The sequence below is a fragment of the Rhinatrema bivittatum genome, chromosome 3 (genome assembly GCF_901001135.1).
Source record: "Rhinatrema bivittatum chromosome 3, aRhiBiv1.1, whole genome shotgun sequence".
Lineage (NCBI taxonomy): Eukaryota > Metazoa > Chordata > Amphibia > Gymnophiona > Rhinatrematidae > Rhinatrema > Rhinatrema bivittatum.
The window spans coordinates 101567713-101711891 of record NC_042617.1 but is presented as its reverse complement, the minus strand read 5'-3'; the positions used below and the strand labels follow the sequence as shown (position 1 = coordinate 101711891).

The 144179-nt window shown below is 45.1% G+C and overlaps 1 long non-coding RNA gene across 1 annotated transcript; it reads right to left on the bottom strand.

Annotated features, from left to right (window-relative positions):
* Positions 1-59957: 59957 nt before the first annotated feature.
* Positions 59958-63614, bottom strand: LOC115088617. The gene is made up of 3 exons (XR_003855810.1): positions 63512-63614; positions 61341-61390; positions 59958-60330 (listed from the first exon to the last, which is right to left on the bottom strand). It is a non-coding gene; the product is annotated as an uncharacterized LOC115088617 (long non-coding RNA).
* Positions 63615-144179: the final 80565 nt, after the last annotated feature.

The window sequence follows — 144179 nt, the reverse complement described above, 5'->3', positions numbered from 1 at the left end:
GCAAGTAGCACATTTAAAACAAATTGGAGAAAATTCTTTTTCAGTCAATACACAATTAAGCTCTGGAATTCATTGCCAAAGGATGTGGTTAAGGCAATCATTATAGCTGGGTTTAAAAAAGGTTTGGATACATTCCTGGAAGAGAAGTCCATAAGCTTTTATTAATCAATAGGAAATATCCACACCTATTGCGCTGGAGGTGGACCCTTGGCCCGGTGCAGAATTGGTACGGCCCTCTGGTCGGACCCAGAGAGCACCTGCCACCAGGAGGCGGAGCACACAAGCAGACAGAGGCTAGCTGAAGCTTCGCCAATAGCAATCTGGGGTTTCCACAGGTTGAGCCCTTGCGTACCCGGACTGCCTGGTCTTAGGTAGAGATGTGCTTCGTTTATCATGAATTAAGCAGCCCAGTCCATCTTGTCCCCCACAAGACTTTTCAAAAGTCCCTGGTGGTCCAGCGGGGGTCCGGGAGTGATCTTGCTGTCGGCTGCCAGTATTCAAAATGGCATGGATAACCTTTGCCCTTCCTATGTCACAGGGGCTTCCGGTGCCATTGGTCAACCCCTGTCACATGGTAGGAGCACAAGATGGCGCCAGCCATCCATTACTCCTACCATGTGACAGGGGCTGACCAATGGCACCGGTAGCCCCTGTGACATAGTAGATCAAAGGTTATCGGCGACATTTTGATGTGAGGCAGGCCAGACAGCCCGAAGGCATGGAGGGAGAAATCGCTCGCGGGACTCCGCTAGACCACCAGGGATGCTAGTAAGTCTTGGGGAGGGATCAGGATGTGGGGGTTGGGGTTGTATTTAATGTATTATAGTAAATTTTAATGCTTGGGGTGGGTTTGTTTGAGCTTCATTTTCCCGCGTCATTTTTGGGCCCTTTTCATTTTTCCCCGTTTAGTTTTCTGTTCGTTTTTCCAAAAAACTAACCGAGGAAAAACAAACTTTACCCCGAAGCGTCTGACTCAAAAAACGACCCAGTAGAAAAAAACAAAGCTCATCTCTAGTCTTAGGTGGGCCTCAGAGGGTCTCCCGGAGAGGTAGCGGAGAGGTGTGCCCACCACAAGCAAAGGTGCGTGGCTGGTGAAGAATGGAGGAACTAGACCTGAACCAGGATCACCGGAGACTTCAGGAATACAACAGGAGATGAAGGTCCTCCGGACAAGATAGGCAGCACCTATTAGTCTAGTCTGATGAAGGCTGCAGGAAGTGTCTGAGAAGGCATGTCTGGTGGTCACAGGAGCAAACAGAGTATCTGAGTGTAGCGCAAGGGTCAAAGCTAGGGTATCCGTCCGAGGGTGGTCAGCCAAAGCAAGGGTCAGCTCCAAGATCAATCCGTACATAGTCAAGATGAGCAAGGGTCAGTTCCAGGTGGCGGTCAAGCATGGTCAGGAGACTAGCAGTGTTCAGTTCCAGGTAGCGCTCAGATGTGGTCAGAAGGCAGGCAGTGGTCAGTTCCAGGCAGCGGTCAAACATGGTCAGAAGATAAGCAGTGGTCGGTTCCAAGCAGCGGTCAAACGTGGTCAGGCAAGCAGAGGTCAGTACCGTGAATCAGTCTGAGGAGGTACGACAAGAGGAGGAACGAAGAGCAGGAATCAGGAGAGATGCTGGAACAAAAGGAGGACCACAGGAACAAAGGAACGCAGGAGCACTGGAACAAGACTGGGTCAGGGAAGCAGGTAACGCAGGAACAAGGAATAGCAAACTAGTAACACTGAGGTGTCGACCCGATTGCCAAGGCGAAGCTCTGGGGCCTGGGCCTCGCCTTAAATACCCAGACTAGATGAGGTCATCACTGGGCACCGCAGACTGGCTTCCCGCGCTGGACCCTTTAAATGGCCGCGTGGATTGCGCGAGTGCCTAGGGGCAGGGCCGATGTCGAGGAGGACACCGAGCCCCGGTGTGAGGAGCGCTGTGAGTCGGAGGGCCCCGATGGGCCTGGAGATGCCTGAGGGCACCACGGATGAGAAGCATTGGCAGTGGCTATGAGGGACAAGGAGCTAGAGCTAGTAGAAGGGAGCGCGAGGTGAGCAGGCCCGGTCGCAGCACCAATGCGGCTGGGAAGCACAACAGTACCCCCCCTTCTAGGCCTCCCCTTTACCGGCTTAGGCTTGTCTGGGTGTTGATGATGGAAATCACGGAGGAGGTCTTTGTCAAGGATGTGGTGAGAAGGCTCCCAGGAATTCTCTTCTGGCCCGAAGCCTTCCCTCGACAGGAGGTACTCCCTGTGGCGTCCAAGGCATCGGATATCGAGGACCTCTCACACTTGAAGGGTGTTCTCGGATTCTGCTGAGATTTGTGTCGGTGGAAGAGAAGTTCGAGAAGGCCACGATAATACCAGGGGTTTTAGTAGTGACTCGTGGAAGATGTTATGAATACCAAGGCTCGCAGGCAACTTTAATTGATATGTGATGGCTCCCACCCGCCATATGACGGGGAATGGCCCCACGTATTTAGGAGCCAGCCATTGACAGGGCAACCGGAGACCAATATGTCTGGTGTTGAACCAGATTTGTTGCCCAGGCAGGAACACTGGTGCGGCATGGCGATGGGCATCCCTGACTCGTTTGGCTCAGTTGGCTGCTTGGTGGAGACGTTCCTTAACTTGATCTCAGACACGACGAATGGTCTGGGCAGTGGACTGGGCTGCTGGTGAAGGTACGCTGAGTGGAATCAGCAAAGGTAGGCGAGGCTGGCGGCCAAAGACTACAGAGAATGGGGAGACCCCTGTAGCGGAGGTGACGTGGGTGTTATGAGACAGTTCTGCCCATGGGAGGAGGTTGGACCAATTGTCTTGCTGGTCATTGACATATGACCAAAGGAAGGTTTTAAGGGATCGATTGGTCCTTTCGGCTGGCCATTAGCCTGTGGATAGTTTGCGGAAGTTAAATTCAAGGATATGGTCGATTATGACCCAGATTATAGTATTCCCCTTGGAAGGAGGCAATTCCACGATAAAGTCCGTAGATATACTAGTCCATGGCTCGGTAGGCACAGGGAGAGGTTGGAGAAGCTCCCAAGGATGCCCAGTAGGGGGCTTTTGTTGAGCGCAGATGGGGCACGAGTATACATAGTCTCTGGCATCTTTGACCATGTTAGCCCACCAGTAATATTGGCGGAGCATTTCAAGAGTTTGGGCTCGGCCGGGATGACCAGCAAGTTTGGAGTCATGGGCCCAATGGAGTACACATTCTCTGAGACGATGGGGTACGACCGTCTTACCGGCAGGTACAGTGGTGTAAACAGTGAGGGAGATGCAGGCAGAGTCAATGATTTGCGCTGGAGTCTCTGGAGTATCCTCCAGCTCTAGGAAACATGAGAGCGCATCTGTGCGGAGGTTCTTTGACGCCGGGCAGTAGCTGAGCTCGAAGTTAAAGCGTGCAAAGAATAGAGCCCAGCGGGCTTGTCTTGGATTGAGTAGTTGGATTTCTTTCAAGTGTTCCAGGTTCTTATGGTCGGTAAAAATAGTAAACCTGTTGTGCACCCCTTCAAGCCAGGGGTGCCATTCTTGAAAGGCGAGCTTCACAGCCAGAAGTTTGCGGTCCCCGATAGTATAATTTCGTTCTGTGGGCGAGAACTTATGGGACTAGAAGGAGCATGGGGTAAGGGCTCCTTTGGTAGAGTACTGACTAATGACCGCCCGAGCTCCAATGGCAGATGCATCAACCTCTACAATGAAAGGGAGGCTTGGGTCCAGATGGCAGAGACATGGGTCAGTACGGAAGGCATCCTTTAATGCTTGGAACGCAGACTGCACCTTGGGGCTCCAGACCCAGAGGTCAGTTCCTTTCTTTGCCATAGTGGTGAGTGGAGTAGTCTGCTATAAAGTGATGATAATAATTTGTGAATCCCAGGAATCTAACCAGAGCCCGCAATCATACTGGCTGGGCCCAATCATGGATTACTTGGATCTTGTCTGGATCCATGGTGAACCCTTGACTCGAGAATATACCACAGAAATGGAAGGCTGGATTGCTCAAAAAGGCATTTCTCTAGTTTGGCATAGAGGTGGTGTTCTCTGAGGCATTGTAGAACGATTTGGACGTGTGAATGATGGGAAACCAGAATCTTGGAGAAAATTAGTATGTCGTCCAAGTATACTACGATGAATGAGTATAGGAGGTCTTGAAAGATCTCATTAATCATGCGCTGGAAGATGGCGGGAGCGTACATAGCCCGAAGAGCATAACTACGTACTCGTAGTTCCATCCCATGTGTTAAATGCGGTCTTTCATATGTTCTCAGGCTGGATCCGGATTAAGTTATAGGCTCCACGCAGGTCCAACTTTGTGAAGATTTGAGCTCCTTTTAGCCGATCAAAGAGCTCACTGATGAGCGGGAGTGGGTACCGGTCCTACCGGATAATGGCATTCAGACCCCTGTAGTCAATACAGGGTCTCAGACTCCCATCCTTCTTCTTTACAAAAAAGAACACAGCACCTGCTGGAGAGGTAGAAAGTCTTATAAAGTCCTTAGCTAAGTTTTCTTTGATATAGGCAGACATTGCCATTGGTCTCCAGGAGTGAGAGAGGGTAAGTTCTGCCCTTAGGTGGTGTGGAACCAGGTAAGAGTTCAATAGGGCAATTAAACTTCTGGAGTGGGGGCAGTATATCGGCCTTCTGTTTGGAGAACACATCCTGGAAATCCATGTAAGGAGTTGGCAACCCCGGAAGGGTTATTGAAGTTAGTACTGGTATGGGCGGAGATACATGTCGTAAATATTGACTTTGACATTGAGGACCCTACTGGTCAATTGAAGTGACTGCCAGTTAAAGAGGGGTGAATGTAACTGAAGTCATGGGAGGCCAAGGATGATAGGGTGTACTGACCGTTTAAAGATCAGGAGGGTAATCTCCTCTTTGTGGAGTGTCCCCACGGTCAGTTGGATAGCCACAGTATGTTGAGTTATACGGTCAGGTAGAGGTTCTCTGTGGATGGAAGCAATGTGCAACAGCACCTCCAACGGTTGAGTAGGTAACTGTAGGAGAGTGACTATTTCCGCTAGAATGAAGTTTCCACCTGCCCCAGTATCTATGAGGGTAGTGGTGGTGAAAGAATGTGCCTCCCTAAGCAGGCAGCAGAAGTTGAGGGCCAGAAACTGTGGCGCCCAAGCTCAGGACCGCCACCGGGCTCAAGCTTTGGAGTTTCCCAGAAGTACCGGACAAGTCTGGAGAAGATGGCCTGAACCCCCACAGTAGAGGCAGAGGCCAGTCTTTCTTCTTCGGAGACATTCTTCAGGAGTAAGGTGATTGCAGTTTATCTGCATGGGTTCCTCCAGTGATGGAGAACCCACCGGTAATGCCTTTAGTTTGGGGCTCATACACCGGGGTGGTTGTAGGGCGGGAGGTCAGAGAACTTTTACTTCCCGATACCGGTCTCCGGAGACGGTGGTCTATCCGCCCAACTAGAGAGATCAGTTCTTCCAAGGACATAGAGATCTCTCGGGCGGCCAATTCATCTTTCAAGACAGAGATAACCCCTCTAGATAGAGTGCCTGCAGGCAGTCTTCCTGCCATCCCAACTCGGTTGCCAGGGTCCGGAACTCCACAGTGTACTCCGAGAGTGAATGTGATCCCTGGAGGAGATGTAGGAGATGGTGGCCAGCGACCGCCTGTCAGCCTGGGTCTTCAAAAGTGTGTCAGAATGCTGAGATAAATTGTGGCAGCTGCTGTAGAATGGAGTCGAAGCATTCCCAAAGTGGGGAGGCCCATACCAGGGCTTTCCCCTCCAGACGAGAGAGAATGAACGTGATCTTTGTCAGGGAAGAGTGTGGAGTGCAGTGAGAACTGCATGTAACATTGATTGATAAAGCCTCGACATAGGGTCCCCATTGAAATGGGGTGGTGCTGGGAGGGCCAGCAATGCCCACGATGGCGATGAGACAGTGGACTGGTTGTGGGAGAGAGCCCCTGGATTGGCCATAGCAGATTCCTCGAGTTGAGAATATAGTCTTTTGACTGAAGTGGCCAATGCTTCAAGAAATTGTTGCTGCTCCCGGACATGTGTGACCAGACCAGGAATGCCCCGCAAGGTGGGGACTCCGCCAAGTCCATGGCCTTGGCAACCTGTTGTGCTGGAGGTGGACCCTTGACCAGGTGCAGGATTGGTACGGCCCTCTGGTCGGACCCAGAGAGCGCCTGCCAACAGGAGGCAGAGCACACAAGCAGAAGAGGCTAGCTGGAGCTTTGCCAATAGCAATCCGGGGTTTCCGCAGGTTGAGCCCTTGGGTACCCGGACCACCTGGACTTAGGTGGGCCTCAGAGAGTCTCCCGGAGTGGTAGCGGAGAGGTGTTCCCACCACAAGCAAAGGTGCATGGCTGGTGAAGAATGGAGGAGCTAGACCTGAACCAGGATCACCAGAGACTTCAGGAATGCAGCAAGAGATGAAGGTCCTCTGGGCGAGATAGACAGCGCCTATTGGTCTGGTCTGATGATGGCCATGGCTAGTGTCCAAGCAGGCAGGTCTGGTGGTCACAGGAGCAAACAGAGTATCCAAGTGTAGCGCAAGGGTCAAAGACAGGGTATCCATCCAGGGTAGTCAGCCAAAGCAAGGGTCAGTTCCAAGATCAGTCTGTATGTAGTCAAGATGAGCAAGGGTCAGTTCCAGACAGTGGTCAGACGTGGTCAGAAGGCAGGCAGTAGCCGGTTCCAGGCAATGGTTAAACGTGGAGAGAAGATAAGCAGTGGTCGGTTCCAGGCAGCAGTCAAACGTGGTCAGGCAAGCAGAGGTCAGTACCATGAATCAGTCCATGGAGGTACAACAAGAGGAGGAACGAAGAGCAGGAATCAGGAGAGACGCTGGAACACAAGGAGGACCACAGGAACACAGGAACGCAGGTGCACTGGAACAAGAAAAGAACATGGGAATGCAGGAGCACTGGAACAAGACAGGAACACAGGAACACAGGAGCATTGGATCAAGACAGGAACACAGGAACGCAGGAACACTGGAACAAGACTGGGTCAAGGAAGCAGGTAATGCAGGAACAAGGAACAGCAAACCAGTAACACCGAGGTGTCAACCTGATTGCCACTGCGAGGCTCAGGTGTCTGGGCCTCGCCTTATATACCCAGACTAGATGAGGTCATCATCAGGCACTGCGGACTGGCTTCCTGTGCTGGATCCTTTAAATGGCTGTGCGGTCCGCGCGCGGCGCCTAGGGGCGTGGCAGATGCCGAGGAGGATGCCGAGCCCCAGCGTGAGGAGTGCTGTGAGTCGGAGGGCCCTAATGGGCCTGGAGATGTCCGATGGCGCCGCGGACGAGAAGCACTGGAGGTGGCTGCAAGGGATGAAGAGCCGGAGCTGGTAGATGGAAGTGCGAGGTGAGCAGGTCCGGTCGCAGCACCAACGTGGCCGGGACGCGCAACACTGCTTGTTATTGGCATTAATAGCATGGGATCTGTAAATGATTGGGTATTTGCCAGGTACTTGTTATTTGGATTGGCCAATGATGATGACTGGGTTCTGGGCTTGATGGACCCTTGGTCTGACCCAAGGCGCCGGAACCCTCGCTGAACGACCTCCTGCAGTCGATCTCCTGCCGGCGCCATTTTCCGTACGAAAACGATTCGCGGCGGGAAATCGCTCCCTGACCCCCGCTGGACCTCCAGGAACTTTTGGCCAGCTTGGGGGGGGGCCTCCTGACCCCCACAAGACTTGCCAAAAGTCCAGCGGGGGTCCGGAAGGACCTCCTGCCGTCCAATCGTGTTCGTCTATGGCCGCCGCCATTTTTCGGCGCCATTTTGGAAAATGGCGCCGGCTGAAGACAACAAGATTCAGTAGCAGGAGCCCGTTCCGGACCGCTGCCGTTCCGGACCGCCGCTGGACCCGCAGGTTATTTAAGTCATTTGGGGGGGGGGTTCGGGAGGGTGGGGGATTTAATTTAAAGGGTCGGGGGTGGGTTTTAGGGGGTTTTAGTGTGCCGGCTCACGATTCTAACGATTTATAACGATAAATCGTTAGAATCTCTATTGTATTGTGTTCCATAACGGTTTAAGACAATATTAAAATTATCGGACGATAATTTTAATCGTCCTAAAACGATTCACATCCCTATATATTACCATTTTATATTTTATAGATTATATTTATGTAAAACTTTGTAATCCACTGTAAGCAAATTCTTTTGGAATAGTGGGCTATAAATGCTCCTAAATAAACATTGTAATGACTTCTCCCCTCATTCGCCATTTACGTATATGTGACCCACCTTGAAAAAGCATCATGCATATTAGCAATAGGGAAATAGGAGCCATTACAATCTGATGCTCAGATTGTAATGTCTCCTTAGAAGAAAGGCATGAAGCCAAAAGTGGTTGCTTTGTGCTTCAAGGCAAAACACTTCTTTCTTGTCTTATTTTTAAACATATTTGGCTATGTAGCTCTTTATGAAACATTAAGAAAAAGAAATATTTTGCTTAAGAATACACACAGATTTTCTTGTCTGGAGCCAGAAAAAAGAAAGAAAAGAAAACAGTGTTAAATAGTCCTATACACCTTCATTCAAGTTTTACTGTTAATATGTTCTAATAATTAGAGTTATAGTCAAAAGGGTGACAACTGTGTCACTTCTATCCTGGGTAGGTAGTTTAGACACCCTGGGCTTACTTGCACTCTCACATCCCATTTATCAGTTCAAGCTCAAAGCAGTTCGCCATGCACTGAAGCTTCCTTTAGGATCAAGAATATCTCTGAGGCAAAGTGTCTGCTTTTTGGTTCCACATTCTAAAAAGTAGTATGCAACCAGTAGATGGCAACAGTAAATCAGCATGAACTACAGCAGAGAAAGCGGTAGTGCAAGTTAGCATTTTTAGGCTGCAGAAAAATTCTCTTTTTCTCACCCTGACTGTGCATTTGTTCTTCTATCTATCTTTTATAATTTATTCAGCCAAGATATCACCTTGGGGTCGGGGTGGGAGGGTGGAGGGAAAATTAAGTAGCTATAAGCATGAAAGAAAATATTGTCAAGGCAATCTAGAAAGAAAGCAAAATACACATTTAGATGGCTTTTAAATGAGTTTGAAATTGGTGTCAAACCAGTTTAGAACTGCAAAATTTATCATCTAGAGTCAACTTGGAGAGCAGATTAAAGCAATTTTAACTAGTACCCTTTAGAAACTACAATATAAATTGTACTACATTCAAAGTACATGACTGACAGAACAAATGTATGTATTTTAATTAAATTGAAATGAATATAATTGTTGATGCTCAGGTCTTTAAAAAAATAAGGAAATACTTTTGCTATAGTGTACTGTCTTATATATGTCATAAAGCATTTTACTTAAATTGGATGTCTACAACTGAAAGCAAATAATCTGGAGATAGATGAAATGTGATCCAAAGTGGGACAGAAGCAATTTGATAATTTAAAGATGTAAATAACTCTGCTTTTGATTAACCTCTGCTATTTTGGGCCTCCCTTTTGTGATTAGGAACAGATATTCATGTCTTCCCAAATATCAGCTTTTTCAAAAAGGGTCTGTTGAGGGTAGGCTAACATCTATTTGGCACATCTTGAAAAAAAGATATTCAGGGCATGCAAAAGACAAAGCCACCACAGATGTCCCATTACCAACTCCTACTCTGCTCTTGAACTGACTTTTGAGGGGCTATTCACCCTTACATGTACAAGACACTCATTTCTTGGAGGACTCAGCTCCAAATATATTTAATCCTGAGCTACCTCTCTCTTTTTTTCTGCTAAGCTTCCAATATCTTTTCTGGAAGGAAATTTGTCAAGTTAATTTTCTTTTCCTCCCATGGAAAATCATGACAGATGGGTCTTGCTGCCTTCTGTCCTCTTTCTCTTTCATATTCCATTCACCAGAAATATAAAAATGTGTCAAGACACTTAACAGTTTTAAAGAGGCAGCACCTCTTTCTCCATAGCATGTTGTTGATGTTATAAAACTGCTTTCACAATATAACTATTTCTTTTTCAGTGTTTTCAAATTGATTTACTGTTCCTTTATGTAAGCACTTTATTACAGAACCTTAAGTTTTTGCAATGTGATACTTCTAATGGAAAAATGCAAATTTTCTGCATCCTATAATAAATATCTTTTAAGTCAGTTGAGAGTCTTTCCTAAATATCTTCCTGCCTTAATAGCATCACATCAAGACCTTTTCTATTTCCTAACTGACAGCACAACATCAAGGATCCCATCTTCATTTTTACATGCATATTCATCTGAAAATTATCAAGTACTGCTTTCACTTACACAGTATTACATTAATGGCTGCCCATCCAGATGGCTAGTTTGTTTTTCTTTACCAAATTAACTACACTAACCTAGTCACCTACTTACCATACTACTGAGGACAGCATTCAAGACATTCTTGGCAATCAAGAAAGAACTTGCCTATACTTTATATCCAGAAAGCAGAAAAATATTTTCAATATCCAACTTGCTATAGTTTTTCTAGGCCCTCCTGAATTTTCTGTCATGAGGCATATCTAATAACAAATGATGCAGAACGAAACTATAAAAAGCAGTTATACTATACTATTATAATGAGATTTACATTCTCTACTATCAAAGTAGAATGTTGCATTTGGTGGTTCTCGGGTCTCCCCTGCAAACTGATCACTTACCCTCTGCCTCGATGCGGCCAAGAGACTCCAGCGCAGTCATGCAATGGGCCGCCGCACTCTTCTGTGCTCGATGTGATGCATGGCAGGGATGCCGCCAACATATCCTCCACCTCCCTCTATGCACGCATGTGCCCGATGGCTGCTAATTTAAAGGGACCACAGCAGGAAATCCCCCGTGGCACCCACTGATGACCTCATAGGCCCTGGCCTATAAAAGGCCACGGCTCCCATTCATCCTCGCCTCGGCAAAAGGTCCACTACTGGTTAGAAGAATGACTTGCTTTAGCATTCCTGACTGCTTCTGATCTTTGTCTCTTCAGTTCTTGGTCTTCATATCCTCTGTTCCCGGTCTCCTTGTTTCAGTGGCTCTTGTGTTCAACTTGCGGTCAGTCTTCAGTTCTTCAGTGCCTTCTGTTGCCTCATCTGCCTGCCTATGCTATTCCTAGTCTCCCTGCCTGCCTATCCATCCCACTTTCTCTTGGATGAATCCCCAGGTCTGAGTTTGGCTTGCCTTGGACTTTGCTTGAACTCCTCTTGCAGTGACCACTGTCTGTTTCTCGGTTATGCCTGAACTCTGCCTGCCACCAACCACTGCCAGCTCTCTGACTACATCTGTTTGCCACTTACCTCGGCCCCTAGTCATCAACAAAGGCTCCCACATAAGACCTGCTGGCCCTGGCACCCAAGGGCTCAATCCAAGGGGAACAAGGGCTGATATATGTGAAGTTCCAGTTGGGCCTCTGCCTCTCTCAGTTCTGCCAGCCAACAGTGGGGACCTGCAGTGGGGACCTGCAGATGTTAGCCAACTCCACCTCGGTTCAAGGATCCACGCCTGCAACATAGAAGGAATTAAAATGATGTAGGGATGGGGAGAGAAGGGTGAGAGGAGACCGCGCTCTGTGAAACAAAAACTGCTTGCCTGCTAGCCTGTGTGCCCTGCCTCCGGGGGTGTCCGAGCCTCGACGGTGCAGTGAGGGTGAAGCCGAGGGCAGTGGGCGGAGCCCCAGACCGGAAGGAGGAAGCAGCTGCCTTTAAAATCAGAGAACAAGCAACCAGAAGCGGGAGAGAAGGGTGAGAGGAGACCGCGCTCTGTGAAACAAAAACTGCTGCTAGCCTGTGTGCCCTGCCTCCGGGGGTGTCCGAGCCTCGACGGTGCAGTGAGGGTGAAGCCGAGGGCAGTGGGCGGAGCCCCGGACCGGAAGGAGGAATCATCTGCCTTTAAAATCAGAGAACAAGCGGCGCGCTGCAGAGCCGGCGCGCGCTAAAGGGGCGCACGCTCCATCGGACTCTGCTGGACTCCGCCGGATACAGCCACAGCCACTGCTTCAGGTACTATTAAAAATTTTTTGCAATTGATGGTCTCAACTCTCTCCCTTCTGCTTATCTCCATTTGAATGAGTGGTATAGTGAGAGATAGTGACTGCCTATGAGACAGAGGATACATCATGCCGGCCAAAAGGAAGGGAAGGGTTAGGGTCTTTCCTGCCCTACCCGCCCCCTTAGTGTCGCCTATCCAACAGGCAATCACAAACTTTCTAGTCTCACCTATCTCTCAATCCCAGAAGGCCGAAGAACCTGGTGAGCTGGGTAGTGTGGGAGGACTGCCCACTTCTACAGAGGAGGCTTCTTTAAGTCCTAATGTTGGACTTCCTCCAGTTCAAAGAAAATCTGGACTAAGCAATGATTCAACCCTAAATGAAATCAGTGGCCACCTGGACACAGCTGGAAGTATTTTAAATCCAGCTGCAGTACAGGAGGTTTTAGGGTCTACTTCTGATGCTGCTTTGGCATCTAGCAGCAAAGAAGTTGTCTTGCCTGTACGTCCTGAACTGGTTACTTTGGACACTATATGGGAAATGGTTGCAGCAATGTCTCTTAATATTAAAGTTTTGGAAGGGAAAATGGATATGTATAATTTAAGATATACCCAGGATTCAGTTCAAATTCAAGATCATATCAAAAGATCAGATGAAAGAATTACTCAATTGGAAAATAATGGTGTGAAATGTCAGGAATTCAATATTGCTGTTGCAAAGGATAGAGAGCAAATTGCAGTTAGATTGGAGGCCCTAGAGAACACTACCAAGAGCTTTAATTTGCGTATTATACATTTTCCCAGAGTGACAGGGGAAACCCCCCCTAATCACTTTGACAAATTTTTTTCAAGAAGCACTTGGTATTGTCCCTGGGGAAGTACAGGTTGCGAATAATTGTTATTTCCTACCAAAGTCAACTAGGAATAGGAATATTTCCCAAGAGATGTTTCAGGGGGATCTTACAAAATTTTTGGAAGATTCAAATGAAAGGGTAATTGACTGGGGTACTCTTCTTGTTACCTTTTTTACTGTAAATGATCTAAACAAGATCATGAAAAAGTACTTTAACAAATTTCCTGTTTCATTTATGGAGAAACCAGTAAAAAGTTTTCCTGACCTAGCAGTTGCAACACAACAAAGGCAAAAGTCTTTTTTGTCCTTTCGCCAAAATGTGTTGTCACTGGGTTTCTCATATAAATTGAGGTTTCCCTGTAAATGTTATATTAGCAAAGAGGAAGAGTCATATATTTTTTTCGTTCCTGATCATTTAAAAGTATTTCTTGAACAACGGATGAGACAGCAACCTGCTACATCTTCTCTTATAGGCCAAATAGGGTAATAAGTTAAATAGAGATAGTTATTACCACGTATGTCATGTATTTAGTTTAATATATTTGTGTTTTCTCCCATTTATTTAAGATGGAGAATAAGCATCTCCCCTTTTGTAATGGCACTTAATAGGTTGGAGTCTTTTTATTATGTTTAGAAAAGAATTGTCTTTAAAAGTATTTTTGATATCCAGCTTATGTATTTCCTTAATACAATGTATATAAATTGTATTTGAAAAATCATAAATAAAGAATTAAAAAAAAATGATGTAGGGATTCAGGAAGTAGCATGAAGCAGAGAGAGAAAGGGAAAGTGCTAGATTTATGGATGAGGCAACCTGCCTTCCCTTACAGCTGAATATTGTGAGCATCTGCCAGAACCCTTTGCATTTAGACCTGGCTGACCATGAACATAGCATCTAGAAGACAGATTAAGAAGAGAAGAGGCAGATGAATAGCTATAACAATGGCCTGGTGCTTCTCAGTCCTGACTGTAATGAAGAATTAGAAAAATATTAGATAAATGATATCCTTCTTGTTCATAATCCTTCTTCTTGCCCCTGAGCTATCCTGACCCCTAAGAGGTGGGAGCAGGTTCTTCCACACTGTAGCCTTCTTATATTAAACATACTTAACATTAATAGTGAAGTAATTATTCCAAAAGTATTTGTCTTGTCTATGTGTTTCAGCTAGAATGTAATCTCCATGGAATAGGAACTCTTTCTTACAGGTATCTGTACAATACTGTGAATATATTTTAGCCTTGGTCAAATGTAGCAGGACAGCAGAAGCTGTGGGACCCAGGAGGAAACACTTCTGATCTGCTGCTGCACCTCTGCCTCCTACTGCTAATTGTTCAATCTACTCACAAGAACTAATGAGCCACGGAAAACAGAAGTAGCAGCAGCTTAACTCTGCTGCCTCCTGGATCTCACAGTTGCTACTGACCTGCTAACCTGTTGCCTATGACTCAAAACTTACATTTGTAAGGGATGAAAGTTAGGCTTATGGGTCTTCCAGTCCTTTCTATACTTGGCAGGGGAAAAAAGTTTGTTTTCATTTTCGGTTTGTTTTTGGGAGGTTTTTCCCCATGAATTTAGGTTCGTGGATTGCTTGATTAATTTCATTCACTTAAAAAATATGAATCAAACAATTAAAAAAAACCCCTCTAAAAATGGCAAAAAAATGAAAACTAGGATTCCCTCCCACCCTCCCATAAAACTTCTGGAGCTAGGATGCCTCCTGGCCCCCACTTACCTGGCCCAGTGGGTATCCATTGGCTATGCCTAGCCTGAAGCCTCAGACTTACATAGGCTGAGACCACAGTAGACCCAGGCAAGATGGCATGGCCCGGCCCAAAGGCCAGGTCCTGACGCTGGGAAGGTGCTTACAGCTCCATTATGATACCAGCCCATACAAGAGGTTGAGAATATTCTCAGGAGTTGAGCCCACCCCATCAGGAAATGAGGAATTTGAACACTGGTTGGGCTTGGCCCTTCAGATGCTGCAAGAATGGCAATGCACTGAGTTGGAGAAAAAGAAGAGGGTGGTAGAGAGTTTGCATGCCCCTGCCCTTGATGCAATAATATCTCTGACCCTTTCTAAGCCTAATAGAGATGTGAATCGTGTGCCCGATCGTTTTAACGATCAGGTTCGGATGGAGGGAGAAAAAAAATCGGATCGTTAGAGATGTGAATTGGAATCGGTTCTGATTCCAATTCACATTGTTAATTTTTTAGTGAGGCCTGAGCAGATAAAAAAAACCCCCACCCCGACCCTTTACAAATGACCCCTTTGCTCTCCCACCCTCCCAAACCCCCCCAAAATGTTAAATTACCTGGTGGTCCAATGGGGGGGGGGGGGGGGGGGGGGAGGTCCCAGCGCGATCTCCCGCTCTCGGGCCATCGGCGCCATTTTGACTACCACTGATAAAAATGGCGCCGATGGCCCGATAAAAAAAAAACCCACCCCGACCCTTTACAAATTACCCCTTTGCTTCTCCCACCCTCCCGACCCCCCCAAAAACCTTTTACATGTACCTGGTGGTCTAGCGGGGGGTCCGGGAGCCGTCCCTTCAATCATACCCTTGGTGCCGGTGCCGGTGCTGGAGGTTTCAAAATGGCGCCGATCGCCTTTGACCTCACTATGTCACAGGGAGCGACCGTCGCTCCCTGTGACATAGTGAGGGCAAAGGAGATCGGGAGCGACGGTCGCTCCCTGTGACTTAGTGAAGGCAAAGGCAATCGGCGCCATTTTGAAACCTCCAGCACCGGCACCGGCACCGAGGGTATGATTGAAGGGATGGCTCCCAGACCCCCCGCTAGACCACCAGGTACATGTAAAAGGTTTTTTGGGGGGTCGGGAGGGTGGGAGAAGCAAAGGGGTAATTTGTAAAGGGTCAGGGTGGGTTTTTTTTTTATCGGGCCATCGGCGCCATTTTTATCAGTGGTAGCCAAAATGGTGCCGATGGCCCGAGAGCGGGAGATCGCGCCGGGACCCCCCCCCCCCCCCCACTGGACCACCAGGTAACTTAACATTTTGGGGGGGTTTGGGAGGTTGGGGGAGGGTAAGGAATTGGTTTTAAAGGGTCGGGGTCAGTTTAGGGGTTGTTTTGGTGTGCCGGTTTTCCCGCCCTCCCCCAAATAATTCCCATGCCCTATTTAACGATAAAATACAAATGCCCCTGACGATAAATCGGGGGCCTATGTATTGTATCGTGCACTCTAACGATTTAGAACAATTCTAAAATTATCTGACGATAATTTTAATCATTCAAAAACGATTCACATCCCTAAAGCCTAATGCTACTGCCCAGGATTGCATGGACATTTTAGAAGGCATGCATGGTATTACAGAAGATAAATAGGATTGCTTTATCCACTTCAAAACTACCATGTAGAGGCCTGGGGAAAAGCTCTCTCAATATGCATCAGGTCTAGAGCATGTCCTATTTAAAGCTGTGAGGAAGGGGGCAATCAGAACATGGACAGGGCTCGAATTGAACACATAGTCATGGTGGGGGCCTTAAATTCAGATGTGATTGTGATGAAAATTGGGTTAGCAGAAAAGAGGATGGACCCTCCTCCTTTTGCTATTGTAATGAGGGTGTTCAGGAAAGAGAAAGACCAAGAGACTATAAAGAGCTCTTTAAGTCCACCCAACAGAGAGGGATGCCACCTCAAATTGGAAGGGAGAACAGTACCTGAGTTTAAGACCCTCCAGGATTATCCAAAACCCCCTGCTATGGTTTTAGAATCCACAGGAACAAAGGAATGGGGAGGGCACCTTGAATCCACCTCAACAGGAACTCAGGCAGGCAGGGATTATTGCTGAATAGCATAGTCCTTATGCCTCCCCTATTGTAGTTGTTAGGAAAAAGGATGGGACGGAACAAGTATGTGTTGAATACCATACCGTAAATTTCAGGACCATGCATGACTAGTATACTACACTATGAGTTGAGGATGCCCTTGATTCTCTTACTGGAAGTCAATGGTTCTCTGTCCTGGACCTATGCAGTGGGTACCAAATACCCATGAGTGAGGTTGACATGGAGAAAACCACAATTATATGTCCACTATGGGTTTTACCAATTTAATGACTCCCCCAGAGGGTCTCAGGTGCCCAAGCTATGTTTCAAAGAATGGAGAAGATTGTGGAGGACATGGATATATTAGAAGTGCTAGTTGGATGACCTGATAGTCTTTGGGAAAACACTAGAGGAGCATGAAGAAAAGTCTCAAGGTACTTGATCGGTTGCCACAGTGTGGTCTAAAATTATCATTGGACAAATGAAAATGTCAAACTAAGGTTAACTAATTTGTGCATATTGTTTCTAAGGAGGGAGTGGCCACAGACCCTGATAAGATAGCTGCCCTCACCACCTGGCCCCATCCAGCCAATCTCAGAGAGTTATGTTACTTTCTTGGATTTAGTAGGGATGTGTAGACCAAAAGTTTATGTTCATAAGTCCATAAGTCGAAAGGGGGGGTCAATTTCGGTCAATATGGACATATGGAGAATTCCATAAGTTGAGTCTATGTCCATACGTGCAAATAAAAATTTAAACCCCTCACCCTCCTTAATCCCCCCCCCAAGACTTACCAAAACTCCCTGGTGGTCCAGCGGGGAGTCAGGACGCCATTTCTGAACTCCTTTGCGAGGAGCACGTGACGTCGGCGTGACGCGGTGTCACGTGATTCCCCGCACGTTCGCTCCGGGACCCTCGTTGCACCCAAAAGGAACTTTTGGCCAGCTTGGGGGGGTCAGGAGGCCTCCTGACCCCCCCAAGCTGTTTTGGTAAGTCTTGGGGGGGGATTAAGGAGGGTGAGGGGTTTAAATTTTTATTTAGGTTCAACAATCGCGATTTCCAACGTATTCAACATAGCTATGTTGAATAAGTTGGAAATCCGATCGTTTTCGCCTCATCACTTTTTTAAGTTTAAAAAAAAAAAAGTTGTGTTTTACATTTAAGTTCAAAACGAATGCACACCCCTAGGATTTAGTGGTTATTACAGACGGTTTGTGAAAGATTATTCAAATATTGTAAATCCATGGTTGGGGCTGATGCAATGTTATCCACCCATGAACAAGAAGCAGCAGCATAGAGTGACTGACAAGAGGGAATATTACAAGGTATCAGAGACCCTTGGCGTAAGATGGATTCAAGAATGTGAGGTTGCCTTTATAAGGACCATACAGTGTCTGTGTAATGCACCACTACTTGCTTTTGCTAACTCAAGCAAACCCTATGAACTGCATATATACATGCTTGCCTAGAGGGCTTAGGGGCAGTTTTATATTAGCCACTCCCAGAAGGACTAAGATCTGTGGCCTATACAAGCCGCAATCTGAGTAAAACTGAGAGAAACTACCCTGCTCATAAACTTGAGTTTATAACCCTTAAGTGGGCAGTTGTGGACAAATTCAGGGATTTCCTATACGGGGTTGAGTTTAAGGTGAAAATATACAATATCCACTGACATGTTTTAACAACTGCAAAATTGGATTTAACTGAGCACCAATGGTTGGCAGCATTATCCCTTTACAAATTCAGTTTGCAGTATTGACCTGGAAGTGCAAACAGAGACGCAAGTGCACTGTTCTGGAAGCCCCACAGTAGTGACACTATCCAGGTTGATTGGTATTGTTTATCAGAGACTGGAGTGACAATAGTGTGTAACCAGGTGGGGAATGGGAGTAAAGGTGATACTGAGAACTTATGTTGTGCTGCAGACAGCTTGGGGAACCCCCCGCAAGCATTCCCCCTGCCTACTGTGATGTTGTGTCTCTGGTCTCCACTAATAAGCCAAGATTCACTTTGCAGGACATTCAACAAGTACAACAGACTGACCCCTTGATTGATGATGTGGTCAGGGTGAAGGAGAGAAATCTGAGAGCACAAGCAGTCCATTAGAGCCACGCAAACACTTGGTTGCTAATCAGAGAGTGGGATTGTCTATTTGTGCATAATCAGGTACTGTACAAAGAAAGGAAAAATACCAATTTGGGTTATCCCAAACAACTGTATTTACCACAAAAATTCCACAGAACTGTGCTACTGTCTTTCCATGATGACATGGGGCATATGGGGGCAAAAAGGGTCCTACAACTGGTGAGGGACGGGTTCTATTGGCCTAAGCAAGCCCAAGAAGTCGAAAAACATTGTAGACAATATACTAGCTGTATAAAAAGAAAGATCCTACTACACAGAGCAACAGAAATGGTAAACATGACTAGTCAAGGCCCTATGGACTTGGTGTCTATAAACTTCTTGACTTTAGAAATGGACTCCCAGCATAAATAGAACATTCTGGTTGTAACAGACCATTTCACAAGGTATACACAGGATATCCCACCAAGGAACAGAGAGCAGAGACTTTTGCCCGAGTATTATGGGAGATATTCATTGTGACCTATGGACTCTCAGCCTGGATATACACTGACCAGGGGAGGGATTTTGAAAGCAGACTCATTAAAGAGATTTTGCAAGTGGCTGGGATTAGGAAGTCACACACACCTCTCCCTATCATCCCCAGAGAGATCCCCAGCCAAGAGGTTTAACAGGATACTCCTAAACATGTTGGGGACATTGAAGCCAGCTCAAAAGAGGAACTGGAGTGAGTATGTGAACTATTTGGTGCATGTTTACAACTGAACATATAATGATACTGTAGGGTTTTCACCCTATCTTCTGATGTTTAGTGAGAGACCCGGTTGCCAATTGTTCTGTGTTTTGGGCTTTCAGTAGATGGGTCATTGTCTCAGACTTTTCAATGCTATGTGAAGAGGCTAAAAGAATAGTTGTGAGCAGTCTATAGGTTGGCTGCTGAGTCTGTCTACAAACTGATCCAGAGAAACAAGCACCAATATGAACAAAAGGTGAGGCAGAATGACTTAAATGGTACACAGAAATCATCTCCTGCCCATTGGTCAGTTGGTATTTCTCCAAAGGAACCCCAAACTACAACTGAACCTCCTCCACCCCAACCAAGAAGAAGGGAAGCAGTAAAACTTGAGACCCAACCTCATTGAGATTTTGATAGAAATCCCCATCAGGATCTGGTAGGGACCCCTGAGTATCCACTGGAAGATAGACATAGTGGATATGATAGTGAGGATTCAGAAAGAGATTTAGGTGGGGGACATATGAGGTTCACCTGAGAGCCACATTGGAAAGACTGTACTACTAACCAAAATGCACATGATGGGGACTTAGTAAGGCGGTTCCTGGGGATGGAAAACCAGGAGAGGGAAATCCAAGAAGCCCCCAAGAATAATGATAGGACTGAGGGTGGTACAGATGGCAAGAGAGGGATGGGTATCCTGGAACAAGAGAGGGAAAGAAGTGCCACAGATGAGATTCACCCCCAGAGAGAATCAGATACTAGAGGATGAAGAATTGGTTCTACTGCCACCCTGAGAGCCCAGAAGGACAGACAGGACTGTGAAGCCCACAATAAGGTTCACTTATGATAGACCTGGAAACCCAGTGAATGTCCCCCTGACAGTAGCATACAAACAGGTGATTGCCTATTACCAAAAAGTAATGAAGGAATGCCCAGGGACTTTGGTCTAAGGGGGAGATACCTGCAAGAGAGTGGAATCTTGTTGAAGACAACAAGAAATTTAAGTGGGGGAGAGTGAAACCCACCTCCCATGGGAGACGGAGGTTAAAGAGCATACTACCATTTAAGTGAACTGCAGCAGAGAAAAAAGAGGATAATGCAGCTTTGTAACATGAGCCCCCAGCCCAGAAAACCCAGAAGGAGATTGAAAAGGTTACCAGACTCCTTACTGTGAAGATGCTTAAATGACCATTGAATAGATGAGTCAGAAACTCAGGTAGGGGATTTGCATGTCACAACCCCCTAGACTACTATTGGTAATTTGCAGAGAAATATCACTTTAAATCAAAGGATAGCAAAATTCTAAATTACAGAACTATGACTAGAAAAGTCCTACATTGGAGAATTCTGAATGAGAGAAGGATTTATAAGAGAAATGTACTGAAAAATCAGTTCTAGGAAGCAAACAGATTCTCACCCTTACTAACAATGGGAATCAGACCCTTGGGTACTCGTTCTTAGACAACAGAAGAAAAGGCCAGGAAGGATGGAAGGATGTGCCCACATTCTCTTCCCATGGTCCTGCCAGGGTCTTGGCCTTTTGGCTGAGAGAAGGTGACCCATCCAGGCTGGGTAACAGCAAATGATTGGCCATGAGCTTAGTGGAGCTAAAATCACTGAAAGCTGAGACTGCAGAGTGCATGAATCACTGAATGCTAAACAAGTCATGAGCTTAGTGGGGCTATAAACCCGAGTCAGGGAAATCCCTCTTACCAAGGGAGAAGAATTGAAGGACAGCAGCAGATACTGAGGTGAATCGGTCTCCCCAGGAGGATATGGACCCCAGCAGTAGATCAAGTGGTCCCCAGGAGGAAGGGGCCTCAAACAGCTGTGTCCCTCTTGAGCAAGCAGACACCAGCAGCAGATTGAGCAGTCCCCCAGGAGAAAGGGAACCCCAGTGGTAGATTGAGTGGTCCCCCAGGAGGGTGTGGACCTCAGTGGCAGATCAAGTGATCCCCCAGGAGGGTATGGACCCCAATAGTAAATTGAGTATTTTCCCAGGAGGAAGGGGACCCTAGTGGCAGTTCCAGAGGCACAGTTGGGTTGCCCAGGAGAGTGTAGACCCCAGCAGCATTTCAAGAGGCATAGTCGGGTACCCCAGGTGGGCATGGACCCCAGTGACAGACCGGTTGCCAGGTTTTCATAAAAGAATAAACACTATTTTCCAAAAATAGAAGCCCAAAAAAGCCCAAAACACATGATATTAAAACTACTTTTATTAGAAAGTATTTATACACAGAAAACACTTAAGAAATACTTTTGTGAGTGTAATGGAGTGGCTTGCAATAGTATTTAACCCCCTAATATGTCCATCAGATTTTTGTGGATTATATCACATTACACAGATTGTTCCAGACAATATGCACTAAATGTTGTTACAGACAATATGCACTAAAAGTAAATTTTTAAACTCACAATTCATTTTTCAGTAATGGCTTCTATCTAGACACCCTCCCAAGCAGGCCAGTTGTATGGTTGACTGGTGCATCACCACTCCAGTCTCAGCCACTGAACTCTGTAGCTCCTTCAAAGTGAAAAATAAAAAATCCCAATGCCCCCCACCCTCATTTTCCCCCCAGCACATGTCTGGCCCCCTCACACTCATTCTTCCCCCCTAGCCCATGTCTGGCCCCCTCAAACTCATTCCCCCTCCCAGCACACTCACTCCTCCCCCTCCAGGTACCTCTTCTTCTTGATTCTTGCCAGTTAAGTGCTTCATTCCCTTTAGCATTCAAGCCTGCAGTGCTGCATAAAATCTTCCTCAGTCACCAGATGCTGTTGCTTGCCATGAGTGCCTGTCTACCCACCTGCTCCTTTGATGGTGGACAGGCCTCATCGGCGGCAGCAGCCAATCACAGGGACAGCTGGGCTCAAGTCCCACCCACCAAGCCCCAAAAACGCGATTGACAGAAAAAAAATGCCCATTAATAAGCAACCTGCGAATTGAAAAACTAAAAAGTGAATAGCTAGAAAAGAAAGCCCAAACTCGTGGGAAATAAGCGAGGTTGGCAAAACTGCGGGAAGCGGAGTTAGGTCCCTAGGACAGCGTGGACCCCTGAATTGGCATGGACCTTTCTGTGGAGCAGAAGCAGCACTGAGGAGATGGCAGCAGTTTAGATATAACAGATCCCCCCCCCCCTTCCAGGGCAACACTTCCCACCAGCATAGTTGCATCTTTTCACATGGGTGAGACTTAGGACTAAAAAGGGGAGGATAATAATAACACTTGATTAAGCAGGAATGCAAGAGGTCCCCTCTATCCTATATGGTGACATTCTGTGGGGACCAACAACCCCCAAAGGCCAAATATTAAATGTTCTTGCTGCCTTGTAGAAATGTATATTTTATTTATCTATTTATTTGTGAGGTTTTTTTACACCGACATTCGTGTGGAACATCATGCCGGTTTACAATGAACAATAAAGTTGGAGCAATTACAATGAACAGGGAGGGGGGAAGGGGAGAAGGCTAGAAAAAAGAGAGAGGGAGAGAAAAGAGGGAAAGTGTTAGCGAGGAAAATTAGAGAAACAATTACATTATAAGAAGTGGGGAACATAATATCTATAAGTGGTTACAAAATAAATGGGTATAAGCAAGAAATATGTGGGTATATTCAAAAACATTACAATATATACAATTTTAAGATTACAAAGTATCAATGGACACGTAAACGCAGTCTTACACAATATACAGTCTTATGTGGGCGCAGGATTCGAGTACTCGGTGCGAAGGGAGCCAGGGGGCTGCGGAGGGGTGATGGGTAGGGGGGCGGGAAGCTGACTGAATGAGAAAGGAGGGCTAGGTTTGGTTCAAGTCGGGGTAGGCCTGTTTGAACAGCCATGTTTTGAGCCCTTTTTTGAAATTATGGACGGAAGGCTCTAGATGTAGGCAGGTGGGTAGAGAGTTCCAGAGGGTGGGGCCAGCGATGGAGAAAGCCTTTTGCCTTGTGATGGTATGTTGTGTGGTTTTGAGTGTTGGGCAATGAAGGGTACCTGCTAGGGAGGTTCTGGATGGGCGGATGGAGGTGTGGTATATAGTTGTGTGGTCTGTTTGTCATCCTATTAGTGATGTACATAGTCAAGTAGAAATGTATATACTTATATAGTCTAATATCCTGTATATATTTGTACATACTGCCAGCCTTGTTCACAGTCTCATTTGTTTTTCCTGGGGTAAAGGGAGGGAAATCCCACCCACTAACTCCTTCTTTCCCAGGTGGAGCCACCAGGCGCCAAGAACATGAGGACCGACGGAGTCTGCCCTGGGGGAGGGGCTCCCTCCAGGTCGGTCCCAGACCCAGGAACGCCCCGCGAGGTAAGTGGTCAAGGGGGCATTACATCTTGAAAAACATCACACATCTCTACAGCCAGGAGTGGGAGTAAAATACGATCCTGTGAAATTTGTTTAGGCTAAAGTTGCCCCATACCAGAAACAGATCAGGGTATAAATAAGTTAAACAGCAGGCAAGATGAAAGAGAGTTCCTTATAAGGGCATCAGAAACCCGAGTTCAGTGAGTTGCTGTTTGTTGGATGCTCCTTCTATACATTTGATTAGGTTCTCTCTGAGATCCGCGAAAATAAAGTTTGCAGTAGCTGGACTCCAGCTTTGGAATGTCTTTCCTGAGATGCTTTGAAAGGAGTCTAGTTTTACCACCTTCAAAAATTATCTAAGATCTCATTTATTTAGAGAGGCCTTTGGGCTTTAAAGCCTGTAGGACCACGAGTATTAATCAGAAAAGAAGGGGGATAGTTACAAAAAAGGGATTAAGGATAAGAAAAGTGGTAAGTCACCTTTTTCTTTCCAATGTCTGTCACTTTACCTTTTGTGCAGCAGGCAAAACTATATCCTGAGGCTGTGCACTATACTAGAGGCAGGCGGTATTACAGTGTTTACAAACTTGTATGTTTGTATTCTGCCTGATTATTTTATTTTTATGTATGTTAAGTTGTTGGTTGCTTAGGTCAAGGGATAACACGGCCCGCAAATATCAAAGTAAATAAATAAACAAACAAATAAATAAATAAATATGCAAATAAATAAATAAATAGCTAGGGAAGCAGACAACTGCTAAAGTAGCCCTAGGTCTTTATTTCTTGTAATGGAAGGAAGAGAGGTGCCAAGAAACAATAACATTCCCCTTTGTACTATGGAAACCTTAAAGTAATTAGAGAAAAGGAACATATGATACTCTTTCTATTTTAATTATAAGTGCTAAACTGAAGAGGACATCTGTAAATACAGACAAGTGGGAGCACTACTGCCATCATGTAGTCTTCACTTTTGGAACCATTAACCACACCTAGCCCACAGAAAGAAATGCACTTTATCTATCATTGCCACCTGAGGTCCACTAAAACATCAGATCGACCTACTTATTAAAGAATCTGATAGCCATCAAAAGAATAGATCCACAAATACCGGTTATATAGTTTAGCAGCAATCCACTATGTGCTACAAGATAAACAGGCGAAAAATTAGGGAAAAGGAAAAAAAAAGAGAGAAACTTGATTCAAATTATTTCAGTCAATGTGTATCACCCAGGAGAGAGGAGGTTATATTCTGTAAAATAACTACATGTCCAAGCTGGGAGATTTTTGCCCACCATGAAAATGTAAATTCCCCAAAAGATTACAGTACGGCATCCAACTCCCAGGAGCTCACACAATGAGTATTGAAACACCAGGTCTCTCATTGCACAGCTGTACCAGCCCACAAATAAATGGGAAGTGTGTGCAGCACGTCTAGTGAACTAGTTTTACCGCAGAAAAGAAGCCTGCTGCAAAGTGAACATGGTGGCTCGCCAGCACAAGGACTTTTCATTGCTTCTTGCCAACTTTAGACAACAGCTCTTAGGACCGGTTCGAAGTCTGGAGCTGAAAATGTATCATTGTGTTTAAAACTGTAGACTCAGCTGGTGACTCTGGGAACCGAGCCACAAAGGATCCGTAAGATATTCCTTTGCTCTGTAAAGCCACAGTCCTGGCTATAAAAAAAAATAATAATAATGGTAAATAATTAGCTTATCTTTTCTGTTTTGCTTTTTACAAATTATTTTGCATGAAGAATGCCTGGTAAGCATGGTCCTTGATCAGTGACAATGACGGCGCACAACATCTGGTGGGAGAATTCCTGGCAGAAATATTCTCTCTCTAGAGGCTTACAGCACTGTTTGAGCTTTTCTTCTGAAGTGAAGCAGGTTCGTCAGAATACGATGAGTGAAACACCGGGAATAAATAGAAGTGAAAGTTACCACACAGAGAAGAGTTCCCTCAAGATCTGTATTATTTTCAGGACTGATGAAGCGCAAGGTCCCTTGACTGATTAGATTTCTGGGAGGCAGTGCAGAATTAATAAACAGGATTACTCAGAAGACAAGATTTCAGCTCTCCACTATTCAGCCTATCCAAGGACACCCTCTGTTGGTTGCTCTTATGAAGCACAGCTACAGTGAAAACTTGAAATAAACACAGATCTTTGTCCACTTGATCTGAGTGATTGCCAAAAGGAAGGGCCTGGAGAATAGTAAACTAGTGAAATGTGTGGTGCAATATGGGAATTTAGGACAAAAAATGCATACAAATAAAGGCTCTGAAAGACTTACTACATCTTCATTTGCAAAAGGATGTAACTATTATGTGACCTGACTTTGACTGTCATTAAGTATTCTCCTACATTTTTCTATCATAGCCAGTTGGGGAGGGGGGAGGCACTTCATTTTTGGAATTCTCCCTTTGTCTTATCCTCACCTTTTTGTGGGAGGCTTGAGAGGATAATAACCCCCCACACACACCCGAGTATGTAATTTGGGTCATTGCCTCTCTCCAAGAGGAGTGATCAAGAGACGGTCTTTGCCATGCCCCAGGTAGACTGACCAGGAGGAGAGAGGGTTCTCTGCTTTGAAATGGAGGACATCTAGGGAATAGCTCTTGGAAATTCAAGGATGTTGATATTTTTCTATTTTGAGTGGAACCCGTTGCTGATAGAAGGGATTTCCCTCCAGCATCTGGAAGATCTGGCTTTGATTCTTTTTGAATATGCTAAGAGACTGAAGCAAGGGTGAAGAGATTTTTGAGATTTTTGGACATTCCAGTAGGAGTTGCCAGATCTGTTTTGATTCTGAGGATTAGTTTTTGGACTAATGGTTTTGTCACCTTTTCTCAGAAGTTTGGATGCTAGAATTGCAATGGGGATATCCTACCCTTCAAGGGGAAGGATTGTTGGACATGGAGGCTGATGCAAGGAGAGAAGAACTGCAAGGAGGAGAGGTATGAATATGGAGACATGTCTTTTCTTACACCAATTTTTCTTATGGTGTTTTTGATCTTTACAATTCTGGCCTATATTTTTGATTTTCAAAATAAAGGACTTTTTGTTCAACACTAATTTGAACTCAGAGACTCTTTCTTTCATTGGGAAAATAGGACAGTGAGTGGAGAATATGTTGGCATTTTTATTTGATTTCTTTCTTGTGTTTCTCTAGCCCCTCCTATAGAACCCCTTCCAAAGCAAAGAAAAGCAGGCTTAAAGCCTCCACGGACATGTCCATGCTAAGGCCCAGGAAGTGTAGCTCCCAGGATGCAGCACACCACCCAAACGCCAGTCCTGCTACAATTAAATTCACTGGTGTAGCTGAAATATAATCCTGATCACTGGGGAAGAGTCCCGGCGCACTTATACAGCCATGAAGGGTGGAGTATAGGGTTCCGGGAATAGTAACAAAATCTTACAGAAAGAAATGGGTCAATCAAAAATTGACACACTTTGGGGTCTACTTACTAAGCCACGATATTTTATAGTGGAAGGGCCAAAATATCATTGGGGGGTGACAGTACAATATTTTGCCCCTCCCCAACAAAATATTGCAGCATTATAGACACGTTCTTTTGTTTCAAGGTAAAAGTCCAAATACAAAAGAACATGGCTGAGACCTCCTAAACGTGTGATAGCGGCCCACTATGCACTTTAAAGGGCCATGAGCCCAAAATGACCCCCCCCCCCCAGTAGTCAGCAAAAAGCCACTGGGGGTTTTCACAGACCTTCGGTTCACCCTGGGGCTGCGTTTTGAGGCTGCCCCAGAAAAATAGTTTTATAAAAAGAGTTATATTTACCAAGCTGCGACACCCTGACCCTTCCCCAAACCCCTTCCCAGTAAATGAAATACCCCCTCCTACTCCCAGGACAATTCCCCCTATAGTTAACCCCCTACCCCCAAGATCTGGCCCCTGCCCCCCCCCCCCCTTCCATTAATGATTTAATGGGGAAGGGGAGGGGAGGCGGAAGGAGTATTGCTGTGTGGTTAATCTACTGTTTTTTTCAATTTGTTTTCACAGAGCCACCTGAAAATGTGACTCCGGAGTGGATTGGGGGGGGGGGGGAGGGGGTGTCTAGCAAGATCTCCAGTAGCTTTTCCTGAATTTTTGTATGGGGAGTTGTTTTTGGGTTACATTAGGGGTGTGAAGAAGAAAAAAATGTGTTTGAGTTCACTCATTTTGTTGGGACCCAAATATATTTCATTAGTTTGAATACGAAAAAAAAAGTGTGTTTATTTAGGGATGTGAATCGTTTTCCATATCGTCTTAACGATAGAAATCGTGTGGCAGGGCAAGAAAATCGTCTTAGGCACGATTTTTTAGTTAAAAAATCGTTAAAAATCGTTTTTTCCGATTAGTGCGCACTAACTCGAGTTAGTGCGCACTAACGGGAGTTAGTGCGCACTAACTGGGAGTTAGTGCGCACTAACTGAAAATGATACAATTTGACACTTTTCAGGTCAGTTAAGGTCAGTTTAGGAATGAATATGTATTCCTATTGGCTGCCCTCTTATTTATTCATGTTACCAAGTTTCCTACTGACAGTATATGGGGGATGGGAAATGGAAACAGTTGGTAGCTTGACAAAACAAGTAATGTGATCAGTCAATGTGACTAGAACTTGTGCCCTAACCCTGATACCAGGGGTATTGTGATCTTCCTGCACACAGTGCCCTATCCCTATTAATACCAGGAGTGTTGTGATCTTCCTGCACACAGTGCCCTATCCCTAATACCAGGGGTGTTGTGATCTTCCTGCACACAGTGCCCTATTCCTGATACTGGGGGTGTTGTGATCTTCCTGCACACAGTGCCCTATTCCTGATACCGGGGGTGTTGTGATCTTCTTGCACACATCCCGGTATCAGGGATAGGGCACTGCATGCAGGAAGATCACAACACTCCTGGTATTAATAGGGATAGGGCACTGCATGCAGGAAGATCACAACACTCCTGGTATTAATAGGGATAGGGCACTGCATGCAGGAAGATCACAACACCCCTGGTATCAGGGATAGGGCACTGTGTGCAGGAAGATCACAATACCCCGGAGGAGTGAGGGTCAGGCAGCTCCCCCCTGTCTGTGAAGCCAGCCTCTCACTAGTAATGCAGGGAGGGAGCTGTCTCAGACTTCACCATCCTCCCCCCCCCTCACCCACACACCATTCACTAGCTGGGACATGGGGGAAGTCAGGAGTGAGGGTCAGGCAGCTCCCCCCTGTCTGTGAAGCCAGCCTCTCACTAGTAATGCAGGGAGGGAGCTGTCTCAGACTTCACCATCCTCCCCCCCCCCCCCCTCACCCACACACCATTCACTAGCTGGGACATGGGGGAAGTCAGGAGTGAGGGTCAGGCAGCTCCCCCCTGTCTGTGAAGCCAGCCTCTCACTAGTAATGCAGGGAGGGAGCTGTCTCAGACTGGTATCAGGGTTAGGGCACTGTGTGCAGGAAGATCACAACACTCCTGGTATTAATAGGGATAGGGCACTGTAAGAGATGACTGTAGTAGATTGAATAAAGATCTGATGTTTCTGCTCTCCTCACACCAAACAAAAACAACACACAAGCAGAGAAGCCCTTCTTACAAAGCTGAGCTAGTGAGTTAAGTAGGAGGAAAAGTAAACATACTTGTGCCAGTGTGGCTACTTAAAAAATACACTTACCAACAATCAATTACATATATTTGAACTGTGTACAGTTCCAGCCAGGACCACCTTTCTAAAATGCACAGTGATTGGCAAATTCAACATGCACTAGCATTTCAGGTGCCTGCTAACAAAAATAATAAACAAACAAGTTCTAGTCACGTGAGTGCTGATCATTACATTACTTTTTTTGTCAAGCTTCCAACTGTTTCCATTTCACATCCCCCCAACCATTACCTCAGTATTAGCCTTGGTAACATCAATAGATAAGAGCACAGCCAGCCAATAGGAATACATACATACATATTCATTCCTAAGTGACCTTTACTGACCTGGGAAGTGTGAACACTTTGTTTCATTTTCTGTTGGTGTTCGTTAGTTTCCAGTTCCATTTCCCATCCCCCCAACCATCACCTCAGTGGTAACCTTGGTAACATCAATAGATAAGAGGGCAGCCAGCCAATAGGAACACATATTCATTCCTAACTGACCTTCAGTGACCTGGAAAGTGTTTATTTGTATCATTTTCAGTTAGTGCGCACTAAATCGAGTTAGTGCGCACTAACGGGGAGTTAGTGCGCACTAACTCGAGTTAGTGCGCACTAACACGATTTAACGATTTTTAACGATAAATCGTTAGAATTTCTATTGTATCGTGTTCTATAACGATTTAAGACGATATAAACATTATCGGACGATAATTTTAATCGTTGAAAAACGATTCACATCCCTATTCATTAGTTTATTTGTTTGCCATTAAAATCTATGGGGGAAGCATTGTAGTCTATTCTGGGCTCCAGAATAGTGATTTTCTTATCAATTCTAAAGAAACTTGTGAGAAGAAATCATCAGAAGGGAGGAAGAACTGGAAGGCACGTAGTGTCAAAGTAAAATTTAAAAAAGTGGCAGAACGTAGCCTAAGGCTTCCAGCAGTGGCAGGAGTTGTTCAAAATACCGTGATAGAAGCAAAGAAGCAGCAAGAGGAGGAAGAACATCCCAAGGTGGAAAAAGAGGATGCCAGCAATAGTGGCATGAATACTTGATGGCATCGTGAGAGGCAAAGTGGCACCGAAAGCAGCACCAGCACCCTAAGGAATCCTGGAGAGGGAACGAAGCAGAAATCCAGAAACACAAGCAAAGGCAGATTAAGTTTCAGGAAGACTAGCTTTTCCATCAACTGTGGTGACAGCCTGGAGTGATGAGGCTTTATGATGTCCCCAGCATCAAAAATATTATTTCACTGAGCATACTTGTTGGTGGGCAAGAGAGATAGTGCTGAGCTACTCTCACTGGGACTGGCCATAACTGGACTTGTGGGACCAATATGCCAGCACATCTGTGTCCATGTCCTTGATGGTCTCTGCAAGATAGCTTATCACTGAGATTTGAGCTGCCATCCCCTTTGCTTGTGTTGAACATGTCTTTTCCCAGCTGTTTTAGTGATTGCCTGGGACAGATGTGAGGAAAGTTTCTATTTTACAGTGGATGTGGGAGTGCTAGGTGTGCTGCTCTGACTTGCACTACTCTAAGACCTGACCAATAATGGTACTTCCTCCTATGCTACATCACTCTTCTGCCTCAACTTCTGGCACTCTAGTTAATGAACCAAATCTAATTTTTGTATTCTGCACTTCCCTAATAAACTCCCCTAGGCATAGTGTGCATGGTATGGTAAACGGCACAATGGTATCAAAACCCTCCAGAGGAAGAATGTAGGGTGTGACAAATAGCATAGTGGCATGAAATCCTGAAGGCATCATGAGAGGGGCAAAGGGCACCAAAAACAGTGGTGTGAACAGCCCAAGTCACCAAAAAAAGCAGCAAAGGCAGCAGCAATAGTAGCCTGAATACCCCGGCACTGTAAAAGGGAAAAATGGTACCATCAGTGGCAGGAGTTCTCCAAGGAACCATGATAAGGCTAGGAGCAGACGGGGCAATAAGAATGGCAGACTAACACAGCAAGGCATAGAAACAAGAAAGATGTGTGGTGAGAGGCAAAAGTTGTAATTTCTTTCCTAACATGAAACGCTGGCCAACATTGGTTGTTTGGCATGCTAAGTTTTGTGTGAAAACAATAGGATTTGTCCTTCAAAGATAAGTTTTGTAAAAATAGAAAACAATCTAATTTTGTAATAAAGTGAGGTTGGAGGTTTTTTACCGATTATTAGAAGTACATGTGTACTTACACTGTTTGTCAGCAATGGCATGTAAATGTATCAGAGGTCTTGTTTTCCCTTTAAATTGAAGATTTCATGTGTAATTCTCACAAGTGTTGGTGTCTGAATTTTTACTGAAGTGTTTAAATAAAAAGTCCCCAAGGCCTGCTCCTCTGAAAATCAGTCACAAAAAGATCTCCCCTAAATAATTGTAAATCAAAAACCAATGAATTCTAAATCACAATTCATGAATCATAGATTAGGGTTGCTATTGCTTACATTCAGAAAACATTTTATAGTTTTATGGTATGTGACAAACCATCCTTTGAGGTTTTGCCTGAATTCTCCGCTTGTGGCTTTCTCATATTAATGAATTTAATCAGGAAACTATCCATAAGAATAAAACTGTTTATTATTCTTTCAACCTTGAACAGCAGACCTTCAGCCAGTACAATGACAGAAAACCATTAACTGTGCCAGCCTAGGCACTTTTCAAATAGTAGGACAGCCTACTCATAACCTACTCCAGACCCTCCTGGTTGACTTACATTAGCATTTTAATGGCTCCAAAATTCAGCCCTTTCAACAGGTTTAATTCAACCACAATCAGAGCAGACCGCTTGGCTGCCCCCTCCTCTTCCTCTCACTCCTGCACAAGGGTCCTCCTTTCATCTCCAACCAACAAAAACCCTGCTTTAAAATCCTCACCTGATTTAACCACACCTATTATTAGGAAAATGTCACCAGTTAGTTCTCAAAGGACTACTTGGTCTGTTCCAGGCTGTTGCTCTGGCAGCATAATAAGATCCAGGCAGGTATGCACGCACATAAATTCCCAGTTCCAAGATTTAAAAAAATCTTGTTATGCAAGCAATTTCTGGAAAGTAATTTGCTTAGAAAATTTCATGAGACAAAATGTTTGTTCTGACATTTAGATATACGTGAAGAGAATAAAGAATGGTTGCATCACACAGTTTAAGTGCTTCAGTGTGTCATTTTTTCCAGAAGTTATCTTTCTTTAAGACATTCATTAGAGACATCACTCTATGCGAATTCTGTAAGGATTTTGAATAATTTGACCTTTAAACATTTTGTAGCATGGGTTATTTAAACAGTAGAGAATGGTCAGTCACTTCCGTAATTTAAAAGGTCTAGTGCAGGTCAGATGGCACATGTGGGATCTGGGCTCGATTTCTGGATTAGGTCTTCTGTTCTCTGGGCCTGCCAAGACCAGAGATGCTATGAAGTTAGTGTTCACAATCACAGGTGTGGGGAGAAAGGCCCATTCATTGTACAAAAGCATCAGCTAGTGATCAAATTTAGGACCCAGCTCTATACTGTTGTCTGGATTTGCAGGAACAAGATGAGTTCTGAGTCTAGAATGACTCCAAGAATTTTGACCAATATTTTTAACGGAAGCTCATAGTTTCCAAATGTGATTTTCAGGTCAGGAACTTGTCCATGTTTGTTCTCTACCAAAAGAAACTCTGTTTTGTTGGGATTTGAGTGAACTTTATTGCTTTTGTCTATTCTTGGTGTTGCGATCTCGCGGGCAGGCTCTTACCTTCTCGCTGCCAGTCGGGCTGCTGACGCTGCTGCTTCTCTTTCCCTGAATCAGCTGGGGCCGTCCCCGCAGCTGTTGCCATGCAGCCGGCTCCTCTGCTCCTGTTTCTGCCTTCCCCCGATGTGCTGCTGTGATCCCGGGACCTTCAGCCAGCAGGGAGGCTGTCCCTCCCAGTGCCTGCTTCAGCCCGGGTCATTGCCTGGCAGGGAAGCCGTCCCTGCCAGTGCCTGCAGCCTGCTACAGCTCTCTCCTCTGCCTGCAGTCTTACCTCTCCTCCTGGGGCTGTCTTCACGGCATGGAGCCGTTCCTGCAGTCAGCCCTTCTCCTGCTTCCTGCATCAGTCCTTGCGGCTGGGAGCTGCTCCATCGACCTGCCTTCACCCAGCTCCAGTCCAGGGCTGCTCCGCGGCTTCCTTGGGCCCTCCACGTGGCTGAGGACGCCACCAGCTTCCAGCTCTTCTCTCCAGCTTCCTAGGGTGCGGGCGTGCGCCTCTCTGCTCCTCTTCAAGGGCCAGCCAGGTGTGGCCCCCTGCTGACCCCTCCCTGGGCATTGTCCACCTCAGCTCTACTAAAGGGCTCAGCGTTCAGTCTGTCTTTGCCTTCGCAAGGAGTTGGTCACTCCTGAGAACCTTCGCTCCAGGAAGATGTCCGTGTTCCAGCACTTCTGCAAGGTCCTATGTTTCTTGTTCTCTGTCGGAGCTCCTCGTCCAGTCCTGATGTCTGCCTGCTATTCCAGTCCTGATGTCTGCCTGCCGTTCCAGTCCCAAGGTCTGTCTCTTGATCCAGTACCTGTGTTCCAGTCCTGATGTTACCTGCTGTTCCAGATGTCCATGTTCCTGCCCTGAGGTGTGTCTCCTGTTCCAGTATCCGTGTTCCAGTCCTGATGTTACCTACTGTTCCAGATGTCCTTGTTCCAGCCCTGAGGTCTGTCTTAATCCTTGTTCCTGATCCTGATGCTTTAACCTGCCTTGAGCTGCCAGGAGTGCAGCGTATCTGCCTTGAGCTGCCAGGAGTGCAGCAAACCTTGTCTTGAGCTGCCAGGAGTGCAGCAACCTGCTTCTTCCCTGTGCTCTCCTGCTCTCAGCGTGGTCCGCGACCAGCCTTCCAGGGCTGTGTAGGGCGCGCTTGGGACAGGGTGGTCCGCGACTCATTCCCGCGGATGGTCTGAGTAGGGCGCCCTGAGAGACAGTGCCCATGTCTTCCTTCAGCCCTCGTTCCTGACTCCACCTCTGTGCATCCAGTACCTCATTCTGAGCCCACGTCTGGGCCTAGTCCACGTCTATGCATCCTGCACCTCGTTCCTGAGTCCACGTCTTTGCCTGAGTCCACGTCTATGCATCCTGCACCTCGTTCCTGAGTCCACGTCTATGCCTGAGTCTACGTCATTCCTGAGTCTCGTCTGTATCCATGTTCCAGTCTTCGCTGCCCTGGCCTCCATCCGGCCTGCCGCTTCGTGCCGTACCCTGAGGCAGGTCCGAAAGGGCTGGGAACGGTTGTAGGACTGTTCACAAGACCAACATTGCGTTGTTGGGTCTTCCGAAGCGTGCAGGTCCGGAGGAGGGCCTGTCTTCCAGTCTTGCTCCCGTCCAGCCCATGCTCGGGCATGCCACGCCTCCCACGGCACCTCTTCAGAGTTCCTCTGGGGTCGAGCCGTGGCCCAAAGACACACATCTCTCAGGAAGTGGGATCGCTCTCCTAGTGCTCCACAACACTTGGATGACTGAAAGACATTTGTTTAACATATAGGCACAGATTCACTGGACATCATTCACATAGATGAAGGCATTTATGTCAAAGTTCAGATCAGCTGTTACATCAATAAATTGCATAGTAGTAGTGACAGTATAGAACCTTGGGGAACCCGCAGTCTAATATTCAGGGTGCTGATAGCTTGTCTGCCCTTCCAATAGCACCAGTACTGCTGCCTGGGTTCTATCATGTTATTTTAGGAGCTTATCTAACATAATATAACATAAGAACATGCCATACTGGGTTAGCCCAAGGGTCCATCAAGCCCAGCATCCTGTTTCCAACAGTGGCCAATCTAGGTCATAAGAACCTGGCAAGTACCCAAAAACTATGTCTATTCTATGTTACCGTTGCTAGTAATAGCAGTGGCTATTTTCTAAGTCAACTTAATTAATAGCAGGTAATGGACTTCTCCTCCAAGAACTTATCCAATCCTTTTTTAAACACAGCTATACTAACTGCACTAACCACATCCTCTGGCAACAAATTCCAGAGTTTAATTGTGCATTGAGTAAAAAAGAACTCTCTCCAATTAGTTTTAAATGTGCCTCATGCTAACTTCATGGAGTGCCCCCTAGTCTTTCTATTATCGAAAGAGTAAATAACCGATTCACATCTACCCATTCTAGACCTCTCGTGATTTTAAACACCTCTATCATATCCCCCCTCAGCCGACTCTTCTCCAAGCTGAAAAGTCCTAACCTCTTTAGTCTTTCCTCATAGGGGAGCTGTTCCATTTCCCTTATCATTTTGGTTGCCCTTCTCTGTATCTTCTCCATCGCAATTATATCTTTTTTGAGATGCGGCAACCAAAATTGTACACAGTATTCAAGGTGTGGTCTCACCATGGAGTGATGCAGAGGCATTATGACATTTTCCGTTTTATTCACCATTCCCTTTCTAATAATTCCCAACCTTGTGTTTGCTATTTTAACTGCCGCAGCACACTGAACCGACGATTTCAATGTGTTATCCATTATGACACTTAGATCTCTTTCTTGGGTTGTAGCACCTAATATGGAACCTAACATTGTGTAACTATAGCATGGGTTATTTTTCCCTATATGCATCACCTTGCACTTATCCACATTAAATTTCATCTGCCATTTTGATGCCAAATTTTCCAGTCTCACAAGGTCTTCCTGCAATTTATCACAATCTGCTTGTGATTTAACTACTCTGAACAATTTTATATCTTCTGCAAATTTGATTATCTCACTCGTCGTATTTCTTTCCAGATCATTTATAAATATATTGAAAAGTAAGGGTCCCAATACAGATCCCTGAGGCACTCCACTGTCCACTCCCTTCCACTGAAAAAATTGTCCATTTAATCCTACTCTCTGTTTCCTGTCTTTTAGCCAGTTTGCAATCCATGAAAGGACATCACCACCTATCCCATGACTTTTTACTTTTCCTAGAAGCCTCTCATGAGGAACTTTGTCAAATGCCTTCTGAAAATCCAAGTATACTATATCTACCGGTTCACCTTTATCCACATGTTTATTAACTCCTTCAAAAAAGTGAAGCAGATTTGTGAGGCAAGACTTGCCTTGGGTAAAGCCATGCTGACTTTGTTCCATTAAACCATGTCTTTCTATATGTTCTGTGATTTTGATGTTTAGAACACTTTCCACTATTTTTCCTGGCACTAAAGACAGTGCTGGATCACCCCTGGAGCCCTTTTTAAATATTGGGGTTACATTAGCTATCCTCCATTCTTCAGGTACAATGGATGATTTTAATGATAGGTTACAAATTTTTACTAATAGGTCTGAAATTTCATTTTTTAGTTCCTTCAGAACTCTGGGGTGTATACCATCCAGTCCAGGTGACTTACTACTCTTCAGTTTGTCAATCAGGTCTACCACATCTTCTAGGTTCAGTCCATCTGAATCATTACCCATGAAAACATTCTCCAGTATGGGTACCTCCCCAACATCCTCTTCAGTAAACACCGAAGCAAAGAAATCATTTAATTTTTCCGCGATGGCTTTATCTTCTCTAAGTGCCCCTTTAACCCCTCGATCCTCTACCTGTCCAACTGACTCCCTCATAGGCTTTCTGCTTCAGATATATTTTAAAAAGTTTTTAGTGTGAGTTTTTGCCTCTGTGACCAACTTCTTTTCAAATTCTCTCTTAGCCTGTCTTATCAATGTCTTACATTTAACTTATCAATGTTTATGCATTATCCTATTTTCTTCTGTTGGATCCTTCTTCCAATTTTTGAATGAAGATCTTTTGGCTAAAATAGCTTCTTTCATCTCCCCTTTTAACCATGCCGGTAATCGTTTTGCCTTCTTTCCACCTTTCTTAATGTGTGGAATACATGTGGACTGTGCTTCTAGGATGGTATTTTTTAACAATGACCATGCCTCTTGCACATTTTTTACTTTTGTAGCTGCTTCTTTCAGTTTTTTTCTAACAATTTTTCTCATTTTATCAAAGTTTTCCTTTTGAAAGTTTAGCACGAGAGCTGTGGATTTGCATACTTTTCCTCTTCCAGTCATTAATTCAAATTTGATCATATTATTTATTTATTTATTTATAACTTTTTCTATACCGAAGTTCAAATAACAGAGTTAATTATCAATCCGGTTTACATTACAACCAAAACAGACAGTAACAAAAGTTGTCTTACATAGAACAAGGGAGGAAATAACTTGGGTGCAACTTAAGCAAGGGAAGATGTAAAGTGTCAACTGAAAGAACTGGAAAATTTTTAGGGATAATAGGCAAACAGGGAGAGAGTGGATTGGCAGGAGGAGGGGGGTGGAGGGAAGAAGGATTATTACAGTTTTAATGGGGATCAGATGCAAAAAATAGAAAGCTAAGGCGGTGAAGAAAATGAACTTAGGAACCTAAGCTTTGGATGAGAAGTTCCGTGGAGGTAGTAGTGAACGGCGAGTGGTTATGGGAAAGCTTGTCTAAGTAGTAGAGTCTTAAGTCTCTTCTTGAAAGTGATTGGGCATTGTTCCAGCCTGAGGTTGGATGGGAGCAAATTCCACTGTTTGGGACCTGCGGAGGACAGAGCTCTTTTACTTAGGGAGGTTTTGATTGTAGGTACTTGAAGAGTAGAGATGTGAATCGTGTCCTCGATCGTCTTAACGATCGATTTCGGCAGGGAGGGGGAGGGAATCGTATCGTCGCCGTTTGGGTGTTTAGAGTATCGTTAAAATCGTTAAAATCGTGAACCGGCACACTAAAACCCCCTAAAACCCACCCCCGACCCTTTAAATTAAATCCCCCACCCTCCCCAAATGCCTTAAATTACCTGGGGGTCCAGCGGCACACTAAAACCCACCCCGACCCTTTAAATTAAATCCCCCACCCCAAATGCCTTAAATTACCTGGGGGTCCGTAGCGGCGGTCCGTAGCTTAAATTACCCCCGGGTCCGTAGCTAAATCGGGGGAAGGGGGAGAGCAGGAAATCCGGCAAACTAAATCGTGGTGTCTTCAGCCGGTGCCATTTTGCAAAATGGCCGCCGCAAAATGGCGGCGGCCATAGACCAATACGATTCGACGCAGGAGGTCGTTCCGGACCCCCGCTGGACTTTTGGCAAGTCTTGTGGGGGTCAGGAGGCCTCCCCAAGCTGGCCAAAAGTTCCTGGGGGTCCAGCGGGGGCCCTGGAGCGATCTCCTGCCGCAAATCGTTTCCGTACGGAAAATGGCGCCGGCAGGAGATCGACTGCAGGAGGTCGTTCAGCGAGGGTTCCAGACCCCCGCTGAATGACCTCGCTGGACCCCCTGGAACCCTCGCTGAACGACCTCCTGCAGTCGATCTCCTGCCGGCGCCATTTTCCGTACGGAAACGATTCGCGGCAGGAGATCGCTCCAGGGCCCCCGCTGGACCCCCAGGAACTTTTGGCCAGCTTGGGGAGGCCTCCTGACCCCCACAAGACTTGCCAAAAGTCCATCGGGGGTCCGGAACGACCTCCTGCGTCGAATCGTATTGGTCTATGGCCGCCGCCATTTTGCGGCGGCCATTTTGCAAAATGGCGCCGGCTGAAGACACCACGATTTAGTGTGCCGGATTTCCTGCTTTCCCCCTTCCCCTGATTTAGCTACGGACCCGGGGGTAATTTAAGCTACGGACCGCCGCTACGGACCCCCAGGTAATTTAAGGCATTTGGGGTGGGGGATTTAATTTAAAGGGTCGGGGTGGGTTTTAGGGTGTTTTAGTGTGCCGGGGGTGGGTTTTAGGGTGTTTTAGTGTGCCGCTGGACCCCCAGGTAATTTAAGGCATTTGGGGGGGGGGGTTCTGGAGGATGGGGGATTTAATTTAAAGGGTCGGGGGTGGGTTTTAGGGGGTTTTAGTGTGCTGGTTTTCCTGCCCTCCCCCTTCCCCCGATTTACGATTTTTTGACGATAAATCGGGGGAATTGGTATTGTATTGTGGCCCTAACGAGTTTTGACGATTTAAAATATATCGGACGATATTTTAAATCGTCAAAAACCGATTCACATCCCTATTGAAGAGTGCCTCTCTGCGCTAATCTAAGAGGACGGGCTGAGGTATGAAGTTGCAGGGGGGTAGAAAGGTCCAGCGGTGAGATGTTAAGAATAGCTTTGTGGATGATTGATAAAAGCTTGTAGAGGATTCTGAGTTTGACTGGGAGCCAATGGAGCTTCTTTAGGATTGGTGTTATATGGTCCCTTTTGTTTGTCTTAGTAAGAATCCTTGCAGTTGCATTTTGAAGCAACTAGAGAGGCTTAATGGAGTTGTCTGGCAGGCCGTGAAGAAGAGCATTGCAATAATCGATTTTTGAAAAGATAATCGCTTGCAAGACTGACTTGAAATCCTGAAAATGAAGGAGGGGTCTTAGTCTTTTTAAAACTTGGAGTTTGAAGTAGCACTCCTTCACCGTGTTATTGATGAAACCTGAGTAGTTCAGTTGATTGTCCATGACTACCCCGAGGTTTCTGACTTTAGGAGAGATGGTTGGGAGCGCTGTAAGGAGCGAGCTGCTTAGAGGAAAATTACCATCTTGAGTGATTAGTAGGAACTCTGTCTTGTCGGTGTTGAGTATCAGGTTGAGATTAGAAAGGAGGTTATTGATGGAGCGTAGGCAGATATTCCAATGGCGTACTGTGTTGTCCAGAGAGTCGTTTACCGGTATGAGGATTTGGACGTTGTCTGCATATACGTAATGTGTTAACTTAAGCTCAGAGAGGAGTTTACAGAGCGGGTGTAGATAGATGTTAAATAATGTTGGTGATAATGAAGAGCCTTGAGGGACTCCGAGGGTGGAACTGAAAGGAGAAGATTCTTTGCTGTTGATCTTGACTCTGTAGTACCTGTTCTGGAGGAAGGATTTGAACCAGTTTAAGGCTGTGTTTTTGATGCCAATCTCACATAGTCTGTCAATAAGACATTCGTGGTTAACTGTATCGAATGCGGCAGTTAAGTCCAGAAGGATGAGCAGGCAGGGCTGTTTTTTTCCAAGGTTCATGAGGATGTTGTCCGACAGTGATAAAAGAAGAGATTCTGTGTTTCGGGATTTACGGAAACCAAGTTGCGCCGGGAAGAGGATGTTGTTGTTTTCTAGGAATTCGGAGAGCTGTTTGTTAACTATTCTTTCGAGGATCTTAGCGATGATTGGAATATTTGCAATGGGGCGAAAGTTTGCTGGGTTATCTGTGGAGAGGTTGGGTTTTTTTAGTAGAGGTTTCAAGATGGCGAGTTTGAGAGGGTCAGGGACGAGACCCTGGGATAAGGAGGTGTTGATGATCTGAGCGAAGGGCTTAGCGAAGTTTTTTGCAGAGGCTATCAGTAGGTTGGCTGGAATCGGGTCAAGTGGGTGGGAGGATGGCTTTAGTTTCCTTAAAATAATTTCAATTTCTAAGGCTGAAGTGGATTCAAAATCCTCTAGGGTTGCAGCTTGTGTGGATAGGATGATGGGTAGTTGGGTGTATTTGGGGATGAGAGGCTGAGAGGTAGAGGCCTGATGTGGTTGGATAGTAACATTCTTATCTGTGTGGGAGGCGAGTAAATTAGGTATTTTGTTCATGAAATAGGTGGCCAGTTCAGTGGCTTTGTTAGATGCTTTGTCATCTGGAATTTCTGGTGTCGGTGGTTTGGTAAGCGATGATACCAATGAGAAAAGTGCTTTAGGGTCAAAGATGAAATGGTGGATTTTCTGAGAATAGAAGTTTCTTTTTGTTTGCAGGATGACAATTCTGTATTGGTGCATGAGAGATTTAGAGACCAAAAGGTTTGAAGGCGTAGGATTCTTGCGCCAGTTCTGTTCCATTTTTCTGAGTTCGTGCTTCTTGGTTTTTAATTCTGGGGTGAACCAAGGTTTTTTATTAACTTTGTTGGAGTGAATAACTTTGGATATAAGAGGGCAGGTCTTGTCCACCACTTTGTTTGAAATATTGATCCAAGACGCTAAGACCGTGTTGGCGTCGGTTAGGTCTAGTTGGTTTAATTCTGGTGGGAGTTGGGAAATGAGCGTTTCTTGGTTGCAGAGTTTTCTGCATTGGACCGTGGTTTTCTGTGTTGGTGTGTGGTTTGGGTGTTGGTATAGTAAGGTAGTGGAGATTAGCTTGTGGTCAGACGATGGGCGAGGATTGAGTTAGGCCTTGGTTGATGAAAATAAGATCGAGAGTATGTCCTGCTTTATGAGTAGGTTCTTGAATGAGTTGATTGAATCCCATGCAGAGGAGAGTGTTGAGGAAGGATTCGCAGTTAGGAGAACGAAGGTTGGCATCTACATGAAGATTGACATCTCCTAAAAGGATGGCTGGCTTATCAGTGTTGAATTGTTTAGCTATCAATTCAATTAAAGGAGATGGGTCTGAGTCGAGGTGACCTGGGGGGGGCGTAGGTGAGACCAATTTGTAGCTGGGGTGTTTTGAAGACTGAGAATTCCAGAGACTGTTGTGTGGTTGACACGTGAAGCGAAACTCGTAATTCTTTTTTTGCTGCAAGAAGCAACCCACCTCCTCTTTTCTTCAGTCTGGGGATGGAGAAAAAGTCGAAAGACTGAAGGGGGAGTTGATTAAGGAGGACAGTATCCTCAGGTTTTAGCCAGGTTTCTGTGATGGCACACAGATCTGGCTGCTCATCAGAGAGGTAGTCATATAAGAGGTGGGTTTTCTTTGAGAGAGATTGGGCATTCAAAAGGGTTAAGGAGAATAGGGTGAGACCCAGTAATTGGTTTAGAGGAGAAAGCATTATGGGGATGAGTCTTTTATGTTGTTGTTGCTGATGGGGGGGTGTTTGTATAGGAAAGGTGGCGGCGTTTCTCCTGTAATTATGAATGATTGGAATGGCCAAGTAAAGCATGCCTGTGTAAACTTTGAGAGAAGGTTGCAGAGCAGCAACAGTGAAAGTGGATTCTCAGGGAAAAAGCAGAGTCTGTGCGTTAGCAGTGTATTACTTCAGGGGCTGTACGAAGGGGCGTACTAAGGGATAGGCCCCTTTGTCGCGCTCCTTCGGCGCATGACGCCGGGAGGTAGAGCCCGAGATTTAAAGGGCTCTTACCTGGCTTCCTTTGCCTCGCTGGTTGTCACTTCCTTTCACTGCAGTTTTAAATTTGGCGCGGTTTAGGGTTTCTGGCTTCTGGCTTCTGATAGGCCAATCGTGGAGCTGACTAGCACCCCCGTGGTGTCGATTCTCAGGAGCGGTTCAGGAGGATTTGCAGGCGGAGCGCTGAGTCCGGGTTGGTGGTCGGCGGGGCTTGGATCTCAAGACGGGGTGGCGCCGACAAGGTGAGACTGCTATTTAGGTCTCAGCCTGAATTTTATCAATAAATCAGGAGGAGATACAAAATAGAGAAAAGCATCCCAGGTTTTGTGGAGGCAGGCTTATGGCATCAGATCCCAGCAGCCCTGGTTTCGATTGAGCGTGGGTGTCCTCCCCTTCTTTGAGTCGGTTCTCTCTACCTTGTTCTCCAGCTGCTGGGATGATTGGAAGGTGAGTGTGGAGCTGGTAGCCAGGGATGGTGAGAGGATGCAAACCTCGTTCAGTTGGGAGCCGGGAGGAGAAATAAGATTTAGAAGGAATATGAAAGTATACTCAGGGAATCTGAGACCTCTCGGGGCTGCACAAAGGGGCGGGCCCCTTTGTCGCGCGACGCCCGGGAGCGGGTTGGCTCTTTAAGTGCTGTGTAGTCACGTCAGAGTGATGTCACCGGCGTGACTTCGATGTGCTGAGGCGGCGTCGGTCAGCAGGAAGAAGGAAGAAGGCCAGCCCTGGTTAACTCCTCCCTGGTTAACCCGATCGGTAGGAGGGGGGCTGGATCGTGTCGGCGCGGTGAAGAGGGAAGAGGAAGACAGTGAAGAAGCTCCTACGTAGCCGGTGCGGAAGCCCACGGAGGTAGGGCGAGAGTTAATGGCCTTACCCCGATGGGCTCAAGCACCGGCTGCGCGGGCCTCTCTCCCAGCTCCTACGGTGACTTCGGGGTTGCTTCCTTCAGGGATGATCACTATTGCCAAGTGGCCCCACGACAGTTACCTCCCTCACCAAGTCTTGTGCTCCACTGAGAATTAGATCTAAAATTGCTCCCTCTCTCTAGTAATGTGACTAAGATTGTTTCTGTTCTGGGGCAATTTCTGAATCCGGATTGATATGGGTGTTGTTTCTGTGGACCCTTGGGCTGAGGTGAGTTTGGTTCTACCTGCAGGGAGGAGCCAGATGAAGCAGAGACCAGTTACATGATTGGATCTGATTGTTTTCTATACTTGTGCATTTATAAACTGCAATAAATATAACATAAATTCTGATTAATAAGGAATTTTTAATGTTGGTAAGTGCTTGAAATAATTGAGGTAAAATGTTTTAAAGTTTCATGCATGATGCATAATGGTATTGCAAATTTCTTAGAAAGCCATTCTAGGGTGCAATATATGGCATTATTTATCAATAAGAAAACAACTAGTAGGTCTCAGACCTGCATGCCTATAGCCCACCCATGTTAACCTTGTGCCCACCCAAAAAATCAATTCTGGCTACGCCACTGTGTCAGGTACTTGTGACGTGGATTAGCCACTGTTGGAAACAGGGTGCTAGGCTTCAGGGACCCTTGGTCTGACCTAGAATGTTCTTATGAAAATAAGGCTTGTGAAATTTCTATTTCTGTATGTGGGTGCATGTGTATGTGTATGTGTATGTGTCCCTAATATCTTTTTTGTTTGGTGTCCTATCCAAATTTTCAGGGGAGTAGGGGTGGAGTTGCCCCAAGGACTCTAATTTCTCTCTCTCACACAACACATTGCAATGGATTTTTGCATCCATGCAGATGCACAGACCACATATGCATGAATGCTCATGTCCTAGAAATTAGGCTCCCTTAGTTCTGCATATATAGGGTTTCATAGCCATATTGATTTTGGAGAAAATTGGAGTTTTTCTTTGTAAGCTCTGATACCATTTAAAGCCTCAACAAGAAAAACTGTTATAGGACATGAGTTTTAAAAACTCATAGGCCTCTTCTTCAGCTGTCAAATAAGAAGAGACCTGCAAGGTCTCAAAATTTCATACATTGCAACATCATTTTCTGGGCCCTAAAAAGATCTGGAAACCTAGTGTTAGATATTTTGAAAGTTCTTTCCAAAAAAATGTACAGTGCAGGCAGATAGTTTTAGCACAGACTTTCTTCTCTAGCCAATGTCCATGTTTACGGAAGTGGTTCCAACTCACTTTCTATTTAAAATAAAACTAATCTGCTTCCTATGAATGTTGCGAGCATGGACATTGTTTGCCTCAATTGTTTTGCCTCTGAGAAGGAATTCTCTTTTGGTATTTGCAAAGGTCTGTCCTGTTTTCTTTCCCTTGCTAAATGCCGGCTTGGAGACATTGACCTCTTTTGTTTCTGCTATTCTCCTGCTTTGGGTGATATTTTCCTTTGGATTGTTTCAGATTTCCTCCAGTACAACCCCAGAGAGAGCAAGAACATCAGCATTCATTCCCTGTGCCATGCAGTCTCACTGCTTTGGCAACCAGCTGTTTAAAACAAGAAAAAGCACTGTGAGATAACATATTGGAGTCATGAACAAAAACATAAACATAACCGGTCCTGTGAATATCATTGCTAAATAAATGCTCATGCCATTAGTATATGTGCAGGGATTATCTTCTTGAAATGCCATAGCTACCAGTTACCTGGTTTATGGAACAATATGAAAAACAAATAGTTTGTATAAATGTTAATGCCTTATCATCTGTCTCATCTTAACATTAGCAAGGAGTTTTTTTAATACACTTTTTGGACATATGAGAACAATATTTAGTAATGATTAATTGAAAAGATACACAGTTAAACTAACTGAGGCCCTCATTTAAAAAATTTTTTTGCAGATGTATCAGACAGAAGTACTCAAATGTCAGCACGCTCCTTCAGCATACATCATGCTGTTACGATCCTGTCCGTGGACCCCATCCCGCGGACAGGCTCTCACCTTCTCTCCCTGCCGGCTCCGACGCTGCAGTCTTTCTTCGTGGTCTTGGACCGCTGTCGACATTGCTCCGAGCGGCCTGCAGTTGCTCTCCTTCTGTGCGGCTGAGCCACGTCGCCGACTCCACCTCCAGCGGGGAGGCCCCGCTGAGATCATCTTCAGTGGCACGGAGCCGACGCTGCCTTCCCTTCCTCTTTGGGGATGCAGCCCGGCCCAGTGTGGCTCCTCTTCGGCAGCAGGAGCTGCCTCCGGCCTGCTTCCTCTCCTCCATGTGGCTGGACACCACTGCAAGCCTTGGCTCCTCCCATCTTCCTCTGGGGCTCCCTCTAGGCGTGCGCGTGCGCCTTTCTTCCTCTTTTAAAGGGCCAGAGACAGGAAGCACTCTTCTGCCCTTCGGATAACGTCTTCAGGGCTCTTCCTGGCCTGCCCTATATAAAGGCCCTGCTTCATTTCCTCAGGGCCTTTGGATGGAGTTACACACTCCATGGAGCTTCTCCTTTGTCCATGGAGTTCCTCTGCTTCCATCATGGTTCATCTTGCTGCTCCTGTCTGGAAGACTTCATGTTTCATGTCTTCTTGTTCCTGATGTCTCCATCCGACGCTTCAGGTTTCGTCCCTTGTCGGATCAGCCTCATGGTATGTTCCAGCCCTCGGCTTCCCTTCCTGCAAGCCTCAGGGTTCCTCGTCAGTACCTAGATGTCCTAGACGTTTCTGATGTCCAGATGCCCAGATGTCCAGATGTCCACTCGTTCAGAGATCCAGATGACAGGTGTCCAGACGTCCCTCGTCCTGATGTCCGTTTGTCCTCTTGTCCAAGACTTCCAGATCTTTTCTTGGCCAGAAGTCCTGGAGCTTGCAAAAAGGGGCGGGGGATCAGGCTCCCAGCACAGTGGCCATATTTGCTGCAGTGCCGGGGATCATGCGCCGGCAGTTGGCCAGTACACACAACTTGCTCCTGCCCAGAGGCAGGCGCAAAAGGTAAAACAAAAGTTTTGTTTTTTTTTGGGGGGGGGGTTAGAGTAGGGCTAGGGGGGGAAAGGTTAGGGGAAGGGGTGGGAAGCTCAGGTTAGGGGAAGGGAATGGGGGAAGGCAGTATGGCTCGGCACGTGCAAGGTGCACAATTGTGCACCCCCTTGCATGCGCTGACCCTTGATTTTACAACTTGCGCATGCAAGTTATAAAATCGGGTGTACATGTGCGTGCCGGGTAGCACGCTCACATATACGCCCACGCGCAACCTTTTAAAATCTACCCCTAAGAGAGCAGGAGCCTTCTAAAACAGTGGTTCTAAAACTTTTTTTTATCAAGACACACCTGAGAGATGACGCTCACATGCGTGACACACTGAACACATGACCATCATGGGACTAAATATAAGCATTTGCTCTGTATCTTCAGGAGTCCCCTACTTCCTAACAATGGGTGCAGAGCAAAACTAAGACATTTCCCTGTACAACTCACCATACAAAAAAGATATTCTGAGTCTGGTGTCATCTTAATAACAGCATCACAAACTCCCTCTACTACCAGGTGCATTGTAAAATAATACAAACAAACCGCACTCTGTACATGTCTATCAAACCTGCCATATCTCAGCAGCACTAACTCCCAAGAAATGAAATAGCAATAGCACTGCCCATGAAAAGGCAGCAGTTCACCACCAGTGCAATATAATACTGAGAAAATACAACAAACAAGGCTGATACAAACTTCTAGTAAAGTACCTCATCTCTGTCACATACACACAGAACAGAGGCAGACCTGCCTTCATCAAATATAGAATAAAAGACCACAAATTACAAATGTGGAAACAAAACCTGGAAAGGGAACCCCAAGACCACCTTCTGCATGCAGTGCAAAACTGGAGACTAGAAACAAAAACATATTTCCTCCTACACTAAGCAAAGTTCAAAGAGAGAAGAAATGCATATTCTCAAAACTGACATAGTATGGTTCTTGTACCCAATCACTCCCCTCCATGTTGCCATCACCCCTCACTTCTCTTAACTACTCAATCATCACTTCACATGCTCATATCCCTGTCCATTCCCGACACCCCCACCCCACATCCTCTTCCCTACCCAGAATACCTCTGACCACCTCTTTCCTACCTCTTCCTGCTCAGCATCCCCCACTCCCCAACCCAGCAGCCCCACACCTCCATCTCTCTTCACTTTCATCTCTCTTCCCTGCCCAGCAGCCCCCCCAAGCCCTTCCTCCTCCACCTCTCCCTTCCCAGCAACCCCAATCTTCTTTCCCCCACCCCCTCCTATCCAGCATACTCCTGACTCCCTATCTCCCCATGCCTTCCTGCCCAGTACATGTCCCCCTCATGGCTCCCAGCCAGCAGAAAAGACTTCAGTCCGTTCCATAGTCTCCCTCCCTCTTTATCAGCAGCAGATGAGGGCAAGAAGCACTGAGGAGAAGAAGATGAGGAGGCAGCAGTAGTGGATCTATAGAGCACGCACATTTCTCCCTTATGCTCCTGCTTTCACATCCAGGCTCCATGGGGTGAAGAGAGCATCAGCAGCCTCACTGCCAGGCCAGGCAGAGTAGATAAATTTGGTGTCCTGCTGGGCCCATATGAACAAGAGTTGATGAGATTGTGCTCTGATCTGGGTGAAGGAGGAGGGAACAACCTCCCACTGGCCAGGAAGAGAAGTAGGAAGGAAGAGCAGCTTCCTGTCATACTCAATAAAAAAGAAGTCAGCCAATTCCTGACCAGACTGATGAGGAAAGATCAGTCTTCTGCTGGCTCTGCGACACACCTCCCAGGACTTTGCGACACACTAGAGTGTCCCGACACATGTTGAGAGCCATTGCTCTCGAACACACTCAGGACTCGCTCTGGAAAGCTGGACCCCTCTGAAATCGTCTAGATACATGTTAGTGACCTTAGGTAGCATTACACAAAATTAAAAGTTTCCAAAGTTGACCTGGTAAGAAAGGAGGCCGCAGCAGTCACAGTGAGGAAAGACCTGATGTTGAACCAGCAACATTTAAATGCAATTTAAAATCCTGCACCCTCTTTTGTATAAAATAACACGTTTTCATACTACTACTTATCATTTCTAAAGTGCTACTAGAAGTATGCAGTGCTGTATAGATACACATTAGAGACATTTCCTGTTTAAAGGGGTTTACAATCTGATAAAAACAAACAAAAAACAGATGAGAAATATATTTATATTATAGAGAACTAGTAAGATTTCCTCCCCCTCCCCCCCAGGCTGCGGGAGGGAGAGGAAATTTACCTTCACTGCCGCACTTGGTCTTGCACTTGCTGCCTCTCAGCCATTCCTGTTCCTGGGGGCTAAGTCCACGCCGGGAACCAGCTACCGGACCGAGGCTTACCTCTGAGGGATCTCAGAAATCACCTCAGGAATTCGACTGGGGGAGGGACTCTTAGGTATCACCGCAGGAGAGCGGGGCTCATCTGTAGAGGTAAGATTATTTCTTGTTTGGAATTTTCTTCTTTGGTTTGGATTTTCTAACGCTGTGCAAGTGTGTGCATACTGTATAGTCCCAAACTGCTAAGGAGACGGAGAAATACTGAAGAGCGGAGCTTCCTGCACGGGTATATGTAGTGCTGACGTCAGATTGAGATCTGGCTCCCTCTCCGACTGCTGTCAGGAGCACACTGTATCCATTGGTCCTGAGTCCATCTGCTACACACTAGGAAATAACCCTTGCTGCAGTTACACAATGTTAAGTTCTATCTTAGAAGTTACCACCCAGGAAAGAGATCTAGGCGTCATAGAGGATAATACATTGAAATAGTCGGCCCAGTGTGCTGTGACGATCAAAAAAGCAAACAGAATGTTAGAAATTATTAAGAAGGGAATGGAAATAAAACAGAGGATGTCATAATGCCTCTGTGTCACTCCATAGTGAGACTGCACCTTGAATACTGTGTGCAGTTCTGGTCACTGCATCTCAAAAAGGATATAGTTGTACTGGAGAAAGTGCAAAGAAGGGCGACCAAAATGATAAGGGGCATGGAACGGCTACCCTATGAGGAAAGACTAAAGAAGTTAGGGCTGTTCAGTTAGGAGAAGAGACGACTGAGAGGGAATATGATCAAAGTCTACAAAATCATGAAGAGACTTGAACAAGTTAATGTAAATCGGTTATTTACTCTGAGATATCAGAAGGACCAGGGGGCACTCCATGAAGTTAGCAAGTAGCTCATTTAAAACAAATCGAAAAAAAATGTCTTTCCCTCAGTGCATAGTTAAGCTCTGGAATTAATTGCCAGAGGATGTGGTTACAGTAGTTAGTGTAACTGGGTTTAAAAAAAGGTTTGGATAAGTTCCTAGAGGATAAATCCTTAAACTGCTATGACAGTAATTAATAAGCAATAGTAGCTTGTGATCTATCTAATGTTTGGGTACTTGCCAGGTACTTGTGACTTGAATTGTCCACTGTTGGAAACAGGATACTGGGCTTCATGGACCCTTGGTCTGATCTAGTATGGCATATCTTATGTTCTTATGTTCTAAAAGCAGCTTCAGCGAGGTGAGTTATTAGACATGATTTGAATATGGCGACAGAGGGAGCATGATGTACTTCCTCAGGAAATCTATTCCAGACATTTGGTACAGCAAAAGTGGAAAGTGCAGACTTGGGAGTTGACAGAGAAGGAGAATGAGAGTGACTTGCCCAATGAATGAAGTTCATGAGGAAGGGTTCAGAGAGAGAGAGAGGAGAAAATAGGTAATTTATTTTTATTTAAGAATTTATATGCCATGAATCTGAGGGTCTAGGTGGCTCACAAATGTTAACATACATAATTATTGCAGCATCAAAAATACAAAAGAAATAAAAAAAAAAAAAACCATCATTCATGAGGAGCTGAAGATTGTATGCATTTGTAGGTGAATAAGAGAGCTTGCATTGGAAGTGGAAGTGGATGGGGCGTCAATGTAGTGACTTAAGAAGAGAGGTTACACAGTCATAAGAACATAGAAATTGTCATACTGGGTCAGACCAAGGGTCCTTCAAGCCCAGCATCCTGTTTCTAACAGTGGCCAATCCAGGCTACAAGTACCTGTCAAGTACCCAAACACTAAGGAGATCCCATGCTAGCGATACCAGTATAGCAGAAGCTATTCCCTAAGTTATAGCAACACTGAAGGAAAATAAATTGTGTATCCTAATTTTGAATAGACAGCAGTGGAGAAAGATGGTTTAATGGAAGGCCTATGAAGGGAAAGTTGCAGTGATAAGAAAGTGGATGAGTGTTTTGGTAACCTGCTCAGAACGGAAGGGACAGATTTAAGTGATATTATAGAACAGGGGTCGGGAACCCATGGCTCTCGAGCCAGATATGGCTCTTTTGAAGGCTGCATCTGGCTCACAGACAAGTGTCGCCACACTTTCCAGTCCCCCGCTGACCCAGCTGCTCCCCGGTCCTCCTCCGCCCGGGCTTAAAATGCTGTCAGCCCGGGCGGAACGCGGCAGGACAGCTGGAGTCAGCGGCACCGGCATGGTCTCTTCTTCCCGCCCCCTCCCCCCCGCAGCCCGAAAGAGGAAGTGGTGAGCATCGGGTGCGTGCGCAACAAAAAGAGGCCACGCTAGTGTGGTCTCTTCTTCCCGCCCCCCCCCCCTCCGAGGCCCGGAAGAGGTAGTGGAGAGCATCGGGTGCGTGCGCAGCAAGAAGAGGCCACGCTAGTGTCCGACGAAAAGAAGACTGCAGCGCGGCTCGGAGGAAAATGAAGAGCTTCAACCGCGGCCGATGGGACTCCACCTCCGCAACCGCTGAAAATGAAGGAGGTTAGCGTTGGGAGGAGGCTGCTGCTGCCGCAAGTTCCCAGGGTGGGGGTGGGAAAGAGAGAGAGTGAATGAGTGAGCAAGCATGTGTGTTTGAGATCCTGTGTGTGTGAGTGAGAGATTGCATGTATGAGAATGATTGAGAGCCTGTATGTGTGAAAGAGAGTATGTCTGTGATTGAGAGCCTGCCTGTGAGAGAGAGAGAGAGCATGAATGTAAGTTTACGATTGGGAACCTGTATGTATAAGTTTGTGATTGAAAACCTGTTTGTGTGAAAGAGTATGTGTGTATGATTGAGATCCTTTGTGTGTGAGAGAAATCATGTGTATGTATGATTAAGAGCCTGTGTGTATAAGTAAGAGAAAGCATGTGTGTCTGTGTGTGATTGAGAGCTGGTTTAGGTGATGGAGAATGTGAGTATGTGATTGAGAGCCTGTGTTTAAATGAGAGAGAGAGACCATGTGTGTCTGTGTGTGATTGAGAGCTGATTTAGGTGAGGGAGCATGTGAGTATGTGATTGAAAGCCTGTGTGTAAATGAGAGAAAGAGAGGACATGTTTGTAAGCATGTGAATGAGAGTCTGTGTGTGAGAGAAAAAGACAGCATGTATTTATGTGATTGAAAGCCTGTGTGTGTGTGTAAGCGTGAAAAGATAGACATCATGTGTGTAAATGTGTAATTAAGAGCCTATATAAGTGAGAGAGAAAAAACATGTGTATATGTGAGTACTGAGAGCATGTGTGTATAGGTGTGTGATTGAGAGCCAGTGTGAGAGAGAGCACTGGTATGTGACTGAGAGAGGAGAAAGTTCCAAGAAAACCACCCCGCCTCCTGCTAATTCAGAACAATCTCAGGACACCTGGATATCAAACGTTCCCAGGTATGCAGAGCAAAAAAATTTGTGTATCCTTATTATTTTTCATTACTGGGTCTTTGTGTCTGCTATTTTGAAATATTTTGTTGGTATCTGAAAATGTTTTATATGAGTTTTTAATTATTGGATATTCCACTCATCAGCTGTTTCGAAATATGTTCTTTTTGTTAGTACAGTTTTACTGCTGATGATTTTATATTTCTTGATTTGTTTTATAAGGATGGGTGATGTTTCTTTTTTCCTTTGTTACACTGCATACAGAGACTCTGGCTTGTTGCAGTTTCCAATTCAGTTTTTTCTGCATGCTTCTTGTTATGCGTTTTGGTCTCTTTATTCTATGTTAGGTGAGGGTCTGCTCATTTGATTCAGGTGAGGTTTTCTGCTGGCGTGTAGTTTCTGTGTAGGACTCTATAGCAGCCTGACTTGGTCCGTTTTCCTAATAGGAGATGTATTGGTGTCTTAAGGCCTGGTGTAATATTTTCAGAGACTTATTGTACTTTAAAAGTGTGATCTTACATAAAATGCACACATTTACTTGTATTTAGTTTTAAACATATTGTATGGCTTTCATGGAATTACATTTTAAAATATGTGGTGTTTATGGCTCTCTCAGCCAAAAAGGTTCCTGACCCCTGTTATAGAAGAAGAAACAACAAATTTTAATAGTGTTCTAGTTGAATGTAGAGAAAGAGACCTCAAGGTTATGGGCCACGGGGATTGGGAGAATTGAGAGTTCTATCTAGAGGCACAAAAAGAGGGCAGAGGAGACATGCGTTTGGAGTGAAAGACATGAGGTTCTGTCTTGGTCATGTTAATTTTAAAGTGATGGTGATGGGACATCTAACTGGTGATGTCAAACAAGCTGGCTGAGTTTAGGTACTGCATTCTTGATGAAATTTCTGTTGCAGAGAAATCTGGAAGTCATCAGCATAAAAAGGGTACTGAAAGCTGTGGGAGGCAATCAGAATATCAAGGGAAAAAATATAGAGAGAAAAGAGAAGGGTGCCCAGGGCAAAGCCTTGATGCACACCAATTAATAGTGGAATAGTGGTGGAGAAAGAATTACTAGAGGACACAATAAAAATACTATGGGAGAAGTAAGAAGAAAACCTGTTCAGTACAGTGTGCCAAGCAGCAGATGGTGATCAATAGTGTTAAAAACAACTGATAGGGCAAGAAATATGAGGAACAAGTAAAAGCCCCTGACCTAGGCCATGAAGAAATCACTGAAGACTTTGACAAGAACAGTTGCTATGGAATGTATTGGACAAAAGCCAGACTGGAGTGGATCCAGAATGTCTTGAGATGAAAGAAAGTCAAGACAGCAGCGGTGAATGGCATGTTCGAGTCCTTGTTTTAAGGCACCACTAATTCTCACTGAAGACACTGGACATACTGATGGGGTGTTCAACAAAAATTTACTGCAATCAGAAACACTTAAAAGACCAATTCACAACAAAATTGCTCCGAATAATCTTCTCACAAAAATAAATAGTCCAAAAGTGTCTCTTATCTCAGTTCTATTAGCTGAGTCAGTGTCCTTGGATGGCAAGCACTAAAGACCCAACACTCCTGTGTGGAAGAGAGTGGGCTCCTACTGGTGCTGGGATCTCCTGTTTCTTTCTCTGGTAGTAAAAGCTGGTCCTCTAATGGTAAAAGTAACAAAAGGAGTTCAAAATCCAAAGATATCTCCTCCTTTTCTGTGGGCGTGAACTGATGGCAAAAGAATTCTTCCCAAAACAGCAAGAACAAAATTCTCTGCAAAAATACTATGTGCTTCTTCTCTGATGTTTCCTTTCAGATCACTGCAGTCCCTCCTTAGCAAGGCAGAGGAATCCCACCTTATCCTGATCTCTCAAGTCAGGGGTGACAATCCTCCTCAGGCAGAGGCAGGAAATGCAGAAGCAAAGAATCTCCGAAAATACAAACAGCTCCTCCCAAAACTCCTCCAAGACAATTCCTCCAGATCATCCAGGTTGTGGGGCCCAGTATGGAAAATCTCTCTGGCAATGCTTCTCGTCCAAACTCTCCAAGAAAAGGGCCATTTCCCCTGTATTAGGCTGTGGGGCCCAATAATGGGGAGAACTCAAAAACTGCAACTCAAAGCCAAACAAAACCCACACTGCTCCCCATGCATGTCATGCTGTTATAATCACTGCTGACCAATCCAGATAAGCCTCTGAGGAGGTGCCTGCAGGGATGGCTTGCAAATTACAAAATCCTAGCCTAGAGTTTAAACTAGGGACCAACCAGATACTAGAGACCTAGAGGTCTCTACAAAGGTATCACCTGATTATATATATATATATAATATATTTTTTTTTGTTTCTATTTGTTTACTTTTGTGCATTCAAGAGGACTAATGTCAGAGGCTGGCAATGCTGCAGTGAATCTCTCTCTCTTATGGCAAAAGCTGCCCCTTTGAAAAATTTGCTCTCCTGACCTTTGGAACCCTGCAGCTCCAAACCTTCCCCAGTGGCCTCTGAACCCTCTACATGCTTTAACGTAGCAATAATGAGCAGTGTTTAAAATACTGCTCATTTATTTTATTTTAAAAATGCCAAAATGATGAGGTGCTTGGCATGCAAATTATTTGTAAATACATGCAAAGCAGCTCATTACTAGGCAATTTTATGATAGAATAACAAGCCACACTATTTTTCTGGAAGATAGCTACGGTACAACTCAGGAGTTGTAGCTAACATTCCCCAGGGGCATAAGGACACTCACATGGCTACTGATGCTCCCAGGCTACTAAACGGCCTGAATGACCCGAATGACCCCCATACAATATGTGCAAACTCCCCAGTTGTCTTGTGAGATCCCCAACCCCATTACTCCACTGCCTCTAGAGGGGGCCCCAAGGTATTAAAGTAAAAATAATAACAATAATAGCACTTACGAGGCAAAAGCTCCTCCCTTTTCCAACTCTGCCCCTTTGAAAAATGTGAAGTGATAATAAAGATATTCTGTTTTAAGAAAGGCTGGAGTCAGACTAGTTTTGTCTCCAGACCTGTGGGAATCACCGCTCATTCCCACAAGGGGATTCTGTTGCTGGGATCTGTAGTCAGGATAAATACACATAAAGCATGCTTTGTTTATATAAAGCATACTTTCCGCACATAAAATATGATTTATGTGTCTAAAAAGGTCTTCTGTGCTGAAATAATTTTTATCACTCATACACGATATCACCTCCTGTATTGAATCTCAACAAATCTATTGCGTCTAAATCAACTCATGTGACGGGTGTGTCAAATCAAAGTTTATGTATCTATGTCTGAGTTAAGCATAAAAACGTTTTTGAAGGAACAAAAAAAAAATGGTTGAGGAGAGAAGAGGAAGGTTTCATATAATTCCATGTATCACCGCATCCAGAATTTTTATAGCATAAAAGATTTTTAATGCCCACAAAACATGATTTGTGCTTGTTTTAATTTTAAACTTGGGTGCATTATACAGACTCTACGCAGTTACGGGCAAATTTTAAATCCCCCCTCACCCCGTGCGCATTTTAGAAGAGCACAAGAGCTGGACCTCGCAAAAGGGGTGGTCAAGGAGGGGGGGAGGGATGGTCCAGTGAGCGGGGCAGAGCTGGAGGCAGGTACAGAGGACATTTGCCGCTGTGCCGGGGATCGCACACCGGCAGGCTGCCAGCACGCACAATTTTTTTCAGATCGGGCCCTGAAGTAAGTTGTGAAATAAAAAAAAACAAGGAGAAACGTAGGAATTAGGGGTTGGGGAGGACAGGGGAAGGGAGGGTAGGGTAGAGGGTAGGGAAGTTCCCTCCCAGTCCGCTCCTTTTTTCAAAATCTACCCCTCAGTGTGCACTAGGGGTGTGCATTCGTTTTGAACGCATATGTAAAACGCAACGTAATTTTTTTTTTAACTTAAAAAGTGATGAAGCGAAAACGATCGGATTTCCAGGAGGCCCCCCCAAGCTGGCCAAAAGTCCCTGGGGGTCCAGCGGGGGTCCGGGAGCGATCTCCTACGCTCCTGATGTCGGGGGACAAAAAACAAAATGGCGCCGGCGCTACCTTTGTCCTGTCATATGACAGGGCAAAGGTAGCGCCGGCGCCATTTCTACAACGCATCGCTGGCCCGAGAGTAAAAGATCACACCGGGACCCCCGCTCTGGACCCCAGGTAATTTAAGGCATTTGGGGGGGGGGGGGTTCGGGAGGGTGGGGGATTTATTTTAAAGGGTCGGGGTGGGTTTTAGGGTTGTTTTAGTGTGCCGGTTTTTCCGCCCTCCCCCTTCCCCTCCCCCTTCCCCCGATTTACGATTTTTGACAATAAATCGGGGGAATTCCTATTGTATCGCGCTTCTAACAATTTTTGACGATTTAAAATATATCGGACGATATTTTAAATCGTCAAAAAACGATTCACATCCCTAGTAGATGAGACAGACTGCGAATTAGATTACTCACTAGATGGTAGCTGTAAGGTTGGCGATTCCACCAGGCAGACGATGATGGTAACAGGAACTGAGACAGGGAGAGCAGGCCCTCGAGGAGCGAGTACCTGATTCCAGTAAGGCACCTGAAAGAAAGCAAAGGGCCCCTGAGGAGCGGGTACCCAGGTTAGAGAATACCCCGAAGGGTAGAGAGAGGGCTTCCAGCGGCAGCACAGAAGCGGCAGAGTAGGGTAGACCAGATGAGTCCAATCCTTGATAACTCGATGAGCTAGCAAACAAGAGTAGGCTAAATACCCAGATGGCGTGAGGTCACTCGAGGAGGACGCCCCCGAGGTTCCCGCTATGACGTGAATAAAGACGTGGGTGGCGTGTGCGCACGCACCCTAGGAGGCCCTTAGGAGAAACATGGCGTGAGGCTTTGCCATAGCCGTTCTGGGGACGCCAGAGAACACAGCTTGCAGACGCGGCAGTAGCCATCTTCCCAAGGCTAGTGGGGAGAGCAGAGAAAAAGGGGAGGCACAAGGGTTGAAGCCGTCTGAGACTGACAGACGCAACAGACTCAAGAACCTTTCAGGGAGGAAGTCTAGGCCAAACAATGAAGAAGGCTATAAGATATGGCACCTGTAATTCTGCCAATTTATAAAGGACCCAAAATTAAATACCAGTGCAAAAATGTAAAAATAATTTTGAGAGTCTGCTCCCCTCTGCCTTCCATGTAGTATTATATATTGGGGATGAGACTACAATGGAGCAGTATACGGAACAGCTGTAAAAAGCATTTGATAATATGGTACATGGGAAAGAATTATATATACAGTTCCTAGAAACTCATAAGAATGCAAAATAAAATTCCTCTGAGTATCTGTGCGGACTGCATATCCAGCTGTAGAAAGCAGTCAGAAACTCAAGTAGATCATCCGTTTGTTTAGGGATATTGGGAAGAATCCCTGCTTGTGCAGTTGAAACTTAAAGAGATTTTAGGCAAGGGGGAATATACAATTTGCTTTATTCACAACTAATGTTCAAAATGAGATCTTATAAGAGTGAAAAAGAAGCTACATAGTTTAGAAGAGCACACCTTCTTGGTCTGGTAACAAGCAGTCCCGTAATTTGGGTGATAACTAACTGCAATGATATCACTGCATTTTCTCAAGAGCTAGTTGAAGAAAGGAAGAGTAAAAGAGTAGCAGAGAAGAGAATCACATAGAGGAGCAGTGATGCTGTGGAACTGAAAGTAGACCCTCCTCACCGAAAAGTTACTAAGAAACCATGGGTTACTCAGCAAATAACTAATTCTTCAGAACAAAATCAGATGGATAGCTTTCCTCAATTTGGTTATAAATGTGGAGAAGATGGAAACAATATGGGCAGATGCACCAACTCAGTAACTGCCCTGATGCAGCAAAAGTGAATCTAGCAATCAAAAGCATGAAATAAACTATTTTATGACAAAACTGAATAGCCTTCTTTAAATGAGAAAGGCATCTCCCAGAGGAACAATCAGAGATGCTTAAGCTTTGTTACCCATGTACCAATTTAGTGCAGCAGATAGGGATGTGCAGCAGGGACGGATTTGTCCCATTCGGTATTCGTATTCGTCGGGACCCAAATCCGTTGCATCCGTTCTCAGGGGACCCCGATCCATTCATTAGTTACATATGTATTCGTTTCCCCAAAAAAAACCAACCCATCCCAACCCTTTAAATTTAATTAACTACAACCCCCCACCCTCCTGACCCCCCCAAGACTTGCCAAAAGTCCCTGGTTGTCCAGCGGGGGTCCTGGAGCCATATCCTGCACTCGGGCCGTTGGCTGCCAGTATTCAAAATGGCACTGATAGCCTTTACCCTTACTATGCCACAGCGGCCGACCAATGGCACCGGTGGCCCCTGTGACATAATAAGGGCAAAGGCTATCGGTGCCATTTTGAATACCGGCAGCCAACAGCCCGATTGCAGGAGATCGCTCCAGGACCCCGCTGGACTACTAGGGACTTCTGACAAGTCTTGGGGAGGTCAGGAGTCCCCCCCCCCAAGACTCGCCAAAAGTCTTGGGGGGGGGGACCAATTGCACTGGTGGCCCCTGTGACATAGTAAGGGCAAAGGCTATCGGCACCATTTTGAATACTGGCAGCCGACGGTCCGAGTGCAGGAGATCACTCCAGGACCCCCGCTGGACCACCAGGGACTTTTGGCGAGTCTTGGGGGGGTCAGGAGGGTGGGGTTTATTCATTAGTGATACATTGTATTCATGGGAGTTCGCCATATGTTTCATGACCCCCATGAATACAACGAATATGGTATATACGTTGTGGATTGCCAATACACTGCAAACGAATGCACACCCCTAGTAGCAGAGTCATCCAAATGGATCCATATTTCAGTCAAGGGAATGCATACATGGACAAAATAGTGTCTGTCTATTTGACATGGGGTCCCAAATAATCTGTATGTTAGAAGCCTTTTATAAGGAGCACCTGCCGTGAATTGCACCCCTTACAAGAAGAACTGAACATTATTAGTGCTGAAGGCCAACATGTTCCGGATTCGGGGTATATTGAAGTCCAATTGGCAGTCCCAGAGGCAGATTATCCTTGTGCAAATGAATACTGCATCCCTGTTTTAATTTGCCAGAATCATGCAATCATGATTGAATGGCTGAAAAAGAATTGTAGAGCCAAAGCTGGACCACATTATATTTGAAAAGATTCTCAGTGTACTGTAACTGGACAGCTGTTTATAAAATTCTTCATTCCAGCAATGACAATGTTCAGAAAGGAGTACATGTTGCCAAAGTAAAATTGGCAGGATATAGATTTATCCCTAAGAATGAGACAAAGAATGTGAAGTGTATCATGAGAGCTATCTGGGAAGTATGAGGTAACTACACATGGACTAGTACACAAGGAGTTATTAATCACCAACATGTTTACAATGTTTTTATTCATCACCTTGAACCCAATAATCTAAATATATTTACTCCTGACTAGAGCTAGAAACCTCCGGAAGGTCTTTTGCTACAGCTATGTAGCTCCCATTATAGTCTAAAGCAGTGATTTAAACACTTTAATTTACTTTTCTTCTTAGGGCAAAAAGAGGACACCTAACTCAAAGAAGCCATATTGTTAACTTTATCAAATGTCGTGAGATGAAAAAGTGTCAAGACTTTCTGCTTCAAAAATTCAATTTCTTACAGCAAAAACCCTTTTAAAGAGATAGTGCCACTGTCTCATAGCAGATCTGAACATTTCTCTTTTTTTTTAAATTATTTATGCATTTTCAACAATATTTCAAGGCATTTCACTTGAATTGAAATTTAATGGTACAAAAGGAAAATTATCTATCAAGTATGATATTAATATTATTAATTATACAGGTAATTTATCTTATTTCAAGTCCACAATAGAGAGGGTCAAGTTCAAAACTTTTAAGGAAACAATAATCTAATTGCAATGTTAATAAGTAATACTGACTATATAGAAGAGATTTTTTTTTAAAGCGGACCTTCGTACTGCTTTTAACGGTTGTCAGGCAAAGAGGTAGATGCAAATTTACTCGTCAAAAAAGTGGACAGTTGACAAGACTGAAAAAAAACATAAGTAACATTCCGAAATGTAACAATGCACTTGCAGGGAAATTTAAGTATAAAGAAGGCTCCCAATTCTAAAACTTTAGGCTTCAGAAGTAGGAATTGTCTCCTCTTCTGTGTTTGTTTGGAGAAGTCAGGAAACACCAATACTTTCAACTTCATGAAAAGCTCAGTTCTGTGCCAGAAAAACATCCTCAGGACCCAGTCTTTGACTCTTTATCTGACTCCAATAGGAAAGACACCAAAAGTGTTGCAGGTTTTATCAAATCTTTTTGAGTTGTTTCCAACAGCACTGTAACATCCAAAGGGGAACTAGCTATAGGTGATAACTTCTCAGCTTCAAATATACCTCCCACGCCTTTTTTCTTGAATTGAGGTACATAATATATTCGTGATATAGGTGGTATTGCCTTTTTCGGTATCTTCAAATTTTCCATTAGATACTTCCTCCACATTTCTAATGGTACTGTTGGGTCCTTAGGGAAATTAATAAAATGAAGATTTTTCCCCATTATTGATTCTCCAAATTTTCCAATTTGTATGCAAGTATTTGATTTTTTTTCATTAAATTTTGTAAATTTGTCATGTTCCCTATCTCATTTTTATTATCTTTTAATGCATTTTACCAGATCCTGCATCTGACATAACCAGAATATCACTCACTTACCACACATTAGAGATGTGAATCGTGTCCTCGATCGTCAGCAAGGGTCGTTCAGCAAGGGTTCCTGACCCCCGCTGAACGACCTCCTGCAGTCGATCTCCTGCCGGCGCCATTTTCTGTACGGAAAATGATTCGCGGCAGGAAATCGCTCCTTGACCCCCGCTGGACCCCCAGGAACTTTTGGCCAGCTTGGGGGGGCCTCCTGACCCCCACAAGACTTGCCAAAAGTCCAGCGGGGGTCCAGAACGACCTCCTGCATTGAATCATTTTGGTCTATGGCCGCCGCCATTTTGTGGCAGCCATTTTGCAAAATGGCGCCAGCTGAAGACTACACGATTTAGTGTGCCGGTTTTCCTGCTCTCCCCCTTCCCCCGATTTAGCTACGGACCGCCGCTACGGAGGTAATTTAAGCTATGGACCGCCGCTACGGACCCCCAGGTAATTTAAGGCATGGGGGGGGGTTCGGGAGGGGGGGGATTTAATTTAAAGGGTCGGGGTGGGTTTTAGGGGGTTTTAGTGTGACGTGTTTTAGTGTGCCGCTGGACCCCCAGGTAAGTTAAGGCATTTGGGGGGGGGGGTTTCGGGAGGGTGGGGGATTTAATTTAAAGGGTCGGGGGTGGGTTTTAGGGTGTTTTAGTGTGCCGGTTTTCCTGCCCTCCCCCTTCCCCCGATTTACGATTTTTTGACGATAAATCGGGGGAATTGGTATTGTATCGTGGCCCTAACAATTTTTGACGATTTAAAATATATCGGACGATATTTTAAATCGTCAAAAAACGATTTACATCCCTACCACACATGCCCTTCCCGTTATAGTCTTACCTTATCTTCACATCCTGTCTCACATAGATATGCTACCTCTTGATAATAGCCTGGATTGAAACAGTTAAATGATGAAAATTAATGGAACAGCTTTGCACAAGTGAAAGAATATGATTTGTCATTATGAGCAAGCAAAACAGTCCTTGGGTGACAGGCAGAAGCAGTTTGCGTAAAAAGCTGTTGCTTAGAAACTTGTTGACACTTCAAGACCTAGCGACTGAGCGGGGAAAGAGGGAGTGTACCAAGATAACGGCACTTATGACATCATTAGTTTTAGTAGAGGCTTCAGTAACTCCAAATAAGGGAGCCATCCCGGAAGAGGACAAAAATGATGCTGTCAGCCATGCCTGTATATAAGACAATGATGTATCTTGTAATAAGTGAGTAGATTGGGCAGTATAATCACTATTGGATGCACTGTGCTGCTACCAAGAAAGCTAATTATATATTCCTTTCTTGCCTTTTACTAATAAAGATTATTAATTAAGAAAAGAACTTGTTAATTATTCTAGAAGGGCCAGCCTTCTCTCCAGGAGCACAGGCTCAGGGATTTGAACTCTCTGGGTACGTGGAGAGCACAGATAATGATTCTTTTGAACTCTCTGCAAGGCCAGCTCATGATTTGAACTCTCTGAGGCAACACAGCACTCAGATAACTGAACACTCTACCCACTCCTTACACATGCATACACACTCTTTCACTCCCATCATTCGTGCTGTCACACAGATATGCATACAGTAAAATAATTATTTTACTGAAAATATGAGTTATAAAAATAAATATTAATATTTCTTTTTTGATTGACCCTTCAAAGGGTGTTGGAGAGCCTCTTTCCTCCAGTCTTTGCATCATCTAGTCTTCCCTCTTTTGCAGAGGTGCTATTTATAGGGTGGATGTTAATGCCAGCAGGAGATCTCTCCAGTCCTGCCTGCCAGTGAAGACTGGGATGACCCCTGGAAGGTAAATAGCTGTTCAGGAGGAGAGGTGATCCCTTAATAGAAAGCAAGGGTTTACTACCTTAACCAATAAGCCTTGATGCTTTTGACACAACTGTAACATCACTTTCTGCTTTGACGGTGGTGGTGGGGGGGGGGGGGGGGGGGGGAGGTGGTAGAAGAGGAATTGGAATCAGACGACAACCAATACAGGTCCTGATTTTTACTGTCTGGGGTACTGATATGCAGACCTAAGTGAAAAAGCCCAGGACTGCTTTTAAGACCAAGTCCATAAGCAAAACACACTCAGCACTGTCTGAATTTTCAAGGAGGATCATCACCCAGTAAAACTTTGCTAGCATGGCAGATACTACCATAAAAAGCTTGCTGGACAGACTGGATGGACCATTTGGTCCTTTTCTGCCATCTTTAATATGTTACTATAGGGGAAGAGATGGGAGGGTTTGGGGGTATCCTCACAATGCCTTTTTCATTGATAGGGGAGGAAGATATGAAGGAGAGGGGAGGTTCAATATGTCCCAAAGAAAGGCCTCTCCTTTCATCAGGAGTGGGAGGGGTCAGGTGGTACATTGGGTGAGAATTCTTTTTTGGGGAGGGAATCCCCCCCATGCTAACTGGTCCTTGCACTTTTAGTTGGATAAAATAAAGGATTTTGACATGCATAGCATGCTAAAAGGCCTACACATTGCCTATCATTCAGGAATTGTTTTTTTTTTTATATATACTGACATTTGATCTGAGACATCACATTGGTTTATATTCAGGTACTGTAGGTATTTCCCTATCCCTAGAGGGCTTACAATCTAAGCTTTTTGTACCTGAGTCAATGGAGGGTAAAGTGACTTGCCCAAGGTAATAAGGAGCAACAGCGGGACTTGAATGCTGGTCTCCTGGTTCATTGCCCACTGCTCTAACCACTAGGCCATTCCTCCTCCCTCTGTCTGTTAAAGGTGTTAGTTTTTGTTTGTTCTTTTTTTCAAAATAGGGTGGTTTCCCTTTAAGCAAAGCAGTTTTGACTAACACCAGAAAATATGAAAGAAACAGATTGTGTCCAAATAGCATCGGATATAATGTAGAAGTTGTGAACCTGTAGCCTGCAACTTAGGTGTAGCTAAACACTTTTTTTTCCCTAACCCTTAAAACAGCCCAGTCAGACATTGCCACACATGAAAAGGCCTCCACTACCACAGTTTACCACAGTACAGTCACTTTACCTGTCTCCTTCCTGCGAGTCTTTTCTCAGTGGACCTCCCAACTCTGCTTCCATTCTGTAGGATTTCCCCCCTCCCCTTCACTCTGTTCATCTCCCAACCTCCCTGAGAACTTCCATTCTGTTCCTCTCCCAGTCCCCTTGGTTTCTGGAGCAGGTTTTCTGTGCAGACAACACCTGACGGCTCTCAGCTTGTGATAATTAGTCTGCAGCTACAAATAAAGGCTCCTAATAGCCCAGAGCTGCTAATCTCAACTCCATATTGCAGTGACTGCCTCAGAGAGAGAGAAAAAGGAGGAAAGAAGAATCTGGGGAAAAGTGCTGAACATGCAAGTGTCACCAGTGCCAGTAAAATTCCTGTGATTTGGAGGGGGGTGTGGATGTGAGAGAGGGACAGACAGACAGAAACAAACAATAAAAGAACATAAAGAAGGGGAAAGGAAGAATGAAAATAGGAAAACTGAACTGGAGAGGAAAAAAAGATATTGGAAAAAATTAGCAGAACTCAAGAATTCCGCCAGATTAATACATCAAACTTTGAAAGCTATTTTATATATGAATGGGAAAGACTTTAAAAAAATCAAATTACATGTATACAGTTGACAAAAACAAGATTAATGCTACTGCATCAAAATATATATTTAAAAGAATGACAAATGAGGCATGCATTTCATTGCATACATGATTGCACTTGCAGCCCTGAAAGATGTACACACAGGACAGATCACTCCTCACGCTAGGGGGAGAAATTAGAAGGAACTTTGGCCTTCACCCAAAAGCTCAGTCATCATATAGAAGTGGTGTCAGGCACAAGTTGCAGTGTCAGCATTTGAAGGAAGTCATTAAAAGTAGGGATGTAGGAAAGTTCAATTCAAAAAGGCTGATTTTTGCTTGATTTCAATTTTAAAAATATGCACAAATCCATTTTCCGACATAGTCTGGATAGCAAAGTTTACTCTTTCAAAGAGTAAAAAGACTCAGGAAGTTATTAGGTGATACATTTAAAACTAATAAGAAAAAATATTTTTTTACTCAACCTATAATTAAGTTCTGGAATTCGTTGCCAGAGGATGTGGTGAAAGCTATTAACATAGCTGCATTTAAAAAAGGTTTGGAAAAGTTTCTGGAGGAAAAGTCCATAAACCATTATTAACGTGGACTTGAGGATAAGCAGCTTGGAATCTATCAACCTTTTGGGATCCTTCCAGGTACTTGTGACCTGGATTAGCCACTGTAGGAAACAGGATACTGGGTTTGATAGACCTTTGGTCTGACCCAATATGACAAGACTTGTGTTCTTATGTATTTTGAACACTGTCTGCATTGGAGTGTGTGTGGGGGGGGGGGGTTTGTTTGTTTTTTTAGAAACCTTGTTCTTATGTTCTGAGTTAGCCAGATAAACTTATTCAGCTAACTTCAGAGGCATATTCAACAGTGCAGTCACACTATTGTATATAGCTGGCTATTTTAAAGTTAGCTGACTACGTTTAAACAGCAAATTTTAGGGCAGCTCTTTGGCTCAAACAGACTTAGCAGGCTATGTTAACTGGCTAACTCTGAATATTAGAATTAGCCGGTTAATGCAGACGGCTAACTCTACTTCTTCCAGTTACGCCCTCAGAACGCCCCTAACTTAGCTAGCTAAATTCTTTCTGGCTAACTTATTAACCACCTAGAATTTAACCAGCTATGTGCCCAAATATTAATTTAGTTCGCTTAACTGCTTCTGAATATGGACCTTTCAGATTTTTCAAAGATACGGTTTGGGAGGAATAGGAGAGTGGGAGGGGAAATTAGGGATGTGAATCGTTTTTGAACGATTAAAATTATGGTCAGATAATTTTTAAATCGTTCTAAATCGTTAGAGTGCACGATACAATACAAATGCCCCTGATTTATCATCAGGGGCATTTGTATTGTATCGTTAAATAGGGCACGGGAATTATTTGGGGGAGGGTGGGAAAACCGGCACACCAAAACAACCCCTAAACCCACCCCGACCCTTTAAAACCAATTCCTTACCCTCCCCCACCCTCCCGAACCCCCCCCCAAATGTTAAGTTACCTGGTGGTCCAGTGGGGGGGGGGGGGTGTCCCGGCGCGATCTCCCGCTCTCGGGCCATCGGCGCCATTTTGGCTGCCACTAATTAAAATGGCGCCGATGGCCCAATAAAAAAAAACCCACCTGACCCTTTAAATCGATCCCCCTTAGCCTCCCCCACCCTCCCGACCCTTTTTTTTTAGGGAGGCCCGCGCCGCTAAAAAAAACCAACCCACCCGACCCTTTAAATCGACCCCCCCAAAACCTTTTAAAATTACCTGGTGGTCCAGGGGGGCCTCGGGGGGCCTCGGGAAGAGATCCAGGGGGGGCCTCGGGGAGAGGAGAGATCCAGGGGGGCCTCGGGGAAAGATTTCCCGTTCCCAGGCATCAGCTGTTCTAAAAAAAAAATGGCGCCGATGCCCCTTTGCCCTTACCATGTGACAGGGTATCCGTGCCATTGGCCGGCCCCTGTCACATGGTAGGAGCACTGGATGGCCGGCGCCATCTTTAAAGATGGCGCCGGCCATCTTTACTCATCAGCCCCTATTACAGAGTATAGTATAATAGGAGCTGCTGAGTAAAGATGGCACCGGCCATCCAGTGCCGGCCATCCAGTGCCGGCCATCTTTCTCCGAGGCCCCCCTGGATCTCTCCTCTCCCCGAGGCCCCCCTGGACCAGGGGGGCCTCGGGGAGAGATCCAGGGGGGGCACCGGGAGAGCGGACGAACGCCCGCTCTCCCGGCGCGCGCACCAGCCCTTCGCCGGTGCGGGCGATTCAGTATTTAAATGAGGTGACGCGGGAAAAACGGGGAAAAGGAGGCGCTAGGGACACTAGCGCGTCCCTAGCGCCTCCTTTTTGTCAGGAGCGGCGGCTGACAGCGGGTTTGACAGCCGACGCTCAATTTTGCCGGCGTCGGTTCTCGAGCCCGCTGACAGCCACGGGCTCGGAAACCGGACGCCGGCAAAATTGAGTGTCCGGTTTTCAGCCCGACAGCCACGGGCCGAATTCAAATTTTTTTTTTTTTTTTTTTTTTACTTCTTTTTACTTTTGGGGACCTCCGACTTAATATCGCTATGATATTAAGTCGGAGGGTGCACAGAAAAGCAGTTTTTACTGCTTTTCTGTGCACTTTCCTGGCGCCGGAAGAAATTAGCGCCGACCTTTGGGTCGGCGCTAATTTCTTAGAGTAAAATGTGCGGCTTGGCTGCACATTTTACTTACTGGATCCCGCGCGCATACCTAATAGGGCCATCAACATGCATTTGCATGTTGAGGACGCTATTAGGTGCCGCGGGTGGGCCGCGTGTTTTCCTCCCCTTACTGAATAAGGGGTAAGGGAAAACATGCGTCCAGAGCAGGCTGACAGTGCGCTCCGACGGAGCATCCTTTACTGTATCGACCTGTGAATAAGGGGTAAGGGAAAACACGCGTCCAGAGCAGGCTGACAGTGCGCTCCGACGGAGCACACTTTACTGTATCGACCTGTATGTAAGCTGCCTTGACCATGCCCTCCGGTAATAGATTTCATAGCTTGATTGAGCGCCGAGTGAAAAAATACTTCCTGCGATTAGTTTTAAATCTGCCAGCTTCTAGTTTCATGGAGTATCCCCTAGTCCTAGTGTTATTTGAAAGGGTAAATAACTATTCCCTAATTAACTATTCCACCCCACTCATGATTTTATAAATCTTAATATATCCCCTCTCAATCGTCTTTTCTTCAAGATAAAGAGCCCTGATCTGTTTAGCCTTTCTCTATAAGGGAGCTTTTACATCCCCTTTATCATTGTTGTCACCCTTCTTTGTACCTTTTCTATGTCTTTTTTAAGATGAAGAGAGCAGAACTGTGCACAGTACTCAAGGAATGGTCACACCGTGGATCTATGCAAAGGCATCATGATATTCTTAGTTTTGTTCTCTATTTCTTTCTAAACAGTTCTTAACATTCTACAGTATTTGCCTTTTTGATTGCTGCTGCACACTGAGCTGAAGATTGCAAGGTATTGTCCATGGTCATTTTCCTGGAGAGTGGCTCCAAACATGGAACCCAGCATTGTGTGCCTGTAGTTGGGATTGTTTTTCCCTACATGCATTATTTTGCCACTTGTCCATATTAAATGGTATCTGCCATGTAGATGCCCAGTTTCTAGTGTTACAAAGTCCTTCTGCAGTTCCTCACAATCCACTGCTATTTTAATGACTCAAAACAAATTTGTGTCATCTGAAAATCTGGTCACCTCCCTTGCTGTTCCCTTTTCCAGATCTTTTATTAATATGCTAAATAGTACAGGTCCCAGTATAGATTTCTGGGACTTTCCACTTTCTCCATTTGGAAAACTGATCATTCAGTCATACCCTCTGTTTCCTGTCTTTTATCCAATTAGCATTCCACAATAGGATACTGCCTTCTATCCGATGACCTTCCAATTTCCTGAGGAGTCTCTCATGAAGGATGTTGCCAAATACCTTCTGAAAATTCAAATATACTATATCAACCAGCTCACCTTTATCTACATGTTTATTTACACTGTAAATTTATTTAATCTGTAAACCGGAGTGAAGGCTACTTTGCTCTACCTCGGTATATAAAAAATGCTAAATAAATAAATAAAATAAATACACTTTCAAAAAATCTAGTAAATTGGAAAGGCAAGACTTCCCTTTTCAAAAACCATGTTGATTCATCCTCATTAAACCATGTCTATCTACGTGGTCAGCCATTTTGTTTTTAAGGAGTACTTCTAATATTTTGCTCAGCATCTATATCAGACTCACCAGTCTATAGTTTACTGGATCAACCTTGGACCCCTTTTTAATATCTGGCATCAAATTGGCCACCCTCCAGTCTTCATGTACTTTGGCTGTTTTAAATGATAGGTTGCAGAGCACCAGAAACAGGTCTGCAATTTCATTTTTGAGTTTCTACAGATCTCTGTTGTGAATACAATCTGGTTCTGGTGATTTGTTATTCTTTAGTTTGTCAATCTGATTTATTACATCTTCCAGTTTCACTGTGATTTTGTTTAGTCATTCAGAATCATCACCATCAAAAATGTTTCTGATGTGGGTGTGACTCCAACCTCCCCCTCAGTAAAGACAGAGCAAATAATTCATTTAGTTTTTCTGTTATTTCTTTGTCTTACTAAACATCCCTTTTACCCTTTGGTCATCTAGCAGCCCAAGTGACTCCTTCACAGGCTTTTTGCTTCAAATGTACTTGAAAAAGGTTTTTTTTTCTACTTCTATGGCAAGCTTCTTTTCAAATTCTCTCTTACGGGTAGATTTTCAAAGGGGTACGCGCGTAGGATAGGCGCGTTCCCCCCGAAAACCTACCCCAAACCCCCCCTGCGCGCGCCGAGCCTATTTTGCATAGGCTCGGCGGCGCGCGCAAGTCCCGGGACGCGCGTAAGTCCCGGGGCTTGTATGGAGGGGCATGTCGGGGGGTGTGCCCAGAGTGACGCGGCGTTTTGGGGGCGTGTCGCGCATGACGCGGCATTTCAGGGGCGGCGGCGCAGGTGTGGTTTCGGCCCAGGGGCGTTCCGGGGGCATGGCCGCAGCCTCCGGACCAGCCCCCGGGACCGGAACATGGAGCGAGGCAGCTGGCCGGCGCGTGCAAAGTTACGCCTGCTTCCAGCAGGCGTAACTTTGCCGACAAAGGTAGGGGGGGGTTTAGATAGGGCCGGGGGGTGGGTTAGGTAGGGGAAGGGAAGGGAAGGTGCGGGGGGTAGAAAGAAAGTTCCCTCCGAGGCCACTCCAATTTCGGAGCGGCCTCGGAGGGAACGGAGGCAGGCTGTGTGGCTCGGCGTGCGCAGGCTGCCGATTTTGGGCAGCCTTGCGCACGCCGACCCCGGATTTTAATGGATACGCGTGGCTATGCGCGTATCTATTAAAATTCCGCGCACTCTTGTTCGCGCCTGGTGCATGAACAAAAGTACGCACTCGCGCTAATTTATAAAATCCGGCCCTTAGTCTATTAATTACATATTTACATCTAACTTGGTAGGGCTCTTCCTTATTTTCCTCATTTGGATCTGCTTTCCATTATTTGAAAGATGCCCTTTTGGTGACAAAAAGTAGTAGTGAATGGTGTCTTCTTTGAGGAGGGGGATGTTACTAGCAGTGTGCCTCAGGGATCGGTCCTTGGACCGGTACTTTTTAACATTTTTGTGAGCAACATAACTGAAGGATTGTTGGGGAATGTTTGTCTTTATGCTGATGGTACCAAAATCTGTAATAATAGAGACATTCCAATATCTTAAAGGTTTCCATGCACAGGAAGTGAGCTTCTTTCAATGTAAAGGAAGCTCTAGAATGAGGAGTCAAACAATGCAGTTGAAAGGGGTTAGACTCAGGAGTAATCCCAGTGACAGTGGTGAAGACAAAAACAGTATCTGATGATCAAGGGGTTAAAGGGGCACTTAGAGAAGATAAGGCCATCGTGGAAAGATTAAATGATTTCTTTGCTTCGGTGGTTACTGAAGAGGATGTTGGGGAGATAGCCATTCCGGAGAAGGTTTTCATGGGTAATGATTCATCCATTGTACCTGAAGACTGGAGGGTGGCTAATGTAACCCCAATATTTAGAAAGGGCTCCAGGGGCGATCTGGGAAACTACAGACCAGTTAGCCTGACTTCAGTGCCAGGAAAAATAGTGGACAGTGTTCTAAATATCAAAATCACAGAACATATAGAAAGACATGGTTTAATGGAACAAAGTCAGCATGGCTTTAGCCAAGGCAGGTTTTGCCTCACAAATCTGCTTCACTTTATTGACGAAGTTAATAAACATGTAGATAAAGGTGAACTGGTAGATGTAGTGTATTTGGATTTTCAGAAGGCATTTGACAAAGCTCCTCATGCGAGACTTCTAGGAAAAGTAAAAAGTCATGCAATAGGTGGCGATGTCCTTTCGTGAATTACAAACTGGCTAAAAGACAGGAAACAAAGAGTAGGATTAAATGGAAACTTTTCTCAGTGGAAGGAAATGGGCAGTGGAGTGCCTCAGGGATCTGTATTGAGACCAGTGCTTTTCAATATATTTATAAATGATCTGGAAAGGAATACAACAAGTGAGATAATCAAATTGCAGATGATACAAATTATTCAGAGTAGTTAAATCAAAATCAGATTGTGATAAATTGCAGGAAGACCTTGTGATACTGGAAAACTGTGCATCCAAATGGCAGATGAAATTTAATGTGGATAAGTGTAAGGTGATGCATACAGGGAAAAATAACATGCTATAGTTACACAATGTTAGGTTCCATATTAGGAGCTACCACCCAAGAAAGAGATCTAGGCATCATAGTAGATAACACATTGAAATCGTCGGTTAAGTGTGCTGCAGAAGTCAAAAAAGCAAACAGAATGTTGGGAATTATTAGAAAGGGAATGGTGAATAAAATGGAAAATGTCATAATGCCTCTGTATCACTCCATGGTGAGACCATACCTTGCATACTGTGTACAATTCTGGTCACCGTATCTCAAAAAAGATATAGTTGCAATGCAGAAGGTACAGAGAAGGGTGACCAAAATGATAAAGGGGATGGAACAGCTTCCCTATGAGGAAGGACTAAAGAGGTTAGGATTGTTCAGCTTGGAGAAGAGACAGCTGAGGGGGGATATGATAGAGGTGTTTAAAATCATGAGAGGTCTAGAACAGGTAAATATGAATCGGTTATTTACTCTTTTGGATAATAGAAAGACTAGGGGCACTCCATGAAGTTAGCATGTGAACACATTTAAAGCTAATTGGAGAAAGTTCTTTTTCACTCAATGCACAATTAAACTCTGGAATTTGTTGCCAGGGATTGTGGTTAGTGCAGTTAGTGTAGCTGGGTTTAGAAAAGGATTGGATAAGTTCTTGGAGGAGAAGTCCATTACCTGCTATTAATTAAGTTGACTTAGAAAATAGCCACTGCTATTACTAGCAACAGTAACATGGGATAGACTTAGCTTTTGGGTACTTGCCAAGTTCTTACCTGGATTGGCCACTGTTGGAGACAGAATGCTGGGCTTGATGGACCCTTGGTCTGACCCAGTATGGCATGTTCTTATGTTCAATAAAGTATGAGATAAATAAAAGGGATCTCTACGGAGGTGACGGGAATTATAATGATAAATTAATTGGATGGATGGGCAGACTGGATGTGCCATATGGTCTCTTTCTGCCATCATGCTTCTAATTGTCTCTTCTACCTCATTATTAAACCACTCTGGCAGTGGTTTGGTTTTATTTATACCTTTTTTTAATGCATAGAATAAATCTTTTCTGGGCCTCAAGAGTGGTAATTTTAAACAATGTACACTTCTCCTGCGAGCTTTTTTCAACAAATTTCTTTATTTTATCATAATTTTCCTTTTTATAGTTAAATGTTACTGTAGTAGTTTTCCTTAGCATTTGCTTTCCAGTGATTATGTCAAATTAAATGACATTATGATCACTGTTGCCAAATAGATTCATCACATTTTTCTCTTGCACCAGGTCCTGCATTCCACAGAGAACTAAATCTTATGCGCTTCCCCTCTCGTTCCATAATCAACTGCTGCATGAAGTAATCATTGATGACATCTAGTAATTTTACCTCCCTTGCACGTCCTGATGTGCCATTTACCCAATCAATACTTGGGTAATTGAAGTTTCCCATTATTATTGTGTTGTCTATTTTACTAGCCAGTCTAATCTCTCTTAGCATTTTACAGTCTGTATCTTCATTCTGTTTGCAAATCTTATTCAAATCTACGAAATAAGCAAACCTGCAATGGTTTTTTTTCTACTCCAGGCAAGCCACTGAAGCCAGACAGCATGGAGCTAGGGTGGGTTGGAACATGGAAGGATCAGCACCAATGAAGGACAAGTATTTTTTCAATGAGTCGTTCTCAACTGGCACCTGTACATATTAACAAGTTCCTCATTTTTTTAAAACTGTAAGTAAAATGCAACTTTGTTCAGTCGCCATTTTGTTGCCTCTTTTTCTTTGCTGATTCTCAGAGAGTTTGTATTTCTGAAGTTCTTTCTCAGAGCCAAATTAAAAAAAAATAGATTTAGAAAGGAAATAAAGTGAAACTTAAAGTTGGGTGGACTGTGCTGTTTCCTCTTGATGCTGTGTGAAAGGCGACACTGCAATTTTCTGTCTGTTCGCTGTTACGGAGTTACTGTATCATTCAACAAGGGGGATGAAGAGTGTGTCTCTCAAATATATGTGTACTTTCAGCACAGAAAGAGATCTGTTTTTGTTTTACCAGCTTCAATATCTTTGATTAATGACAACTGTATTGACCAGGTAGAGCATCAGCCTTTCTTTTCCTTGTTCTCTCTGACTTTCTATCTATAGAAAACACAGTCAGAGTATACTCTGACTCCAGTGTATGTGACACTTTTCAACAATTTCTGTCACTTCCTAGTGGAAGTCTACATAGTCATAGTCAGCACGCAGATAGTGTTGTGTGGCACTCTTTTTAACAAACAAGACTGAAATGTACCTTTCCTGAGCAAGGTTCATTAGGTGGCTACAAATAGATGCACAAGATATAGGTGTTCCAGAGGCATGGTTGGACTGGGGTGGTAAGTGAGGGAAACTTATCTGACTAGTACAAATTATCAGTTAGGTGGCTATCCTTGTGTTTTGGAATAGCATCTGAAATCTATCTTCCTATTATAGATTTAGGGAATTTTCACCTGCCACCTAGCCAGCTAGATTGCAGCTAAAATGTGCCCTAAGAATAGCCAGTTATAACACAGCTATTTTGCTGATGAGTAGAAATATGCATTTGATTTACCCAAACAGGTAAAATGCAAGGAATGAGTCCATTTTTGGTTTATTCTAAATGGAATGAACCAAAAATAGATTAATTCCAAAAAATCCAAAAAATATTCTGATATTTCAGTTTGGCAAATCGCAATAGCCAATTGCAATAGCATGCACTATTTACTGGCACCCTCTGCAGCCTTCCTGTATCCTCCCTCCCCAGTTCCTACTTATCCCATTTGGAATTTTCAAGAGAGAAAGGATTAAGCGTGAATCCCAATGATTCCTGCTCTGTCAACTCTGATATTAAAATGGTGCTGGTCTCAGAGTTGGCGAGTGCCAATTTGTTTTACAGTTGTAAAGCCAATCTTGTTTATGGCCTTATTACTTTATGCCCATAAACAAGTTGGTTCTGACTGGCCCTGAGACCAACACCTTTTGAAAATAAGAGCTGTTGAGGCAGGAGTGAATGAGGATTAAGGATGTGAATCGTGTCCTCGATCGTCTTAACGATCGATTTCGGCTGGGAGGGGGAGGGAATCGTATTGTTGCCGTTTGGGGGGGTAAAATATCGTGAAAAATCGTGAAAAATCGTGAAAAATCTAAAAATCGCAAAACCGGCACATTAAAACCCCCTAAAACCCACCCCCGACCCTTTAAATTAAATCCCCCACCCTCCCGAACCCCCCCAAATGAGTTAAATAACCTGCGGGTCCAGCGGCGGTCCGGAACGGCAGCGGTCCGGAACGGGCTCCTGCTCCTGAATCTTGTTGTCTTCAACCGGCGCCATTTTCCAAAATGGCGCCAAAAAATGGCGGCGGCCATAGACGAACACGATTGGACGGCAGGAGGTCCTTCCGGACCCCCGCTGGACTTTTGGCAAGTCTCGTGGGGGTCAGGAGGCCCCCCACAAGCTGGCCAAAAGTTCCTGGAGGTCCAGCGGGGGTCAGGGAGCGATTTCCCGCCGCGAATCGTTTTCGTACGGAAAATGGCGCCGGCAGGAGATCGACTGCAGGAGGTCGTTCAGCGAGGGTTCCTGCGCCTCGCTGAACAACCTCCTGCAGTCGATCTCCTGCCGGCGCCATTTTCCGTACGAAAACGATTCGCGGCGGGCAAGCGCTCCCTGACCCCCGCTGGACCTCCAGGAACTTTTGGCCAGCTTGTGGGGGGCCTCCTGACCCCCACGAGACTTGCCAAAAGTCCAGCGGGGGTCCGGAAGGACCTCCTGCCGTCCAATCGTGTTCGTCTATGGCCGCCGCCATTTTTCGGCGCCATTTTGGAAAATGGCGCCGGCTGAAGACAACAAGATTCAGGAGCAGGAGCCCGTTCCGGACCGCTGCCGTTCCGGACCGCCGCTGGACCCGCAGGTTATTTAACTCATTTGGGGGGGGTTCGGGAGGGTGGGGGATTTAATTTAAAGGGTCGGGGGTGGGTTTTTAGGGGGTTTTAGTGTGCCGGCTCACGATTCTAACGATTTATAACGATAAATCGTTAGAATCTCTATTGTATTGTGTTCCATAACGGTTTAAGACGATATTAAAATTATCGGACGATAATTTTAATCGTCCTAAAACGATTCACATCCCTAATGAGGATTGCTCCTGTCCCTTTCTCTCTTAGAAACTCCCAATAGGCTAAGTAGTGGTGGATGGGCTAGGGGGACCTACAGAGAACAGGAGACGGGGGGGGGGGGGGGTCATTTCTTTTTTATTTTGTTTGTTTCTTTTGGTTTGTCAAACACACCAAACAAAATAAACATTAACCTAAACAAATCCCCTCCAAAAAGCAAACCCCAAAATGAAAAAAAGGTACCAAAATGACTTTTTTCCCCTGGACATCCCTATCCCTACCACTGAATGCCTTAGGGGTAGATTTTAAAATGTGCGCACACGCATCCATGTGCACGCAGTTTCCACCACGTGCACATGGATGCAAGTATTTTATAATGCGTGTGACTGCGCACGCATGTTATAAAATACAGTTCCTGCTCGCATTTGCGGACGGGTCGGGACTCACACGCGCACGGGTGGGGGGGGGGTTGAAATTTAAAAAGCTACACAGGGCGATGTGAGTCGGGCTTCCCCATTTCCCTCCCAGTCCGCTCCAATTAAAGAGAGGACTGGGAAGGAACTTCCCTATACCCATACCTAACCTTCCTACCCTTTCCCATCTCCTCCCTGACCTCTAATCCCTTCCTAGCTACTTAATTTTGTTTGTTAGATTATTAACGTGCACAATTCCCCAGGACAGCATCGAATGGCACTGTCCCGGCCCGCCCCTCCCCACCCAGACCCTGCCCCCCTGGCCTGCCCCTTTTGAGAGGCCCGGCACTTCGGCATGTAATGGGGGTTACGCGCATGGCTGGGCCTTGCGAGCAGCATTTTCGGAAGGGCCCGGCCAAGCGCGTAACCCCTATTTTTACACACATTGGCTTCTGAAAATTAGCCCGTTTGTGAATATTCCCTCCTAGGTGGCTAAACCTTCTAGCCCTTCACAAAAGCCTCAGTCTTACTCAGCTTTCATGCATCTTGCTTCAGAATTTCTAGTTTGTCAGCAAGAGCAACTCACTGCCCAGTAGCACTTCAAATCTGTACCATTTCGATTTGGTACCAATTTACATTTACGTTGCAGCTGCTGTTTAACTAGAAAGCCTCTGCTCTCAGCTTGAAACTGCAGAATAGACTTTATCCTGGGGAAAAATGGCTTTTTTTAATTGCAGATTCTAACCTTGGACTCTCCTCTCACATTGCACAGAACGTAAACAACGCTTTTTATTTGTTAATTTTTTTTTCTTGGTTACAAATAGGTAACACTGAGCAATAGGACAGAGAAATGTTTCCCAATGTTGTTTCACAATGTAGGAAAATATGCTGTAGAATTACAAGGACTCTCAGCTTCACTGCAATAAATTACACAAGTACCAATAAACCGTAGGTAATATAATAATACGTTACTCACTATATACTGCATAGGTTACCCCCAGGCATGCTAATAAGCTTCATAGGCACAATCTCAATTTGCAGAGAAAATACAGATGATTAATTGAAAAATACAATTAACCTCTATACTAACCCCAAGCCTATGAGAAGACAGCCTAAGGAAGTGTCATCTCACCATAATTTATAAAGAAAGAGACAGGCAACAACATAGGATTCACCTGATTCATTTTCTAGTCGGTGACTACTGCAGGATTCCCAGCAGGACATATTGATGGGAATAAAGAAAGAAGAGGCTTACTAGACAATGGGTTATCCAGTTTATTTGTATATATTGTGCTACTGTACTGGCAAAATAAGCAAGTAAAAGCAAACTAAAATGGAGAAAACTGTACTCCTGGAAAATCTGCTGCGTGCCTTCTTTCTTCTCTAGCCATAAAACCTTCCCCATTTGTTCTCATTTTGCGTATACAAGTTAAGAAACATATAAAAAAATAATTTAAGCAAAACAAAAAAATTAGCAGATTTTTCTTTTCTTCAGAAAGTCATTACTTTGTATAAAGGGCAAAAAAATGTTACCAACCAATACTCAGCAGCATATGGATCAGCCTCAATACCAGAATTAAAGGAAAGCAGTGTAGCACATTCAATATTCCCAAACTCAATAGGGATTCAAAACTGAAACTCTCACCAAACATAATTTAGAGGAACTGCATAGGGGAAAATATTTACTGCAATTTTCAGGCAAAATATTGTGTACAGCACAATAGTTTCATGGGGCAGACCCAAACAAGGCCAGAAATCAGAACAGACGCAAGGATAGAATATGAACTGCTTTGATTTCAGAAAATCCTTTGACATTGTTCCACATGGATGAGTCAGAAACTAGGTGGGCATCCCTAGGGGTGTGTCCTATAGTGCTACACTGGGTTAGAAACTGGTTGCATAAAGGCAGCAGTGGGTGGTGATAAACTGAGTTCATATCATTGTAACGGATCATGGCCAGTGGAATACTAAATTAATCAGTTTTGATGGTCTGTTTTATTCACCATTTTCTCAAGCAGTATTCAGAGGGACTTGTATGTGGTATATAGACTCAGGAGTAAAGTAAGGGAGAATGATGTTGGATGCATAGAGGTAATAGGGGTAAAATGATATCAGAATTAAAAAAAGACATGGGACAAGCACAGAGGATTCTTAATTGTGTGACAGTGGATGCAGAGCAAGAGCCTGTGGTATTACAGCATGTAGGACAGACCAAGAGCACTGGATATACTTCTACTGCCATCATATTCTGGAATTCTGGATCACCACAAATAAATAATGGCCCAGTGAAAGTATTTCGAGGGAGGCTGAAATCAATGGATGGATTTCTTCTTTCATCCTAGATTAAAATATGTATGTATATGCTGGAGAAATGGTAACCTCTACACAAAAGGAATGAATTAGCACTAGTGCTAAGTCAATCCATTTGTGTATTCTTTCATCCTGTAACTAATTAACTTGTGTCAAGGATCTTGACCCCAATCACTTGTTGTTGTGCTCTACATTATCAGACCTATGCAGCTGGTGGATGAGAATTAGTTTCTTCAAACACGTCAATATGCTCAAGCTCCTCTGATACACACTTAAGCAGATAATGCAATTCTCAACAAGCCATTATTATTATGCCTCAAAAATCACCGGTTCTCAAATAACATTATTTTCACATACTAAATAATTTGAAAGAATAAATTAAGAAATATTTAGAAATATCTAAATATTCTTCTGGCAAAACTTATCACAATAGTACATAACATAAAGATTAAAAAAAAAAAAAAAAGATATTTTGAAAGCAGTGTCCCCTAATCTTTCTGGTAGATAGTACAGTATCTTGCTGAAATAATAGACTTCTTTATCACTTGCTGAGAACCTGGCACAAATCATAATTAATTGCAGTAAAGTAACCAACCAGTTAATGCAAGTAGGTATTTTATGGATCTAACCTCCCCGCCCTTTCGGCATAATATAGTGACCCCCCTGCCCCGCCCCCTCCCCCACGACAGTGTCTGAGGTGCGATAATGAAAATGGGGTCAGATGTTATTAGAGGGGTCACCCTAGGAAGGAAATCAAGAAGGGGAAGGCAGAAAGGGAACTCTCCTTCCAACTGAATCTCCCTTAAAATGGAAAAATGGGTCCAAAGCCCACCCAGCACGTCCCTCAGGGATGGGGGGAGGCAGAACTCAAGTTACAAAAGAAAATTTAAATGTAAACAGATTGAAAATCCTTAGAGCATTCAAGACCCTTCAAAACTGATTAATTTTATTTTCAAGCAAGAATTATCAGTGTTGTATCCACCATGAATAATATCTTAAGCACAAAGCAGGATAACTGAGGTTCATATAAATGTTACTAATAAGAGTTCTTTTCTTATTTCTTTTCTTAGCTCCAGAAACTAACAGAACCGGTTTTGAATATAAACCAAGATAACTATCAGATAAGTCCTCTGTTAGTCCTCTCCTTTAACTGTGGACTATTAAAGAAGGAGATTTAAATCAATAGTTGTTTAAAGAAGCTGATTCTTTGTGTAAACTCTTTTTCAGATGTTGTTACTGGAACCAGCTGATGAAAGATGACTTTGAAAAGATTATTACTTCTCTAGTAAGTCATATTTGTGTCTCTCTTTCTCCTATTGTCTCCCTTTACCTTTTCTGTCAATATTTAATTTTTTTTCTTTAATATTCTTCTTTCTTTTTCTCTCTCTCTCTCTTATTCTCTCTGTTTGCGATGTTCATTGTTGCCTTTTCTGTTTGTGAGTGTCCTTTCCTTTTCTTTCAACTCTCTGTAGCTACAAATGGCTGTTGGCCTAGCTAGACTTTCTGGAGGCCGAGGTGTCAGTGTACACTTATCAGAGTCCTTATTTGAGTAATTTGAGTGTGACGCACTGGTGTTAGGGTGCAATGGTTCTTGGTCCTCTCACCAAGTCTGGGGTTCAATGACAGGGGGCGCTGTTTGCGTTCAATGCTTGATTAGCTGAGAGACACTAGTAGATTCTTTCTCAGGAATTCTTTTTATCAAAATGTGCTGATCTTTTTCTATGTTGTACTTTACATAAATTAAAAAACAGGATTCCTGACTATGTTTATTTGATAAAGTCTTCCGGTCATGGAAACTTAAGTATATACTAGCGGGCAAATTTTCAAAGCCCAGCGCATGTACATACCAGGAGATACATACGTGGCCAGGCCCTGTGCATTTTAAAAATGGACTAGCCATTTGCCTGTTGCTCCGCTCGGTCCCGCCAGATGCGGCCAAGCTTGCTTACCTTCCAGCTGGCTATGCTCCCTGCTTCACCACAGGAGGGAGGAGCACCCTCCAGCACTCCACAGCACTTCGCAGCCTACCCCGCGGCCATCACCCTGAGCTCCGCCTCTTGGACATTCATACACGCACGCGCGCGCAATTGGAGGATACTTAAAGAGACGAGGGCAGGAAACCCAGACCCCGCCTCGTGGATGATGTCATCAAAGGCAGGTTATTTAAAATCTCCTTCCGTCCTTTACTCCTTGAGTTAGCAAGGAGTCTCTCTGCTGCATTCCAAGCTTCTCTAGATTTGCTTCATTCAAAGGATTCTTCTATTGGATTTCTTCCCTCTCTGATTTTCCTTCTCAGTTGGACTTTGGTTTAGCTACTGTGACCACTCTAAGCTGCTCGCTTAGATGCCACTTTCTCTCCAAGGGCCTCGTTCCTGAAGAAGTTCTAGACACCCGCTCCTCGGGGGTCTCTCGCTTCCATCTCCCTTCGGGGTTCCTAGTATTAGACAACTGCTCCTCGGGGGTTTCTCTCTCTTCTCCATTTCAGGATCTCGGACTATCAGGTACTCGCTCCTCGAGGGCCTACCAGTCTATGTATCCTACACCACGGACCTTTGGTCCCACCATCTCATCACCAGGAAGACTCCTACACTCCTGTGAGTACCTCTACGATCCGGTGCTCCAACTCCACTCACCAGCCGTGGCATTACCCGCACTGCGGGCTCCTGCCTATCGTGAACATCTGGGTGAGATTCTACATCCGAGCATGTTGAATGTATTGGCACCACGGGGATCTCAGTGGTGCCAATATATCTATCTGAGTTCAGCCTATTGCTGAGGTTCCCCATGGGGGCCCTCCCTGTGGGCGGAGTCATCTCCACAGCGACCAAAGGTCCACAATGCCACAAACACAACAGATTGCTAATTCCATGGACTAGGCTCAGCTCTTGGCCTGGTGGGAAATTCCTGGCCTGGCTCAACATGTCGCAGAACAACGCAGAAGTTTGTAGACTTTGTCGACCTCACTCGACTCAGTGAATGCTCGTCTGGACTTTCAGGCTACGGAGTTGACGATGCTTAAGTCCTCCCCAAGCCTGAGTTAAAAACTTCAAGATATCCAGTCAACCCTAGAGCTGGTAATAGCAGACGCCAACCGTCTTGCCGTTCAGCAAAATCTCTTAATCCAACTCAAATCTTCATGTCCGGGACCTTCCTCGCTGGTCCCTGACTCAGACCAGTTGGCCATTTCATTACCGGTGCCACCATGTTATTCAGGGGACCCTAAGCTGTGCTGGGGATTTTTGAACCAATGCAATATGCATTTTTCCCTACGACCAGCCTTTTTCCCTACTGATTCCATCAAGACGACCTTTATCCTTTCCTTGTTGGATGACAAAGTCTTGGCATGGGCCTCTCCTTTATGGGAACGGGGTGACCCCATACTCTTGAATCTGCCACACAGGTCTTTGAGGAACCGGGCAGATTACCCGATATAGGGTCAGACCTTCTGCGTTGTCGACAAGGTTCCTGTCCTTTAAGGGACTACGCTATTGAGTTTCAAACTCTCGCCACGGAGCTAAACTGGCAGGGGAGCAGTCTCTATGCCATGTTCCTTGAAGACTTGGGACCCCAAATCAAACACAAACTCGCAGCTCGCAAACTTCCCACTTCTCTTGATGGGATTATAGATCTCACGGGCAGGATCGACCGAAGATTGCACGAGCGCTCCCGAGAGGTCCACGCTACTTCCTGAGGTCGCGTAAAGGACTCTCTCGTCCTAACAGAAGAACTTCCCTTGTCTTCCAAAGAGCCAAAATCATTGGGTTGCTTCCACCTCACTGTGGCTGAGAGCTCCCATCGCCGTCAGATGGGACTCTGCGCTTATTGTGGGAATGCTTCACACTCGCTGGCTCAATGCCCAGAGAAAAAGAGGACGACTACTCGTCGGGAGACTACTGAGATAGTAACCCTTGGTCTTACTACTGTTTCACCTCTGTTCTCATTATCAGTCTCTCTGGATCTTCCCTCCGGCGGTACCTCCATTCAAGCCCTGGTGGATTCCGGTGCCGGAGGAAGCTTTATTCAACAAGAATTTGTGGATCAATACCAACTACCTACATGTTCTGTGACTGCTATTTGAATTCAGCCTATCGCTGTGGTTCCCCACGGGGCCCTCCCCGTGGGTGGAGTCATCTCCACAGCGACCAAAGGTCCACAATGCCACAAACATAACAGCGCATATCTCCTGGTACATGTAGAAGTGCTGGGCCATTCAAAAGGGGCAGGCTGGGGGGTGAGGCGGGGGCCGGCCAGTACAGCGCCATTTTGCACTGTCACGGGGAACACACAACAGAAGCCAGCCGGCATGCACAACTTACTTCTGCTTCTTAGAGCAGGTAAGTTCCGCAACAAAAAAATTTAAAGGAGTTAGGGTGGTTTAGGGGTCATGGAGGAGAGGGGCAAAGGTAGGAAGGATAATTAGGGGGATAGGGAATATCCCAAAATGCCATTCCTTCAAGGAAGTTACAAAGTAAATTTTAGTTCCAAATAATGGTTATGGACTAGGGTATCTGTAGCTCATAGGCTAAAGTCTATTTTTTTTTCCAAAAGTGATGCCTCTTACACTTCCAGAATTCCTTAGCCTTTCACATTTTTCTAACAAATTCCAAGAAAATATTCCTCCATCTTGGCTAAAATGTATTATCTGCTCCTGTCCTGTCTCTTACCTGGACAAACTTCTTCAAATTTGCATTTAACCACTATAAGTTTCACACAAATGCATCCCATTCAACAATCTTAAATGTGCTTATACCTTCCCTCAGTGACTTTTTTTGAGTAAAATTGGCACTTAGACTCTATGAAAGAGTAGATGCTCTGAGCTCCTTCTCTGAGCTGTGCCCCATGCCTCTCACTGCACGTGCTCTTCTCTCTCCAAAAGGTGGGGGCTGCTTTTTCAAAATGAAAATAAAATCTCGTCAGCTCTTATCCTCCCTCCCAGCCCAGGGAAGAAGGAAAGAGATCTTGCAGCTGCCTGCACATAGGCCCTATGCAGTAACATACTGAGTGATAGAAATGAAAAAGCATGCCACATCCCAGCAATGCTTTCTTACAGCCCCAAGAGTCAGGTCAGTCAAAAAAATTCTTCATCCCCTTATTTTCATATTTTAAACTCTTGTACATGGCTATTAGGAGTGTGCAGAGTCAAAATATTGTTTTGGTTTGTTCATTTATTTCATAGGTCACAATCATTCATCAGGTTTGTCTCAAGTGAAAAAAGATTTGTTCATTTGATTAGTTTCTTCATTTTACATTGAAGTCAATGGGGAAAGCAATCCATAAGCACTATTGACTTCACTGTAAAAGAAAAAACAGGTCGAGACTGGATCACATCACCCAGGCCCAAGCTTGGCCTTAGGCTCAATGCCAGTGCTTGGCCAAAGCTGGGTCCTATTGCCAAGACTTAGATCCAGACCCAATGCTGGCACCCAGCCTGAGTCCAGGTCATGTCCCCAAGATCAAGATCTAGAGATGCTTGACCAGGCCTTCCACTGTCTTCTTTCTTCTTTCATCAATTATATATAACACTATCTGCCTGAAGGATGCACCACAATGACTGCAATTCCTTCCTCCCAAGTGGATGGCACCATTTTTATGTACAGAAATTGAAATGTATGGCCATACATCAAAATGGTGCCATCTATTCGAGAGGAAGGCACTGCAGTGGCATCACTGTAGCGAGTCCAGTTGATGGCATCAATTTTAGTCAGTGAAAGAAGATGGTGGAAGGCCTATTCCTGGTTTATGTGCCTAGGATTAGATTCTCAGCAATGTGACTTGGCCCTTGGGATAGACACTGGCATTGGGCCCAAGTATTAAAAGATGGGACCTGGACTTGTGCCAGACCCTGGAATTGGGCCTGATCCTAGGTCTTAGTGAGAGGACACATCATCAAACCTAGGCTTGGGTCTCCATAACAGGACCTAGCTTTGGTCTAGGCACCGGCATTGGGCCTGGGCCTAAGCCTCGGTAACAGTGCCCAGTCTCAGGCTGGGCCCCTGCATTGAGTCTCAGCCTGATCCCAGACTTTGGCTACGGGACCTGGTCTTATGCTGGACCATGACATCAGGCTTTGGCTTGGACTCGGATTGGACCCTTGCCTTGGGGCTGTCTAGGTCCAGGCCTCAGTGATGGGACCCAGCCTCAGGCTGAACATTGGTATCAGGCCTGGGCCAAGGTCTGGGCCTCAGTGACAGGAACTGGACTTGGGCATGGTTCTAGCCTAAGCCTTATCCTGGGCCTTGGCATTAGGACCCTGTCTCAGGCTGAGCCCCTGCATCAGGCCTAGATCTAAGCCTTGGCAACAGGACCCAGCTTTGGCCAAGCACTGGCATTGAGCCTAAGGACAAGCTTGGGCCTAGGTGATGTGATCCAGTCTCAGCCTGTTTTTTCTTTTACAGAGAAGTCAATAGTGCTTATGGATTGCTTTCCCCATTGACTTCAATGTAAAATGCTGAAGTAAGTTGAGCAACAAAGGTAAAAAAAAAAAAAAAATAGATTTAGGAGTTGGGGAAGAGAGAGGAAGGGGAAAGGAGGTTAGGGTAGGGAGTAGAGAACTGGGGAAGGCCAAAATGCATTGCCGTGCGAGGTTTTCAAAAATCCTCCCCTTCATGTGTGCTTTGATTACAAAACTTGGTGCGCATGTGCGCGCGGTGCATCGATTTTATAACATGTGCGCGCATGTGATAAAATCGGTGCGCCCATGTATGTACGCTGGGAAGCGCGCTCATATTGACGCGTGTGTGCAGCTACTAAAATCTACCCCTATATCTACTAGCTCACCTTTATCCACATGTTTATTAACACCTTCAAAAAAGTGAAGCAGGCTTATGAGGCAAGACTTTCCTTGGGTAAATCCATGCTGACTGTGTTCCATTAAAACATGTCTTTCAAGATACTCTGTGATTTTGATCTTTAGAATAGTTTCCACTATTTTTCATGGCACTTAAGTCAAGATCACTGGTCTATAGTTTCCCAGATTGCACCTGGAGCCTTTTAAAATATTGGGGTTACATTGGACATCCTCCAGTCTTCAGTTATAATGGATGATTTTAATGACAGGTTACAAATTTTAACTAATAGATCTGAAATTTCATTTTTTAGTTCCTTCAGAACCCTGAGGTGTATACTACCCAGTCCAGGTGACTTGTTACTCTTTAGTTTGTCAATCTAGCCTACTACATCTTCCAGGTTCACATTAATTTGGTTCAGTTCATCTGACTTCTCACCCTTGAAAACCATCTCCTGAACTGGTATCTTCCCAACATCCTCATTAGTAAACACAGAAGCAAAGAATTCATTTAGTCTTTCTGCAATGACCTTATCTTCCCTAAGAGCCCCTTTAGCCCCTTGGTCATCTAACAGTCCAACCAACTCCTCACTGGTTTCTTGCTTCGTATATATATTTTTTAAAGTTTTTATTAAGAGTTTTTGCCTCTGAGGCCAACTTCATTTCAAATTCTCTCTTAGCCTGCTTTATCAATGATTTACACTTAACTTGCTTATGCTTTCTCCTATTTTCTTCAGGTGGATCCTTTTTCCAATTTTTAAAGATTATTTTTGGCTAAAGTAGCATCTTTCACCTCACCTTTTAACCATGCCGGTAATTGTTTTGGCTTCCTTCTACCTTTCTTAATGTGTGGAATACATCTGGACAGTGCTTCCAAGATTGTATTTTTAAACAATGTCCATGCCTGTTGTACACTTTTAACCTCTGCAGTTACACCTTTCAGTTTTTTTTCTATTTTCCTCATTTTACCAAAGTTTCCCTTTTGAAAATTTAGTGTTAGAGGTGTAGATCTACATATGTCCCCCTTCTAATTATTAGTTCAAATTTGATCATGTTATGATCACTGTTGCCAAGAGGCACCACCACCATTACCTCTCTCACCAAATCCTGCATTCCACTAAGAATTAAATCTAAAATAGCTCCCTCTCTCATTGGTTCTTGAACCAATTGTTCCATGAAGCAGTCGTTTATTCCATCCAGGAACTTTATGTCTCTAGCATGTCCTGATGTTACATTTACTCAGTCAATATTGGGGTAATTGTAATCTAAACACCACAGGGGCTGGATCTGCACTTTCAATATAAGTCCAAAAACACAACAAGTGCAGAAGTCTTGTCAGATCCAAAATTTATTAGAATTCTAACACGGTTCCTATGGCAACTCCACTGTAAATTTTTTGTGTATAATTCCAAGCACAAGTAGGGGTCCCCCGACATGGGGGACCCCGTGTTTCGCCCACTGGCTGCGTCGGGAGGGACAACACCATGAAATAACAAATCTAAAAATAAATTGAAATTAAACTTTTAACATGGATCCTATAAAATCATAAAGGGTACAGACCGAAAATGGTATATCATGATCATATACAAAATTCCACATACCTTCAATAGTTTTGACAATAGGTTGACAGGGAGTGCGTGTCGGGGGACCCCTACTTGTGCTTGGAATTATACACAAAAAATTTACAGTGGAGTTGCCATATGAACCGTGTTAGAATTCTAATAAATTTTGGATCTGACAAGACTTCTGCACTTGTTGTGTTTTTGGGTAATTGTAATCTCCCATTATTATTGAATTGCCAAATTGGTTAGCTTCCCTGATTTCTCTTAGCATTTCATCATCTGTCTGATCATTTTGGCCAGGTGGATGGTATTATACTCCTATTACTATACTATTACCCAACATATATGGGATTATCCATATAGATTCTACTGAGCATTTATTCTCTTGTATTATCTTTATCCTGTTGGAGTCTATACCCTCCCGGACATAAAGTGCCACATCCCCACAAAGTTTATCCTATCTTTGCAATATAATTTGTACCCTGATATAGCACTCTCCCATTGGTTATCCTCCTTCCACCAGGTCTCTGAGATGCCAATTATCTTTATCTCATTTTTCACTGCTATACACTCTAACTTGCTCATCTTACTTCTTAGAATTCTGGCATTTCCATTGAGACATTTCAACATGTGTTTTTTGTTTGTATTAGCATCCTGTTTTTCAGTTGATAGGGATAAATTGGAATTCTTTAGCTCAGGTGATTCTTTACTTATAGGTACATATACTACTTTTGCTTTTATTGGAACCTCTCTGTTGGGATGCCCGAACTATCCTGTTTCACTAGTATCCTTCAAAGATACATTCCTCCGAACCATGCACTGCTGAGTCACTATCGACTTTCCCCCTTGTTCTAGTTTAAAAGCTGCTCTATCTACTTTTTAAAAGTTAGCACCAGCAGCCTGTTTTCACTCTGGTTAAGGTGGAGCCTGTCCTTTAGGAAAAGTCTCCCCCTTCCCCAAAAGGTTGTCCAGTTCCTTACAAAACTGAATCCCTCTTCCCTGCACCATGTCTCTTCCACGTATTGAGACTTCTTGTTAAAGTAGATAAAATCAACACTAACTATAATTGAAGTTTTTTACAAAGGTTTTGGCATCCCTGGTCAAATTAACACAATCTCTACATTCTATTTTATTGTGCTTGGTTTAACTATTCATTTTAATATTAAATGATACTAGTTTATTTTTATGTTATTGCTATTTTAGTGCTATGTATTGTGTACTTGACATGTTTTATTGTACATCACTTTGGTTTACTGGAATAAGAAATAGTCATTCATTAAGCAAATAAACTAAACTAAATTAATATATGGCAAAATGTTTAATAGCACACAGAGAATGTGGAGTAAACAGGAGCACACAGCAAGCATATAAATTAAAACAAAATGTGTGTCCAAACAGGTAAACATGTTTCATTTAAAATATCCCTGCCATGAGTATGTGTGCAACCTTTACACACATATTTTAAGAGATATATATAGAGAGAGAGAGAGAGAGAGAGAGAAAGAATCTGACACTGTATATATCTCCCACTTTAAAAGGGGCACTTTCAACTCAGGGTGAATTTTGAGAGGGGAGTGGTGTTACAAGGGTCTTGCACCCTAGGCAAACCAATGTAAAAGCACCCCCTCAAAACCCACCCTGAGTTGAAAGTGCCCCTCTTACAAGTGAGAGATATATAGAGTGTCAAATTGTCTCTCTAACAGACACTCTCTCTCTCTCTCCCCCTCCCCCTCCCCCCCCCCCCAGACTTGCACTGCAGCAAGACCAGTAGTAAAGTTACACAGGTAAAATGGTGTGTGTTGCATGTTCAACCTTGCAAAATTTGGGGGCTTTGTGTGTAAATCTTGGCCTTACCCCAGAACATCCATGCCATGCCCCTTTTCTGCCTCCTTATTTTTAACGTGCTCACAGGTATGCATGCGCATACTTTCCCGGCTTCTTAAAATTTGCGATGCTCATGTGTGGCCCACATACACTTGTTTAGGGCTGTTTTTGCCCTAGCAACAATTAAAATCTACCTGAAAGTGTAGAACTGTTCCTAATAAAACAGAATAATGTTCCAAATCTTCATATAGAGAAATATTTATTTTTCAATTTCACACTTCCAAGGAATTACAATCCCTCATCATGGCTGTGTTTCACTATGGGGGCTGAGTCAGGAGAGACCCAAAGAAGCAAAATTGCATTTATGTAAAGAAAAAAAAATTATAAATAGAAACAGTTGTAGAAGATAGCATCTTGAAGAATATGTGCGAATTGAAAAGTACATATCAAGTAAAATCTAATTGTATAGTCCAAAAAAGTCAGCATGTCCTAAAGGCAAACAGAAAAACAGTAAATTCACTGTACAAAAGTCATCTGAACATAGAGAAAATATAAATGAGGTAAAGGCAAAAATACATACTACGTGGCATACGTGGCATACAGCAAAGCGTTAACAAAGCCTGTTTTCAAAACATTCTAAAAAGAAAATAAAAGCCAAGCTGTTAGAGTTTGAAAGATAAAAGCAAACATGTGTGGAGAGAGACAAAGAAATTGCAGAAATATTAAACAAAAACTTCAGTTCGAATTTCATTAAAAAAGATCCTAGAGAAGGACTGTTCTGGTTAAGAAGACTGTAGATGGGAGTGGGGTAGATAAAACTCCGTTTACAGAAGAGAATGTATGGGAAGAGTTAGGAAAACTGAAAGTGGATAAGGCCACGGGGCTGGTTGAGGTACATCCCAGGATACTGAAGGAGTTTAGACATGTGCTGGTGGGTCTGCTGAAAGACCAATAGATCCCTGGAAACGGGAGTGGTGCCATGTAACTGGAGAAGAGCTGTGGTGGTCCCGCTTCATAAGAGTGGTAGCAGAGAGGAGGCTGGAAACTATAGGCCAGTTAGCCTCATCTTTGTAGTGGGAAAATTAATGGCAATGCTGCTGAAGGAAAGGATAGTGAACTTTCTACAAACTGGTGGGTTGCTGGACCCAAGGCAGCATGGATTCACCAGGGGAAGGTTTTGTCAGACAAATCTAATTGACTTTTTTGTTTGGGTGACTAGAGATTTCAAACAAGGAAGATCGCTCAATATGATTTACTTGGATTTCAGCAAAGCTTTTGATATGGTTCCACATAGGAGGCTCATGAATAAATTGAGAAGCTTGGGACTCAGTGCGAAGGAGGTGGAGTGGATGCAAACTGGTTGACTGATAAGAGAAAATGGGAAAAGGTAAACAGATCCTACTCTGAAGAGAGAACAGCATTAATTAGAGTACCACAGAGATCTGCTTTGGGACTGGTTCTTTTCAATATTTTTGTGAGTGATATTGCGGAAGGGATAGAAGGTAAAGTTTGCCTACTTGAGGATGATACTAACATCTGCAACAGAGTGGACCCACCTGAAGGAGCAGAGAGAATAAAAAGTGATTTAAGAAAGCTTGAAGAGTTATCGAAGGCTTGGCAACTGGGATTCAATGCTAAGAAGTGCAGTCATGCATCTGGAGTGTGGTAATCCAAATGAGCTGTATGTGATGGGTGTGGGGGATAAAAGACTAATTTCCATGGACTAGGAGAGGGACCTTTGGGTGATAGTGTCTGGTGTTCTGAAGGTTGTGAAGCAACCTAAGAAGATAATAGATAAGCCAGATGAATGCTGGACTACATAGAGGAATAACCAGTAAGAAAAAGGAAACAATGATGCTTTTGTACAGGTCCTTGGTGAGGCTTTACCTGGAGTACAGTATTCAGTTCTGGAGACTGAATCTCAAAAATGTTAGAGACAGGATGGAAGTAGTCCAGAGAAGGGTGACCAAAATAGTATGGGTCTATATCAGTAGACTTACAAGGACAGGCTAAAGGATCTGAAGATGTATATCCTGGAAGAGAAGAGATACAGAGGAGACATGATTCAGACCTTTAGATACCTAAAAGGTTTTAATGATGTACGATCTTCCAACCTTTTCCATTGGAGAGCAAACAGTAGAACCAGGGATAATGATATGAAACTCCAGAGGGGATGACTCAGAACCAACATCGGGAAATATTTCTTTATGGAGAGGGCGGTGGATGCCTGGAATCCTGCCGTAAGAGGTGGTGAAGATCAAAATAGTAAATAAATTCAAAAAGGCATGGGATAAACCCATGGCTGGTGGTAGAATGAAGAAATGGGGCATGGGGTAGCCTGCAAGGAGAGGCAGCTACTACCCCTATCAGAAGGCATGGGGATTACTACCCTTAACCAATTAGCTTACATGATTTTGATGCAATTGCAGCATTGCTCTCTGCTTTGACAACAAGAGGGTGAGGGAGAAAAAAAAGGAGAAATTAGATTCAGAACACAGCCAATGCTGGGCCCTGACTTTTATGGTTCTGGGTACTGATACACAGACATAAGGGAAAAAGCACAGGACTGCTTCTATGGCCAAGTTCAAAAGCAAAGCACGTTCAAGCAGTATTGTCTGAATTATCAAGATGGCTGCTCACCCTTTAAAAATGTTGCTAGCAGTGTTATGGGTTTGACAGTTTGGTTTTGGTTGTTAATTTTAATACCCTTAACAGAAACATGGGGGTATCCTGCACAGAGTGGCAGTTACAACCATAGGAAACTTGCTGGGCAGACTGGATAGATCAGATGGTCTTCTGCCATCATTACTATGATACTATGTAAGTGTGAGCTTTTGGACTTTTTGCCCAGGCTGAAAGTGAATGGCTGGGGCGAAGAGAAGCTGAAAGACGTGCATAAAAGTACACAGATGTTTACTGTGCAACCTCTAGTGGCTAAATGAAGAGTTGATATTGAAGGGGATTTGAATGTTCCTGAAGTTTTGGAGGGCTTTGTTCAGGCCTATAAAAACATTGTGTCGGCAGCATTGCGGGACCAACATTTGCTAGTCCCATACAGAAGAGTGGTTTCACCTTTACAAGGGTTTCAAAGGGGCATTGTTGATTCTGCCAGCTGTCTTAAATGTTCCTGTCTGGAAGCTACCTTTATAAATAATATGTGGAACTGTACGATGGTGAGTGCCTTTTGGAAGGATATAATAAATAAATTCACTACATTACGTCACATTGATATTCCCTGTAAGGCATCTGTGTCTCTTTTGGGTGTAGATTTGATGGATTTATGTGGGACACTGGGTAGCTTGTCCTTTATTAATAAGGGCCTGGCGGTTGCTCAGAAGTGTATACTGGTGAAATGGATCTCCCCGGAGACTCCTACTATAGCTTTCTAGCATTCAGAACTAGTACTGCTAGTTACTTTGGACTACCAGTCCTGGCTTCTTCAACCTCAGAGATCTTCTCAATCTTTTCTCTGAGTTTGAAGCCCCTTTCTTCAAGAATTACCCAGCGATATCCGCAGCAACTTTAAAGATGTAAAAATGACAGAGAACATGTCTTTGGATGGTCTATGCTGTACTGTACAGTAATTATGTACTGCTCTGTTTGTATATATTACTCTGATAGATTGGTCCCAGTTTTTGAGGGATGTATATGAGTTGGTGGTTACTGTTATTTGAGGTGTTGTATGGGAAGGGGGGAGAGATGGGGAGGGAGGGAACCCTGGGGCGATAATGTTTAGTAGCTTCTTAATTATGCTTATTTACTGAGTGATATCCAAGGAAAAGCTTGGGCATATTTTGTATTGTGGAGCTGTATGTTTTTGTATTTCTTGTGCCAATGAAACTATTTATATATAAAAAAAAAAAGTTTAAAAGGTTTTTGGAGTTTTGAACTGTTGTGACCTTTTGAAAGTGAGTTGTGGGACTTAAAGATATTTTTGGCTATGGATATGGTTGAAGAGAGATGGACAAGGATAACACATTTTTAATTGCTTTGATTTATTTGATGCTGATCCTTATTTTTCTAATGTTGTCTTGGACACTTTTATTTGATTTGCAGTAAAGACTTTATTTCCAACACCACTTTTGGCATCCTTGCTTTATTTTAGTGACTGTGCCATGGGCCCTGGAGATGAACTTCTTCCCCCTAGATTTGTGACACCCCTGAATGGTGTTGGCAGCACAAGACACGGGTCAGCTACAGTAGTATAAATGTAAAAAAAACCCAGTTAAACTGTAATCTAGCAACTGTATTTGGATTTGTTTATAAGAATGACATTTTCTTTCATATACTATAGCTATTCTAGTGCATGCTAAGATAAGTAGAAGTACAGGTACATTACAGTTCAAATAACTCACACTATTTAACTTTTCAGATTTTATAACTTGCTATAAAAAGGCTACATAACATCTAAGTTAAAATCAGAGTATTTTATCTCCTTATTCTATACTATAGTTTCTTATGACTCTATAATCAGGATACAAATATGGGAAACAGTGCTGAGTTGCTGTTCACTCAGAGATTCTTGAATTAGACCACAGAAGCTCAGATATATGAGCTACTCTGAACAGGAGTTGGAAATGGCTTATATTTTCAAAGAAAAGAAGGAACTATCCCTAACATAAGCTATGAATCCTTGAACTCTAACACAAAGTTGCTATAGGCAGGACTGTTGCTGGGCTAAAAATTACTTAAGTGACTGGCCGGGGTGGGATAGGGGGCAGGGAAGTCAGTTCCCCTTTGATGACGTAGATGCCAAACCCTTGCCCAATGATGCAGCCACACAGGAGTCGCCAGGCTGGGTGCATACTTCTTCCACTGATGCAACATTGGTGGCATGGGACTTTGATGTCCTCTCCCCTCTCCTGGCTTATCTCATAAGTCAGGTGCCCAGTTTCCTGCTTCATTGACTCTGGCTACAGATGCGTGCCAAGATAGTGGAGTGGCACCATTTCAGAAAACAAGTTTCTTTCCCAACTCATTCCTGCTATCAAGTGGACTTTCTGATGAGATGTGGTCACTGCCCAGAGGCTGATAACTGTGAAATGGAAAGAGCTTCAGTTCTTCTGGGCTGCATTTCAGCACACAAATTCCATTCATGAGCCTAACGGGGACAAGACTGTTTTGATATATGACTGAAAAGATAGTGCATACCCTTCAGATATTAATTAAATCTGATAGGACTGAGATTAAATTGATTAGTGAAATGCTTAGCGATGCTAACCTAGGGCTATACTGAAGGGAACTGATGTTAATTAGCATATGAAACAGCTGTAATTGGGACTAAAACTGGGGTGCATGGAAATAAATAGACAGATGCAGGGGGGTGCATGGAAAACATTTTGTTTCATGTTGTGTTGTTTCATTCCCCATTGAGGCCATTTTTATTGTTTTGTTTTCTATTGATTTCATGTTTCATTTTAGCATGCACTAAAAGACTATGAGATAGCTGAGTCCAATGATGAGAATTCTTTATTGAGGCCCCTGAGGAAACATACATGAACACAGTGGTGTTGTGCTATTAGTCTGTCGGGCTACTGAGGTGTTATTCTTCAAGTTCACTGTATGATATATGCACCTCTTCCTCTGCTGAAACAGCTATGGCTGGCTCAACAGATTTTCAGTCTTTAGAGCTATTACAAGCAAAAGATAAATGACTATAAGAGATTACATAGCAATATTTGGCATTTAAAAAATCATTTAAATTTTTTCTGCAATTGAAAAATTACCCTAAAAATAGGGAGGCAGGTATTCCAACCCTGGCCTGCTAAATAACTTAGCCAGATAACACTTACAAGGATATTCAGTGACAAGACTATGCTACTGGTTATCTGCGGTCAAGGCACTACTTAGCCAGATAAGTTAAATCCAGCTGTTAGATCAGCTTTAGGGCTGATGTAACTTATCTAATTAACATAACCGGATAAGAATGAATATAGCTACTTATCCATTTAAGTTAACCGGATACATAGCACCACCCAGATCCACTCACTGCCCACCCACAAATTGGCCGGCTAAAAGATAGCCAGATAGGTGACTTATCTGGCTATCAAGTGCTGAACTCGCTTTGAATATTGACTTCAGGATGTTTGTGGAGAGAAGAACTTTTATATATTTGGTATCTGATTAGATTAGTGTGCATCTAAGTCAAAACTGTTCATCTCAATAACAGTTTATTGACTATATGGCATCTACTTTATCATACTACTGCAAAATGATTTATCTTGACATTATTTGGTCCTCATGATACTGTCACAGCACGCTCTGCTTGGGACAAGAGAAGGGACTGTGTCTGGGTACGGGTGTACCTTAGAGAGATCAGGCAATCTGGAGCTGATGACATCTGCCTGGGCAAGCTTCAGGCAGCCACCAGGACTTACCAGGTTGAGTAGACAGCCAGAATGAGATCAGGATCCAGGAGCAGAACTAAAGACCAGAGTGGAAGCCAAGGACCATGAACGAAGCAGATGTCAGGATCCAGCAGGCAATAAGAAACACATAAGAAAAAGGTCAGACTACAACATATCACAGAGCAAAACTCTATGAGGTCTATTGAACCAGCAAAATTATGTAAGGCTAGAACTCCTTGGGGCCAATATTCAGCCGCTGAGTGGCTTGACTAGTTTATTTATTTATTTATGTATTTATTTATTTAAAAACTTTTCTATACCGTCATTAAGTTAATTCACCATCACAACGGTTTACAGAAAGGCACAATAAAAATAGTATGATTGGTATAGATTACAAATTAAACAAGTGCTAACATAGAACGGTAACATTTTAATAATAGCTACTATGTGTTGAATACATGTTGGTTAGGAAACTGTAAAGCGGTTCAAATCTACATTAATATGTATTGGGAGATATAAGGGAAAAAAGCTGATTGCTCAGTGCATCCTTATCTATCAACTGTTTTCCTCCTCTTTGTTTTTCAAGAAAGCTTGTTTAAAGAGCCATGTTTTCAGCTTTGTTTTAAATAGTTTCAAATTTGTTTGCAGCCTTATTTCGAGTGGCATGGAGTCCATAGTACAGGTCCAGCCAGTGAGAGTGCTCTCTCCCTTACTTGAGTGAGGCGTGCTGATTTAACAGAAGGAACCGTTAGTAGGGCCTTATTAGCAGATCTCAGGTTTCTGTGTGGGACATGTACGCGCAGTGCAGTGTTAAGCCAGTCGGCCTTTTCATCATGGATTAGTTTGTGAATTATACACAGTGCCTTGTATTGTATTCTTTGTTCGATTGGAAGCCAGTGTAGTTCTGCAAGTGTTCCTGTGATGTGGTAACTGGATAAACCTATCCGGCTAACTAGCAAGGTATATTCAGTGGCACGATCGAACTGCTGAATGTACCCAGCTATCTTAAAGTTAGTCTCATATGTTTAGGTGGCTAACTGTAGGATAGGGATGTGCAGAGCAAAAGTTTAAGTTCATATGTCCATATGTCCAAAGGGGGTCCCATTTGCGGTCAATATGGACATAAACAGAATTCAATGAGTTGAGTATATGTCCATATGTGCAAATAAAAATTTAAACCCCTCACCCTCCTTAATCCCCCCCCCAAGACTTACCACAACTCCCTGGTGGTCCAGCGGGGTCAGGACGCCATTTCTGACCAACTTTGCAAGGAGCACGTGACGTCAGCGTCACATCGGAGTGACGCGGCGTCACGTGATTCCCCGCGGGTTCGCGCCGGAACGCTCGTTCGGCCCAAAAGGAACTTTTGGCCAGCTTGGGGGGGTCAGGAGGCCCCCCCAAGCTGGCCAAAAGTTCCTTTGGGCCGAACGAGGGTGCCGGAGGGAACTCGCGGGGAATCACGTGACGCCGCATCACTGTGACGTGGCACCGACGTCACGTGATTCCCCGCGGGGGTCGCTTCCGGGATCCTCGTTCAGCCCAAAAGGAACTTTTGGCCAGCTTGGGGGGGCCTACTGACACCCCCCAAGCTGGCCAAAAGTTCCTTTTGGTCCGAACGAGGATCCCGGAAGCGACCCCGCGGGGAATGGCGTGACGCGGTGTCACGTGATTCCCCGCGAGTTCCCTCCGGCACCCTCGTTTGGCCCAAAAGGAACTTTTGGCCAGCTTGGGGGGGCCTCCTGACCCCCCCAAGCTGGCCAAAAGTTCCTTTTGGGCCGAACGAGCGTTCCGGCGCGAACCCGCGGGGAATCACGTGATGCCGCGTCACTCCGACGTGGCGCCGACGTCACGTGCTCCTCGGAAAGGCTTTCAGAAATGGCGTCCTCACTCCTCGCTGGATCACCAGGGAGTTGTGGTAAGTCTTTGGGGGGGGATTAAGGAAGGTGAGGGGTTTACATTTTTAATTTGTATCAACAATCGCGATTTCCAACTTATTCAACATAGCTATGTTGAATAAGTTGGAAATCCGATCGTTTATGTCTTATCACTTTTTTAAGTTAAAAAAAAAAAAAAGTAGCGTTTTACATTTATGTTCAATACGAATGCTGTAGGATAGGTCAGCAGCATGACCAAAGTTAGCCAAATAACATATGCATCTAACTCTGCTCCTTCCCGAAATGTTTCCCACCTGCCTCCAGAATGCCCCTGACTTATGCAGCTAAATTCTAGCCGCATATCATGGACTGATAACATTTCAGTTATTCATCTAAATGACTTTTGAATATTGACTTCCTTATATGCAGCCTTCTATTTGGGATGTACCTAATGGTGGTTGAATAGGAAGCTTCAGGGGCATTACCCTAATGCTGTTTTAGCTTCATGGTTTCTTTAAGCTTCTTACAGAGCTAGAGTTCCTGTGGCACCACTGGAAGATCCCCTGGTTTTAAAACACCTGGAGCTGCAGGTTCAGCTGCTAACAGATAATTCATTGTGTTCTTAGATGGAGTGAGGCCTTTTCTAGATTTTATGGTTTCTTAGATAGTACATGTCTGAATCTTTCATGTGGTATTGAAAACACCCTTAACTTGTACAGAACTAAAAGCTTATTAGCTAATATGAATATATGTTAATAAACTCATTCCTGTGATGTATATGATTTATTTCATTAACTTTTATGGAAAAACTGTAATTCAGAAGTGCCTGAAAGTCTGACTCTGAAAAGTATATTTTATTACAATGAAAAGGTAAATTATTTGAATCATGTAAGTATTTTTATAACTTAAATACAAGTAAAGGAGTATTATTCCTTAGAAAAATTGAGATGTGCTTGCCTCACAGGATGAAATGCAAATTAATTTCATTAGCTAGCACCCAATGACATGCTGATGACTTCATTAGATGACCTCATATTCAATATTCATCTCTTTCTGGGAATAAAAAGGTAGACAGTTGTTAAATCTAGTTTCTCGGATGGTTTCTCTCTCGTTTTACTTTTTGGAAACCTCTATAAAATCAACCATTTTCTGTAGCCAGGAACTGTCTGAAATGTGAGATCTAAAGAGAAAGATGTGCTTATAAGGAAAAGAGTCTGGGCTTGCTTCTAAAGCTATCTGTAGTGCTGTGAAATTAACCCTGTGTTTGAGAAAAGGGTTTAGAGAGAAGTTTGAGCCAAGCTGGTAATGGTTAATGCATCTGCATGATTACTAGGTGATGTAGGGGGGCAATAATCAAACTTGTGAGGGAGGATGAAGATTCCTAGATACAAATTTGCAAACTTAAAAGGAATGTCCCCACAGAGTTTACTTTTGAAAATTCAGACTGCACAATGCAGGTACATTTGTAGCTACATACTTTGCACTTACACAAGAGCAGGCACACATATGGTATTGGTAAAAAGTACACACAGACTGTGCACCTGCAGTAAAGCAAGTGTCAGATATATGAATGAAAATTAAATCACCATGCATATTTTTTTTCTCCCCAACCTAATCCTGCCTACTTTTAAAGGGGTCACAAAAACTTTGAGTCCAATACTGCTGCAAACGAGATAATCACAAGAATGCACACCCGTATTGCTAGGTAGAGTATAAGAAGATGCATTCAACACAGTGAATGGGTTAATGGACTATCATGCCACCCTTGGTTTCAGACCAGAGTTCATGTTCTTTAAAACCAATTGAGTCTTATATAATTAACGGTCCAGATGCAAAGATTTTTTAAATACAATTTTTGAGACTTTTTAATAGTGAAAATGAAGTGAAATGTGTACTTCCCCTTTAGAGTGTCCAATGTTGCCAAGCCTGACATGATATCACGTTTCACAATCGCTGCTTCAGGGGCTCCAGTTGGGAATATAAAGTAGTTTTTAAGTTTCTATTCAAACTTCCATTAAATACAGGAAATTTCTCAATGAGATTTCTGTTCCAACTTCTTCTAAAACGATAAAAGAGCAAAGTGACTGCCACTTCACATGGGAAATGTTCTTCACAGTGACAGAGAGGAAAAACAGAACGCCAGGGATTTCTCAAGCGCGCCAAGAGTCATGACAGAGAGCACCTGTGCTGCTGTCAGTGGTGGTAACATAACTTTGCATAAATGTCACAGTACAATGTAATAGAGGTTACAAATACAACTATTATAAGAAAACATTCCATTCAATTTCCTTATTCAGTCCTGATGCAATGACAGTGTGTAACTGAAAAATGGACAGGGGACTCTGGAAAATATCAGGGTGAGAAAAATGTCCACGTAGAAAAGTTGGAAAGAAACATTTTATTTTCAGTTTAGTGAATGGAATATTTCAACTTTGGGAATGTGCATCTCATTATATCCTGTTTCCTGTAAACCGGCATGATATGATTTTATCATGAATGCCGGTATAAAAAAGCTTTAAATAAATAAAAATAAATAAAATATCCTTTTATTTTGCACAGTATAAGGGGAAATGCATTTCTGTTTTTATTTCTCTGGTGTTGCACAGCATGCAAAGTCTGGAGTTTCAGCAGAGCTGTAGCCAGGCAATTTGGCGCCTATGGCCAAGTGAAAACTGTTTTCCTCACCCATTACACAACACAAAACCACAAGTGGGGAGACTCTGTTCAATGTTTGTACAGCAATGCCCATGGCCAATGCAAGGTGCCCTAGCGCAGGGTAGGCCGGAGATAGATGTTAGCAACTGGCACAAGACAGTGTGGATCCGGTAGTGGTCCGCAGAGCAGGGTAACCTGGGGAATACTTGCTTTTTGGTAGGCCTTGTGCATGGTAGCTTCGGTAGTGGTCTGTAGTGCGGAGTAGGCCGGAAATAGATGTTGGTAACTGGCACAAGACAGCGTGGTTCCGATAGTGGTCCGCAGAGTGGGGTAACCTGAGGATCCACACAGCAAGATGGAAGCAGTAATGTAGAGCAAGTCTTGTACTCACTCCGTGGTGTTGCAGTAGAGAATTCGTAGTAGCAGCAGTGGAGACCCGAAGCAGGAACAGTGAAGGGTCGTCCGAGGAAGCTGCGAGAGGAACTCACTTAGCTGGTGAAGGTGAGACAGGTAGATAAGGCTATCCAAGGAGCAGATAGCCCTGAGTGTAGCAAGGCCCCCGAGGAGCGGGTACCTGAGTCACTCAGTCTGGAACACAGGAACAGCGAGGTGAAGTATCTCAGAGGAAAGGAATTAAGCAAATTAGAATCCTTGCTAACTCGTAGGTAGGAAAGTCCAGTAGGCTTAAATACATGTAGGCAGTGACGTCATGCGGAGGGAACACCCCCGAGGTTCCCATCATGACATGCACAAGAAGGAGGCAGGCACGCGCATGCGTGCCCTAGGTCACACTAGATGCAAGATGGCGACCGGGATCGCCACGCCGTCCCGGAAACGTCAGGGAGGTTGGCGTGCAGAGGCAGAGGTGACCATCTTAGCCAGAATCGGAGCTACTGGGCAAATTGAGGTGAGCAGCAAAGGTCGCAGCCATCTGCAACCGACGGGCACAACAGCGTCCATGTGCGCACACTGGGAACCGCGCACACATGGACGCATGCTCGCTCCTTTTAAAATTGACCCCTTAATGAATAGAATAACATTCAATAATTAAAAACTCATATAAATATCTTCCAAACATCAATAAAATATTTCAAAACAGACACATCAAATAACACCAGACAATTAAAATTAGGATTTTAAAAAATTCCCCATTATCCATACCTTGGAATCTTTGATTTCTATATTTACTGAAATTCTCATGGATTAGCAGGCAGAGAGTAACTGGAGTAGTTGTGCACCCCATTGCTCCCTCTCATACACACACATGTTCTCTCTCACTCTCCCACACACATGCACACATACTCTCTTTCACTTCCACACAAGAACACATGCTCTCACTCTCCCACACACAAACACACATGCTCTCTCTCACTCTCCCACACACAAGCACACATGCACTCACTCTCCCAGACACAAGCACACATGCTCTCACTTTCCCACACATAAGCACACATGCTCTCTCTCTCACAATCTCCCACACACAAACACATGCCCTCTCTCACCCACTTTCTCCTTGAGTAAGCAAGTAGCAGCAGTCTCCTTCTTAAGTCACTATGGCCAAGGGAATGGCTTCCAGCAATGGGGCACTGGGCTACTTCCACAGGGGGTGCTCCTCCTCCTCCTCAACAGTGTGGCCCCAATGAAATCAATGATACTGTAAGCGCGGCCTTAGTAAGTGGAAAAGCAGCGCAGCCCCGCCAGAATCAGCAACGTTGTCCGCGGTGTGGAGCTGCTTTTCCACTTACTAAGGCCACGCCGAACACACCATCAATTTCGATGGGGCCGCACTGTTTTTTCTTTTGCTGAGGACCCACCGGCCGCACTGCTCTCCTCGGCACATAGCAGCAAGTAGCGACACTTTTTGGTTAGCGGTGTCTAGACACACTCTGAGTTTCAGTTTTTGTTTATATTTATTTATTTATTTAGAAACTTTTATATACCGGCATTAGTGGGTACATCATACCGGTTCACATAATAACTTAAAGCTTGGAAAATACATTTCAACAAGGAGAATGTAACTGGGCGGGGGGTAAAATAAATAGGCAGTAGGAAGGATAGATAAAACAAGAAAGTCATAACCAGAGAATACAATTTATAATTTACAATGGTAGTCTCCGAAATATAAGGAGAGGGCAGTCCCCTGGAGGGGGGGGACTACGAGGGGAGATGGAAAAGTTATTCTGGGTAAGCATGGTTGAACAGAAGTGTTTTTAGTTTCTTTTTGAATTTAATTGCACACGGTTCAATGCGCATGTGGTCAGGTAGAGAGTTCCAGAGAGCCGGACCGGCAATAGAGATAGCACGGTCGCGGGTAGAGGAGAGATGAGCCATTTTCAGGGATTGGACATGTAGGGTGCCTTTGTTGGTAGATCTGGTGGCTCGGGTGGACTGGGGGGCAGTGAAAGGCAGGTCGAGCCAGTTGGAATTGTGGGAATGGATGGACTTGTGTATTATGGTCAAAGTTTTGTAATGTATACGGGACGGGATGGGGAGCCAATGTAAGTCCTTGAGGATGTTTCTACTTATAATTTCTGCATCATCCTGGCTTAAAAAATCACACTTGTTTTAAACCCCTACTGCTCATAGCAAGGAAGAGATGACTAATCATTTGGTAAAGGTTAAGGGTTAGTTCTGGAAGCAGTTACGGATAACATCCATATAGCACGAAGGGTCACATTTTTGGACCAAGGTCACACTAGTATCCACTTATGTGTTATAAAAAATGGTGTTATGTTTTAAATTTAAAATCATTTAACTGAGTCTCCCAGCTCATGGTATTGTATGCTCTGCACAAGGTGAGGGCACATTTTTATCACTTGACCATAGGTTCCAAATTGTCTGGCACTTCCTCTACCTCCCTGCAACAACTTTAAACAGGCAGAAAATGAATCATTATTTCCTAGGCAACTGTCTAATATCCTCTGCTATTAAAGTGAGACATTATGACAGTCTGACTTTAATAGGATGTGATTCATCAATATTTTTTCCATAGATACAGAATGGGAAAAAAACGTATTCAATTAAGCCCTTAATTTGAACTTAACTGCTAAAGTAATTTTATCTTTTGTAACATCATTAGAGTTACCTTTCAGTTTCAAACTGGTTCACTAATTATTATTTCTCCTTATGAAAGCAGAACTATTTTTAAAATATTGCCAGTCTAATTTGCTTTCTTGCTTGTTTTCAAAATCAGATTGCAATCAAATAAGCCTCTCATCCTCACTACTTTTCTGTGATGAAATGTTTACCACAAATATTCAAGTCTAATTAGATTTCAACAGAAGCAGGGTTATTTTTACCTGTCATTGGGCTAAAGATTTGAAGTTGTTATTTCTGTGGTTTGCAGCCCATGCTTGTCACTCAGTGTACAATAAATCTATATTCATTACCTCTTTATGGTCTTCTGCAACATGATGAATGTCATTAGTCTTAGAGATAACCGAGTTGTTATACTATCAAAATTTTAAGTGCTTTTCTTAAAAAAAAAAGGCAATAATTAGTTCTGAACTTTTTCTTAGATCGTTTCTGTTTTTCTGTTTCCGTTGGGTGTTTTTTATTTTTCTTTTAATGTTACAATGAGGTCAATAATGAAACTGCCTGCTTTGATGATGGGATAGGTTACTTTTTATCTGTAGTGTTTGCTCCAGTTTTCAAAACAAAGCGACGTAGGTACTTTTGCTTTGGATTTGCCTCAGAAAAAGTACACGCAGAGATTTGCAGCTACTTTTTCCCTTGAAAACCACATGCAAAACACTTCTATTGTTTTTACTGCTATGTAGTATATAAATTAATAATTAAATAAATAAATGGCCCACACAGACCTAGATTCCTCAAATTGCTAGAAATATAGCAAAAATAACGTCTGTGAAAAAAGGGCGTGGCTAGGCTAATTTCCTGGCTACCGCATCGCATAGGTAAATAACGCACAGTGTATTGCATGAGCATTGCGTTATCGCGTCACACGTTGCATCATCGTGTGTCATGTCATTTTATGTAGCTAATGTAGATTTTTGCATGCTGTGTTATTTTTTTCAATTTACATATCCTGGCTTCCTGCAGCTGCTTCTTTGAGGGTGTGTCAGACATGGGAGAGAGCGGAGAGGTGAGTGGTTTAGTGGGAGTAGGAGCTTTTTATGATTCAGTTATCTGAGTGCGTTGTCTGGTCTTCTGTTCCTATCTGTTTCTCTTTCCCTTTATCTTTTGTCTTCTTTATTGGAGTTAGTTTTTGTTTGTTTATCTAGTTTGTCTGTCTTTTGGTGTGGAGGAGCGGTGGTGGAGGAGTGGAGGAGTAAGGAGGAATGGTGTGAGTGGAGTGGTGTTGGTGGAGGAGTGAGGAGGAGTGTTGTGAGTGGAGGAATGAGAAATGGTGCTGGTGGGAGTGGAGGAGTAAGGAGGAGTGGTAAGAGTGCAGGAGTGAAAAGGTGTTGGTGGAGGAGTGTGGAGAAGTGAGGAGGAGGAGAGGTGTGAATGAAGGAGTGACTAGGAGTGGTATTGGCAGAGTTGTGTGGAGGATTGGTGGTTGTGGTGAGGAGGAGTGAGGAGGATGGAGCATAAGAGGCATGGAGAGAGAACAGAGGAGAGGCATGAGGAGAGGAGAGGAGGCAGGAGGTTGAGGGCAGGAGTGCTAGATGAGTAGGAGTAGGAGTAGGAGTAGAGATAGGCAGGAGGAAAGCGATAAGAGGAGGCGGGAGGGAGGAAGAAGGGGATAGGCAGGCGAGGATGGAGGGAGGAGGATGGCAGGCTAGGGGTAGAGAGAGGGGGCAGAGGGGAAGGGAGTTTGCAGGGCAGGGACAGAGGGGGGAGTAAGGGAGGGGAGCGGGGAATTGGAGGAAGAGTGAGGAAAGACAGGACACCTCTCTGGAAGCAGAAGTGGCACCCACCTCTGGCAGCCATGTAGCAGGATGCCCTCATCTTAGGGCTATCAAGTTCAGTATGCAGGATAATGAGATGGTCATTGCAGGGTCCTGGAGCATTATTCCATGTTGGTCAGCAAACCTGCAGCCAAGACTTCAAAGGCAGCCAAGGGCCAGATCTGGTGAACATAACCCAGTGCATCTTCAGGTGCAGAGGAGTCCTACGTAGTGGGGAGAAGATGGCCCACAGGTACCAGAACCAACAAAGCACAGTTGAAAGCCAAGGTGGAGAGTAGAAATAAATATATACAGCAGACAGGAGGAAGAGCCTCTTGTCCCATCATCCTCACCCCCATGGAGGAGCATCTCATGCAAAGGTTGGGACTGGATGTCTTCAAGGGCATGGTTGAGCAGCTAGACACCACGCAAGCCACAGCCAGTAAGTTCACCTCACCGGTAAATGGCCAGGTTGCAATGGATGTACACATCATTTGGCATAAGAAGCTCACAATGCTTAAGAGGCAAAGTGCACCTCTAATGCCAAATGCAAAAAGGATACTTGCTGCCATTAAGAACATAAGAACATAAGAAAATGCCATACTGGGTCAGACCAAGGGTCCATCAAGCCCAGCATCCTGTTTCCAACAGTGGCCAATCCAGGCCATAAGAACCTGGCAAGTACCCAAAAACTAAGTCTATTCCATGTAACCATTGCTAATGGCAGTGGCTATTCTCTAAGTGAACTTAATAGCAGGTAACGGACTTCTCCTCCAAGAACTTATCCAATCCTTTTTTAAACACAGCTATACTAACTGCACGAACCACATTCTCTGGCAACAAGTTCCAGAGTTTAATTGTGCGTTGATAAAAAAGAACTTTTCTCTGATTAGTTTAAATGTGCCCCATGCTAACTTCATGGAGTGTCCCCTAGTCTTTCTACTATCCGAAAGAGTAAATAACCGATTCACATCTACCCGTTCTAGACCTCTCATGATTTAAACACCTCTATCATATCCCCCTCAGTCGTCTCTTCTCCAAGCTGAAAAGTCCTAACCTCTTTAGTCCTTTCTCATAGGGGAGTTGTTTCCATTCCCCTTATCATTTTGGTAGCCCTTCTCTGTACCTTCTCCATCACAATATATCTTTTTTGAGATGCGGCGACCAGAATTGTACACAGTATTCAAGGTGCGGTCTCACCATGGAGCGATACAGAGGCATTATGACATTTTCCGTTTTATTCATCATTCCTTTTCTAATAATTCCCAACATTCTGTTTGCTTTTTTGACTGCCGCAGCACACTGAACTGACGATTTCAATGTGTTATCCACTATGACACCTAGATCTCTTTCTTGGGTTGTAGCACCTAATATGGAACCCAACATCATGTAATTATAGCATGGGTTATTGGGTTATTTTTCCCTATATGCATCACCTTGCACTTATCCATATTAAATTTCATCTGCCATTTGGATGCCCAATTTTCCAGTCTCACAAGGTCTTCCTGCAATTTTCACAATCTGCTTGTGATTTAACTACTCTGAACAATTTTGTGTCATCTGCAAATTTGATTATCTCACTCGTTGTATTTCTTTCCAGATCATTTATAAATATAATGAACAGTAAGGGTCCCAATACAGATCCCTGAGGCACTCCACTGTCCACTCCCTTCCACTGAGAAAATTGCCCATTTAATCCTACTCTCTGTTTCCTGTCTTTTAGCCAGTTTGCAATCCACGAAAGGACATCGCCACCTATCCCATGACTTTTTACTTTTCCTAGAAGCCTCTCATGAGGAACTTTGTCAAACGCCTTCTGAAAATCCAAGTATACTATATCTACCGGTTCACCTTTATCCACATGTTTATTAACTCCTTCAAAAAAAGTGAAGCAGATTTGTGAGGCAAGACTTGCCCTGGGTAAAGCCATGCTGACTTTGTTCCATTAAACCATGTCTTTCTATATGTTCTGTGATTTTGATGTTAGAACACTTTCCACTATTTTTCCTGGCACTGAAGTCAGGCTAACCGGTCTGTAGTTTCCCGGATCGCCCCTGGAGCCCTTTTAAATATTGGGGTTACATTTGCTATCCTCCAGTCTTCAGGTACAATGGATGATTTTAATGATAAGTTACAAATTTTACTAATAGGTCTGAAATTTCATTTTTTAGTTCCTTCAGAACTCTGGGGTGTATACCATCCGGTCCAGGTGATTTACTACTCCTCAGTCTGTCAATCAGGCCTACCACATCTTCTATGTTCACCGTGATTTGATTCAGTCCATCTGAATCATTACCCATGAAAACCTTCTCCATTACGGTTACCTTCCCAACATCCTCTTCAGTAAACATTGGTACTTATGTCTTCTGTTTTGTTTCCACAGCTCTCGCCCATGAAGCTGCCAATCCCAGCCAGCAAGCCCCAGGGACCAGCAGCGCAGCAGTCCTTTTGCAGAGAGCCTTCATGATTGATGCTCAGACCAGGTGAGCAAAGAGAAGGAGGAGCAGCAGCAGCCACAGGCTCAAAAGGCATTGCAAATGCTGCAACTCCTGGGTTCACCCAGCTCACTCAATGTGTCCCTCAACATCTCTGGCTTCATGGAGGAACCCAGCCTTGAGTGGGAGCCAATTGATTCTGCAGAACCTCGAGCCAGTACACCATGGTACCAGCTGAAGCATTGCATCCTCGGCAGGAGCAGCCCAGAAGCCCCATCATGCCACATTTGGAGGCTCAAATTTCTGCACTCCAAACCACCATCACAGCACTGCCACCAGCACTGGCACCGGCACCGGGCCCAGTCCCAGCACCTGCACCAACAACATCCCCACCACCAACAAAGGAGTCCATATATGAACAGCTGGACCAACTGGAAAGGAGGCCTGGGGAACACCTCCGAAAAAATACAGGCAGAGCTAGTGCGCCTCAGGAGGGCTGTGAACAAGCAGAACCAGGCCCTGTAAGATCAGACTGCCGTAAATTGGCAGCAGCAGTCAATAGTATGACCAACGTGCTATGCAGATCCAACGTGCTGAGCAGCCATCCGAGTCTTCCCCCAATATCACTGGAGTCCATACCCCACAGCAGTCCCCAAGCTGACAAACGCCCAAGGGGTAGGCCCCCAAAAAACATACCCCCCCCCCCAAGTTGCAAGTCATGACGTGTCAAGGGGCCATGAAGCACCAAAGGTGGTGGCATCGAATGCCAAATAAGAAGAGCTGTATAAACAATCCTGGACAGGCCCCTCTACAGAGTTCCTGTGCTGGCTAGATGAAAAAAGCCTGCTGGACCCATCTTCACTACAGAGTTCCTGTGACAGCTAGCAGAATGGATGGTCTACTGTCAGCCTTTGTGGTCCTGCAGCCTAACTCTAAAGCCCTCCTCGATGCTCTGCCCATATTCCATCCTCCAAGATGCAGCCTCCAGTCATGGTCCAGCTGCTGCCTCTTCTCATCTTGTCTCATCTCCTGCTCCTGATGCTGGTGTCTCATCTTATCTGAGCTCATGCTGCTTTTGCTTCCATATTGCCTCTGTGCTGCTGTGTCTTCTCCTGGGCCTCCTGCCTCCATACTGCTGTGTCTTCTCCTGGGCCTCCTGCCTCCATGCTGCTGTGTCTTCTCCTGGGCCTCCTGCCTCCATACTGCTGTGTCTTCTCCTGGGCCTCCTGCCTCCATGCTGCTGTGCCTTCTCCTGGGCCTCCTGCCTCCATACTGCTGTGTCTTCTCCTGAGCCTCCTGCCTCCATGCTGTGTCTTCTCCTGGGCCTCCTGCCTCCATACTGCTGTGTCTTCTCCTGAGCCTCCTGCCTCCATACTGCTGTGTCTTCTCCTGAGCCTCCTGCCTCCATACTGCTGTGTCTTCTCCTGGGCCTCCTGCCTCCATGCTGCTGTGTCTTCTCCTGGGCCTCCTGCCTCCATGCTGCTGTGTCTTCTCCTGGGCCTCCTGCCTCCATACTGCTGTGTCTTCTCCTGGCCTCCTGCCTCCATGCTGCTGTGCCTTCTCCTGGGCCTCCTGCCTCCATACTGCTGTGTCTTCTCCTGAGCCTCCTGCCTCCATGCTGCTGTGTCTTCTCCTGAGCCTCCTGCCTCCATACTGCTGTGTCTTCTCCTGGGCCTCCTGCCTCCATACTGCTGTGTCTTCTCCTGAGCCTCCTGCCTCCATGCTGCTGTGTCTTCTCCTGAGCCTCCTGCCTCCATACTGCTGTGCCTTCTCCTGGGCCTCCTGTCTCCATACTGCTGTGTCTTCTCCTGGGCCTCCTGCCTCCATGCTGCTGTGTCTTCTCCTGGGCCTCCTGCCTCCATACTGCTGTGCCTTCTCCTGAGCCTCCTGCCTCCATGCTGCTGTGTCTTCTCCTGAGCCTCCTGCCTCCATGCTGCTGTGTCTTCTCCTGGGCCTCCTGCCTCCATGCTGCTGTGTCTTCTCCTGGGCCTCCTGCCTCCATGCTGCTGTGTCTTCTCCTGAGCCTCCTGCCTCCATGCTGCTGTGTCTTCTCCTGGGCCTCCTGCCTCCATGCTGCTGTGTCTTCTCCTGGGCCTCCTGCCTCCATGCTGCTGTGTCTTCTCCTGGGCCTCCTGCCTCCATGCTGCTGTGTCTTCTCCTGAGCCTCCTGCCTCCATGCTGCTGTGTCTTCTCCTGGGCCTCCTGCCTCCATGCTGCTGTGTCTTCTCCTGAGCCTCCTGTCTCCATGCTGCTGTGTCTTCTCCTGAGCCTCCTGCCTCCATGCTGCTGTGTCTTCTCCTGGGCCTCCTGCCTCCATGCTGCTGTGTCTTCTCCTGGGCCTCCTGCCTCCATGCTGCTGTGTCTTCTCCTGAGCCTCCTGCCTCCATGCTGCTGTGTCTTCTCCTGGGCCTCCTGCCTCCATGCTGCTGTGTCTTCTCCTGGGCCTCCTGCCTCCATGCTGCTGTGTCTTCTCCTGAGCCTCCTGCCTCCATGCTGCTGTGTCTTCTCCTGGGCCTCCTGCCTCCATGCTGCTGTGCCTTGTCCTGGGCCTCCTGTCTCCATGCTGCTGTGTCTTCTCCTGAGCCTCCTGCCTCCATGCTGCTGTATCTTCTCCTGGGCCTCCTGCCTCCATGCTGCTGTGTCTTCTCCTGGGCCTCCTGCCTCCATGCTGCTGTGTCTTCTCCTGAGCCTCCTGCCTCCATGCTGCTGTGTCTTCTCCTGGGCCTCCTGCCTCCATGCTGCTGTGCCTTGTCCTGGGCCTCCTGCCTCCATGCTGCTGTGTCTTTTCCTGGGCCTCCTGCCTCCATACTGCTGTGTCTTCTCCTGAGCCTCCTGCCTCCATGCTGCTGTGTCTTCTCCTGAGCCTCCTGCCTCCATGCTGCTGTGTCTTCTCCTGGGCCTCCTGCCTCCATGCTGCTGTGCCTTGTCCTGGGCCTCCTGCCTCCATGCTGCTGTGTCTTTTCCTGGGCCTCCTGCCTCCATACTGCTGTGTCTTCTCCTGAGCCTCCTGCCTCCATGCTGCTGTATCTTCTCCTGGGCCTCCTGCCTCCATACTGCTGTGTCTTCTCCTGGGCCTCCTGCCTCCATGCTGCTGTGTCTTCTCCTGGGCCTCCTGTCTCTATACTGCTACATCTTCACCTGGGGCTCCTGTCTCCATGCTGCTGTGTCTTTTCCTGGGCCTCCTGCCTCCATACTGCTGTGTCTTCTCCTGAGCCTCCTGCCTCCATACTGCTGTGTCTTCTCCTGGGCCTCCTGTCTCCATACTGCTGTGCCTTCTCCTGAGCCTCCTGCCTCCATACTGCTGTGTCTTCTCCTGGGCCTCCTGTCTCTATACTGCTACATCTTCACCTGGGGCTCCTGTCTCCATACTGCTGTGTCTTCTCCTGGGCCTCCTGCCTCCATGCTGCTGTGTCTTCTCCTAAGCCTCCTGCCTCCATGCTGCTGTGTCTTCTCCTGAGCCTCCTGCCTCCATGCTGCTGTGTCTTCTCCTGAGCCTCCTGCCTCCATGCTGCTGTGTCTTCTCCTGAGCCTCCTGCCTCCATACTGCTGTGTCTTCTCCTGGGCCTCCTGCCTCCATACTGCTGTGTCTTCTCCTGGGCCTCCTGCCTCCATGCTGCTGTGTCTTCTCCTGAGCCTCCTGCCTCCATACTGCTGTGTCTTCTCCTGGGCCTCCTGCCTCCATGCTGCTGTGTCTTCTCCTGGGCCTCCTGCCTCCATGCTGCTGTGTCTTCTCCTGGGCCTCCTGCCTCCATGCTGCTGTGCCTTCTCCTGGGCCTCCTGCCTCCATGCTGCTGTGTCTTCTCCTGGGCCTCCTGCCTCCATACTGCTGTGTCTTCTCCTGGGCCTCCTGCCTCCATGCTGCTGTGTCTTCTCCTGGGCCTCCTGCCTCCATGCTGCTGTGTCTTCTCCTGGGCCTCCTGCCTCCATGCTGCTGTGTCTTCTCCTGGGCCTCCTGCCTCCATGCTGCTGTGTCTTCTCCTGGGCCTCCTGCCTCCATGCTGCTGTGTCTTCTCCTGGGCCTCCTGCCTCCATACTGCTGTGTCTTCTCCTGGGCCTCCTGCCTCCATGCTGCTGTGTCTTCTCCTGAGCCTCCTGCCTCCATGCTGCTGTGTCTTCTCCTGGGCCTCCTGCCTCCATGCTGCTGTGTCTTCTCCTGGGCCTCCTGCCTCCATGCTGCTGTGTCTTCTCCTGGGCCTCCTGCCTCCATGCTGCTGTGTCTTCTCCTGAGCTTCCTGCCTCCATACTGCTGTGTCTTCTCCTGAGCCTCCTGCCTCCATGCTGCTGTGTCTTCTCCTGGGCCTCCTGCCTCCATGCTGTGTCTTCTCCTGGGCCTCCTGCCTCCATGCTGCTGTGTCTTCTCCTGAGCCTCCTGCCTCCATACTGCTGTGCCTTCTCCTGAGCCTCCTGCCTCCATACTGCTGTGTCTTCTCCTGAGCCTCCTGCCTCCATGCTGCTGTGTCTTCTCCTGGGCCTCCTGCCTCCATGCTGCTGTGTCTTCTCCTGGGCCTCCTGCCTCCATACTGCTGTGTCTTCTCCTGAGCCTCCTGCCTCCATGCTGCTGTGTCTTCTCCTGGGCCTCCTGCCTCCATGCTGCTGTGTCTTCTCCTGGGCCTCCTGCCTCCATACTGCTGTGTCTTCTCCTGGGCCTCCTGCCTCCATGCTGCTGTGTCTTCTCCTGAGCCTCCTGCCTCCATGCTGCTGTGTCTTCTCCTGGGCCTCCTGCCTCCATGCTGCTGTGTCTTCTCCTGAGCCTCCTGTCTCCATGCTGCTGTGTCTTCTCCTGGGCCTCCTGCCTCCATGCTGCTGTGTCTTCTCCTGAGCCTCCTGCCTCCATGCTGCTGTGTCTTCTCCTGGGCCTCCTGCCTCCATGCTGCTGTGTCTTCTCCTGAGCCTCCTGTCTCCATACTGCTGTGTCTTCTCCTGAGCCTCCTGTCTCCATGCTGCTGTGTCTTCTCCTGAGCCTCCTGCCTCCATGCTGCTGTGTCTTCTCCTGGGCCTCCTGCCTCCATACTGCTGTGTCTTCTCCTGGGGCTCCTGCCTCCATGCTGCTGTGTCTTCTCCTGAGCCTCCTGTCTCCATGCTGCTGTGTCTTCTCATGGGCCTCCTGCCTCCATGCTGCTGTGTCTTCTCCTGGGCCTCCTGCCTCCATACTGCTGTGTCTTCTCCTGGGGCTCCTGCCTCCATGCTGCTGTGTCTTCTCCTGGGGCTCCTGCCTCCATGCTGCTGTGTCTTCTCCTGAGCCTCCTGTCTCCATGCTGCTGTGTCTTCTCCTGAGCCTCCTGCCTCCATGCTGCTGTGTCTTCTCCTGGGCCTCCTGCCTCCATACTGCTGTGTCTTCTCCTGGGGCTCCTGCCTCCATGCTGCTGTGTCTTCTCCTGAGCCTCCTGCCTCCATGCTGCTGTGTCTTCTCCTGGGCCTCCTGCCTCCATGCTGCTGTGTCTTCTCCTGGGCCTCCTGCCTCCATGCTGCTGTGTCTTCTCCTGAGCCTCCTGCCTCCATGCTGCTGTGTCTTCTCCTGGGCCTCCTGCCTCCATGCTGCTGTGTCTTCTCCTGAGCCTCCTGTCTCCATGCTGCTGTGTCTTCTCCTGGGCCTCCTGCCTCCATGCTGCTGTGTCTTCTCCTGGGCCTCCTGCCTCCATGCTGCTGTGTCTTCTCCTGAGCCTCCTGTCTCCATGCTGCTGTGTCTTCTCCTGAGCCTCCTGCCTCCATGCTGCTGTGTCTTCTCCTGGGCCTCCTGCCTCCATACTGCTGTGTCTTCTCCTGGGGCTCCTGCCTCCATGCTGCTGTGTCTTCTCCTGAGCCTCCTGTCTCCATGCTGCTGTGTCTTCTCCTGAGCCTCCTGTCTCCATGCTGCTGTGTCTTCTCCTGGGCCTCCTGCCTCCATGCTGCTGTGTCTTCTCCTGGGCCTCCTGCCTCCATGCTGCTGTGTCTTCTCCTGAGCCTCCTGCCTCCATGCTGCTGTGTCTTCTCCTGGGCCTCCTGCCTCCATGCTGCTGTGTCTTCTCCTGAGCTTCCTGCCTCCATACTGCTGTGTCTTCTCCTGAGCCTCCTGCCTCCATGCTGCTGTGTCTTCTCCTGGGCCTCCTGCCTCCATGCTGTGTCTTCTCCTGGGCCTCCTGCCTCCATGCTGCTGTGTCTTCTCCTGAGCCTCCTGCCTCCATACTGCTGTGCCTTCTCCTGAGCCTCCTGCCTCCATACTGCTGTGTCTTCTCCTGAGCCTCCTGCCTCCATGCTGCTGTGTCTTCTCCTGGGCCTCCTGCCTCCATGCTGCTGTGTCTTCTCCTGGGCCTCCTGCCTCCATGCTGCTGTGTCTTCTCCTGGGCCTCCTGCCTCCATACTGCTGTGTCTTCTCCTGAGCCTCCTGCCTCCATGCTGCTGTGTCTTCTCCTGGGCCTCCTGCCTCCATGCTGCTGTGTCTTCTCCTGGGCCTCCTGCCTCCATGCTGCTGTGTCTTCTCCTGGGCCTCCTGCCTCCATGCTGCTATGTCTTCTCCTGAGCCTCCTGCCTCCATGCTGCTGTGTCTTCTCCTGGGCCTCCTGCCTCCATGCTGCTGTGTCTTCTCCTGAGCCTCCTGTCTCCATGCTGCTGTGTCTTCTCCTGGGCCTCCTGCCTCCATGCTGCTGTGTCTTCTCCTGAGCCTCCTGCCTCCATGCTGCTGTGTCTTCTCCTGGGCCTCCTGCCTCCATGCTGCTGTGTCTTCTCCTGAGCCTCCTGCCTCCATGCTGCTGTGTCTTCTCCTGGGCCTCCTGCCTCCATGCTGCTGTGTCTTCTCCTGGGCCTCCTGCCTCCATGCTGCTATGTCTTCTCCTGGGCCTCCTGCCTCCATGCTGCTGTATCTTCTCCTGGGCCTCCTGTCTCCATGCTGCTGTGTCTTCTCCTGAGCCTCCTGCCTCCATACTGCTGTGTCTTCTCCTGAGCCTCCTGCCTCCATGCTGCTGTGTCTTCTCCTGGGCCTCCTGCCTCCTTACTGCTGTGTCTTCTCCTGGGCCTCCTGCCTCCATGCTGCTGGGTCTGCTCCTGGGCCTCCTGCCTCCATGCTGCTGTGTCTTCTCCTGGGCCTCCTGCCTCCTTACTGCTGTGTCTTCTCCTGAGCCTCCTGCCTCCATGCTGCTGTGTCTTCTCCTGAGCCTCCTGCCTCCATGCTGCTGTGTCTTCTCCTGGGCCTCCTGCCTCCATACTGCTGTGTCTTCTCCTGAGCCTCCTGCCTCCATGCTGCTGTGTCTTCTCCTGGGCCTCCTGCCTCCATGCTGCTGTGTCTTCTCCTGAGCCTCCTGCCTCCTTACTGCTGTGTCTTCTCCTGGGCCTCCTGCCTCCATGCTGCTGGGTCTGCTCCTGGGCCTCCTGTCTCCATGCTGCTGTGCCTTCTCCTGGGCCTCCTGCCTCCATACTGCTGTGTCTTCTCCTGAGCTTCCTGCCTCCATACTGCTGTGTCTTCTCCTGGGCCTCCTGCCTCCATACTGCTGTGTCTTCTCCTGAGCCTCCTGTCTCCATGCTGCTGTGTCTTCTCCTGGGCCTCTTGCCTCCATACTGCTGTGTCTTCTCCTGAGCCTCCTGTCTCCATGCTGCTGTGTCTTCTCCTGAGCCTCCTGCCTCCATGCTGCTGTGTCTTCTCCTGGGCCTCCTGCCTCCATGCTGCTGTGTCTTCTCCTGGGCCTCCTGCCTCCATACTGCTGTGTCTTCTCCTGAGCCTCCTGCCTCCATGCTGCTGTGTCTTCTCCTGGGCCTCCTGCCTCCATACTGCTGTGTCTTCTCCTGAGCCTCCTGTCTCCATGCTGCTGTGTCTTCTCCTGAGCCTCCTGCCTCCATGCTGCTGTGTCTTCTCCTGGGCCTCCTGTCTCCATGCTGTGCTCTTTGGTCCTGGTCCTGCTGCCTTCTTGCTGAGCTCTGCTGCCTTGCCCCTTAGGCTGTCCCTTTGAGTGCACATTTTCAACACGCACTGTCTGGGGTCTTTTCCTAGCCATCACATAGCAAGGCTGCTATCAGCTCCAACATCGGAGCTGCCCTGTAGATATTGGGGGTGCCCCTTCTGCTTTCTATGTTCTTTGTTGTAATCATGATTGTGCCAAAAATACAAAATGCTAAGCCTGTACATGTAATGATGCCATTTCAAACAATGTATGTACAGGTTTACACAGAATGTGCTCTTCATTTAGTTTATAATGTTTTGTGCTATTTGCTATCTTGTCCTTGCAAAATGTGATTACCTAAGACACTGACTTTATTTCAAACAGTGGACCTCATGTCTTTGCTAATAAAGTGGTCGCTGGTTTGAAAAATACACTATCTGGGTGGATCATTTCATTCTATGGTTTTTGTGTTAACGGTTCACTAGGTACAAGGTTTGCCCTCCACATGACCTTGCACATTCCGCTTGCTGCAAGGGTCATTTTAATTTGGCAAGTGATTGCATGTACCAAGGAGCATTTATTAAGCATCTTATGCTTTTGGGTCAAAATAGAGCTAGTTGGTCAAGAGTTGTGCTGAAATTTTGATTCCACATATCAACCATATCATCAATAATGTACGTTGCAAAGGTTGACATGGCCAGGGTTAGCTTTTCAATCAATGAGCATGTTACAGCAATTGTCAAAAGAGAAGAATTAAACATCCTGTTTAAGAACAAAAAAACGTAATCATAAGTGCAGTCTGCCACAGTCTGCCTTCCAGGATAGTGCTGACCAATTCTGTTTAAGTATTGTTCAGAATGTGACTGTGGCTTTGCACTTTCACTAAACATTTTCCTACATCTTTTGGCCATTCCCTTTTTGGGATGGGTCTTGCCCTTTATATACTAGACCAAGTTTTTGAGGAGAGGTTTGGAGGAGATGTTCTCAAAGAGCGAAGTGCATTTTTCAGGAGTGATTCTGGAAGGTCTCACAGCTCAACAAGCTGAGGAATTTTGTTGAGAAAGTGTGATTTTTTATTTTTTTTTTTAGATTTTGACCAGTTCCTTACAGGAGGGCTATTACAAACTTGCTGGAAGGGCTGGATTTTCCCAGTGGCTCCAACCCTGCGACCAGTTAACAGTGGGGTAGAGACTACTAGACAAGAAGAGTTTTGGTGTCCAGTTTGAAGTAAGAAGGGTTTTTCCAGTTGTTGCCCCTTGCTTATGACTGTGAGTGAGGAGAATTTTCCCACTCTTCTAGGGAAGGGTATGTTGAACATTAATTCAAAATAATGCAGGGATGTGTCAAAAACAGATATATCATCTTCAAGCACAAAAACCATGGTAGAGTAGAAAAGGTGTTTATTCACTCAAAATGCTCAGGCGGAAATATCTTGTATTTGAGAACAATTAGGTAATAAACTGTAATAATGCAGCATTGGTGTGTCCTGTTCTCCACTTGTCTGGTGGTTTGAACATTAATTCAGATCAGAAAAGAAGAGTTAAAAGGAAGTGCACATGGACAAAGAAACTGCAGCCTTTGGGATTATTATTTTACTTTTTATGTTGATGATCTTGTCCATTTTGGCACGGATTCTGTTTTTTTTAAGTTGAAGTAAACCTATTTTTTCTTGAACACTACCACTGGACTTCTGGCTGTGTTTCTCCAAGTGATTCAACTCATTGAGACCGTTTCCTTATGTGAGTACCCTTTGAACTGAAAGGCGGTTGAAAGTGATCAGCTAAATTTTGAATTCCCCAACTCCCCCAAGAGCCTCGGAGGTTTAAACATCCTCCCATCATTTGAACACCAGCACCCCAGTTGTTTAATTGTGCTAGAGAGGAAAAAAAAAAGAGTGAGAAGTCTGGGACATTAAAGTTGGGCCTTGGGGACTGTAGCGCTCCTGAATTTGGTCCTCAAACCAAATTGGGCTTTCAAAACAACAAATATATCTAAAGGAACTAGAGCCAATGTGTGCAGTCTCATGGAAAAATCATTATAGATATTCTGAAAACCAAATGTGTTTTCTGACCTTGAGGACTGGAGTTTGCCAACCTTGCTCTCTCTTAAAGAACAGAATACTCTTTTCAAGCTCCATACACATTTGTGTGTTTTATGTGAGCATTTTCTTCAAATGAGGAACATGTAAACAATTGTATTAAACACAAAGAAGCAATAATAGAAATATATTTAGAGTTCTTTAGGATGAAATTGGCATTAATTGCTTCAGCAACTCTCTGTTCCTGCTCTCCCTCGTCCCTCGTCCTGTCCCCCCCCCCCCCCCCCCCCCCCCCACACACACACACACATACACACACGAGTTATAAGGGAATGCAGAGGAACTGCATAACTTTGGTAGAAATATTTCAATGGAAGCGTGGTGAACAAACAGAAAAAAATTACTAAAAGAGCTGAAAACCATTAGACCCGAAAGAGAAAGAAAGACTGTGATGAATAAAAATTCTGATTGTGTAGCCTAATACGTTTTATTGATGTAAATTACATCTCTGAACAAGGCAACTAGAATGCGAAACAGTTCCAAAAATGTGACATTTAATGTCAGACCCAAGCCGTCGGCCATTGTTCTGCCGCCCAAGATCCCTGCCGGTATACTCTGAAACCTCATCCTCCTGATGCATCAGAGTATATTCCTAGGTCGAGATTGGAAATAGGGTGGTCTTGCCATACAGATATGCCATTATATTTGCTCAGGAAGGTTAGTCATAATGTCAAGTCATCTTTTATGGACTGAGTCATTCTAATGCAGTGATTCAGATGACCTACTCCTTTGGTGCATGCTGTTAATCTCCTCAGGTAGGCCCTCCCTGCACACAAAGTTGAGGGTACTGATGAGGGATTGGACTTTTGCTAATGTCATTTTCTTAGTTGATATTGCCTGCTTCAGTCTCATCTGCATATCCCACATTTTGTCCTGAGGAAGTCTGGATATCATCTGGATGGAATTGATCTTGATGCCCAAAAATTTTATTAGTTACATAGCTCCTTCCATTTTTTCTTGTGCTATCGGTACTCCCAGTTGAGATGTAATGCTATGAAAAGTATGTAGCAGACGAGAGCAAGCCTGCAATTTCCTTAGTCCAACAAAAAGAAAATCATCTAAATAGTGGATTATGTTGACAATCCAGCCTGCTAGGCTGTGACCCAATGTAGGAAGGAACTGAACATTTCAAAGTTTTCGCATGACACAGAACACGCCATGTGCATATACTTATCAAAGTAATAATCGCCTCTGAAGCGAAATCCCAATAGCAGGAAGCTAGAGGGGTGTGCTGGTAGAAGGCGGAAAGCAACTGGATGGTATGCATCCTAGGGTACTGAAGGAACTAAAAAATGAAATTTCTGATCTATTAGTTAAAATTTGTAACCTATCATTAAAATCATCCATTGTACCTGAAGACTGGAGGGTGTCCAATGTAACCCCAATATTTAAAAAAGGCACCAGGGGTGATCCGGGTAACTATAGACCAGTGAGTCTCACTTCAGTGCTGGGAAAAATAGTGGAAACTATTCTCAAGATCAAAATCATAGAGCATATAGAAAGACATGGTTTAATGGAACACATGGATTTACCCAAGGAAAGTCTTGCCTAACAAATCTGCTTCATTCTTTTGAAGGGGTTAATAAATATGTGGATAAAGGTGAACCGGTAGATGTAGTGTATTTGGATTTTCAGAAGGCGTTTGACAAAGCCCTCATGCGAGGCTTCTAAGAAAACTAAAAAGTCATGGGATAGGAGGCGATGTCCTTTCGTGGATTACAAACTGGTTAAAAGACAGGAAACAGAGTAGGATTAAATGGTCAATTTTCTCAGTGGAAAAGGGTAAACAGTGGAGTGCCTCAGGGATCTGTACTTGGACCGGTGCATTTCAATATATATATAAATGATCTGGAAAGGAATACGACGAGTGAAGTTATCAAATTTGCGGATGATACAAAATTGTTCAGAGTAGTTAAATCACAAGCGGATTGTGATACATTACAGGAGGACCTTGCAAGACTGGAAGATTGGGCATCCAAATGAAAGATGAAACTTAATGTGGACAAGTGCAAGTTGTTGCATATAGGGAAAAATAACCCTTGCTGTAGTTACACAGTGTTAGGTTCCATATTAGAAACTACGACCCAAGAAAAAGATGTAGGCGTCATAGTGGATAATACTTTAAAATTGTCAGCTCAGTGTGCTGCAGCACTCAAAAAAGCAAACAGAATGTTAGGAATTATTTGGAAGGGAATGGTTAATAAAATGGAAAATGTCATAATGCCTCTATATCGCTCCATGGTGAGACCGCATCTTGAATACTGTATACAATTCTGGTCGCCGTATCTCAAAAAAGATATAGTTGCGATGGAGAAGGTACAGAGAAGGGCAACCAAAATGATAAAGGGGATGGAACAGCTCCCCTATGAAGAAAGGCTGAAGAGGTTAGGGCTGTTCAGCTTGGTGAAGAGACGGCTGAGGGGGGATATGATAGAGGTCTTTAAGATCATGAGAGGTCTTGAACAAGTAGATGTGAATCAGTTATTTACACTTTCGAATAATAGAAGGACTAGGGGGCATTCCATGAAGTTAGCAAGTAACACATTTAAGACTAATCGGAGAAAATTCTTTTTCACTCAACGCACAATAAAGCTCTGTAATTTGTTGTCAGAGGATGTGGATAGTGCAGTTAGTGTAGCTGGGTTCAAAAAAGGTTTGGATAAGCTTTTGGAGAAGTCCATTAATGGCTATTAATCAAGTTTACTTAGCCACTGCTATTAATTGTATCAGTAGCAGGGGATCTTCTTAGTGTTTGGGTAATTGCCGGGTTCTTGTGGTCTGGTTTGGCCTCTGTTGGAAACAGGTTGCTGGGCTTGATGGACCCTTGGTCTGACCCAGCATGGCAATTTCTTATGTTCTTATGTTCATCCGTTTTGGCCATGAGTGCCCCTCTGCCGCACTTGCGTAGCATATCAATCGCACTATCAAAAGACGCGTACTGCACTGAGCATTCATCCTGTGGGATACAAATGTTCATGGAGCCTAGAATGGGAAGGATAAATTTTGGATTAATCAATATCTTCCAGGTTCCTTCTTGGGGATCACTGCCAACGGTGAGAGAATCATCTTCTTAAAAGGAGCTGATGAAAATGATCCGGCCATTCTACTCATTGACAGTTCCACTTCCAGTTTCTGCTGTACGAGGTCCTCGAGCTTTGCAGTTGAGGGGGTTTCTCAACCCGCATTCCTTTGATGCCTCCTTGTAAATGTATTATGAATTTGTGGCAAAAGCCCTGGAACAGCTTTTTGGCTTGCATCTTCCTTGGATAGCAATCAAGCCATTTTTTTCATTGCTTCGAGATTTATTGGGGGTGGTGCCTTTTCAAATGTGCTGTCACTATTTAGACTTGGGATTACTCCCTGTATTCGTCTTCTTCGTGCACTTCGTAGCTGGTTGGGGCGCCATGCAGATCAAACAAAGATGCCGGAATTTACAATTTTGAAATGCACAAAAAGCTTCTATATATCTCCAGCATGTTCCGATGTTGTGTGTTCCAGGGCCCGTCTGCGCCACTTGGGTGATTTGCTGCCCTTGGCACAATGATGTGTGAGCATTGCTGCCAGTATCGGGAGCTTTATTCTTCATTTGCCTGAGCCACAGGCTGACATCCTGGGTACCCCAAGACATGAAGTGATTCTCCTCCATCTTTCATAGAAATTACGGCAGAGAAAAGACCAAACGGCCCCATCCAGTCTGCCCAGCAAGTTCCCACCCTTATTTTCCTATACTTATCTGTTTCACCTACCATCAAGTTCAGGGCCCTTGTTGGTAACTGTTTGATTCAAATTTCCTGTCACCTCCTGCCGTTGATGCAGAGAGTAATGTTGGAATGGCATCAAAGGTGAATCATAAGGCTTAATGGTTAAGGGTAGTAACCGCTGCATCAAGCAAGTTACACCAATGCTTGTTTACCCAGACTGCACAGATCAATGCCTTGTTGAATGCTGTCTAAATGAAAATCCTCTTTTCCACATTTCTCCCTGCTGCTGAAGCAGAGAGCAGTGCTGTATATGCATTCAAAGTGAAGTATCAGGCTTAATTGGTTTAGGGTAGTAACCAGGGATGTGAATCGTTTTTTGACGATTTAAAATACCGTCCGATATATTTTAAATCGTCAAAAATCGTTAGGGCCACGATACAATACCAATTCCCCCAATTTATCGTCAAAAAATCGTAAATCGGGGGAAGGGGGAGGGCAGGAAAACCGGCACACTAAAACCCCCTAAAACCCACCCCCGACCCTTTAAATTAAATCCCCCACCCTCCCGAACCCCCCCCCCCCAAATGCCTTAAATTACCTGGGGGTCCAGCGGCACACTAAAACCCCCTAAAACCCACCCCCGGCACACTAAAACCCCCTAAAACCCACACCGACCCTTTAAATTAAATCCCCCACCCCAAATGCCTCAAATTACCTGGGGGTCCGTAGCGGCGGTCCGTAGCTTAAATTACCCCCGGGTCCGTAGCTAAATCGGGGGAAGGGGGAGAGCAGGAAATCCGGCACACTAAATCGTGGTGTCTTCAGCCGGTGCCATTTTGCAAAATGGCCGCCGCAAAATGGTGGCGGCCATAGACCAATACGATTCGACGCAGGAGGTCATTCCCGACCCCCGCTAGACTTTTGGCAAGTCTTGTGGGGGTCAGGAGGCCCCCCCAAGCTGGCCACAAGTTCCTGGGGGTCCAGCGGGGGCCCTGGAGCGATCTCCTGCCGCGAATCGTTTCCGTACGGAAAATCGCGCCGGCAGGAGATCGACTGCAGGAGGTCGTTCAGCGGGGTACCCCTCCCAGCAGAAATCGATCGTTAAGACGATCGAGGACACGATTCACATCTCTAGTAGTAACTGCCGCAATAAGCAAGCTACCCCCCACGCTTATTTGTTTACACAGACTGTGTAGTTCAGTCCTTCTTGGTTGTTGTCATAATTAAGCCATACCATCATAATTAAGCCATGCCCATCCTTCATATTCTCTATATGCTTTGAGAATGGTATCGGCATAGCTAAGCATAGGGTCATATTGTGATGGATCTTCATGTCTGAAGACACTCGTCATCCTCAAGAATACTCTTGTGTAATTTATTATATTTCTTGCTATTGCCTTATCAACACCTGGGACATGATCACATTTTTTGTAGCCCTTCTTTTCATTGGATCTGCACTTACCTTCCAAGATTCTGAAAATGTCTATCTATGTCCTCTTCTTGATTTTCTTCCTTAGCTCCTTTTGGACAACTCTCCCATAGCTGGGATAAAGTCGTCAATGCTGGGGGGTCCCCTGACCCTGGCTCCTGCCACTTCGGCCTTGTCTTGGCTATCCTCTGATGATGGTCCGAACTGGATGAGTCAGAGGAGTTGTCCGAACTGGAATCATTTTTGGCTCTGGATTTTTTCTTCCTCTTGACTGACCTCCTGGTTTTTTCATCCTTCCTTAAACCTTGGTTCTCCCCCAAATCCCCAACAGACTCACCCTTGATAGCTTCACCGGCACTGACTCCAGAATTGGTAACGGGTGCCTCTGCCATTTGTTTACCATTTTGCCTCCTTTCTTGAGATGTCTTCTCCGAGTTTCCCTCACTCAATGGCGTCAAAGATGATGTGTCCAGGGGGTTAGTCACTTGCATCTCTGGATCAGTCCCTGTTCTCGTGGCTGGTTCTGGCCTGTTGTCAGTTTCCACGACCAAGGGTTTGGCACATGTTTGAACTGGCATGCACCAGTCTCCCCACGGCTGTACCATAGGGAGATAACTCGGGATGCCCGCTTGAGTCATGTAATCATTGGGGCACCATGGTGGTTGGACCGTGTTGGCTTGTGCCCAGTGATAGCCTCCTGGCATGGCTACCCATGAGTTACCAAGGGCCCAATTTTGCATGTTGGTGAAAATGGCTCCCTGTGTAGGGCCAGTCATCCCCATTACCGGCCATGTCAGACCCCAGCCCAGGTACATACTGTGTAGCATGACTGCAGGACCCTGTCCAGCCCCATAATCCCTGAGCTGCCTGGGGCCAGCTGCAGGGGAAGAGCAGGCTCCTGATGGGTGCCAGCCACCGACCATGCTGCATTGTGTGGCTGCAGCCTTTGGCACTGGTTAGGCTGCTGTATACTTGTTTCAATTGGCCCTGGTGTCCCCATGTGTCTTGGGGTGCCAAGTGCTATGGCCTCTGCTATGCGGCTTAAATCCCGCAGTGCTTGGCAGTCATCCTGACTCTGAGGCATAGGATCTCTCCTTTGCCTCCATTGCTTCTACCTCATGCTACTCCTGCATTGCAGGATGTCGCTTGCGACCCAGAATGGGCACTCGCTCGCCACATGGTAGGACTGGTCTCTGCCATACTGTGTCTTAGCTGGCCAGGGTGTCCCAATGCTATTAAAGTTATTGTTTAACTAAGTTGCCTTAGTGGCAACTTCTTTCAGTTCTCCTGCTCTCTTTCTTTTCTTTTTTCTTTTTTTTTAAGTATATGCTGGATTCAAACTCATGGCTCTTAGTGCTTCTCACTGCCTAGGCTACCGATACACATGCCACATGTCGGTGCTCGGCGCATCACAGTCTCCCCGAAAAAACTCCTCCAAACTAATGCCTGATTCCGGCCTTGCTGCCACAGGCAGCGTCTGCCTCCCTGGCATCTTGGGGTTTTTTTTGTTTTTGCCACCCACTCTTCCACCCAAACCTCCTCCCCCCAGCTGGAGCCTCTCTCTCTAGAGAAGCTTGTTAATGTGAGTTGCCAAGCTGAGCAATGGGTGTGCTCTGACGCTCGCCTTTCCCCCTTTACCCCCGATCTACTTTGCGGGCGCTACACATGTACTTGTGGGCAATCAGCGACGGGAAGCACAGAACTCCGCGACGATGGCGAGGTAAAATGGGGAGAGGGGCCGGCGCCAGCTCTTTGTAGTGACGGCGACATTGTCGATCCACGATCATGCATGCGTCACGGCCCGTTGACTCCACTGCCGTCGACAAGAAACGCACGGGCCACACGCGCGGCCTGATGGTATGTTGGGGGGGGGGGAGCGCGTGCCTCCCCGTACTCATCTTTAGGCGTGGGCCTCCGTGCATTGGGAGCGTGAGCCCAGTATTTGAAAGCTGTAATATCCTACCACTACGAAATAAATGATCTGTGGACTGATGCTAGTGAATGTTATTTGCAGAGGGATAAGAAAATCAGCTCCATCAGTTCTTACAGGCAGGGAATTCAGCCAATACTACTATAACTTCCCTTAAATTTCCAAGTCGCCAAGAGATTTGTTTTGAGGATGCTATGATTTGTTTGGAGAATATTGTTCTGTATCAGAGTTTTGATTGAGGAATTCATCTGTAAATAAACAGATTATATTGGAACCACAGCTTCTCCCTTACAGCCTGCCTTTAGCTCAGGACAAGACCCTGACAGTGGATTGAGCCGGTGTTGGCTCTGAAGTTCAGAACTAGAGCCTTAGCCTCTAGAAAAGCCCAAACACTTGAAGCCTGTTCATTGTGAACTTGCTACTGACTCCAGCTTTTGGCCTGTAAATCCAGCTTTTTATTCAAGTCTGTTTCTTTGTGAATCTGTTTCTGACTCTATTTTCTGGCCTGCAAAGCCAACGTCCGAGTTAAATCTGCTTCTGTGTGAACTTCCGAGTTAAATCTGCTTCTGTGTGAACTGTTCCTAGTGCCTTCTTGACAGTGCGATCACTCGTTTAATATTGCATCGCACACCCAGGAGAGGTGCCAGGGCGCGCGTTAGGAAAGCGGCTCTCAACACTGACCTGCCGCTTTCCACACTCATTTTTTACAGCATCCCCAAAGTGCCTGCACAGTTTATATCTAAAGATCAGATTGTTATGTGGGTAGAAAAAATGCATGTACTATACTTAGTTTCACATGAAAGCTTAAAGTATGAGTGTTGATTATGCATATACATTTGCTGAAAACAAAATGTATGAACATATTTTCCTGCCATGCCTCTGATATGCTTTCCCCACTGCTCCCCAAAAGGCACCTTAATTTTAATGCAGCTTAAAGTACACTTGTGAAAGTATGATCATACTTTTAGGTAACTGGAAATCCACTTATGCAGATTCTGTCCTTTTTTTCCATGTAACTATTTTATTTGTTACCTGCATAGATCCTGAGCAAACCTTTGAAAATGTATTCTTTAATGTATACCATGTCATTAATTTGCATGCAACCATCAATGGAATGGATGCTTTGGTAACTCATTTTTTTCGTATGTAAATACATAACAGTTTTTAATGAAGAAGAAGAAAATGTTATGTTTACTCTACAATTGGAGAAATGTCACTAGAATGGTTAGATTCAGACCATACAAAGAAAGTGACAGAGAATGGACTGAAACTTTCTAATCCAGGGACTCTCCAGGTATACTGCACTTGAACCACTAGACCAGACTTCTGTCTAATATATATCAGACAAGACCCTTGTGCTGAGCAGATCTTTGGTTAAACATGTACGCAACCTGTACCATAGTGTGAGACTAGATTGAAACGAAGAATCAGCCAAAGTCTTCTGACCTTGCTGGAAATCCGAGCTTGGATTTGAAAATATTTGTCTCAGAAACAGGCCAAAAGATCAAAATAAGGAGATTCAAGTTGAGTTGCAAATGATTTGGATTCAAAATTTACTACAGGGTCCAATTCTGGTTATCTGAACCTCTTGCCCTACTCATGGTATTTGGATGAAATCTTAACATCTCCACCCATGCCTAGTTGAGAATCTGCCTGTAGGTCTGCATAATTACTATAGGCCTGAGTGGCAAAAAAGTTCATTTCAGTCCTGTAGCAAAAAGACAAAAATAAAAAATTTGTAATTTAAATAATGTGAAACGAAACATAAGAATTATCAAACTGGATCAGCTCAGAGTTCGATATAGACCTGCACTTTTTCTGGCAATGGAAAGTGCATGAGAAATAGGGCATACACAGTCCATCCACAGCTCAAACAGTCATGGCTTGGAGCTGCACTGAACTTAGGGTAATGTCCCTGACTATTATGTTAAGAATCCTGTGATTAACTTGTCATCCATAAATTTCCCTAATTTGACATGCTGTCAGCTTCCCTTGATTCACATGCGGGAGAGCTCATCTGGCTCTCAGATTCATTTGGGTTTACATTCTGATTCAAAGCAAAAACATTTTTGCCATGAAATAAAATCTGAGCAGAGAAAATAAATGATAAATGACTATCAGATCTTTGACCTTTCAATGGGTCAGGTCTGAAAGTAACCGTGGTTTGCTTCCCTTTCCTGATGCATGTTAATATCAGATAATTTTAGTACTGAGAGCTACCTGACTACTGCATTTGGTTAGCTTGGCTCAATCTGTTACTTGAAAGGTAAAGATAAGTGCCTGGGAAAGCTGATATACATGTGGTCTCAATCTTTTCTGCAAATAACCTCATATTACCCTTTAACAGGTCATCAGATAAACATCAGCACTGGGCTTTTCTCACAAACCCAACACCTACATTTGCCTCTGGCTACTGTAATAAGGCATGGGAATTTAAATTAGAAGCACATATTTAGTAATAGCACTTCTAAGAGAGTGTCTTTAACAGATTGTATCCCCATTAACAGATTAGAGGAATTTACCAAGAGTATCAGTGAATGAATCAAAGAGCAACAAGACCTCCAAACTGAGATTCACATATTGTCTCCATTAACCTCATTCATCAGCCGTAATTTCTTCATTGTTTTCCATCCAAAGCAGACAAAAGTTTGGAAAGAAAATTTGATGAGAATAAATTTGATAGATTTAGAGCCCACTTTTCAAAATTGTCTGTGGTGCACCATTTATGTGCGTAATTGGGCTCATGGAGATTTATGCTGGTATTTTATAAACTGAGTGGCGAGAGCTGCACAGTTTATAAACTACTGCATATTTCTGCCCCAAAAGTATGCTTGTTTGCTTCAGTCCCCTAGCACAGTTGCACTGCAGGAATAAATATACTTTCTCTTCCCATTTTATAAAATCACACACATATGTTTTATGCACATAATAATTCTAACAATGCACATGTAATAACCCAGAATTAAGCACAGTTAGATATTTTTTAAAGTATGGAAGTACTCTGCTCTGAAAAGACTTACTTTGCATACGTGGAATCATTGATTTCCCTTTGCCTTTAACATGCCATCCACACCTTCACAGATTCACCCTCACTCTCCAGCCTGTATCCCCATCATTTCTCACAGATCTCCCATCCAACAACTACAAATCAAAGACAAGTACAATTTCAATTGTGTGAGCCAATTAGCAGGTGTAAAAGTGTACAGACAAGTTCAGTAAAGGCTGTGCATATATCGCTTACAAAACAGCAACTCATGTGCATGCTTCCAACAACTACCCCGGAACACCTCTAAACCGCCCCTTTTACCCTGTTAACATCTACACACAACAATGCAAGTATGCATATGCTCTAGAGGTTCATAAAATAGGATATGTGCGTGTACACTACATGCAGCTTAAGCACATAAGCTAATTTTATGTGCACGACCTCCCAAATAACTCCTTGACAATTGCCTCTTTAAAGTTGAAGAAGATCTCAGGAGTGACTGGTACATTAGTGCAGCGTTTCTCAACCAGTGTGTCGCCAAACACCGGCAGGTGTGTCACGTCTCCCGGTGTCCCACTGCCCGTTGTAGTTTCCTTCTCCCTTTTTCCAGCCCCCGTGGGCCAATTGGAAGCCTCCTTTCTTCCTAACCCCACTGCCCAATAGGAAGCCTCCTTCATTCTGCCTGGCCCCACGCAAGCCAATCGGAAGCCTCCTCCCTTCTGCCTGCCAGTGGGAATAAGAAGAAGGGAGGATACCTTTCATTAGCCGGTGAGGCAGGCATCGCATAGCCCAGGGGTGGGATGGGAGGAATGGCAGTGTCGAACCCCGATGAAGCAAGGCCACCATGGGAGCTCATCCCGTAGCGGTTGAAGAGGAAAACCCAATCCTGACCAAGCAAGGCCGGCACAGGAGCCCATCCCCATGGCGGCGAAGAGGAAACCCGACTCTGACCGAGGCCACCACGGGAGCCCATCCCCATTGCGGCAAAAAAAGAAGGCCCGCCGGAGTAAAGCCGCGGCGGAACTGGAGCCCATTCCTGCAGTGAAGGAAGAAGAAGTTTTTGGCGAGAGTTTGTGTGTCTGTGTGTGAATGGGTGCCTCAGTGAGAGCTTGTGTCTGTGGATGTGAATGGATTCATGGGTGAGAGCTTGTGGGTGTGAATGGATGCATGGGTGAGAGCTTGTGTGTGTGTGGGTGCCTGGGTGAGATCTTGTGTGTGTGGGTGTGAATGGGTGCTTGGGTGAAAGCTTGTGTGTGTGGGTGTGAATGGAAGCCTGGGAGAGAGATGGGGTGAATGGGTGTTTGGGTGAGAGCTTGTGTGTGTTGGTGTGAATGGAAACCTGGGTGAGAGCTTGTGGGTGTGAATCGGTGCCTGGGTGAGAGCTGGTGTGAATGGGTGCAAGAACATTTGTGTGTGATTGAGAGCTTGTATATAAGAGAGCAAGAGTGTGATTGAGAGAGAGACTGGTCAGGAAGATGACTAGTGTGAGAGAGACTGAGACTGGTCGTTGGGTTTAATTGTGTGTGTGTGTGTGTGTGTATGAGTGACTGGCTGTGGGCACTAAGGAAGAGGACTGTGAGGACAGAGCTTCAGCAGCCCTTGCTGCTTCTGGTGAGTGCTATTGGCCTGGAAGGGAAAGGAGTAGGAGAGTTGCTAGAGAGGGTATGTAAAGGTGGCTTTTTAAATTTATTTTTCTTGATTGACTGCCATTTTAATTATTGGGTATTATATGATGTCTGCTGTTTGAAATATTTTATTGATATTTGGACATGTTTTAATAATTTTATGAGTTTTTAATTGTTGGATATTATTCTGTTCAGCAGCTGTTTTGTAACATTTTTAGTACAGCTTTACAATTATTTCTGTGTGGGGCTCTATACCAGCTTGGCTTATTCTGTTTTCCCAATAGGAAATGTATTAGTGTTTAGGGCCTGGTTTAATAGTTGTATTTCTTAGATAGGGTTGTTACTGTTTGAGTGTGTTCCATAATACAGGTGTAACTTTGTGCGGGTTAGTTTGTGTGCATTATTGCAAATCCTGAGAGCCTGTTAGGTGCTATATTTCTCTTTCCATTTCTCCAGATTTGCACTGCATGCAGAGTGGCTTTTTTTGGTTTTTCTGTACTTGGTGAAGGTCAGTTCTGGGTGTGTGACCGAGGTGAGGTATTTTACTAGCATGTAGGCATTTGTATCAATCTTATTTGTTGTGTTTTCTCAATAGGATATGCATTAGTGGTAAATTACTGTTTTTTTCATAAGGAAGGCTATTGTGCCTGGTAGTAAAGGGAGTTTGTTTGCTTTTACTGGGATATCATCAGAACCAGATTATCTTTTTTTTATATGGAAAGTTGTACAGGGTAATGCCCTAGATCTGCTCTGCACTCATTGCTGGGGGTCAAGGGGGTTCCTGTGGATGCAGAGTGCATATTTACATTTAGCCCCGTGATGGTCAGTGTTTCATGCATGTGAGAACCATCTGTCAGGTGTGTCCTGGTCAAAAAAAGATCGAGAACCACTGCATTAGTGTATGAATTTGGCAACTTAAAGGAAGATTTCCTCATTTTGAGTTTGCGGGCTCCAATAAAGCAATTATGACAATGATTTGCAGAGCAATTTAAGTAGGTAAATAATGATTTCCATGCTTACATTTGTTGTCTTTATATTGCCCACTCTCCATATGGCTAAAAGTACATGCGGTGTTCCAGGATTTTACCTACATTTAGGAGAGGTATTTGTAGGACAGGGCGATGTTTTGGATGGAATTGGAAAATAACAGGTTTGCATTACCTTTTTAACTCAGCATATGTTATTTGCCATGAGAAAAGTAAGGTAGAAGAGTGGCCTAGTGGTGAGAGCCATGGAAGCCAGGGTTCAGTTCCCAACGATGCTTTGTGTGATCTTGGGCAAGTCCCTGGTACCAAATTAGATTGTGAGTCCTTTCTGGAGCAGGGACCTAAACACTGTACATGAACTGTAACTCATCCTGAGCTCGGTTTGGAAAGGCAAACTTTTTAAAACCTAATCACACAAAAGGGAGGAGCAAATGACCATGGGCACTAAACTAGAATTGGGGGCAACTTTCAAAACTGTTGAATTGGGACAAACCCCATGGGTAAACTTTACATGCATAATTTCCCTTTGAAATTGGTACAAAGTCTGAATGCAAAAACTACCCATAGAGTCTGTCCCAGTGCTACAGTTTCCCTCTATATCAGAGATGGCCAGCTTTAGTCTTCAAGAACCACAAGCAGGTTTGTTTTTTAGGAAATTCACAATGAATATGCATGAGATAGATTTGCATATTGTGGCGGCAGTGCATGCAAATCTATCTCATGCATATTCATTTGGTTATCCTGAAAACCAGGCCTGTTTGTGGCTCTTGAGGACAGGAGTTGGTCACCTCTGCGCTATAGCTAGTTAGTTTGGGACAATTAAAACTTGCAAAACAAAATGAGGCCCTGAGTAATAAGCTACAGAGAAAGCAAATTAGGCTGCTGGGCTTATCTGTTGATTCTGAAGAAAAATATTTTTGGTCACTTGATGATAAGATTACCAATATGTTAGGAGAAGCTCTGGACCTTTAGTTTCAGTAGATTTAAGATAAATGTTAACATTTTTCTGCCAGGGCTATTGGGTCAGAGTCTTTCCAATTGGTTTGAAAACCGTGTTTGAGGAAAACTTTGAATGCTCTGTGATTCAATCTAATCTGGGTTGGATTCAGATCATAACTTTCCTTGTAGGGGTGTGCATTCGTTTGCAACATATTGGCAATCGGCAACATATAGGGCCATATTCATTGTATTCGTGGGGAAGCGAAACATATCACGATTCCCACAAATACAACGAATCTTCACCGAATTATTCGGCCGTCTAAAGGATCGAATTTAAACAAAACCCCCACTCTCCTTACCCCCCCAAGACTTGCCAAAACTCCCTGGTGGTCCAGCGGGGGTCCGGGAGCCATCTACTGCACTCACGCCGTCGGCTGCCGGTATTCAAAATGGCGCCGATAGCCCCTGTGACATAGCAAGGGCAAAGGCTATCGGCGCCATTTTGATTACTGGCAGCCGATGGCCCGAGTGCAGGAGATCACTCCTGGACCCCCGCTGGATCACCAGGGACTTTTGGCAAGTCTTGTGGGGGTCAGGAGGACGGACTGGCTCAGCAACTCTTTTACCTTTCCTCCTCCTGTGGTGTAACTGTCCAGCAGTCCCTTCCCCCTTCCCCAGCGGCGGAGGAACGGGCTGAGCTGTTTCTCGGAGCGCGTTGCCATGGCTCAGTGGGGTTTAATTTCACAATGCGCATTAGTTCTGCTCCGGCCGTCCCAACTCCCTCCTGTGTGTTGAGTATGTATGTGTAACTGCTTGGGTGTGGGTGGGTGAATGAATGGTGCCTTCCTGGGGTCTGTCTGTGTGAGAATGGGTGCCTGCCTGGGGGTTTATGTGTGTGTGTGAGATTGAATGTTGCATGCCTGGGGGATGGGGGGAGCTGTGTGAGAATGAATGGGAGCTTGCCTGAGGAGGGTGTGTATATGTGATGGAGCCAGTGAGTGTGTGTGTGGGTGTGTGTGTCTGTGTGAGAGAGAGAGAATCTGGGAGAGTAAGAGCTTGTATGTGGGGTGTGAGGGGAGAGAGAGGGTCTTAGAGCCTGAGAGTGTGTCAGTGTCTGTGTGTGAGAGAGAGGTAAAGTTTGTGCCCCCCTCCAATCCACAACAATTTTAGGGTGACTGGACATAAAAAGATATTAGGTATGGAGAGTGGGGATTATTTGTTTTTTTTTAATTCTTATTAGATTTACCTGATTAATGTTATTTGATGTATCTTGTTTTTAAATATTTTGGGTTTGGGTTTTTTTTTTGGGGGGGTTAAACATAAAAAAATGTTGATGTCCTGTAAATCAGCTATTTTGAAATATTTATTCTTTCTATTAATATAGCTTTACTATTATGATTAATGTTATATTTCTTGATTTTATTATTGTTTTATGAGGAATGATGGTGTTTCTATTTTTCTATTGTTGCACTGCATATAGATCTGGCTTCATGAAGTTTCCAGTTCGGTTTTTATCTGCACATTTCTGTTTATATTTTATTCTGTGTTTTGTATCGATCCAACTGTGTTCTACATGTATGATCAAAGGGACGTATTCTGCTGGCATGTAGTTTCTGTGCAGGGATACAGCAGCTTGGTTTATTTTGTTTTCCTATTAGGATGTGTATTGGAGTTTCGCATTAGCTCTGCTCCGGCCGTCCCAACTCCCTTCCCCCCTTCCCTGGCGGTGGACGGACTGGCTCAGCGACTCTTTTACCCTTTCCTCCTCCTGTGTGTAACTGTCCGGCAGTCCCTACTCCCTCTCCCCTTCCCCAGCCACGGAGGAACGGGCTGAGCCGTTTCTCGGGGCGGCGACTCGTCTGCCCTTTTCTCCTCCCCTCTGTGACACCCAGCATGAAGCGCAGTGCTCTATGGTCCGCACATGCGCGGTAGAGCTGCTCTCTACTGTGCATTTGCAGTCCGTCGGTCAGAGCCCAATTATATTATATATAGCGTGTGTTGCTTTTACGTCCAACAGATGGCGCTATTTTTCCCAAAAAGCATGTTTTTACCTGTCACAGGTGTGACATCTATATAATATAGGTATATAAAAACACGCGAGTATTCGAATGCACGTTGTGTCAAAATTTCAAAGCAATCGGTGAAGAACTTTCGGAGATTTACGATTTTGAACAAACAAACATTTACATTTTATTTATATAGATTTATTTTTCATTTGGACATTTTACATACCAACGTTCCATAACAAGATCACAACGGTTTACAAAATTAACATTCATAATTTTAAATAAGCAAAATTAACACCTTTCCTTATTTGCCTACATATTGTTTGATCAATAAAGTTCAATCATTCATCACTCAATCCTTTTTCTAAAATTTACAGATCAAATCATTAGATCTCAAACTCATCATCTCAAACCAGTGCAATCATCCTGTGACCTGTGGTATCAAGTGAACATCACATTGTGACCTTGCATGTCAGCCCCAGCATTCTCCATTTCTTTCTCCCAGTCACTGAATATCAGCAATATTCTGCTTCAGCAAGTTCATCCTTTCTTGTGTACTGCTTGCAACTCTTGGCTTTGATGCTGGCTCTCCTATTTTTCCCCCCACTGCCTTTGCTTCTGGTTCTTTATACAGGTGTCTCAGTTCATTTGACTCAAATAGCTATGGGGCAACAATTCCATGCATACTTAATCTCTCATTAATCAGTAAAGATTTTACTTTTCTTTATTCTTCATGTTGCTGCAGGATCCCACATATCAAATCATGAGAAAAATACATTCTTTTCCTGCACCACATACACTGTTCATGATTGTTGGCTGCTATTTGCATTGCTTCATATGTTGATGACCTCAGAAACTTGGAGGTAGATGTTGAGCCGCTGTATGGCTCAACTAGTTAGCTGGATAAACTAACTTAGCGCATAAATTCAATGGTGCAGCCTGCACCACTGAATTTTTTCAGCTATCTTAAAGTTAACCAGCTAACGTTAGGACAGACCTATAGGCCAACCAAACTTAATGGATAAGTCTGAATATGTGAGTCAGCTGGGTAACTAATCCAGCTAAGTTGACTCCTCCCTGGGATGCCGTTGCTCCACCTACCACTTTGCCAGCTAACTATTTAGTTGAGTAACTAGTTATTTGGATAAGTGGCGGCAGTTTAGCAGAATCAAATATTCAGTCTCCACTACTTATCTGGATAAGTCCTAAATCTGGCTGTTATAATTCTGCCACGAGCAGCTTCTCACATCCTTGCTGCCTGCTCCCCAAAGCCGTCTGCCTGCCTGTTCTGTGGCCGGAGCCGCTGTCTTCCGCCTTCACGGCCAGGAGGCTACCACCGGTGTTCCTCTGCAATCTGGAGACCGCCCACACCACCTCGCTGCACGGCGGGTCATGCCACTGTGCCTCTCTTGCGACCAGGAGGTCGCCGACGCTGGCCAGGAGGCCATCGACCCTGATGCTCTCTCCCACTGTAGGCGGCAGGGAGCCACCACTGCCTTCCTCATTGTGGCATGGGAACCACTGCCATCGTTCTACCTTCGCGGCAGGAGCCGCCATTGCTTCTCCACCATGCTGCCAGGAGGCCGCTGATGCCACTCCTCCGCGGCACAGTGCCGCCTCCAACTTTCTTCTGTGGCAGGAAGCTGCCTTCTACACTGGGCCCAGCTTCGTGGCCTAGTGCTGCTCCTGCTCTAACCTGCAGCAGGGACGCCACTCTCTATAGTCTTGCCTCCTGCTTCTTTAGGCGCGTGGCTGTGCCTCTCCTCAGGATTTAAAGGGCCCAAGGTGAGAGTAGTCCTGCAGCTCCTCCTAGTGATGTCATCAAGGTGTTTCCTCTTCAGCCCTACAAAAGGACTCAGCCTTCAGTTCTTCGTTGCCTTCGCAAAGAATCAGTTATGGAGCTGGACTGCTCCTGGATCCTCCGTTCCAGCTCTTCGTTCCAGGAGACTCTGATGTCGTCCTCTGCTTCTTCAAGGTATTCTGTTCTTCGTAGGAATTCCCTCATCTTCCTGTGTGGTTCCTGATCCTTTGTCTTCATCTTTGTTCCATGTCCTGATCTCTCGTCGGATTCCGTGTTCCTGTTCACTGATGTCTCCGTCTGATGTCTTCGGCTACAGATGTCTCCACCTTCAGATGACCTTGTCTCTCCTGACGTCTCTGTTTCAGATGCCCACATGTGCACTTATTTGCTGGCTTGCACATATGGGCGTGTCGATTTTATAACATATGTGCATATATGCACGTATACGTACTGTTACAGACCCCGCACCTTTTTTGAACTTTATGATTTGTGCGTGTGCCGAGAGATGTGTGTACTTGCGTGGTTTTTAAAATCAGCATGGTGAGCGCCGGACTGAGTTACGAGCATATCTCCTGGCTTTGGCGTGCGCAACACTTTTAAAATCCGCTGGTAAATTAGCAAACATAGAATATAATTGCCTCCTGAAGTACTTATGTTACCTAAAATAATTTCAGCCTGCAGGTATTGGTAAGATGTGTACTATAGCCCTGAAGATATTTGCAGAAAATGAGGTGAAAAATGAAGGTTTTTGATTCCCAAGTGAATAATAAATTCTTCATTTTGAATTTACTTTGACAGTTACATCCTTTTCTACGTCAATATGTATGCAGCGCTTCTAGGGAGAAAGAACTCTTCTGTCCTACAGCCTTACTGTAAGAAGGGTTGTCAATGTGGTATGGGTACACTGAGAAATATTAATTCTGTGAGAAATCCATTCATTGTAAGCAAAATGTTCAGCAGAATTCTTTCCAATTGTTGTTACGTGCTTTTTATGCTATTTCATTTAAAGAACAAAATGCTGACAATGTAACCATAATGTTCATAAGCCAAACTAATAAAACCCTACTATTATGGACACTATTGCTAATTACAGCTGAGACTGGCTGCTGTGATGGAAAGTTTATATTCTTCTTCACTGGAGCAGGAGCTCTGTTTATCAGCAACTAACTGTTGCTTTAGAAACTGTTTTGTTTAAACTATTCATCTTGATTTTTTTTTGTCGTACATTTCTGACATGCTAAAAATATTTTAAGGATATTGAGGGTCCATATTCAGACACATATCGACAGCAAAGTTAGGCCTAGATTCATCAAATCGCAATCTTTTTCACAGGAGGGTTCCACTATCGCAGGAGGGGTGTTCCCGCAATAGTGGGACCCTTCCCTTGAAAACGCATTGCAGCGGTATGACGCGTTCTTTTGTGTCACTGCCAAACACTGCGACACAAAACCGCGCTGCGAGCAGCCCTTTAAATCGATGGCAGCCCCAAACTCATAGGACCTCCATCGTCTTAAAGGGCCTCTGGTCTCCTCCCCCCCCCCCCAAAAAAAAAAAAAACATGGTCAAATGGGGAAGTTGAGTGGGGATCAGTGCTGGTTGAGGCAACCCCGACTCCCCAAAAATGAAACATAAGTTCAAAAATGAACACAGTGCACCCCAGAAGTCTAATACCCCGATCCCCGGCCCATACCCCCAAAGGCTCAAGCCTCCTGCCCCCCTCCAGAGCCCCCTTACCTTATCCTGGATCCCACGTCAGGGACGGGTGTACCCTTGCACCTGTCCTGGTCGGCAGCATTTTCCTAGGTTATGTGGGAATGATGCCCGGACTTTATCCAGTCACATGGCTGGGGCAAGGCCTTGGAAAATGGCATTGACTGGAACGGGTGTGAGAGTGCACCCATCGCCGAATGCGGGATCCAGGATCATGTAAGGGGGACTTTGAAGTCGGGTTGGAGTGGGGGATGGGTGAATTGACAATTTGGGGGCTTGGGTGGGACTTTAGCCTTCATGATGCTAAGGGGTAGGGGTATGACACTTTGGGAGCCAAGGTCAGGGGGTTAGAATTTAGGGGGCTGCCGCCACTGCCAGCACATGCATATTTGCACTTATTTTTCATTTGTGGTGAGTCTGTGCAACCTTAACCGGTGGCCCCAGGTTGAAACAGGGGTCAACACTGACCCCCACTTATCCTCCCTGTTTGGCCACTGCTTTAAATGTGCGGTGGAAGCCTCAGGACTTGCATTTGGGACCCAGGCCTCCCACCGCACATCTAATGCTTCCCTAGGAAATGCTGATATTTTATCACGGCTGACCACTCTTGGTCAGCTGCAATAAAATATTAACATCAAATTGCTAATTAATGACTTTCTTTGCATGTATTTGCATTATTCATGCATGTAAATCACATACAAAGAAGATCATTTTAATAGGGGAGGGTATCTGGGCACAGCCCTAACACAGCTTGATGAATAATCTAGTTAGCCTGATGTACTTATCTTACTATTTTTGGAGCCACATTATTGAATATAGCGGGCCATCTTAATGCTAGCTCTTTGGGCCTACCAGGCTTAGGTCTAGATTTATCAAAATTTAGTAAATATCACGTGTGATAGGAAAAGGGGTATGTTATTACAAGATAGAGAGGCAGAAGCAGAGAGGCTATAAGTGCCTTCTAGTACTTAGGTATTTATACCTCTACATGAGGCCCACCTAGTAACTCGAGATGAGGTTTAAGTTTGTATTTATTTATTTATTTTTGGTTTTTTTTATATACCGATCTTCTTACATTGTATGCAAATCAAATCGGTTTACAGAGAACAATTAAAACTTGCTTGGTAGCATTACATATAATGAAGAACTTTTAAGTAACAAATAAATATAAGAGAAAACATATATGAACAATAAGTAACATGGTATTAGAAAAATATTTCTTTTATACATATGCCTTGCAAGAGGTTGATGAAAAAACCTTATAATAATTAACTTACATGTGGATGTATCGAACGAAATTGTGCTAGGGTGCAGGGAGGATAAGCAAAGGGAGGACACGAGGGTGGAGGGAGGAGAGGGATAAACGAGGGGTCTAGGAGAAGGAGGTTTTAATAGGGAGGGAAAGGGGGTGGAGTTTAAAAGGAAAGGAAGATTAAAGCTTTAAGGGAGGTGGAGTTATACAATTAGAGCGAAGCAGAACATAATTGCAAGTTGAAAGTGGCTTGTGAGTGATCAGGGAAATGCTTGGCTGAAAAGCCAAGTTTTCAGTTTTTTCTTGAATGATAGGTGGCAGGGGTCTTGTCTGAGGACAGGTGGAAGCGAGTAGTAGGTGGAAGTAGTAGTGTATAGGGATGTGAATCGGGCTTCGGACGATTGAAAATATCATACGATATTTTCAAAATTGTCAGAAATCGGGGGCTTCCCCAAAACGATAGGAAAACCCCACGATATTGTTCGTGGGGGTTCTCTTATCGTTTTGGGGGAGGGCGGGAAAAACGGCACACAAAAATAACCCCTAAACCCACCCCGACCCTTTAAAACTAATCCCTTAGCTTCCCCCACCCTCCCGACCCCCCCAAATTTTTTTACAGGTATCTGGTGGTCCAGTGGGGGTCCCGGGAGCGATCTCCCGCTCCCGGGCCGTCGGCTGCCACTAATCAAAATGGCGCTGATGGCCCTTTGCCCTTACCATGTGACAGGGTATCCGTGCCATTGGCCGGCCTCTTTCACATGGTAGGAGCACTGGATGGCCCGCGCCATTTTTAAAGATGGCGCTGGCCATCCAGTGCTCCCTCCATGTGACAGGGGCTGGCCAATGGCATGGATACCCTGTCACATGGTAAGGGCAAAGGCCATCAGTGCCATTTTTATTAGTGGCAGCCGACGGCCCGAGAGTGGGAGATCGCTCCCGGGACCCCCACTGGACCACTAGGTACCTGTAAAATGTTTTTGGGGGGGTCGAGAGGGTGGGGGAAGCTAAGGGATTAATTTTAAAGGGTCAAGGTGGGTTTTTTGTTTATCGGCTCAGGCGCAGCCGATAAACAAAACAGCGATCAGGCCGAACGAAAAAAAAAACCACGATGTGAATCGGAACCGGAATCCGAACCAATTCCAGTTCCAATTCACATCTCTAGTAGTGTAGGGGTTAGGAGCCCCTTTGACATTCAGAATGAGATGTACGAACAGAACAGTACACTCTTGTGAAGATTTGATGGACTCTCTACCTGGGGAACATCAATATAGGTTGAGAGAACATTGTACAAATCTCATCTTTGTGTGAGTTTCCTCACTCTGAAGGGACTCAATCTTCACAAGAGTGTACTGTTCTGTTCGTACGTCTCACTCTGAATGTCAAAGGGGCTCCTAATAACCCCTACACTACTACTTAAACCTCACCTCGAGTTACTAGGTGGGCCTCATATAGAGGTATAAATACCTAATTACTAAAAGGGCCTTATATTTAGTAGGGTTGTGCAGCAGGGACGGATTCGTCCCATTCGGTATTCGTCTTCGTGGGGAGCCAAATCCGTTGCATCCGTTCTTGGGGGACCCCGATCCGTTCATTAGTTACGTATGTATTTGTTTCCCAAAAAAAAACCCATCCCAACCCTTTAAATTTAATTAACTACAACCCCCCACCCTCCTGACTGCCCCAAAACTTACCAAAAGTCCCTGGTGGTCCAGCAAGGGTCCTGGCACAATCTCCTGCACTCGGGCTGTTGGCTGCCGGTATTCAAAATGGCACCGATAGCCTTTGCCCTCACTATGTCACAGGGGCTACCGGTGCCATTGGTCGGCCCCTGTCACATGGTAAGAGCAATGGATGGCTGGCACCATCTTGGGCTCCTACCATGTGGCACAAGATGGCGCCAGCCGTCCATTGCTCCTACCATGTGACAGGGGACGACCAATGGCACCAGTAGCCCCTGTGACATAGTGAGCTCAAAGGCTATCGGCGCCATTTTGAATACCGGCAGCGACAGCCCGAGTGTAGGAGATTGCTCCAGGACCCCTGCTGGACCACCAGGGACTTTTGGTAAGTCTTGGGGGGGTCAGGAGCGTGGGGAGTTTATTTGTTAGATACGTTGTATTCTTGGGGGTTCGCCATACATTTCGTGACCCATGAATACAACGAATAGGGACATATACATTGCGGATTGCCAGTACGTCGAAAATGAATGCATACCCCTAATATTTAGTCTCTCTCTCCCCCTCCTCTTAAAATACTGAAAACGCTATTTGTGAAAACATTGCAAAGTGTGATAAAGCCAAAGGGGTAGATTTTCAGACCGCGCGAATAGGCGTACTTTTGCTGGCGCATCAGGCGCAAGCAAAAGTATGCGGGATTTTAGTAGATACGCGCGGAGCCACGCGTATCCGCTAAAATCCGGGATCGGCGCGCGCAAGGCTATAGATTCTGTATAGCCGGCGCGCGCCAAGCCGCGCAGCCTACCTCCGTTCCCTCCGAGGCCTCTCCGAAATCGGAGAGGCCTCGGAGGGAACTTTCTTTTGCCCTCCCCTCACCTTCCCCTCCCTTCCCCTACCTAACCCACCCGCCCGGCCCCGTCTAAACCCCATCCTTACCTTTGTCGGGGGATTTACGCCTCCCAGAGGGAGGCGTAAATCCCCGCGCGCCAGCGGGCCGCTAGCGCACCGGGATGCGACCTGGGGGCGGGTCTGGAGGGCGCGGCCACGCCCCCGGACCGCCCCGGGCCGTAACCACACCCCCGGACCCGCCCCCAAAATGCTCCTGACACGCCCCCAAAACGGCGCTGCGCTTGGTCCCGCCCCCGACACGCCCCCCTCCGAAAACCCCGGGACTTACGCGAGTCCCGGGGCTCTGCGCGCGCCGGTAGGCCTATGTAAAATAGGCTCACCGGCGCGCAGGGCCCTGCTCGCCTAAATCCGCCCGGATTTGGGCGGATTTAGGCGAGCAGGGCTCTTAAAATCTGCCCCATAATGCACAGCTTAATACAAATGAAAAAGGTTTAGTTAAAGCTGTGTGAAATGGCTTTGCAAAGCCAGCTGACTTGGCCAGAATTCCCACCCCAAACTCCTCCCCGTTTTCCAAATTAACATCATATCATTTGTTAAGTCATTTTTCGAATGCAAAAATTCCATAAAGCAATTTGATAAATGACCCCCAAAGTCATCTGGTTACCTCTGAATATCGGAGTTAGCTTGTTAACTTGGTCAGATAACTCAAGTCTTCCCAATTAGGCTCTTGGAACGCCCCTAACTGATCCGGCTAAATTCTGGCCACCTAACTCAGGGCTCGGTCCTTGGACCAACATTTTTGTGAGTAACATAGCTGAAGGATTGTCAGGAAAGATTTGTCTTTTTGCTGATGATACCAAAATCTGCAATAGGGTAGATAGATAGGAAGATATGGAAAGCCTGAGGAGGGATATAGTGAAGCTGGAAGAATGTTCTAGAATCTGTTAGCTAAGATTTAATGCTAAAAAATTCAGAATAATTGCATTTAGGATACAAAAACCCAAGGGAGAGGTACAATATCAGAGGTGAAATTCTTCTAAGCACAAAGAAGAATGGGAGATGGGGGTGCTTGCATCTGATGATTGTAAGATGGCCAAACAGGTGGATAAAGCAATGGCAAAGGCCCGAAAGATGCTTGGATGCATAGGGAGAGGAATGGAGGTGTTATTGCCGCTAGATAGGTCCCTAATGAGACCTCATTTGAATGCTGTGTACAATTCAGGAAACAAAAAAAAGGTTGGAGTCAGTCTAGAGGGCGGCTACCGAAATGGTCAGTGGTCTTTGTTCTAAAGCATATGAGGATAGACTCAAAACATGTTTACCCCTAGAGGAAAGGCAAGACAGGGGAGATATGATAGAGACATATCTCAAAGGTTTCCATGCACAGGTGGAAGCATCTATCACTGGAAAGGAGGCTAAAAAAGAAGGGGTCATGGGATGAGGGTAAAAGGGGGTAAACTCAAGAGTAGTCTTAGGAAATATTTCTTTACAGAGAGGGTAGTGGATGCATGGAATGACCTCCCAGTCGAGGTGGTGGAGACAAAAATTGTATTTTAATTCAAAAAAGCATGGGATACATTCAGGGGATCTCCGAGGGAGTGATGGGAATTGTAAAGCCAAATTAGTTGGAGGGATGGGCGGACTAGATAGGCCATATGGTCTTTTTCTGCCATCCTGTTTCTATGTCATATGGGAAATTCTGTGGAAAAGCATTATCCTGCCTAATAATAAAACTATATCTTTGTAACAGAAGGAACCATGCAGCATGAAATTGTAAATTCTAATACTACTCAGATTTCTGTTTATAAATAAAATTGCTGCATAAATAATATTGCTGTATAAGTCACATTTCTTGATTCATTTATGTATTCATTCATTCAGTTTACAGTTCACACCTCCAAGGCTCAGAGCAAAGCACAGTCTATATAAGCAAATACAAATGCAATAAATATCATAGATAAAAAATAGCAAAAATGAATAAATCATAATAATCCATAATAAAGCAGTGAAGAAAGCCCAAAATATAAGATAACTTAAATACCAGTGCATTCGTTGCAATATACAAGCACAAAGGCCCCTAAAGCTAAAGAACAAATATAAAGCTATAGCAAATTGATCAGAATTCAACTATTGATCAGAATAAACTATTGTTTATTGATTATTGTAAATGTTTATTATAAAGCATATTTTAGTTGCATATTTTCATTAACAAGTTTATTGTAAAGTTTATTGATTATTGTACATGTTTTTTGTAAAGCACTGTTGCATATGTTCATTCTAGTACGCACAGCTGCAATGTTTCTGTTATCTGTGAACCGATGTGAGGTTACTAAACAAATGTCGGTATATAAAAACTGCAAATAAATAAAATAAATAAATAGAATTCATAAGGCTGGCATGAGCTAGCACAATAAATTACAATTACACTGTAACAGACCACATAAAATCCTAATTATAGCTCATAGTAGAGTTAGGTCTTTACTATGACCATACACTTTAATCTCTAGGAAGTCAATTTTACAACATAACACTTAAGGCAAAAGTCCGGACTTCAGTCATAATTTTCAATGCAGATTTACACAAGTAATTCTGCTTTGAAAATTATTAGGTACGCTCATATGTCTGTAAGGGGAAGAAATCCTACAAGGTTCTGCTCCCAATCGGGAGGATCTCTGGGTCTATCAGCCCACAAGCTGGTTAATCCAGAAGTTCACATTTCTGGAGGTCCCTATATCTTGCCCAGGATAGAGCAGGTGCAGAAAGGGCAAACATCTGCCAAAACTCGAAACTTTTATAGATCCCAATAATCCTGGATCACCCAATCACAACAGCCCACATCTTTAAGGGAACATGCACTCTATTTTCCCAACATCACTTTATCACATTAATGCAGTGCTTGCTCTTTTAAACCGCCATCCAGTGGTCTCTTAGCAGTACTGCATTAACAAATCTATAAAACATTTCTCAAAAAGGCAACTATGATCATCCCCAGGGCTCCCCCACCCAGAGCCTCTTGTCACCACTACCAGACTACAAAAGAGTGCACCTTATTTTTGGGAGTTTTCCCTACAAATGCAAATGAGCTCATGTGAGAAGCTTAGCACAGAAAAGTAAAAAAAATATATAACAAAACCTCATTGAGATGTAGTAATCTTTATTATAAAACACAGCCTGCAAAGCCTTTTTCACATATGAGTTTTCTAAGAATGCATAATTAATTTGCTACTTTGCATGGTCTTGCATTATAAGAGATCATTAGTTTTTAATTTCATTTGTAATATGGCAAAGCTGTACATTTTTTCACTAATGGGGATTCAGGCAAAATCCTCCGGATTTACGCACGTAACCCTTTTAAAATTCGGCCCATAAAACTCCAAAATTTAGACATTTTTGGGGAGTTTTTGCACATTTTTTCAAAGAAACCCCTAATTGCAAAAGAACTTCACAGCTTAAAAGTGAATTTTAAAAGCCAGTGCGTGCCAAATCCTGGAAAAGCATGCACATGTCAGCTGGTGCATGCCGAGCGAACTTTAAAAGTCACTCAGATGCACGCTTATCTCTCACTGAATGCATATCTCACTTGGAAAAATGGGTAAGATCTGGGCAAAGTCTGGGTAGGGCACAGGCATTCCAGGGCATGGCCAAGAGTGTGTGCAAATATTTATGTGCCTCAGCACACGCCCAGGTCTAGTGCTGCGTAAGTTTACTTCTGCTCTGGAGTAGGTATAAGTTAAAGAAACATCAATATCTATGGGGTTTGAAGGGTCTGGTCTAATTGGTGGGAATGTAGGCTATTAAACTAGGAGGTTTTGGAAGACCTACCTGTTAACTGGGCGAACTGGTAGACAAACTTGTAAAATTGGCAATGGCGTAGGCATGCACCGCTTTTAAAATCCCCTGTCTTATGTTGTAAAAGCGGGATTTATGCGGCTAGGCGTGTGCCCACAAAATTGTGAGCACATATTTGTGTGCCCAGGCTATTTTATAACATATGCACAAGTTATAAAACCAGCGTGTTCCTGTGTATGCGCTGGTGCACATGCTCCAATGTGGTGCCCACATGCCTGTTTGAAATTTACCATCTTACAGGTCAAGTTTAAAGGTGTTGCTCAGGCAAAAATGCCCCCATATGCACGTATGCGGGCTGTAAGTGAACAATGTGGATTTTAAAAAGTCGCAAAATGCACGCATATGTACCTGTGAGCGCGTGAGAATTAAGGAGACAGAAAAGGGGCAGGGCATGGGCGTTCTGGGGCAGGGCCAAGACTTGCGCGCGTAACTCCAAATTTTAAAAAACGAAACCCACAGTGTGTATACACTAGATATCTGCATAACTTTACTGCTGCTCCAGAGGAGGAGCAAGGCTGTAGATCTCGAGTTGTACGGCTTAGAGGATAGGTTGAGGGGTCCGGGTCAACTGGACAGCATGCAGGATGAAAAACCAGAGGGGTCTGAAAGACCTCACTATTAACTGGACAAACTGGTGGACTAATTGGAAATCTGGGAATGTGCCTTGCACGAGCATGTTTTAGAATTTGCTGACATTCTCGCATAGATTCCGACAAGGTCCTATGGAAGACATGCTTGTGCTAGCTATGCTTAAGTAACCGCTTAACATTAGGAGCATACTTACATTCGGTTGGTGCATTTTAAAACCTATGGGGCAGATTTTAGAAAAGTACGCACGCGCGTACTTTTGTTCGTGCACCTGGCACAAACAAAATCTGGGGTCAGTGCATGCAAGGCTGCGCAAAATTGAAAGCCAATTAATAAACAATTCCTGAAGAGAATTAGGGTGGGAAGCTCACCGAGACCTCATATATTGTATACCCTGTGTCAGGGTTTAATGAGAGCTTATAATGATGCAAGCTTCTCGTAATATTATAATCATAGGTCTCAGTGGGCTGATTATTGTGGGACGCTGTGAGGAGAGCTGTCCCGACGCACTTAAGATCTCTAACTGTGCTGGAGAGTTGTACTTAACTTGCAACTTGCAGCTTTGATATCCGGCATGAAGTTGTAGAAAGCTGAAGATGAAGATGATAAAGTGGTCGAATCCGACTTTATTACCGACACGACGTGTTTCGGAGGAAACCTCCTTCCTCAGGGGGTCGGGTACCACTGGTGACTGCTTTGTATTTCTTACCGCAGATACTTTGCTTATGTGTGTAAAACGTTGACACAATTTGCTGAACCGGATGGCGTCTCTGTGAACACTCTTGTCAAAAAGCTGTGGTCAGTCGCTGTGCCGTGAATGAACGCCATTCACGGCACAGCGACTGACCACAGCTTTTTGACAAGAGTGTTCACAGAGACGCCATCCGGTTCAGCAAATTGTGTCAACATTTTACACACATAAGCAAATTATCTGCGGTAAGAAATACAAAGCAGTCACCAGTGGTACCCGACCCCCTGAGGAAGGAGGT